Here is a 127439-nt window from a genome sequence, read left to right as displayed (position 1 = left end):
AGCCTACTTAAATATTTCAGTCTGACCCATTTTCTCACATTCTTATTTCTCAAACACACTGAAAACAATCAACAGGGAGACTTACAAAATACTAACGATGGTCATAGATCAACAGTTTTATACAATATTCTATGACACCTTTAAAATACTCAATAAACAAAGAGTTAAAAAGGGATAAACACAACAGAAATTAAGAAACAATTTCAGGTGGCCATGCATTCATTAATTTACAAGAGTTCTTGCCCTTTAGTCCGAAACATTGACAAACTCAGGAAGGTCAAGTTCTAATTTTTTACTTCTTCATTCTCTTATCACTCACTCATATATTGAATTGCCTTTCGATTTGAATCTTTATTGATCAAATTATGTGAAATAAAAAAGGAATAGATAAAAATTTGGTCCATTTACTTGTTTTTTTAGTATCAAATACCGGTACTGAAATATGGAAATTTTTCGGATTAAAGGGCAAGTAATCAAAATACTATTTCCTGTCGAAAATTTTTTTAGGTTTTGAAGTTTTGGATTGAGTGGTAATTAACAGTAAAACAATTTCTTCAGAAATGAAATAACCACAATTAAACTAAATGGTTGACAACCTAGACTATGGACTGTTTAACAGGCTAAGCCTTAGTGAAGCCTATCTTTTTACATTTACTTTCTTATTCTTTGATAATAACATGCATGAGCAGCTTCTGTTTATACACATTCTTTTAATCTGATCTTGTCATAACTGTCTGACCACAATCTTTAAAGAATGGTTGTGTTGACTTGGAAAGGTAAAAGGCATGAGGGGTTTTGAAACTCATCATAAGGCTCACAGACTGTCTCATCATGACCTAGGCCAGTGCTTTTTTGAGAGTACTATTCTCATCTCACTCTAGCACTAATTAGTAGGTTGGGCTGCATTATCTCTGACCCCCTCCCACTTACCCAGGTGACTAGCTGTATACATCATCTGTAATGATTAAGCCTGTAAATAATGGTTGGAGTTTATCAAACTAGTCAATAGCCGTTCAGTAGCCTATTACTAGTATAGCTATCTCGACTATGTCCTCGTTTTGAAGAATAAGAATGTTTATCCCCTCAGCTATTTTCTCAGATATGAAGAACAAAAGCATAGGCTAAGGGCTTATATGAGCTTGTTAGTTTTACTATAAGCACAGTTGATGATAAAGCAGTAAATGAGACTAACCCAGGAAAGACTTTTTCCCAAAAGGTTTGGAGAAAAACCAGGTAGTCTGCATAAGATCTTATTGTTATCCTTGTAAAAAAAAATTGTGATTTTTTAATCTGTTCTTACTGTGGCACATTTGAGAGCAATGAAATTAGAAAGGTTTTTCTTTCCACTACATGATGTCATTGTTTGTCTTATTTCAGATTCACAGATCGTGGGAATATATTAATTATGGTTAACAAGCAGAATTTAGATAGTGTATTGTAAGACAGACTAAGTCAACTAAAGATATATTTTATACATCTTTAGTTCTTACAGTTTATCATTGCAATACACAAAGTTCTCAACCTTTTACGACATATCTACAGTGTTGAATAGGCTTATCTGAAATCAGATCAACTGTATTAGATTGGTGTTAGTAGGCCTGCTTAATAGGACATCATATTATATTCCAGGACACAAAACTTTTGCTTTAAAGCCAAATCTTTTTCAATTTGAGAAGCTAGATCTGACTGGAATTTTTTGCAAAACATTTTGCCCCTAAGTACAGACTAGGCTACTTTGCGTAGACAAAATCCATAGGTTATTGAATAATCTATGACAGAAAGTTAAAGAAATTTTTCGTGGAATCTTGTAGTATTCTAGCCTCTGAATCTTGTGTCCAACGAATAATTTAACTGAAGTTGGACTGAGAAACCGAGGTGGAAAATAACATTCAGCTTGTAGAATTAAAATGGCGTCAAATGATGCCGATATGGCCAGTGATCTGGAAGAAAATAATGATGGAATTTTGATGGAGGAAACTTCTGAAAGTTTAGAACCACCTTCTAAGGCACCAAGGTTAGACCTTGATGCTTCATTTGGCATCGGAGACCCCGGTCATGGAAGCAATTTGCCAGATGAAAATGAAGTTGAAGATTATGATTTAAAGGGGGGTAACTTACATGAGTTTGAGATAATTGATGAAGTTGATAATGAAGCAGAAAATATAGATAATGATGAAAGTGATGAGTATTTAGATGATAATGAACTTTATGACCTTCTTGATCAAGGGCTGGACATGAAACTTTCAGCTGATGGTGAAAAACAAACTCCAGAATCTTTGGAAGAAAAAGAAAAAATAGTTTTACAAGGTTTACTTTTTATTATCATTTTTTTCTCCTTAACCGAACAGATTTCACAAAGCCTAGTCCATTTTAGCTTTCAATTTGTATGATTTGCTGAAATCAGGGAATTCTTTTTTACAGTTTGCATTTGTATGATCTGCTGGGAATGAGGAGATTCTTTTTTTCTCACATTCCAGTATTGTTAAAACTGAAAGTAGGGAATTGTCTGTTTCTGACTTGAATCTAAATTTGGAAATTCTCTTTTTCAAAAAGTTTTTTTTAGGAAATTTCCTCCTTTGGCTTTCTAAATGTGTATTGATATTGTATATTGCAAAGGCATATTGTTATATAAAGATTAGTTTTACATTCTGATAGGGCTCAATTTCAGCTATCTATAGCATTTTTCAGAATTAGAATTTAACATTCAGTTCCTATAATTAAATTAGAGCCAATTTTGAAATTCTTCACCACAGCATTTTTGATCTTCTCATATGCAATTATTAACGAAATTATTACTTACAATAACTGCACATGAGCATGTCGATAGCCCTTTAAGTTGATACAGGTTAAATTGGCTTAGTACTTATTCGCTCAGTTGTAGATTATTCCAGAAATTGCTCAAATATTTTAAATCAGACTCATAAGCATATATTTAGTGGTATCCCCATAGGATTGTACTTGCATCAATTTTGTGTGTGTATTTAAGCCTTAAAGGGACTGAAAAGAGGTTTTCTAAACTTTTTATGTGTATCAGGGACACTGATAGCTTTGGTTTGCACCATTCCAATTTTCATTCCGACGTCTGTGGTTCCTTCAATTCCACAAAAAATAACTAGTTATATGACGTCACTAGAGGGGAACTGCATATATATTAATAGTAGCTTCCTGTAGCTCCCCCCCTAGTGATGTCATAATATGTGTTAGTTTTAGTGGAATTGCAAGAAAACCTCTTTACAATCCCTTTAAGCTGTAACCTGGAGTCCACTACTGGTATATCAGTTGCAGTACAGTGTGAACAAATATTGGTTGCTAATGAAGCCTTCTGCATCATATGTATTTTAGAATTCAACTGTATCTTTTTTTATATTTAAGAAAAGGGTACAAACCCATTTGATATTTTACCAGAAGGCTGGGTTGTGGTCACTCATAATAGTGGTATGCCTGTTTACCTACATAAAGATACACGTGTATGTACTATGTCACGACCATATTTCTTAGGTCCTGGTAGTGTCAGGGTAAGAATTACTTTTAATTGTTAAAAAATGTTCGAGATATTCAACTTTGAAATTTTGGGGAGTAATGAGACACTTGGTAATCTAGCTTATATTTTGTTGGACAATTATAATTTAAAGGGACAACTGAGCAATTTTTTTTTTTGACCAATTGTACATGAACATTGAAAATAAAGGAACTATCTGATTATTCTTTATTTAACATCTTTATAAAATGTAATTTTTTAGCGCCATGATATTCCTGTTAGTGCCATTCCATGTCTTCAATACAGAAGAGCTTTGCTTAAGGAAGTTGAGGAAAAATCAGAAACTGTAGTCCCAGATGCATATGCTTCTGATCATTCCAAAGAAACATGTAAAACTGAAGCAGAAGATGAAGAAAAAACTTCACAAGTTACTGCTAGCTCAGAAGAACCTGTAACAATCAAAGAAGAAAATATGGAAATTCCTGAAAATTGCAAAGAAAATGATGGTGCCAGTGACCTATCAACTAAAAATGAGCTTAATGGAACCATGCAAAATCTTAAAACAGAAGGAAAAATAGAAGTCAGTGAAACTGAAACAGAAAAAACTGTCAACAGTGATAAAGATGGACAAGGTAATAAGTGGTTTGAGTTTTGATAATCTTGGAATGAAATGAGCTTTAAAGGTTTTCTGAACTTTTTGAGTGTATTTGGGACACAGATAGCATCGATTTTCAGTCAGATGTCTGTTGTTCTTGCAATTTCACCAAAACTAAACTTTTTATGAAATTACTATGGCAAAAGCCCTTAGATATTGTTAGAATCTTTTTCCATAGTGACACCATAAAATGCTTAGTTAAATTATAAACGTTACACTTATGTTTGAATTTTTCTGATATCTCTTAAGTTGCCTGTGATTCCTGCTTTTCCAGGAAACCTTGAATTGATTATGAGATCACCATTCAAGCCAAAATAACTGCAATAGTGAAATCCAGTGAATCTTGAATTAGAAATATATTATTTGAAACTAAAAACCTTTTTTTCAAGGAGAGAATGGGGAAACCACAGCAGGAGAAAGTGGGAAAGTTTTACCTAGGTCAAAGGTCAGAATAGAAACATTATCTGAAAGAAAGCAAGACACATCCTTAGGTATAAAATCCTACTTATTTATATTTTACCATTTTTGATAAGGCATCTGGAGTGAAAAGAGTTGATGTGAGCTTTAAAAAATTCCTTGAATTCAAAGTTGAATCGAATGTGTTTGACACTTGTACCACTTTTCATTGTGAAATACTTTCTCATATGCAACTTGCGTATTGCCAAACTGTTATTTTGGAATGTCAGTTTCTTTTTTGCAGTTTGGATTATTAGTACTTGGGTTCTATTCATTCAAAATAAAAGGAATTAATATTCCAGTATGCATCAAGTTATGTAGATGCATGAGGTTTTTCTATCAATAGCAATAGCAGCTGTAATCTTTGGTCAAATAACTTTTATGAGCACAAAAGAGTATTATACTTAAAAATATTGTAACTTTGGCCCTGTTTCATCAGTGTGAGACAGTGTGCATGTGGCTTTAACATTTCTCTATTATGTTAGAAGTGTAGACATAAAAATAAGTTCCACTTGTCAAATTACATAATTGACACAGCTGAAATAGATCAATTGCTTGAAGATTGCATGGCATGAAACTCTGAGTAACAAAGTGTTTCATGTTCTGTTTTAACAGCACAATTTTAACATTAAAAATATTTTGTTATTGTATATTATGTTTTATAGATTCTCTAGAAGTAAGACAATATTGTAAAAAACTATTCCAGTTTACAAGCATTACTGTTAAAAAATATAAGTAAGTATAACTTGTTACTTACTCAAAGTAAAGTGATGATATCAATAATACCAATAATCATTTGGAAACATTGATTTATATAATTCTGGCCACGTATTCTCGAAACGATCTTAGCGCTAGGATTTCCTAGTTTCTTATCTTCTAACATTGATTCTAGGACATCCTAGCGCTAAGATCGTTTCGAGAATATGTGACCAGAAATTAGAAAAATTTAACTACAACTATATATGCAAACATGTTACCCATATTTGTGCAGTTTGTTGATCAATCCTTTGCCAGATCATTTGGAAATACCCAAAACAAGAACACAATGTAGTTGTATGCAATATAACCAGAAATAAATGTCTCTGAGCAATGAAATTGGTCTTGGGATAATTGATAAAATTTGGTTCTTCTAGGACGTGGAAAGACAGAAGAGTTCATATGAAGAAGCGATTCCGTCCAGAGCTGGTAAGTACTTTTTTTGTTTTATTCAAATCACATATCCACAGGGTCACCATGCTGTTCTCTCTTGTAGAGTCTGTAACCTCTCTCAATTCTCGGCACATCTTTTCCTTTCATTAGTGGTCTAGGCCATAGCCCAATGGAGGCAAATCAGAGACATACTTCACTGTGAAATGAGGACCAAAATTCTCAGGGTTTTTTTTTTTTTCAATTTGATTGTACTACAGCCTTAGTTGTCCATGGATGAGTATTATTTCATTGAGATAGACAAAGTACTGATCTCACAAATTCTATTCTTCAGCCGTCCAATACTAAATTATTGATAACCTGTCCTGTTCCTCCAACATCTAAAACTGGTATGATCAAGTCAAATAAGTTGAAAGGTAAGATGTTATCTTGAATTTTAAATGCAAATTAGATGCCCAATGCTGTTTCATTTTCATTTCAAAATTATGAGGAATACTCAGAAAACTGCTAGAATTAGTGTACAGGAAAGACCTATTACTAAGATCACTATGGCTGATCTTTGATCAGTAGCTAGTATTTCAGAAAAGATCACTTTGCTATGAGTATATTACAGGAAAGATTTCCTAGACTAGAAAAGATCACTATCTCATTAAAGAAAAGATCACTAAGTTGTATTTCTATACAAATTTGCTAGTTTTATAGAAAAGATCACTAGCGAGTATTACAAAAAAAATCATTAGTCTTACATAAAAGAATTTCTTGCATTAATTATAGAAAAGATCACTGGGTAGTGTATTACAAAAAAGTTCACTAGCTAGTATATTACAGAAAAGATCACTTGTATTAACTATAGTAAAGTTCACTAGCTAGTATATTACAGAAAAGATCACTTGCATTAACTAAGCTTATAGCAATGTTCACTAGCTAGTATAAGCTTATTACAGAAAAGATCACTAGTATATTACAGAAAAGATCACTTGTATTAACTATAGTAAAGTTCACTAGCTAGTATATTACAGAAAAGATCACTTGCATTAACTAAGCTTATAGCAAAGTTCACTGCAGAATATTTCTAGTATTATAGAAAAGAATGTCTTATATATTGTAGAGTTTGTATTAAATCCATCAGGGAAATCCTATATCTGTATTCTACATGAATATATCCAACATACCATGAGAGTTCAACCTCGGTACAAATATAAAGAATTAGGTAAGTACTTTTGATTTCAGCTTTATTTCCATTTATGTCCTACTGGATTCTTGCCAAGTTGGCTTTCAGAGATAGTGCTGGGTATCCTCAATCATGCCTCGATACGATATGTATCGTAATACAAGGGTCACGATACAATACATACCCTTATATAGGGTAATGGGATAAAAATTAACATATTATCTTCAAAGCTTCAATATTTATTAATTTATAACTTTATAACTGTGATATTTGGTAATATAGTTGATAGAAGTGGTAAGCATCCACTGTCTTATAAAAAATTTCAGTGAAAAAAATTGTATCATAAAACAACTTAAAAAAAATCCCCACTTTTTTATTGAATGAGAGGTATTGTCAAGCATCGAAACAAGATCTTGTGATACGATACATGTATCGTGGCATGTTGTTTCGTAATACATCAATTCACCGATACATCGTGCCAGCACTATTCAGAGATAGACGCCTCCTCAGAGATCTTCAGTTCTATCCTGGCACTGCTCAAGAGAATACCTTCAGAACTTTGGACCTCTGATGAACAGTTCTCAGATGGAGAATCATGGTTGAAAACAAATCCCCAGATTACTAACAAGTAAAGATAATACATCTTTGGTGGTCATGTACTTGATTATAGCAACATAGTCTGTCCATTTAAATCACATGTACTTGTTTATTTGTTAAACAGGTTGTCCATCGAAGTATAGTGTAATTTTTTTTTGTTTTCATTCATTCATTATGTAGTCCCCAATTGGCTGAATGTCCTTGTATATTGGGCCCAATTCTGACACATGTCAAATAAAGAGTTTATTATTGTGGCTGACATGGATAAAGCGTCTAGTAGTGCGGATGGGACAATAAATCAAGGCCCTGTGCATGTTTAAGATCCCTCGACTGTCGGAAATGGAAAGGAGCAGGCTAATGCCGCTGTCTTGACAAAATTCCCCTCATTGCATCCTGTATGGCGTTGCCCGTCTTCATTAGCTCACATGGTGCAGAAAAGTAGGATTTAAAACTCCATTTATTTCATTTCATTTACATTTTAATCTGATAGAACAAAATTTGAATTTGTACTTTATGTCGTTCAACTTATTTCTGTTTGTAGAGAATTCCTTAACACCATTCAGTGCCACAGTGTTAATAGAAGATATAGAGTATGGAACAGGATATGCTTCTAGTAAAAAGGCTGCTAAATTACAAGCAGGTAAGAGACATCTTTCATCATTATTCCAGTAGGAACAGCTGTAAATGGGCATTGAAAATATGCAATGGTTCCCATAGATTTGGGAAGTAGAAATTATTATCCTTGTAAGGTATATCTCTTCAAATCACTGAAAAAAATACAATAATCACATCACTGGAATGCTGTAAGACCCTTATTATTTGAAGGGGCTCATTGTGCACATAAGTGTCACATCATTATAGTGAGGTAGCCATTGTTAAGCAAATTACCAAAGCAAAAGATTTTGATAGCTTGCAGCCAGTTAAAAAAATGTAAAAATGTGAGAATAAAGGAATTACACCCAAATTCCCTTCTAATATTTGTTTTTTTCAATATTTCAGCTAAGACCACATTAGAAGTATTAATACCAGATATGAACAAAGTAACACAAGAATCAACTCCAGATATAGAAGATCTTTCGGTAAGTAATGCATTATGATAAATTCATCACACACAATGTTGTGTCTAACTAACTAGCAGATTGTGACTCAAACACATTAAGCAACCATTGATCTCAAGTGCTGTTATATGCCTCTGATTTGTGGTTTATTTAATCTAAACATTCTCTTGGAATTCATGATCTTACTTTTATTGAAAAATTAATTGCAGGATGCTTCAATTCAAAAGCTATGAGGATTTAAAAGTTTTGAGAATATTTCAGATAAAAAATACTTCAAAATAGCTTGTCTAATTAAACCTTGAATTGCTTTTCTATATAGATTTAAAGAGATGCTAATATTCAAACAAAAGTCTGTGAATTGAATTATAACATTGATATTTTACAGTTTTTTGATGAAGTAAAAATTGAAGATCCTAGAGTATATGAACTAGGGAATAAAGCAGGACAGCCTAGTCCTTATCAAATATTAGATGAATGTCTTAAAAGGTCAGTGTTGAATTTGTGTTTCAAAAATCTTTTGTACATATTTTGAGTTGAAGAAAATTCAATTTATGAAGTTTTTTTACGCATAGCCTGGTTTGAGTTCGTTAACCCTGACAGCTTTTCTTTCACTGCTAAAGCCAGCCCAGCCCAGCCTCACTTTTGGGCCCTATGAAGTAATAACACTGGTTTTTTAAAGGGACATGTTTGCCATCTGTATGGTACATTAGTCTTAGAAATGGGAATTATTTAGCTAAGCCAGTCATGAATCATAGTGTTCACAGCTCACCATCAAAATTTGAGCCTTCAAATCCATTTTTCCAGAATTATCTTTTTTTGAAAGTTGAAAAGATGACTTGGTCTTTTCTTGAGAAACTGCCATATAGTTTGAGATATTTTTGAAGGAATTATGCGATTTTTGTAGTACTATAGTACTTCTTAAAACTATTTGCATTTTATCAAGACCCAAATCAACTCCCAAGAATGGCGAGTCTGTCTTTCTATAAGTTTAAAATATTATTTATCTAAATGTCTGTTTTAGCAAATGTAGTGAGGTAGGTCCTGATCGTGGTGTCTTTTTTGCAACTTTTGCATCCAGTTGTTTTAAATTTCAACTTTTGTTTTACAGAAATTATGGCTTAGGTGATACTAAATGTACAATGAATATGAAATTATTAAAACATCAAAAGAGTGAATTTACATTGACTGTTGGAAAACACACAGCTTCTGTAAGTAGCAATTGATTTATAAATAGCAAAAGTGGACCAGAGAACTGTGACTAAATCCATTCTCCTAGTGCTCAACAATGTATGGGTATTGTTAATATTGGGAAATAAATTTTGGTCATAAAGTTCAATATAGGGAGTAATTCTTGTTTTAATGAACTTGAATTGGTTTTAAATTTTTCAAAAACAGTCAGATTTTCAAATTATTTGCGCCATTAGATTTATATTAAACTCTTGATTATTATTTCAAAAAAGAAATCCTGTGTATTGGCAAAGACTGCTGAAGATGCTGGTCAGGAAGAAAAATAATAAAACTTTTCTGAGCAAAATTGATAAATTTCATGCCAGAATCTTAATTCACTTAAAGGGAGAGGTGTGCCATTATTTTTGACCAATCATACTTTAGTCTCAGAAATGGAAATTGTTAGCTAAGCCAATCAATAATAGTGTTCACAGCTCACTGTCCATATTTGTCCAGAATTATCCTTGTTTGATTGTTAAAATGACTAGTCGTCAATCTAATATACTCTGTGATTTATAGAAAAGACATATATAGAAATAGTGAGTAAAATTCCTAGTTTTAGATATTTTTTAAGGAATTATGCGATTTTCATACATTTCTACTACTTCTGAAGACTATTGACATATTTTCCAGACTCAAAACAAACCCTCCAAAATGGTGCACCTGACCCTTTAATTAATTCTGCTGAACTTTCACCTTTGTGACTATTCACACAGAATTAACATCAAATAGCTAGAAAATTTCTGTTAATTACAGTACTTTTGCCCATGTCATGTTTAGATGAATCTAATTATGAGAGAATAAAGTCTACTCCAATTAAAAATTTATGGTCTGTAAAGAGAAGGGCTAGATGTCAATATCTACTCGCAGCTCTTAAGATCTGAAGATATCATGGTTTGTTCATTGTATTGTACAATTGTAGGTGATTGCTAAAAATAAACGTGATGGTAAACAAAGAGCAGCACAAGCTATATTACAGGTAGGATTAAACATTTTCCCAAATATTTGAGGATGTTTTATATTAAATTTCAGTATATCCATCATCATTTCTCCAAATAATTTGAGGATGTTTTATATTAAATTTCAGTATATCCATCATCATTTCTCCAAATAATTTGAGGATGTTTTATATTAAATTTCAGTATATCCATCATCATTTCTCCAAATAATTTGAGGATGTTTTATATTAAATTTCAGTATATTCATCAACATTTACCCAAATATTTGAGGATGTTTAATATTAAATTTCAGTTTCTCCATCATCATTTCTCCAAATAATTTGAGGATGTTTAATATTAAATTTCAGTATATTCATCATCATTTCTCCAAATATTTGAGGTTGTTTAATATTAAATTTCAGTATATCCATCATCATTTCTCCAAATAATTTGAGGATGTTTAATATTAAATTTCAGTATATTCATCAACATTTACCCAAATATTTGGGGATGTTTAATATTAAATTTCAGTTTCTCCATCATCATTTCTCCAAATAATTTGAGGATGATTTATATTAAATTTCAGTTTCTCCATCATCATTTCTCCAAATAATTTGAGGATGTTTAATATTAAATTTCAGTTTATCCAATCTCATTTCACCAAATAATTTGAGGATGTTTTATATTAAATTTCAGTTTCTCTGTGAAAGGTCTCATTTTTTCAAATAATTTGATGTTTAATATTAAATTTCAGTTTATCCAACCTCATTTCACAAAATAATTTGAGGATGTTTTATATTAAATTTCAGTTTATCCAACCTCATTTCACAAAATAATTTGAGGATGTTTAATATTAAATTTCAGTTTATCCAACCTCATTTCACAAAATAATTTGAGGATGTTTAATATTAACTTTCAGTTTCCCCATCATCATTTCTCCAAATAATTTGAGGATGTTTTATATTAAATTTCAGTTTCTCCATCATCATTTCTCCAAATAATTTGAGGATGTTTAATATTAAATTTCAGTTTATCCAATCTCATTTCACCAAATAATTTGAGGATGTTTTATATTAAATTTCAGTTTCTCTTTGAAAGGTCTCATTTTTTCAAATAATTTGATGTTTAATATTAAATTTCAGTTTATCCAACCTCATTTCACAAAATAATTTGAGGATGTTTTATATTAAATATCAGTTTCTCTGTGAAAGGTCTCATTTTTTCAAATAATTTGATGTTTAATATTAAATTTCAGTTTATCCAACCTCATTTCACAAAATAATTTGAGGATGTTTTATATTAAATATCAGTTTCTCTGTGAAAGGTCTCATTTTTTCAAATAATTTGATGTTTTATATTAAATTTCAGCTTATCCAACCTCATTTCACCAAATAATTTGAGGATGTTTTATATTAAATATCAGTTTCTCTGTGAAAGGTCTCATTTTTTCTAATAATTTGATGTTTTATATTAAATTTCAGATTATCCAACCTCATTTCACCAAATAATTTGAGGATGTTTTATATTAAATATCAGTTTCTCTGTGAAAGGTCTCATTTTTTCAAATAATTTGATGTTTTATATTAAATTTCAGCTTATCCAACTTCATTTCACCAAATAATTTGAGGATGTTTTATATTAAATATCAGTTTCTCTGTGAAAGGTCTCATTTTTTCAAATAATTTGATGTTTTATATTAAATTTCAGCTTATCCAACCTCATTTCACCAAATAATTTGAGGATGTTTTATATTAAATATCAGTTTCTCTGTGAAAGGTCTCATTTTTTCAAATAATTTGATGTTTTATATTAAATTTCAGCTTATCCAACCTCATTTCACCAAATAATTTGAGGATGTTTTATATTAAATATCAGTTTCTCTGTGAAAGGTCTTATTTTTTCAAATAATTTGATGTTTTATATTAAATTTCAGCTTATCCAACCTCATTTCACCAAATAATTTGAGGATGTTTTATATTAAATATCAGTTTCTCTGTGAAAGGTCTCATTTTTTCAAATAATTTGATGTTTTATATTAAATTTCAGCTTATCCAACCTCATTTCACCAAATAATTTGAGGATGTTTTATATTAAATATCAGTTTCTCTGTGAAAGGTCTCATTTTTTCAAATAATTTGATGTTTTATATTAAATTTTAGCTTATCCAACCTCATTTCACCAAATAATTTGAGGATGTGTTATTAAATTTCAGTTACTTCATCCACATGTGCAGTGTTGGGGTTCCTTGTTAAGACTTTATGGTAAAAGTTCTGTGAAAGGTCTCATTGAAAAGGTAAATTTTTTTTTGTCAAATTCAAATCAGGTCAGCTCTCTGTATCTCTTTTTAAAATGAAAATTTAGCCATCCAATTTGGCAACAATTAAATCGGAAGTTAAATCTTAGTTTTGAAGATATAAGGTCTTCAATGCAGATATTTGCTTTTGTTTAGCGACCCATGAATCAAGCTCAACTCTTATAAAAAGTTACATAAGATGTCTGTCCTTACCCTGGTAACTGTTTACCATAACTTAGGAACTGGATAGGATTATGTATTGATTGAGCTGTGTATTTTTATTTGTATTGATTGAGCTATGTACTTTGATTAATGTATTGATTAAGCTATGTATTTTGATTATGTATTGATTAAGCTATGTATTTTGATTATGTATTGATTAAGCTATGTATGTTGATTATGTATTGATTGAGCTGTGTAGTTTGATTTGTTTATTGATTGAGCTATGTACTTTGATTTATGTATTGATTGAGCTATGTGTTTTTATTTGTGCATTGATTGAACTATGTGTTTTTATGTATTGATTGAAATACGTATTTTGATTTATGTGTTGATTGAGCTTTGTATTTTGATTATGTATTGATTGAACTACATATTGTGATATATGTATTGATTGAGCTATGTATTTTGATTTATGTATTGATTGAGCTGTGTTTTTTGTATCCACAGAGAGAAGAATTAAATATCAATCAACTTCAAAATCAAGATAAATCAGTCCAACCCTGTTTAAGTATTCTAGAAAAATTAAAATCTGAAATGATGAAGTTACATTCAGAAAAGGTCAGTTATTCGGTGTATTTAGATATCAACTTGTTGCTTACCGTACGTTTGCGTGTATAATGTGCAGTTTTTAAACCTAGATAGAGCTTGCTTAAATCAACTTAACTCGGGGTATGCATCATAGAGACTGAAAGCCCTTGATATTTTGTTTCTTATCTTTTCTGTGTAATTTTGATTGGAAAAATTGGGGTGACGTCATAAAACACTTAGTTTTAGTAGAATTGCTAGAACCACAGACGTCTGATTGAAAATTGGAATGCCGGAAATTGATGCCATAATTGTTCCTGATACACATACACAATTTAGAAAACATCTTTAAAATACCTTTAATTGGTCTTTTGGACTGCCAGTATCACACAGAGCCTAGATTTGGTCCCATCTGAATAATTTCAAGTCATTTGCATCACAAGGCGAAGTCTGGTTGAAACTATGTAACAGGGTTCGCACAGCCTTGAAAAACCATTGAATTCCATCCCTTGCCTTGAGTCAAATTATGTATATTTTTATCATTAACCCCATTGACAAATATTAACTATCTTTATTGATTTCACAGTTCAGAAGTTAGGTACATGTGTATTCTGTCAGACTAATATCCTTGAAAAGTCCTTGAATTTCAAAGCCCAGAGTCCTTGAAAAGTCTTTGAATTTTTGAGGCAAAGTGCTGTATGAACCCTGTGTAACTTTTTGACTTATGGCTGGAATTGAAGTTCAGGCTTTACTGAGCCATAGGAGCCTTTAAAACACACTGTACTTCTTGTCAATGTTCATTGAGCCTAAATATTTCTATTTTTATTTCAGGGATCAATTAAATCCAAAGGAAAGTTACATATAGAAACAACAGATTTACCAAAGAAAGTTCCCAATTTAGATTTATAGTCTACCAATTCTAGTGAATTCCATAATGCATTATTTATTCTGAATCCAGACTTGAATGTATATGTTAATTTTTTAAAAAGTGCTCATAAATCTCTTGTCTTGATGAACTTAAATTGTGTATTCAAATAAAGTATAAGTTTTATTAGAATTGTTATTTGTAATTTTAAGATGGCGCTCGATTGGAGAGTTGCAGAAAAGTAGGACGTCAAACTCCACCCATTTCATTTCATTTTTTTTTTCAATTATCTGAGGGTATGCCCCATTCAACATTTTCTCTTTCCTTTTCTGCCATTTTGAATTCTGTCTGAATCTACTATATTCCAACCTGTTGAACGTCCGGTTGATTACATTAATCACCAATCCAAAAACCGCATGTTAGTCAGGTGGCTATGGTGTGGTTGCCATATTTCACAATGTGGAGATTTTAATAGTATCATAGGGTTTTGATAGCATAGATGATAGCAAAATTTTGTTACATTGATAGCTGTTGAAACATAAATGCAGCTTTCAAGTCCAAGTAAAAGAACTCGATTTTAACCCCTTTCTGATTAGCCCATAGTGAGTGGAGGGGGGGGGAACTTGTTGAAATTTTATGTCCATTCTAAGAGGTAGTATCCTTTTAAACTTATTAAAATAAAGTGACTGTTCGAATTCAAGTTTTGAATCACAACCAGTTATGCACAAAAATCTTTTCTCGGCTATAATTAGACACTTCAAATGATACATCTTAAAGTTACCATGCTTTCATTAGGCTAAAATGAATTTAAGAATATTTAATCGGCGGAGTAACACACCCAGACCCAGAACAATGAACTAGTTTGTAAAGTTCCTGTTTAAATGTGGTCAGTAACTGTTGATCTGTTGAATTTCTGAGGTTTACAAATTCATGTGGATCTTTAGCTAAGTCATAAACTTCCACAAAATTCTACAAAAAAACAAAAAATAGATATTTTAAAATTCATATCAAGGGTAAAGTCGTCCCTAAATAATATTTCTTTAGTTAATTGATAAACTTGGATATGATATCATATAATATGAACATTTTTACTGATATTTACTGAGAGAGCTCAATTCAGCTATCTGAATCAAAATTGAAAGGCCGATTCTCGTACAATTCAATAACAATTGTACATGTATAATACTATACATAGAAGTTTTTAGGAACTCCTTCACTCTTAACACTATACATTCAACATTAAGATAACAATAAGTATATTAGGCTGGTGATTTATATAGGCGTATCAGAAAGAGGGGGCGGGGCAAGAACCCCCTATCCCCTTACCCGAAAAAAGGCCGACCTATATCGTCACCGCGTCATATTATTATGTCTAAGTCTTTTCCATATTGCATCCTAAACGCTTCGTGGCTCGTGTGCTTACTAAATGAAAGAGTCCTTTTTTCAATATTTTTTTAAAGGGATACTACGTCTTAAAATAAACATAAAATTTAAAAATAAGAGCCAATAAGAGCATTATATTCATTAGTAGATATACCTGTTGTCAAAATTAACATAACAGGATCCTTATATAATCCGATAAATCCAAAAAACTTAATAAAATTGCAAGTAACTATTGAAAAACACTTACTATTATGATAAAGCGTTTTTCAAGAATTACTCAGTATTATAAATTTTCCAATTTTTTAGTTTTTACAGGGATTCTGTTGTAACTTTATGACACCAGGTAAGTTCACTGGTGAATATATACTCATATTGACCATTCTTGAGAATTAAATTTTCTGCTCATTCTAAGACGTAGTATCACTTTAATCTAGTCATGCGTTACGTACAATGTTGTACTGAATAAGCCCTATAGTATATCAGCGTAGAAATATGATACAAAAACGAGGAAATATTTAAACTTTGTCGATTTTAGCGATTTAATATCGGATTTGAAGGATGTGGGAGATTCCGGTGCTTCTCCTAATCTACATGCTGCTGTATTACTTTCAAAAGGTAAATTTTATAGTCATTTTATAACCCAGTTTTACGTATTTAATAAATCTGTCCCATGAAAGTAATGTATATAATCCAGTATATAAAACCATAACACTGCGTTCAACTAACATTACAACAGAGTGACTTGTCTACTAGACAAAATACTACGTTTTATTACACCAGAATGTAGACAAAATCATAAAGACACTACGTAACGTTACACATAAGTGACTGGTTCTGTAAAAAAAAAAAACCATAAAAAAGTATTTTACGTTAAAACAGAGTGACTCGTTTAGTAGATAAAACCATATAAAAAGTATTTTAAATTACAACAGAGTGACTCGTTCAGTAGATAAAACCATAGAAAAAGTATTTTACGTTACAACAGAGTGACTCGTTCAGTAGATAAAACCATAAAAAAGTATTTTACGTTACAACAGAGTGACACGTTTAGTAGATAAAACCATAGAAAAAAGTATTTTACGTTACAATAGCGTGAATCGTTCAGTAGATAAACCATAAAAAAAGTATTTTACATTACAACAGAGTGACTCGTTCAGTAGATAAAACCATAAAAAAAGTATTTTAAGTTACAACAGAGTGACTCGTTCAGTAGATAAAACCATAAAAAAATATTTTACGTTACAACAGAGTGACTCGTTTAGTAGATAAAACCATAGAAAAAAGTATTTTACGTTACAATAGCGTGACTCGTTCAGTAGATAAACCATAAAAAAAAGTATTTTACATTACAACAGAGTGACTCGTTCAGTAGATAAAACCATAAAAAAGTATTTTACGTTACAACAGAGTGACTCGTTCAGTAGATAAAACCATAAAAAGAGTATTTTACGTTGCACCAGAGTGACTCGTTATGTAGATAAAACCATAAAAAAACAATTGTAAACAAGTGTAGATTAATGCCGCTATCCTTGAAAATTCCCTTAATTACACACTGCATGACGTCGCCCGTCTTAATAAGGTCAATGAGGTGCAGAAGAGTAGTGCGTAAATCGCCATTCATTTCATTTCAGTAGATACAACCATAAAAACAAATACGTAACGCTACAACAGAGTGACTCGTTCAGTAGATAAAACCATAAAAAAGTATTTTACGTTAAAACAGAGTGACTCGTTCAGTAGATAAAACCATAAAAACAAATACGTAACACTACAACAGAGTGACTCTTTCAGTAGATAAAACCATAAAAACAAATACGTCACGTTACAACAGAGTGACTCGTTCGGTAGACAAAACCATAAAAACACTATGACATTACAACAGGGTGACTCGTTCAGTAGATAAAACCATAAAAAACAAATGCGTAACGTTAAAACAGAGTGACTCGTTCAGTAGATAAAACCATAAAAAAACAAATGTGTAACGTTAAAACAGAGTGACTCGTTCAGTAGATAAAACCATTAAAACAAATACGTAACGTTACAACAGAGTGACTCGTTCAGTAGACAAAACCATAAAAACACTATATCCCCTATAGGGCCTTAATTTCTTGGGAATAAAATTTTCGTGACGCCACTGATCGTGAAGGGCGTTATGTGATAAAGCATTTGGTGATTAGTGACGTCATCAAACGCATAGTTTTAGTGGAATTGCAGGAGGCACAGACGTATGATTGAAAAATGGAATGGTGCAAATTAATGATATTAGTGTCCCCGATACACATTAAAAAGATTACAAAATCTCTCTAATATCCCTTTAACCTAGTTTAAATATATTCAGGTCGCCATATTCATCTTTAATATATTTACTATCACATACTAAGCTCAAATTTAAGGTTACACAATGATATTACTCATTTTATCGACTAGATAGATACCAATAAATACCCATAAAGTCATATTAGAAGGCCCTATATTTACAGTTCCAAAGCCACGAAGTGTTTTTATGTCTTTGTATACTGAACGATTCGCTCTGTTGTAACGTTACGCTGTGTTTTTATGCTGATATCTACTGACACATTCACTCTGTTGTAACGTTACGCTGTGTTTTTATTCTGATATATGTTATGCTTATATCTACTGAAAGAGTCACTCTGTTGTAAAGCTACGCAGTGGTTTTATACTTTTATCTACTGAACGAGTCACTCTGTTGTATAGCTACGAAGTGTTTTATGTCTTTCTATACTGAACGAGTCACTCTGTTGTATAGCTACGAAGTGTTTTATGTCTTTCTATACTGAACGAGTTGCTCTGTTGTTACGTTGGAGACGCGTTGTCTCAGTGAGTTAGACGCTTGCTCGCTAACCTGAAGTTCCAGGGTTGAATGCCGGAATAGGTCGAGATAATACCTTCGGATTTTCAACCCGGTTTCTCCCTGTCTGTGATGCAGGTAAGAGGGGCTGACATGGAAAAAGCGTCTAGTCGTTCGGATGGGACAATAAACCGAGGCCCCGTGTGCTACAGGCTGTACACGTTAAAGATCCCCCGACAGTTGGAAATCGAAAAAAGAGCAGGCTAATGCCGCTGTCCTGGCAAAATTTCCCTCATCGCACCCTGCATGGCGTTGCCCGTCTTCATTAGCCCACATGGTGCAGAAAAGAAGGACGTAAAACTCCATTCATTTCATTTCATTTCATTTCTGTTGTAAAGTTACTTGGTTTTTTGGGGGTTTTTTTTGTCTACTGTATGAGTCACTCTGTTGTAACGTTACGTAGTATTTATATGATTTTATCTTCTGCACTAGTCACTCTGTTGTAACTTTACATAGTGTTTATATGATTTTATCTACTGAACGAGTCCCTTTGTTGTAATGTTAGTGTTTATAATTAATAGAATCATGTTATGATTTTAGCTACTGATCGAGTCACGTAGTGTTTTGTATGGTTATGTCTACTGTACGAGCCCCCTTTTATAACGTTACATAGTGTTTATTTGTTTTTATCTTCTGAACGAGTCACTCTGTTGTATTTGTAATGTTACGTAGTACTTATATTATTTTGTCTACAGAACGAGTCGCTCTGTTGTAATGTTACGTAGTGTTTATATTGTTTTATCAACTGAATGAGTCACTTTGTAAAGCTATGGAGTGTTTTTAAGTTTTTATCTTCTGAACGAGTCACTCTGTTGTAACATAGTGGTTTTATGGTTGCTCTGGTGTAACGTTACAAACAAAACACTACGTAACTTTACAACAGAGATTGTAGTCTTTTTACGCTTCAACAGAAAATGAAAATCTATTTAAACGTTTTATGTTTCAGATTCAGAAAGCAGAACAGCATAGAACAACTGAAATTGTTGCTGAAATTCATCCAAGTGAGACTGAAAAGACAGAAAACGCGTCACCGGAAGAAAAAACCATAAGAACTACAATTCAACAGACTGAAGAGGTACCACTGGAAGTAAAAAATGGAAGAGCCAAAGTTGAAGTGATGGAAAAAAAGTCATCGGAAGTTTCAAAGAAAAGAGGAAAAGTTCCAGTATTGGAATACCAGATTCTTCGAGAGAACCGAGTTGAAATGGTTAAATTGGACCCCAAAAAACTTATTCCACATTTAGAACAAAACAAAGTTATTGACCAAGACGATGTGGAGCAGATCAAAAAGAAATGCAAAAAATTAAGACGAAAGGGCGCTGAAACCATGCTTAATATTGTTTATAACTCGGGAAGTTGGGCGTTTAAAAAATTAATAGCAGCTCTGCAACAATCTGGTTATAAAGAAATGGCAGATAAATTAACAGGGGACTTAAAAAAGGTATCATCACCCTCTCGATCAATTTGCCCACTAACCACGCCATCCAATCATACATCAAGCCATTCATCCAGTCGCTTATTCATCCATCTGATCACCAGGCCTATTCATCCTCCAATCCAGTCAGTCTTCCAGTCATCCATGCTCCCAGTCATTCATCCAGTCAGTCTTCCAGTCATGCATGCTCCCACTTATTCATCCAGTCAGTCTTCCAGTCATCCATGCTCTCAGTCATTCATACAGTCAGTCTTTCAGTCATCCATGCTCCCAGTCATTCATCCAGTCAGTCTTCCAGTCATCCATGCTCCCAGTCATTCATCCAGTCAGTCTTCCAGTCATGCATGCTCCCACTTATTCATCCAGTCAGTCTTCCAGTCATCCATGCTCCCAGTCATTCATCCAGTCATATGTCCACTCATCCATTCTCCCAGTCATCTATCGAGACATCCATTTTCTCAGAAATTTATACCTGTTTATTTTCAGAAAATAACTGGTTCTCGTTCAGTCACTAAATCGAAAGAAAGAGGCAGCTTGTCTGAATTAGAGTTTGAAGTTTTGAGGGAAAACCATGTGAGAATGGTGGACGAGCTCGACTCCAGTGTTCTCAAAAACTATCTATTTAAAAACGAAATTATTGATGAAGATGATCTGGAAAAGATTACCATGAAAGAAGAAAAACGAAGGAGAAAGGGGGTGGAAGCGATGGTCAAAATAATTCATAAATCTGGTGCGAATGCTTTTCCAAGACTGCTTAAATCTTTAGATGAAGCGGGTTACGACGAATTGAGTTTGAAACTGGATTCCGATTTAAAAAAGGTTAATTATTGCAATAATTATTTGTGATTATCTTATAAAAAATATGGGCCTACTAAAAATAAAAACTATTAAAAAAATGAAACGAAAGTTGGGCCTAAGTTTAATTAGTCTAAGTTAAAATTAGTCAAAACTTTCGTTCCGTCTTTTATTAGCTTTTATTTTTAGTAATAGCCACTTCACTTAGGCTCTTAAACATTCGTCAAAATAAACATTAATAAAAAAAACCGGAACGATCATTTCAATTAGACTGGTCAAATATTAGAATTATGGCAAGTTGAAAAACCCTTTTTAAGAAGCAAAATTTTTCATATGTTTTCTTTACAGAAAAAGAAGGAAGGGGCAAATGTTGGATTGAAAATTGATCTAAATTCGGTGGCATTCCCTGATTACCCATTTAGCCCTCAACTGAAGCTACAGACTATTCAAGGAGATGACGTTGTATCCAACTGGCAACAGAAAATTACCAAGTGGAAGAAAAATGATGGAGGGAAATTGTGGTGTGATGCTATGAACAAATGGTTCAGAAACCACGAGTTTAAATCTAAGGAAGAATTGAAAATGGTGGTCAAAGAATGGTTATCGAAATTGGAGGAAGTTGTTAACAAAGGTTGTTTGGAAATCGACAAAATCAACATAATTCTAGATGTGACAGAAACATTACTATTGCTTGATAACAACAATTCCATATTTCATCTCGACGATATGTTTATTTTCATGAACATTATAAAAGACTTTGCACCCAAATGTACAATTAAGAAGGATATTGAAGATTTCGTCCAAATCAACAAGGAAGAGAAACAAAGATTGCTTGAACAACATCGACAAGTTATTGAGATACTGAAACATAATTTAGAGGGGATTATTGAAGAGAAACAGAACTTGGAATTGTTACCCATTGATACAGAGAGGTGTGGACTGACTGACCACTTCCACTCTGTTGTTTATGACGTAAGAGATAAATGGCATAAACTACTAACTAAACCCTAAATTAAACGGTTTGTTTTGTTATGATGTATTAACACTCATAGAATGAAGAAAATGAATGAAAATTATCAAGCTAAAAAATTGTAAAAAATAAAATAAAATCTTGATTCCCATATGCAGACTGTCTTGGCTGGACAGTTTATAGAATGGAAAGACCATAAAATTTGGGGGTTTCCCCGATTACAGATATCAATGTGTTCACTCAGTGGAGTTATCTCGAATTCGTTGTCTATGAATGTCCATTCTGTTCTACAAAATATTTGCACAGTCAATATACAGCACAATATACATTTATCAATATATATACCAATATCGTCCGATAATGTATATATTATTTCAAATTCATACGTACTTTCCAGCGATCTTTTGCGCCTTAGAAATTTTCATATTTCAGAAAAAGGGTCTCATTGTCCCACCCCTAATGAAAGGCGAATTGTTGTAACTATAAGACAAAAGGGGAGGTAATTCTATAGAAAAAATATGGAAAACCAAATCAGCATTTCACATTGGCTTGAACTTGATTTATAAAGTATTTTTCCTGTATGGATTTCTTGATGCCACATTCTACATTAACTTTATATATAGATCGGGAAAATTCTAAAAAGTCCTCTACCGCAACGATCTAAATGTTCGCTTAGGGGGATAATTTTTTAACTTTATAAAAAACGAAAGTAGGATTTCATTCTGATAAATGATAGGTGGACTGCTGGTATTGAGCTCTATCAAATGGGAAATCATTAAAGCCCATGGTAATCATTTTCGGAGGTTGATTTGGGCTTTGAATACATGTAAATATAAAAATACAAGAACTTTATGAAAATCGCGCAGTTCCTACAAAATACCTCTTACTAGGAATATATTTTTCCTTCACTAGTTTTTCCTCTGCCTAAAAATTGGGTTGTTGATAAAAGGCGAGTCGTCAATGCAACTTTCAAACACGAATAATTGTGGATGCACATAGCTTATTAGGCTCAAATTGTGACTGTAGACTGTGAATACTATAACCAATTAGCTTATAGCTGAACAATTACCGGTTCTTAGCCTACCTCTAAGTCTTCAATCTCGCAATACTTATAGTTCATTCCAGGCTTAACTACTCGTAGACAAGAATAAGTATTGTTCCAGGAATCTTGGCACTCACAATGGCTATGGCATACCTAAAATAACATAATAGCCACCACTTCTATCAGCGAAACTTCTAGCATATTTACGCATTGAAAAATACACTATTAAACCAAAAGAAATACATCTTCACAAAGTTAAGCTATTACGAACTTCGTACTGTATCTTATACCTTGACTACAATAGCCAATATTCTTGTATTACAGAATGCAGCGATTTGATTGGTTTGTCGACGAATACAGCTAATCGGAGCCCTCGACAAAAACAATTGTAAACAAAATGGCTTTGTGTTCACAGTCTTTCTGTCTAAGCCTCTAATTGGTTGTACTAGCCTGTGTACAATTCCAATTAAATCGCTTAATTTACAAACGTCCATGATACAAGGTGACTATTACAGTCAAGGTATAAGTGTGAAGTTCGTGAAAACGTGACCTTGTAAAAATGTACGAAAAATGACGTACAACTAGGGTTGCTTGGGGCCATGGCATTTTTCTGTGGTAACATTTCATTTCTGTTTTCTGGTATATTCTACCATATCGGAGAATTTTCCAACAGACTCTTATGGAATCTTTACTTGTACAAATAAAACGAATCACCGTTGACGATCTGAATTTTCGTTAGCCATACAGATGACTTGCTATCCACAGAGCCGATGTTATGATGTTAAATTGAGCCGCATCCCGCCTTTTAAGTTTGTTATAAAGATTATATACTCACAAATAGTCCTTGGTTATGAAGTTGTGGGCAATTGGGAATATTTACAACATGTTCACCATAGTGTTCAACGAGCATGTTCTCTCTTACGGTTTGTGAGTCGGAATTGGACATTAATGTTGGTTTAAATGATATACCGTCCATATAATTTGGTATGGAGGTCTGTGCGATATCTAGAAAGGTTGGACCTAAATCTATGTTCATTACTGGTACCTGAAATTTTTTACTTCCAAAACTTAAATTCTGGCTTTACTAATCTTAGTAGGCTGGTTGAGGTAGTCCAAAATGAAAATTTAAATTTCACTCATCTCTGTCGGCTCAATGAGCAGCAGCGCATTTAGCAGCCAGCAACCCCCCCACCCCCTCCTCATTTTGAGATCTCATTTTGAAGTGGGAATTAAGCCTTCTAAATGCTCTAAATTCGTCTCAGGCCATGTGAAATTCATTAGCTTCCTGTGGGACCCTCGAAGACCTGGCCTCGCTTCGCCTTGGGTGTACACAAACAGGACAAAATTTGTGCACGAGAGTCACCAAACACAACACTTCTTGCATTCCTATTAAATAATGCTTGCTGTTGCGCTCGATTTAATTAAATTTTGAATTTTTATGCCAAAAGAAAATTAAAAGAAGACATACATCACTAGTCTTGCCTGGAGTTATTCCTGGTCCTCTCACCATTAATGGAACTCTAATATCAAATTCATATAGTTGACGTTTGTCCCATGGCATGGAAAATTGACCTGAAAGGCAGTATAGGTAAATAAGTAAAAGGAATGATAATAGGGAGCGGGGTGAATTTCTGGGTATGATTACCTTAGATTCCAGGGTTCAATCCCGACATAGGACATGGTCCTGTCTAACTTTCAGTCCGCGAGGAAAATGTAATGAATGAATGAAAGTAAAATCAACATAATGAGAAAGAGAGAAGACTAAAGCCACTGTCGGAATTTGTACCACTTTACACTGTATGACTTTTCACTTTATGACTTTACACTGTATGACTCTACAATGTATGACTTTACACTGTATGACTTTACACTGTTTACACTGTATGACCTTACACTGTTTACACTGTATGACTTTAAACTGTTTACACTGTATGACTTTACACTGTTTGACTTTACACTGATTGACTTTACACTGTATGACTTTACACTGTTTTTTACACTGTTTACACTGTATGACTTTACACTGTTTACACTGTATAACTTTACACTGTTTACACTGTATGACTTTACACTGTATGACTTTACACTGTATGACTTTACACAGTATGACTTTACACTGTTTACACTGTATGACTTTACACTGTATGAATTTACACTGTATGAATTTACACTGTATGACTTTACACTGTATGACTTTGAACTTTACTTTTAGTGAACCATTATTATTTGTAACCAACAAAGTCATACGAAAATCGCATAATTCCTTCAAAAACATCTCAAACTATGAATTTCTTTTCCCTTTTCTATAGAAATTTTTTCTATAATATGGCAGTGTCTCAAAAAAGGATGACTCGTCTTTTTAACTTTCAAACGCAGATAATTTTGGAGACCCATGAATTTGAAGGCTCAAATTTCGACGGTAAGTTGTGGACACTATTACTGATTGGCTTAGCTAAAAAAAAAATACCGTTTCTGAGACTAAGGTACGATTGGTCTAAAAAAAAATGGCGCATCTGTCCCTTTAAAGGGTTTTAGAAAATTAAGATAACTCTGACGTGGTTAAAGGTTACATAATTGAACGATTGCAAACATGTATTTTCTGATAGATATTTACCTAGATGATAACCGTTATCTGATGTAAATATAATATAAGTATTATCTAATAAACTCATCTCATTTAATTTATTATAAACATCTTCTACCATATCATCCACAGACAATAATGTTCTTAATCTGAAAAATAACATATTTGAAAAATTGGGGGTAAAAACCTTTTTTTAGAGAGGGGTTGAGTTCTCAACTTGTACTGCAAACTATTATTTGGCGCAATGCCAATTGTATAAGAAAAATTACAACGATTTGTACACCAAATTGGTTAATACTGTAAATCGATTATAAGGAGGTTTTAAACTTTTTTGTGTATCGGGGACACTAATAGTATCGATTTATATATCTATTTTCAGCCAGGCGTTCACGGTTCTTGCAATGCCACTGATTTATGACATGGCTATTCAAAAGGTCCTTAAATATCATTAGCAGTTTTTTGCTATAGTGGTGTCATGTACTGTTAAACCTATTTACAACCTCTTGAATTCCATAAGTGGATATATGAATCAAACTTTGAGCTCAATTAAGCTCTAAGTTCTAATTAAACCTTACCTGTCTCGATATATTTCATCTATAGTTTGTGCTGTATCATCTGGTATAGGTGTTATAGCTTGTCGGATTAACCAATGCTTATCCTATCAGCAAAAAGAAAAATATAATTTGTCTTGGATAAAACCAAAAGATTTCATAGGCATCCCATTGTACCATCTTCACAATATCAAAGTATTTCTAACTTCGTCTTATACCTTGAAGGCTATAGGCACCTTTATTGCACCACGGAATACAGAGATTGATTGGATTGGACGTAATCAAATACAGCCAATCAAAGCTCTTGACAGAAAGATTGTAAACATTATTGCTTAGTGTTTACTGACATTCTGTTGAGGCTCCTGATTGACTGTATTTGCTAGTGTACAATCAAATCAAATCTTCTCTGACGCAAGAAAGGTGGCTATTGCAGTCAAGGTATTAAACGCATTCGTTATAACTTGACCCTAGTGAATAACAAATGTACATGCAAGAAAAGTTTTTTCAAAATTTTGACATTAAAATCGAAATCATAAATGAATTAATTTGGGAAAAGGCATTACCGGACCGGCGTGATGGTTGTAACTACCATTTCGGGGGGCAACATAGCCACCAAAATTAGACGAATATTGTGGTGCTGGTGTAAATGGTTCATGACAGGATGGTGTTGATAACATCATAAAGAATGGATTTCGATTAGACTGTTGCTCCAAAAATTCCATTCCTCTTTTTTTCTGAAAAATGAAAATGAAAGATTGCCAAGTTATATCGAAGAAGAATCAAATTTGAAATCATTTATTATAGATCATACGAGCAGGCCAACAATGGGACTCGTAAATGACAAATCAAGTAAGAAATCCTTCAGATTAAAAACCCGTTTAGCCTACTTACTATAATATCTGTTAAATAATCGTCTTCATATACCGAACCATGGGCCTCGTCGGTACCATTTACCGATAGGTGGTAGTTATAGTATCTTGAATTACCTACCTTAAAAGTATAACATAATTGTTTTAAACATCTTTCTTGCATACAAACGCGTCCGCGACATTCTCAATAAGGCATTATATGGAATAAGGCTGTAATATGGAACAATTTTAAATAATGAATTTAAAGGTGCTTCCGTAAGCTCAACTTACAGTATTACACTGTTCACTGTGGACAGAAGTATCTATCGGTATCATTTTGCAGAATTAAAATCCGATCATAGGATCCTCACATGCATTTATAACATTTATGACCGATGGTGCAACGTCATTCATACACAATTATTAACAATGACTGATAATAACTCAAAAACTAATAGGTCAAAAAGTAAAAAGGTACGTACGAGGCCAACCCACCAATCCCATCCAAGTGGAACATGTTTCACACCACCAACTGCTGGATCTGCATACTGAAATACCAACACGAGTAAACAAAAGGTCTGAGTTTCACAATGGTCAAGCTATTACTAATCTAATACTTTGGCATCGTTAGGCATTTTCTTGTATTACAGTCAATCAGAGTTTTCGACTATATTTTACAGTCTTTCCAAGCGCACTGATTGGCTGTATTGTTAAGCGCATAAATCAATCAAATCGCTGCATGTACAGCTTTCGTGGTACAAGAAAATGCTCAGTGACTTCAAGGCAGTAGACAGAGTTCGTAATAACTTCACAATGTTTCAGTGGAAAAGGCTATATCGAGAGACATGACATAACGTTGATCTGAAGCTTACTGACTAATTCTGTTTTCTAAATATTTTAATGGTAGTATCCAAAATGGCTAATAAGAGTCTTCAAGTTTCGGACTAGTTAAAATGAACTTGTTATCATTCAGCTCCAGTTTGGGTTAAAGAAGATCTTCACGCTAAGTGCTTAAATTGGCAAATGTATAATTGCCTTACCATTACCAAAGCTAAAATTGGGCTTGGACTGCCCCATCTTCACAATGTCAAGCCAATGCGAACTGCATTCCATGATACAAGAAAGGTGGCTATGACAGTCAAGGTATGAGTACGAAGTTCGTAAAAGCTTAATATTGTGAAGATTGCAATTCACTATAGGTGTCACATAACAATCATTCATAAACAAGTTAACTTGTATAGAGAAAGGTCAAACCGAGATATAGAAAAAATTAAAACGTTACCGTATTCAGATATTTTCCAGCGAAGAATGTTTGATAGCCTTGGTCATGTAAATGGACAGGAAACGCATAAGGTTCTCGAGTTTGCTGCCAGGAAAGGCTATTACAGTTTCCATCAATCGAGTTGTTGACTCCTTTGTGATTGTGGACATACATAGATGTAAATATACTGGACCGACTTGGACAACAGAGTGGACTACTAACAAACTGAAATTAAAGATACTGTGCTCAAATTATACTGAAATATATTTAGTAACATATATTTTTGAATAAATAATTCAATAAGGATCAGAGCATGATAGCTTTAAAAGATTATGAAAGGTTTTCAGGCGAAATATACGGCTGCTGACAGGCCAACGCGCTGATTTTAACGCTCAAAACTAGTATATGTCAAGGACAATAACTCCTCAACTTTTTTTTAACTGTTTTTAATCAGTTCTCTTGATAACGCTGCCTGCCTGTATAAGCATGTATATCCATATATCATGTGCTTCTTGAACTCCTGAACTGTTCATCGAAGCATCATTGTCTCCAAAATCGAGTTCCAATCGATCCACATTACCGTACAGGAGAAAATTCGAACAAATCGGAACTTCTTTGTTACGTTTGCGTGCATTTATGTTTTTGAACCATCTTCAGACGAGCACAGATTACTAAATGGAATTAAAAGTGGATTCCATACCATATTATTAAACGTCATCCCTTGTTTACCAATTAACTCTTTTGTCTTAGGAATGCCAGTCTGTAAAATAACAACACAATAATTATTATTACATAATACTGTGTGGACTACAATGTCCACATTGCTACAAATTATGATAAATATTGAATTATATTTATGTGGCATTAGTAAGTATTTGCATTTAATTGTATACGAATCTGATTTTTATTCTGAAAAGTGACATGGTCATCAGAACTTGAACACTTCCCAGCTGGTAAATGCAAGAGATCATTTTAAAATGATGCGATGATATACTAAGCGTAATCTGTGAAAACCAGAGCGATAGAACGTTTCTTAAGGTTGCTGAAACGAAAGTGAAACCAAACTTGAAAAACGGGATCTTGTGGGATTTAGGTTGGTAGTGGTGTCCGTTTAATATTTTTAACCTGATTTGATAATAAATTCAAATTACCTCGCTGCCCAAGACGTCATCCTGATCATCAGTAAGAATTAATACAATATTGGGCAACAACTGACCCCCGGACAGGGCACAGATTGCTACCAATGTTACCACTACTGTTAAAACCTTCATCTCAGCATATGAATTGGCCTACAGAACAAAGATATAATCTACTGGTTCTACCTTATCTTATCTTAAAAAACCTTGGAAGTATTTACACCTTAATGGGTCTTGTTGGTCATATTCAGAAGTTTGATTTGGATCTTCAATTTTGTAAATCGTTTTCAGAAGTACTAGAAAAGTACGAACATCGCATAATTCCTTCAAAATATTTCCAATATATGGCAGTGTTTCAAGAAAAGAGGATTTTTTACTTTCAAACGCGGATAATTCTAGACACACGTGGATTTGAAGGCTGCGAACACTATTACTAATAAGCTTGACTTAAAAAAAAATCCTGTTTCTAAGGTATGATTGGTCTAACGGATGACGATTCTGTCCCTTTAAGCTATATCAATGGATTTCGTATGAATGTACATGTACAGTCGAGTAACCTAATTTCGTGGAAACCTATTATTCGTGGATTTCCGGAAAGGATCAATAATTTACATGAGCGACCTTGCGCGTCCTCCGCATTAGTTTGTTTTGATAAACATGGGTTTTCTCTATGATATCAGCTAGTAGAGTGAATCCAGTAGTTTCAAGCAAGGTAAAATGTATTAATGTATACTTTGACAAATACAAAATGGCGGATTTCACTTATTACCAAACGTCACCACTTTTTATCGGCCGAATTTCATTATAATCCCGAGCGTTAATCGGAATTCCAAGTTGGTTGGTTGGTAGATGACAAGTTAACGTTCGCTTCCAGCGGATGCTGATATCGCAAACTAGGTAGTTGTTGGTAGTCGTAGTAGTTGGTAGTTGGATTGGATCAAATTGGATGATTCGGTGTTGTTGGTTTGGTTGTTGATTCTTCGTTAGATCTGGTCGGGTCGAATGACATGGCGGTGAAACTCGGCCCTGGATGGTGTGGCGTGAGTTACTCGGTCTCCTTCATTCTTCCAAACTCGTTCTGATCATGGTATTTCTTGTTGATTGGTAGTCGAATGGTAGTCGTTGGTTTGTGAATTCCAAGTGTCGTCTGCTAGAATATAATCCAACGAATGAAGTCACGTGATCAATTAGCGGATTCCGTGTCAGCAGAAAATTTCTATGGAACACAAAGTTGACCATATTCTTATGTTGTTTCAGTGACTTTTAGCAATAAATCACGCTACGTATCTTATTTTGTCAGTCACTATTTTTTTTTTTAAATCGTGCTTCTTTGAAGGAATTGTCACTAGTTATAATGAATTGATATTAAAGATAAATACTAAGAGAAGTTAATTATATCACCCGGTATCCATACAACGTGTTTTTCTAGACTTACTTATAGAAAAAACATTGTACACGAAAATAGGTGACGCATTCTGCCGCCGTTCCCGAGTTGGTTGCTCATGAAATATGGGTCAAAGTGAAGGATTCATTAAGAAAATCGAAATAAACCAATTTCTATTATTTTGTAGAATATCTGAGGAAACATCTAAGACCTGAATTTTTTTTTCGTTTTTTTAACTTTGACGAAATTCGGTGTTGAATCCTTATATCCACGAAAATAGGTTACACTACTGTATATATTATGTTACAGTCAATCTGTGAAATCAAATTTCATGAAATGGCTAAATGTTTCAGGCTTTCCATGAAATGGACGAAATGTTACATGAACATTGTATATAATGTTCGGTGGCGGAGCCTAAAGGGGTGCCCCCCCCCCCCCCCCCCCCTTCCTTCTCGTAGCCTGTAAGAAAGTTTTTCGGTCAAAAATCTCATAACCAGGTTAGAAATTCGGGCAATCTCAAATATTTCGCCCCCCCCCCCTCCCCTTGGACGTCAACCTGGCTCCGCCACTGGACAATCTTCGGAAAACTGCTTGTAAACACTTGACCTTGAAATGCCTTAGGTCAGTTAAGTGATTTAATTGATATGTCGCAGTCATTCAACCATAGAATTAGGCGAATGTTGCGTCCCACATTTTGACCTATGGTATATTTACACTCAGAAGTACATGTCCCTACCCTCACGCCTGTACCCCACACTGGCACCGCCACGGTACTTCACAAAATGCGATTCTGTAAGCATTGTGGTCTGACAATCGTTTGTAAATGCTTGACCTTGAAATGCCGCAGGTCACGTGACCTAATTGATATGTCGCATTCATTCAACCATAGAATTGTTTCGTCCCATATTTTGACCTATGGTTTATTTACACTCAGAAGTAGGCTACTCAATGTGTTTTAACAAGCATTTATATATACAAATAACAGACGAGGTCAAAATCTAGAACTGTGTGATAATTGAGTATAAATACTCTCGTAATACGCAGGGTGCTGACACAATCGTTTGGAAGATTGCTTGGTATTTTCACAATCAGAATTTGGAAGGTAAGCCTGTTTTTTTTAAATCCACGCTAGAATATAACAATAATTGTAATAACTTGTTGCGCTTATTGTTTTACTAAATAGTAACATGGAATGCAATGAAATGAAGTTTTAGTTCCTTCTTTGCTGCCCTAGATTCAGCTGATTGGCAGTGTCTACGATGTACTTTGAGATTTTGTCTGGCATCTTAAAAAGATAGGCTCGAATCCATTGTAGCTGATTTCACCCATTTTTTTTAATCACTGTCATCACAAACCAGAACACGATGTAGAAGCATCTGCTTTCAGCCTCGGACTTTCCGAAATTAAAAAATTGAAGGTACGAACGTGCTATTTTTTGGACCAATCATACTTTAGTCTCAGAAACGGGATTTTTTTTTAGCTAAGCCAATCAATAAAAGTGTTTGAACCTTAAAATTCTTGATGTTCAGAATTATCCGCGTTGGAAAGTTACAAAGACGAGTCGTCTTTTTTGAGACACTGCCATATATAGAAAAGACATCTATAGAAATAGGAAAATAAATTCATAATTTGAGATATTTTTGAAGGAATTACCCGATTTTAGTATATTTCTAGTACTTCTGAATAGTATTTACATATTCAAGACTTAAAGCAACTCCCAATATTGTGCACTTGTCTCTTTAACCTTTAGGCAATAATACCCCTAAGCCTGCAAGAATACCTAATAGGACCACAGCTTACTTTCCAACCCAAACATCTTTATTGTCTCTTCAGGTTGAAAATTGATGATGGCATCGAGTATTATAGACACCAGTGTATTTCACAATCTAAAGATTGACTTGGACGCAATTAACAACAAAACGAATCTCAAAGCAGCTCTTTTATTCGGATCATCTTTCTTGGGATTATATTGGTTGTATGGCAAATTCTCCAGAAGACACATCAAAGATCCACCAGGACCGTTTTCATTTCCTATTGTGGGAAACATGCCACAACTTGCAGGAAGTATTGACCTATATCAGTTATTCCTCCAATACCGCGAACAATACGGCGACGTTATCAAATTTGAAATTGGTAGCACCAAGATGATAGTAATTTGTGGTTATAAGGCCATTCATGAGTGTTTGATTGAGAAGGGTCATTGCTTTGCCAATAGACCAAATTGGATTTACATAATAGACCAGATTTTTCACAACTCAGGTAACTATGTAGTTTTCAAAATATTTGATTTTTGTGCATTTCTTTGACTTCTGAAGACTTTTTACATATTGTCAAGACACAAATCAAACCCCCAAAAATGGCGAATCATGGCCTTTAATAACTAAAACAGGTCCAATACGACACTTATCACCTATCTTTTATTCTGATATATTCATTGAAATCTAACAAGTTTTCTATCACAGTCTATCACATTATGCTGATGTGGCGTCAGAAATATTTGGTACGAATAATTGGGGACTCTTCACATCTCCAGAATCGCGTTTAAAGCAATATAATGAAAATCTAAAATTTTATGATTGTTCGATTTTTTTTCTTGTAGTTTTTGTCTCTATTGTAATCTAACAAGTTTTCTACTGCAATCGCGTTCTAATGAGCTAGTGTTAACCAACCAATCCATTTGATGATAACATAACAATTCTGTTCATTTAAGGTGTATTTTGGACAAACGGTCAGAGATGGAAGGATTTGAGACGATTTACCCTGACAACTCTTAGAGATTTCGGAGTAGGAAAAAAGAGTCTAGAAGAAAGAATTTTAGATGAATTCACCTATATATGCAACATAATTGACAGTAAAAAAGGACACGCTTTTAATCCTAAATTTATCTTCGCCAATGGAGTAGCCAATATCATTTGTACCATAGTCTTTGGAGAAAGGTATGTTTATTTTTAATATTTTTCTCTTAGGGTTTTTGTCAAACAGAATTGTTGTAGTTTGGTGCCAAAATTGACCCTTTGAAGCCATCAGCATCCGGTTAATGTTAAAGTTTTGGAGACAAAGAAACATCAATAGTTTTCTTAGAATGGGTTCTAAGGGGGCTAACGATCATTGATTGTTGCTAATGGTGCGGGCACACGAAGAGTCTTGGTCGTCAATTTTTGTCCAGTCCGTCGATAAACACTTGCGGATCATGTAATTGAAAGGAAATGACTCTGACTGGATGATGACGCTCTGTCTTGCAGACGATAACAATCGGCTACAAGTATCAAACTCGTTTGATATTATAAATCCTGTCGCCAACGCGATAATCTTGTCGTGGGAGTGCGGGCACACGAGAGATTTTACTCAAGATTCAAGTCGGCGATACAAATCGGCGACCAAGACTGTTCGTGTGCACGCACCCTAACCAATCCCTATGGATATTTCGACACTAGAAATGTAGTCTGTTTTCAATTTGGTCACGAATTGGTTGCTTAGTCGATAGCTTGACAATATGAAGATGATGATGCAATTGATGACGAGTCTTTTAGGAGTATAAAATTGTGGCCCTATGTTTAGTCATAACAATATAACTAAAAGATAAAAAAAAGTTTTCCGAATTTATTGATTTATTAAATCAAGCAAAAAATGTTTATGTCTTATCTCCATTGCAGGTTCGAATATGATGATCCAGAATTTCTAAGAATGATAGACATGTTAAATTATCTTTTTAAAAACGTCGGATTTCAAGTGCCCGAGAATTTTTTCCCCATTGTTAGAATGATCCGGGGTAACAGTTCGGTATGTGAACCTCTTTTATACAAGATTTAAATGATTACGTCTGCAGACATAGTTATCGTTTTCTAATCATTGAATTAATTGATTATAGGTCGAGAACTGGGAGCACACTCTGAGAATTTTTTGTTTCGTTCTTCTATAGTTGAAAGTTGCAACTCAGGGCCGTAACTACACCAATGCGAGGTTTGCTATGAACTGACTTCAAAGACAACATGACTTTTGTCTTAGAAAACAAAGACACTATAGTTACGACCCTGCAACTACTATACCACGAGATTCATTAATTTGACGTTTTACCACTGGTTGGTTTTACCACTGGTTGGTTTTAGCACTGGTTGGTTTTATCACTGGTTGGTTTTACCACTGGTTGGTTTTAGCACTGGTTGTTTTACCACTGGTTGGTTTTATCACTGGTTGGTTTTACCGCTGGTTTTACAAGTGAAAGTAATAATTATGATATTCTGCTTTTCCATTATGAATTTTCTTATTATTTTGAATCCATATCGAATTTCTTTTATTTCTTTTGTTTACAAAATGTTTGTAGAACTATCAGAATCACGTGACCACGCTACAAATCTGAAACATAGTTTCGGTAAACGATGACCGCCATTAAACATCATGATATGTTGCATGGACATACAACTAACAAAAGAAAGAATAACCATTTTTTTTTCAAAGCAAAACATTTTAGGTTCACAAGTACCCTGTCTTCCGACTTGGCCTGGGCCAAACCTCTTGGCATTGATCTTTCCCAGATTATCCGTACCCATTTACAACCGAGTCGACTGGTCTAAGGAGTCCCGTTAAAAGTCAACAGACATTCACACGCCGACTCAAACGATATATCGTAATTAAATTGGATAATTTTTTTTTAGACCCAAAAGGTTATCAAGAATGATGTGGAGATCCAGAAATTTGTAAAGAAACGAATCGAAGAACATCGACAAACATTTGATCCAAATGAACTGAGAGATTTTATTGACATGTACCTGAAAGTATGCCAAGATAAATCAGAGGACCTAAAAGGTACTATAAATATTATTAATCTTAAAGGAACAGATGCGCCATTTTTGGCCAATCATACTTTAGTCTCAGAAACTTAAGAATTTTTTTTTAGCCCGCAAACACTCTAGAAGGCACAATTCTTGACAGATGTTGACGAATATTGCTGAGAATGTTTATGATCACCCATGGATAAACCCTATTGAAAATCAAAAAATCACAAAATGTTTATAGGAATTATTGACCTTCTTGAAAACGCTTCAATTTTTGCTCGTAAACACTATAGGCACGATTCTTGCCGGAATTTTAAACAAAAATTGGCAATATTATTCAGTGTGCCTCCTAAAAAATCAAAAGAAGTATGTGACTGATGGTTGAATATTTAATGATGATAATTCATACTGTACTGCCAAATATGTTTGTATTTCAGTGAATGAGACAGATATGTTCCGTATAACAGTAGATTTATTTTTGGCTGGTTCAGAAACAACTGCTACATCTTTATGGTGGACTGTATTATATCTCATCAACTATCCAGATATACAGAACAAGTGCTATCAAGAAATTATGAAGGTATGGGGCAAAACAATATCAATATTAACGTTCATCCAGATCATGTTTCCTACCATGTTCCTTTAGCAAAGGTGCACGACGTTAACTGTCGTATGGATTTGTGAATGTGGAAACTTTGAGCTGACCAAGTAGGAATCCATATAGTTCAAGTTCAAAATGTTCGCGAACATCTTTTCTGATTGATCTATTGTCGCTTACAGTGACTGTAATGTAACTGCAAGTCATAAAGGCGAAAGATGACCAACACTTTGCATCCGGGTGCGAGAGTCCAAGCAACAATTAACTCAAATCAATTTTTAAGGGATGTAAGGGGGTTTTCTATAATAATGTCTAATTTTTTCGATTTTTTTATTTCTAATATAGTCTCTTCAGTTAGGGTCTAAAGACTGGCCTCTTAAACATTCGTCAAAATAACCTTTTGGCCTTTTGACGTTTACAACTATAATCTCGATCTGAAAGACTTCCATCAAGGACCACTGACAGCCTTCCATGTGCTTCAGATGCGTCACTTTTTTGTCTTCTGTTTTTCAGTTGACTGGTGGAGGTCGCAACGTAACTCTGGCAGATAAACCACACTTGGTGTACATCTGGGCATTTCTGAACGAGGTTTTGAGAATTGTTTGTATAAGTAAGTAGTAAATGGATATTCTGTTCTGTTCAGTTCTCTGTTCATTTTCTGTCTTATAGTTCGTTTCTCTGTTCTGTTCCTTTCTGTTCTGCACTAGTCTTGGTTTGTTGACTTCAAGCATTGCAATAGTCGACGATATTATGACATCATTTGAAAAAAAAAATTTTAATTGGTCTCATCATATCAGCTGGTGAAGAAAATGTGTAATCCATTGTAGCCTTTGCAATACTGAATAACATAATAATTTCAGCACCGACGACCCCACCAAGAGCTGTGAGTGAAGAATGTACTATAAATGGATATACATTAGAGAAGGACACAATGGTTTTATTTCACATTAACTCAGCTCATTTTGACACGGATTTTTGGGACGAACCAGAGAAATTTAACCCAGATAGATGGATTGGAAATGATGGAAAAATTATAAAACATAAAGCTTTCATGCCATTTGGTGGTGGTAAGTTGAAATTTATTTAGGGATCAAAGTGCAGGCCCGTAACTTCAGGGGGGGCAAAGATCGGTATACCTCAAAATGGTTGTGAACTACGTTCGTGTGTGTTGTTTCAAAGTAAGAACCATAAACAGTTTCGTGTATGTCCAATATCCAATACTATATAATTGCTTTTCTTGTCAATTTGATAAAGGGTCCCGTACGCCTAAGGTACTGCATGGTAGATATGCGCCCATTATGTAGATTAATATTATGATAAACTTCATTTTTGTTTTAGGAACGAGATCGTGTATGGGAGAACCACTGGCTAACATGGAACTCTTTATTTTCGCATGCAACTTTATATCCAGATACGAATTCAAAGTGCCAGATGGACAGAAAACGCCATCAATAAAGGGAACTGTGACTGGGGTGACCATGCAACCAGATCCATACGAAGTCATAGCGGTACCAAGATAAAACACAAAAGACTTCTCGCACTATAAACATAACTTCAACACGGTGCCTTCTTGTGCCGGTGCCTTCTGTTGAATAAAAATACCACACGTAGTAATAGTAGGTCATTGTGTAGATTTTGTGTGGTTTCCTTCCTGAATTAAATTTCATTGGTCTAAAGCATCTTAATTGATCATCATATTATAATGGAATCATGCCAAAGGGGGGCAGAGGAGGCAGTCGCCCCCACCATGTTTTTCGGGCAAAAATCTCATAATTATGTTAGAAATTCAGGCAATCTCAGATATTTCTCTGAGCTGCGAATACTATTGCTATAAAATTCAACAACAACAAACATATGAACACAGATACAAAATTTTATTTCTATTTCTCAAGTCTTATACAACTACATACTTCCAAGCACAAATGAATAACACTATCGCTAACTTAGACCATCCTCATATCATCTTGGCCATGGATCCACACGATTTTTTCTCATCACAAAATTAACTTTCTTTTGCATGTCTGTGGAATAAATTCTTTTACATCTCTCATAGCTGATTCTTTGTCTAGTAATAAATGGTTTCTCATTAAATTTCCTTCTTCTCACATTTTCTAAATATTTATCCTCTCTTAAAACCCTGTGGAAATAAAGAAAAATCTTATTCATAGCAGACAAACCAATAGCAACATAGGGTCATTCCATATCAAATCTCCCAATTTTGGAAAATTAAACCAGGTGACCCTCGCAGATTCTTTTGAGACAAATTCACAGGTGTTCCTATACCAAACATAGTTAAAATTCCTGAAGTGTCTGAAGTGACCCCATAAGCTGTATCACATCTGTATGAATTGAAAGATGAAACAGTAATGGTTTTAAGAGAAAATTAGGCATGAAATTATTTGCTCCAAAAGAAGAAGGGGCTCAATTTCAGCTACATTTAAATTTTACTTTTTAGAATTTAAGTCCTACAGTACCGGGTATGTCTCTTTTTTTAACTAAAGGATTTCCATGGCAATTCAAATTAGTCAGTTAAAATGTAGTAGGCTGCTTGCATATTATGCAGGCTGCATGGAAATCGTATCTTACAATGTTGTTGATTACACAAGTGCTGTGATGTTAAAAGAGTTAACATTTACTGCAACTTTACTCTAACTGTCTAAGTACAAGTGACAACTGCCACAGCCGAATTAAAAGTAATATCTCAGATCTTAATCTAGTGAAGTGCAATGGGAATGGACAGCAATTTTGCCATACCTGTTGGTAGAACTTTAAAAAATATTTAGAAACGTTGACACTATTTTCTTCAGTGTCCCTACGACAGAATCTCAATAGTCCAAGATGGCAAGAGTCTGTGTAGCGCAGGTGCTCCTATTTAGACTTTAAGCCTAATTCAGCTGCCAACAAGAAGTAGACATTGTAAACAACAGAGAAAGAGATAAACAAAGGGTCCATCCTTTACCTGTCTAAAGTCCTGGCCGCAGTATCAATATCATTATTTTTAACAAAAACTGTTCTAGCTAAATATCGAACGTGATTTCGGGACATTTTGAAAGTTTCATCGCTGGTTGTCGCAAATAAGAAATATAAACATTATCTATGACCATTAGTCAAAAAGAATCTGTTAAATTTACGGAATGAGTTTAATTCTTTCAGGACATATAAAGCAACGAAGAATTCGCTTTTGAATGTAAAATAGGTAGACAATGGAATAAATAAGATAAAAAGGTGCAATTAATAAGATCTAGTCAGTTTGCAATAGCTTGTCATTTCATAAATTTCGAATGTGTATTATTTATCTCAGAATGTCTTTACGTCCATATGATGGTTATTTTCTAATCTAAAATAATTGACAAAATTAAAGGCAATAAAATCAAAGACTATAAAATTTTACATTTCATGTTTCGTTTTCTAAAATTAACACTATTCCATCAAATGACGCAGTCGTTGACTGACATGAGTTTTGTGATCCATCTTGTTCACCTAGTTGTTATTCATATCTTGTACGACAATCATAAATAAGGTTTGTACAAAAAGCCAAAAAGCACCGATTTTGTGAATAAACACTTATTTTAAAAAGATTGGCGGGTGGCAAAGAAAAACCATCTTTAGGTAATAAGTTAATAAGTGGACCCGAAGTGGGTGATAATTTAAAAATGTTAGGCTCGCCAAGAAACTAAAGACATTTTCAGCAAGTGTCGTAGTGATTTTGCGAGGGGTTTCACAAAATAAAATTATAAGAAATGTGAATAGGGCCATGTAGCCTTGTAGGATTCTATTGTCAATTTGTGACTGTGAATCAGTGTGAACAACAACCATATAGGCCTTTTTTTGTTACTATGGCATGCATTCCACCCTGAATCCAACCAGACAGAATTGTTGATCTAGAGTTGTAATGAAAAATGATTCAATGAGAGCAGGTGTTTTGAGGTAGTTAATTATAACATGAAGTTGGACAGTGTTTGTGATCTACTATTTTGTTTTTATTTTAGAGCTCATTGTAGAATATAATATCAAGGAGAAAAGTAATAATCAAGTAAGAAGATGTTTGGAGGTAACAAACCAGGAGGTAGGACTTTCAAACATATCCATGCTTACCAAATCTTAGATTTTATGACTTTCAAAATATTTGAAAACTATTGAATTCAAAGACCTAGGATAAGAAAGGTGCCATTTTTTTTTTTTTACCAATCTTACCTTAGTCTCAGAAACCGGAATGTTTTAGCTTTAGAAGCCAATCAGTAATATTGTTCAAAGCTCAAAGGTGAAATTTGGAAAAGGTGCTGCTCTGTTTCTTTTTTTGATCCTGGTATTTGAGACACATTACAAGCAATAAACATTAATTTGATTTCAGGCTTTTCCTTTGGTGCCGCTCCAACAACAAGCACAGCCACAGGAACTGCATCAGGATTTTCATTTGGAGCTCCAGCAGCACCAACACAAGCAGCTGCAACAAGTGCTGCCACTGGCACACCAGGTGGATTCACATTTGGTGGTGGAAATGCTGGTGCTGGTACTGGGCTATCATTTGGGAAAACACCTGCCACTTCAGGTATGAATTTTTTTTAGGTAACAGAGTAGATTTTGTCTGCTTTAAATGACCTTAGAAAACTTCCAAACACATCCTGGATTGGAGTATAATTGTTACATCTTTAAGTATGAAATTGAAGATAGTTGCGAAAAGGAAGGGTTGGAGAGAGTTTCTAGCTTACATCAAGGTCCAGGGACTCATCCTGGTGACATCGAATTTGCAGCAACAGTTTTGAGTAAGGGGAATAAAAATAGTTGTGTCTATTTGGTCTGTTTCCAGGTATGCATCAGCAACTGAACTAGAAAAAGAAACGCACACTCCCAGAGTCTGTGATTTTTATGCATTTCATTTAAGTACAATGTGCAATGTGGTTACATTAAGACAACTATTTCATGGTGATGCTCACTACTTAAGTGACACCTCTTGTACATTAGTTATGGTCTTACTTACCCCAAAAATAGATGAATTACCCTGCATTACAACTGCGTAATTGTAAATTGAGTAAAACCTTTTCAGAAAAAAATGATAGTTGATGATTTTTTCTTACAGGTACCAGTGGTACTGGATTTTCCTTTGGTGCATCAACTACTCCAGCAACAGGTCTAGGATCAGCACCTGGATTTTCTCTCACACAAACTGCTGCTATTGCAGCTCCAAAACCTAATATTACACCTACAGTCACACCAGGGGGAGGCTTTTCATTTAGTGGTTCTTCGCAGCCAGCTGCCTCTCTTACAGGTAAAAGAAACTATTGAAATAGAAAAAGCATTTAGTTGTTTGGATGGGACAATAAACCAAGGCACCCTCTGATACCGGCTGTGCACATAAAAGATCCCTCGACAATTGGAATTGGAAAAGAGCAAGCTAATGCCGCTGTTCCCTGGCCCTAGCCTGACAAATCTGACCCTATCCAGTTCCTACGAAGTGATATTCAGACTGGATTTATAATAATGATTATAAGTATGCTTAATTTGACACTAAAAAATAAGGAAACTCGTCTTTAAGTACAAAAATCTACCCAAATTGAACAAGAACTGTAATGTCACTTGTACCATTATAAATGATGATTTCTAAATCGTGTATGATTTATTTAAGGTTTTCAGTTAGGTGGTACAGCACCAGCTGCTACACCAGCAACTACAGCAGCAAAACCCACAGCAGCAGCTGCTCCTGGTTTCTCTTTTGGTCTTACAGGTTCATCAACTCCAGCTTCTAGTGGTAAGACCAAGATCTTGCATATTGAAAATGATAAATAGTAATTTTGGTGTATACCAACTTATGACAAAAAATAAGATAGTTGGACAAAAAAAGAACGTCGTTGGATCTAAATCAAAAAGTCAATTTTTAAATTGTATATTTAGAATTGTTTTTTATTGTTCATATTTAGGTTTGTCTATTGGTGGAGCTGCCCCTCAAATAACAACTCCAGCTGTAACTACTGCCACTACAGGCTTTGGTAAGTAATGAAAAAGTTTTTTATAGTGCACCAATAGATATTGGGTCTTGATATTTGTGTTGTGAGAAAATTTTTAACTTATGATAGGCTAGATATTTGATCCTTGGAAATCGTATTTTTTAATGGAATATGATACAAAAATAGAAATGTGTTTGTACAAATGAAGTTTTTTGAAATCATTTTGCATACAAACATAATCGTAAAAATATAAATAAGAAAGAAAGGATAACAACTTAGGTTCATGACAATCCTTTCTTACAAGTGGTGCTCTGCCAAACCTCGTGGAATTTACCTTTTCGGGATCAATTATACTTATTTACAGCAGGGTACACTTGAATAAAAATGACTTATTTAAGGTCACCAGACTTGAACCTTTTGACAGTGGGAGTTTTTATTATTTCCCACAGGTATTAAACCAGCTGCAACCACAACCGCAGCAGCAGCACCATCTTTAGGAGGGTTTCAGCTTGGAGCAACAACAGCAGCAGCAACAACAACAGCATCATCATTGACAGGTGGATTTCAGTTAGGAACAGCCAGCACTGCTTCCACTACACCTGCAGGAATTTCATTATCAACAGCTTCAAAACCATTAACAATAGGTGTTCCAGCAACAACATCAGCAGTAACAGGATTTGGTTTAACAACATCAGCAGCTCCATCTGGTTTTGGACTTCTTGGTGCATCTACTGCTACAACATGTGCTGCTGCAGGGTAAGCTATTTTATTTATCTGCCCTGTGTGCCCATTTATTCTGACTTACAAATTTGATGGGGTTTTGGATCAACTTAAAATACTTCATTATGTAAGCTTATATTGTTGTGATCTTGAATGAATTTGATGAATTATTGCCCTTGATTTATCCAAAATGCATGAAAATTTGATGGCAATCAACTAAAGAACCTACAATTTCGATATGATGAGGAATAAGGGTGATTGAACTTGGAATCAATGACAAAACTGTAGGCTTTTTGTTGAGTTGTGGAAGAATGAGGCATCAGAATTCATTCTGAAAGTGTTACAGTCACCTGAAATTGATCTCTACCAGGACCAAATTATATTGTATTATTATGTATTCTTTTGTGTTTTGTATAAAAGATTTCACTTTAATTTATTAATTTGTCAAACTTCAATAGGGAAGAAGATCACACAGTGTAAAACGTGTTTCAGGTTCTGCTTTATTTTTAAATTGCTTTACATTTGATTTATTCAGCACTAATTAACAGTGAAAGCATTTTAGTACTTATGTAAATGTATTCTTAATGTTTCCCTACGATCAGTAAACCTCTATGATAATTATTTTTAGAACAACATCAACAACGGCAACAACAACTGTGACAGCACCATCAAGGCAAATGACTTACCGGCAGTTAGAAGATTCTATAAATAAATGGACTACAGAGTTATCAGAACAAGAGAAAATCTTTCTACAACAAGCTACTCAAGTTAATGCTTGGGATAGATTAGTTATGGAAAATGGAGAAAAGGTAAGTGCTGTGTCTATGTTCTTCAGTCTAATTAAAGTTAGACCATTCTTTCTTTCCGTTTGTTTTATTAGCTTTTATTTTTAATATAGCCACTTCAGTTAGGGTCTAATGACAGCCCTCTTGAACATTCGTCAAATTAACCTTTTGACCTATCTCGATGATGTCTGCTTTAACCAATCAAATTTCTACCTTCTATGGCGCTGGCATTTTGTGACGCTGTGATGTTAATTTGATGAATGTTCAAGAGGGCTGTCGTTAGACCCTAAGTGAAGCGGCTATATTAAAACTAAAAGCTAGTAAAAAAACGGAACAAAAGTTTGGTCTAATTTAAATTAGACTGTATGTTATTCTGCAGATTATAAAGTAATTCTGACAGGATTTTTTTGATTATTTTCGACAAACTAAAAGTTGAATGTCCATTCTGAAAAGTAATATTGATAGCTGTAATACCTATAAATTGGATAAACCGCTGTATTCTTTTAATGATTTCCTTACAGATTATACAGCTGAGTCAAGATGTAGAAAAAGTCAAAACAGATCAACAGAAGTTAGACCATGAGCTAGATTTTATACATTCACAACAAAAAGAATTAGAGGAAATGTTGGAACCATTAGAGAAAAGTCTTGAACAACTTCCACCTATTAGTTTTCAACAACATGCTGATTTACAACGAGAACATACGTATGTCTATAATATTTGACCATATTATTAAAATCAGAAAAGGAACTGTTATCTCTAAAAATATAAAAAGTTAGTGACATCATAATGCATACTTTGACCATCACCGATCAATTGCAAAATGTCAGACTGTCAAGGTAGACTGGTGTAAAATTCGAAAAATTTGGCACTGTCTACCCCATGATCAGCAAGGCCTTTTTAGGGTGTACTAAACACAAATACAGTTTATCCATGCTCCAGATTTAAAGACATAGGCACTTTGGATCCCCTTGAATAATAATTCCAGTGTTCTTCTTTCTATTGTGTTACAGGTATCAAATGGCCGAGAGTATAGATGCCCAGATGAAAAGAATGGGACAAGATTTAAAAGAAACAATAGAAAGATTAAATGCTACCAATTCTAAAACTGATCCACATGACCCAGTAAGTAATGTGTACCTTATCATCCTGAAACTAGTCAACCCAGGGAGCTGCGGTGGCTCAGTGAGTTAGACGCTTGCTCTATAACCTGAAGGTCCAGGGTTCAATCCTGACATAGGTCGAGATAATACCTTCAGATTTTTCAACCCGGTTTCCCTCAGTCAGTGATGCAGGTACCAGGGGCTGACATGGAAACAACCTAGTTGTTCGGATGGGACAATAAACCATGGTCCCGTGTGCTACAGACTGTGCATGTTAAAGATCCCTCGACAGTCGGTAATCGAAAAAGAACAGTCTAATGCTGCTGTCCTGGCAAAATTTCCATCATTGCAACCTGCATGGCATTGTCCATCTTCATTAGCCCACAAGGTGCAGTAAAGTAGAATGTAAAACTCCATTCTTTTCATTTCATTTCATTTTTCAACCCAGTTTCACCTGTCAGTGATGCAGGTCGTAGGGGCTGACATGGAAACAGTGTCTATGTCTAGTCTTTCGTATGGTGTCCTGTGTGCTACAGACTGTACACAAAAGCTTTTTTCTCAGAAAAGACAAAGGTAATGCTGCTATCCATTGCACTCTGCATGGTGTTGTTCGTCTCCAAAAGCCTAATTAGGTGCAGAAAAGTAGGATATAAAACTCTATTTCATTTCTCTTGAATTATCTTTCAGGTACAACAGATAACTAAGATATTGAATGCTCATATGGATTCCTTATTATGGATTGATAGAAATTCTGGTAAGAATTGTTTAATATTAAGATTCAATGGTGGGATTTAAAGGGACAGATGCCATTTTTTTTACCAATTGTACATTAGTCTCAGAAAAGGGCATTTTTTAGCTAAGCTAATCAGTTAGAGTGATCATAACTCACCGTCAAAATTTGAGCCTTGAAATCCATGTGTGTCCAGAATTATCTGCGTTCTAAAGTTAAAATGATGACTTAAAGGTTACTGCAGTAGAACACTTGTTAGATTACAATGGAGACAAACAAATCTTAATGACCCTGTGTGCTACAGACTGTGTCCTGACAAATTTCCTCTATTGCACACTGCACTATATGTTATGTATATTTCAGCTGCCCTGTATAGAAGAGTAGAAGATATATCAACAGAAATGGATTCACAGCGTAGAGAACAAGAAACAAATTATAAACTTGTTTACAATAGAATTTAAAATCATCCCATCTAGACATCATTGATCACATACTTTTGTCAAATTTAAATAAACATCATGTTTGTAAATATATTCTGTTTTGTTTTGTACAGGCATTATGGGATTTGTATAATCAACCAAACATACTTGTATAGTCAAACATGATGTTCTGCCCATCTGGGACGGCCATCTTCACAATATCAAACTATTAGGAACTTCGTCTTAACCTTTTGGTATTAATCTTTCTATGGCTGGGTCAACTGGAATAATGAAGAAAGATGAATTTCACACACTGACCAGGGTTAGAACCCACAACCACCATTGTTAAATTTATGCATCAAGACAATTTCAAGTCCGGTATAGTTATGACTTATATCAGTAATCTCTGCTTGTGACAACATTGAAAACCAGCTTCCTGATGAGGATCTTTTTTCCAAAACCTGGCCGAAAGAATAACAAAAAATATTGTATCATTAATATTATTTAAAAAGACACAGAGTAACAAAAATATAAATATTGTGATTATGTTAAAGTTTTTCTAACTTTTTTATGTGTATTGGGGACACTGATAGTATCAATTTGTACCATTCCAATTTTCAATCAGTTCCTGCAATTCCACTAAAACTAAGTGTTCGATGACGTCACTAATCATGAAAGCCTTATGTGATACAAGCAAATTTCACATAAATAATTTAAAAAACCTGTTTACAATCTGTTTAAATTGGCATATAAAACAAATTAAGATTAAGTTAAGTTGGCTGTGTTTCTGCTACAATGGTAACATAATTAGCAGGAAATATTCCAATTTGACCATTACACAATCCTTCCCACCAATCATAGGATTTATCAGTTTTAGTTAAAACTACTATTTCTTCACCTACAAGTAAACCATAAAACAACACATTAAAGGGACAGATGGGCAATTTTTTAACCAATCATACTTTAGTCTCAGAAATGGGAATTTTTTTAGCTAAGCCAATCATTAATAGTGTTCACAGATCACTGTCGAAATTTGAGCCTTCAAATTAATGTGTGTCCAGAATTATCCATGATTGAATGTTAAAATGACGACTCGTCAATTTAAGATACTCTATGATATATAGAAAAGACATATATATAGGAAAAGTGAGTAAAATTCCTAGTTTAAAGTACTTTTAAAGGAATTATGCGATTTTCATACACTTCAGTTTCTAGTACTTTCTAGGACTATTTACATATATTCAAGATTAAAATCAACAAAATGGCGCATCCGTCCCTTTAAAGGGAGTGACTAAAGGCATCTTCAAAATAACAAGAACTATCTGAATATACCTTGCCACTTTTCATCTATTTGTTTGCTTTTAGTGAAAAATAATTACAGAAAATTGCTTTTGCAAAGTCTGATTTGGTATTAGATAGATACTCTCCTATAGAAGCACTGGCCTAAGTCACGATTAGAGACATCAATAAATCAATTTGATAAGAAATTATTTACTTCTTACAAGATAAACAGAGAGAGATTGAGATGAAAATAATATTCTCAAAACAGCACTGGCCTAGGTCATGAAGTTAGAAATTTGATATTATGTGAGTGTTGCAGGTAAACTAAAAGATGTACCCACCTTGCTTAAAACTCAAATCAGCAGGAATTTGACCTTCAAAATCATAATCAGCAACAGCTTTGATAACATCATCCGATGCTAGCTGGGTTATTCTATCCCAAGGTGATCCTCCAGGACTTTTACTACCAACGTGAACTAGAAACAGTTACAAGATAATAATACAAGACTGATACTGTACTATAATACAAGACTGATATTGTACTATAATACAAGACTGATATTGTACTGTAATACAGGACTGATATTGTACTATAATACAAGACTGATATTGTACATAATACAAGACTGATATTGCACTATAATACAAGACTGATATTGCACCATAATACAAGACTGATATTGTACATAATACAAGACTGATATTGTACTATAATACAAGACTGATATTGTACTATGAAACAAGAATGATATTGTATCAAGATACAAGACTGATTATACATGACACAGGACTGATATTGTATCATGACACAGGACTGATATTGTATCATGACACAGGACTGATATTGTATCATGACACAGGGCTGATTTTGTATCATGATGCAAGACTGATTGCATGTTGCCTTTACACTTACTTCCATCATATGAAGAAGAGACTTTTTTCACTTTTTTTTTGGTAGTAATAGTACGGCCATCTTTCTTGACAGTTTTGGAGGATGTAGATGTATATGAAGATTGTGGTCTGCCAGGTTTGTTTTCTCCACTATTTCGAAAACTCTAAAAATATGAAACAGAAAAAATTTAAAACAAAACCTGAAACACAGATTATTAATCCCTGTCATATCTTCAGACAACTGACCTATTTCAGCCTGTGTCCCTACAGAAGTTTGACAGGTAGCATTAGTTCTCATGTCTGCTCTTCGAAATCTCAAACTTTCAGATAAGTTAAAGGACACATTTCTCTAAATTATGGTGAACAGTTTTTTTCTAAAACTCACTTTAAAAAATCAGACTCCCCCTTTAAGCCTAATTTACCCAAACTGCTTGAAAAAGCAGACTGCCCATTTAATCATGATAAGTTATTCTAAGCCGTATTTACACAGCCATAAAAATTGGCTCGCTATAAGAGAACCATACTCGGTCTGGACTCGGCCTGGACTCGGCGTGGCTGGCCGATACAATTTACACTGCACTGTTTTCACTGGACCAGAATGGCGAGTCATCAACTATACACCTGCTCTCCAGTCAATGGAGGCAAAAAAAAACACAGACATTCAAAATGCCACCAACCGTAAACAGGCGATAACTTTGAAGTCATGATTAATTTTGTCACGTTCGCAGCCTAAAAGATTCTAAAAAATCTCTAGTTTTGTTTTTGAGACACAAAGAAATAAAATGTTATGTTTTCGTGAATAACAGCGGCGCAAGCCATTAAAAACACGATGTATTCTATTATGACATTACATGTCATAGGGTTAAAGTCATTATTGCACATGAGTATCTCCCTCGTGTAAGTAGACTCGGCCCAGTGGCGCGTTTACACTGCACTGATATTTAGCCGTGCTGTACACGGTCTGGACCGAGACCACCTCTTCTTGCGAGACTCAACCCACTTGAAACTAGCAGGGAGCCAAGTCCTCTTAACCTGTTTACACTGTCACTTTTTCTGCCGAAGCGTTCACGGTCCAGACTGGGTCCGGCCCAGATAAATACCAATAAATATAATATACTTACCCCAAATCTGGCTGAAAGACTTTCTGAAGCATGATGTCTGACAGACTGGCTATGTTTTAATGCTTGTTTTTTGGCTAATTTAGCAGCTGCCTCCAGAGCTAACTCTCTGTGTTCTTTTAAAACATCATATAGAGCTGTACATTCACTTGGGGACTCTACTTCTCCTGATAGTATTTGATGTGCTCTAATAGATTCACCATAAAATCTGTAAATAAAATCAACACTGTCTGATAACTTTTGTTGATTAAAGGGGCAGTATGCAAAATTTTCATTTTCAAAAACATCATAAATTATACCTGAAAATATTTCTAAAGAATGCTATTTACATTTATGTATCTACTTGATCAAACTGAATTTGTTTTAAAAGGGTTAATTAAATATGGAGAGTACTAGTTGTTTATTAGGCAGTTTGACCTAGTTTTGGCTTGGTAGTATTGTTTGTTGGAGACATATTTCTCTACAATTAGGCATTTATTTTACTGAAATCCCTTTAGTAGTTATGTAGCAGCTTCCATAGAGCATAAACTTTTCACATAGCTTTGGTATTAAAAAGATTTAACGACTGGATTTTTTTACGTTAAGGGACACATTTCTCTAGATTTTGGCGTATAGTTTTGGGAGTACCTGTCTTCAGAGTTTTTAAGTTTAAAAGTGTTATGCACAGCTGAAACAAGGCATTAAAGAGTAATCAATAGAGTCTTGTTTACTAAAATGGACCAACAATCACCTTGAGCATGTGATATTTTCTAGATCAGGATTTCTCAAGTAAATAAGCTGAAGTGCCACTTTCATTGTTTGGAATTGCTAAAGTGCCACAGACCTGAGAGATTCTTAATTTTCTCAACTCTCCATACAAGAATACCAATGTGGTGACAATTTTTTTTTTTTTTTAATTCTGTCGCTCACCATTTTGCATGCGCTGATGCGCCACAAAAGGCATGCGCTACCAGTTGAGAATCCCTGTTCTAGATCCTAGGCTACTTAGCAGTATTTTAATGGCTATTCCTTTTAACTTACTTTCTATTGGCATCTTTTCTTTCAATTAAGGCACTTCCTTCCACAGATATTCCTGCAAATATTCCTTTTGTCTTGGAGTATGTATAAATAGCTGCAGGACTTCTCATAGCAACATCAGCTTCAAGATTACGACCCAATGGACCAGCAGCTATAGTGAAGTTTCCGCCAAGAGTTAAGTTACCTCCCTTGGAAAAGGCATCAACAGCAGTTCTAGAGGTCAGCACTATAACAAAATCTGTGACTTCTGCTCCTATTTCAAATCCTCCTCCTAATCCTGCTATTCCAATAGCTGAGGGTGCTGACCATCCTGCAACACAAACAAACCAAATACCCTAGAACAGTGCTTCTCAACCAGGGGCCATGTGCACCTCCAGGGTTGAATTCGAAAATCTTGGGGAGAGGGAATTTGGCGATGCACATGGACATAGCAATCTACACCTGAAATTAACCAAGCTAGTTCCAGATGTTAAGGCCCTTGTAGTAGAAAACCAAGCACAAGGTTCTTACTGAAGGGCCTTGACATCTCTGTTTTTTACATATAAGTTTGAAACAGTATCTATCTAGCATGTTTTTGTTTTTAAGTTTTTTAGTTATTTGATGTTTAACAGTTGTAGGATGAATGGCAGAGAAATCCATTTCACATGAAGCTATTGGATCACAATGGTTGAGAAACACTGCCCTAGAAATTGTGGTACCTCTTAGAAAGAACATCTGAATCCTGGCCAATTTATGGACTTACTTGGTGTCATAAGCGAATCCTTGCATTATCCGATAAATCCATAAAACTAATTAATCATTCATTAAACTACAGGTAATTATTGAAACAATCTTTGAAGTTTTTAAGCGTTTTTTCAATCATTATGTATAGTTTTATGGATAATTACATAGTTTAGGCAATGAAATTTAACCAATTACAAGGATCCCAATTTGGAACAAAAATAAGCAGAGGAAATGGATAATATCAGCTCAGGGTCTCATGAGGGGTACATGGCAAATTGAACTATTTTACAATGCTTTAAAAGTCATTTTCTATATGTAGAAATCTATTCATTAAACCAAATTTTTAGTGGTATTTCAAAAATAAAAACAAACAGATGAATTCCTCTAAATAGAGATAGTCTGGAAATCCTACAATCAAAGACTGCCCATACTCATGTATTATTCTATAGATTCATCTTATTCTGTCTTAAAGAATTGTGTGGATTGTAAAAAATGTCACATATCATATGAATATTAAATCTCTAATAAAAAAAAACACAGTGCAATGTAACACAGTAAAATATTCTGATACATCAGAGATTGTTATAAACTTACCTGTTGTATAGTCTAAATCATCACTTAATTTAGCTATAACAATACCACTGCCACCTCTTGCTGTTACCAAAAACCCCATTTTAACAACAGTTAATATAGCTAAACCTTTAGCTTTTGCAAATATACCAGCTGAAAGAAAAAACTCCAGAATGCATCAATTGAAAATTGGTAGCCTTACTTATTGGTGAGCATCTAGTCTGTACATGCAAGATTCCTCAAATAGTTAAAAGAATATTTATTTGCATAATGCTGCTGTCCCAGCAATTTTTTTCATCAAATATTCACATCAAAAGACCAAAAATAGAAGTTTTTTTTAAACAAAGAGAAAGTAATGTGCACCTGTGGTTTGGTAAGGTTTGATAATGACATCAAACAACAAAGCTAATCTCAAGCTCCTACACATTCTCGGCTAATAAATAGAAGGGATGGGGGGAAATCCCTCAGACCCTACATAGGAGGCATTCACATCACTTCTAACTACCAACAACTATGACTACCAAGTACCTAGTTTACGATATCAGCATCTGCTGGAAGCGAATGTTAACTTGACATCTACCAACCAACCACTTCTGCATTTGGAATCCCAAACCCACAGTTGTCCCACCATTCAGTCTATCCCTTATTTGTATCCAAGTGTTAGGAGGCTGAAGTCACTCACCGAAAACAGGATACTAAAATTTCTTTAAAAGTTCATATATACCTGGTATAAGTTTATCTGGGCCTGTTTTAGCATTAGGTATGGTGAACTCTCTTAGTATTTTAGCCGCTTTTTTAGCTTCTGATTTCAAACTATGTGGTATGGGTGTATTCACCATGTTGTGGTTTAGTTGTATGTAGCCCTGGAGCTGATAGGCACCTACATGGACTATCTTTAAATTTTATTGCATAGAATATTCTGAAAAAAAAAAGAAAAGAAAATTGTCATCAGTAACAAAACTTGCACGCTCTGAAGAATATGTTTTGTTAACAGCCCTAGCTGGAAAATAAGAATAAATGCAAATGATAAATCACTTGTCATCACTTTTGCCAGAGGCAGAAATGTTTGTCAAAACAGACCTCAAATTTTCACGAAACATGCACTCTATCAGCTGGAAAAGTAATATCTTGACATGACTATGTAACTTTACAATAAAATACATTGCAAAGTAGGTCTGAATTTATATAAAAAAAAATAGACTGATCACTCGCAAATGGGTGTAATAATTTATCTTCCTCATTAAGATATTGCTATTGACCACATTCTCATTCAATCATAGGCCTGTAAATTTGAAGACACACGCTTAGATCTACTCCCTATAAGTAATTCTGAGAGACTGCAGAAAATTTATCACCAATTGATGTGCCTTATTAATATCTATTTGAATTATCATTTATAATATCTAATTTGTTGAAAATACTCACCACATTTCATTCTCGGTTTGTTTACATTTTTTGACAGGTCCATCCGCTGCGTTCGTTCATTCTCTCCTATACGAACAGCTCGATTAGATCATTTCACTTTCAAATAGCTCTATATTTATTACATTGTACATGCAGATATTGGTGAATAATAGAGAGACTGTTTAGTCTATTTAGTAAGAAATGAAAATTAACGATAAATTAAAATTTGGAGAAAAAAATATTTTTTAAGTGTAGAAAGTGTTAAGTAATCGAACGCTCAATTTTACCCATAATTCCTAAACAAAAATGTCAGCGCCCATATATCAACACGAGAAGTTAAATTAAAACTTGAATGTGATTCGTGTATGTTGAATTTACATCAAAATGGCATTATTCAAAATCAACAGGTATGAGTTTATGAGTGCTCCGGATGACATTGCAAATTTGTTCTAAAAAAGGGTGTCCTGGATAGCCTAAAAGAGATTTGGAGAGAGATTAACTCGCCCACCTACACAGTCCACACACACAAGAAAGAGATGTGTAGAGTTTTAAACCAGCTGATAAACCACAGTTTCTAAGACAAATAATTTCAGTCTGCATCCCTTTCAATACTATATTGCAGAAGTTAAAATGATAAAAAAATACTTTTGAAATTGTGATAAGGTTCCCCCTTCACATTATGATATATTGGCAGGCATATTCGATATTGCCCATTTTTCCCCATAAATTATTCCCATTTCGACCCTTTCCCAAACCAAACCTTTCCACTTTTCCCATATCCACCCTTCACCAACTGGCCCATTTTTCTGTTTACTCTGTCCCATTTCGCCCCTACTCAGGCTACTGGTAGCTTAAGTTTTCACCCCTTCCCACTTCGCCCCTTTTTCATATTAGACCACATAAAAAATAACGGCAAGGGGCAAATTTGGGAGGGCCGAAATGGCAATAGAATTTGGGTGAATTGGGAAGGGGCATTTTGGAATTAAATAAAATTTTAATAGCACAAATAGTTAATTATATCTTGACATATTACTCAAAATGATGGTGTGAAATGAAGTCGAACTTGTACTATGTGCATTTATGCTGAGGATCTTCGTTTTTAATATTGATTCCATTTTTCTTAGATATTATGGTGACGATGAGGAAAGAATTCCACAAAATCAATCTGCTCTTCTACTTAAACAATTATACCAAAATGTGGAGAAAAAGAAGAAAGAAAAACTGCAGATGAATGAAAGTTTGGAAAAAGTAAATCTTAAGTCCAAAAGAAAAGCATCTGAAAAGACCCTATCAAAAGATCATAGTAGTCCAAAAAAGAGTAAGAAGGATAATTCAGAATCTTTACTTAGTGAAGAAACTGCTATTTTCAGTAAAGATAAAAAGAAGAATCAGAAAGTGGCTGAAGTGGATAGTTATCTTTCAGATCAACAGAGTGATTCACAGAAAAAAGAAAAAAAAGTGAAAAAAAAAAGAAAGTAACAAAAGACACTGATATTGAAGACATCAATGATAAGCATAAACCTAAAAAGGACAGAAAGAAAAGTGAAAGTAAACTCTCTAATATTGAAGATGAACAAAGTGATAAAGTTAGTGACAAATTACCAGTATGCCAGTTGTGTCAGACATTAGTTCAAAACAAGTCAAAGAGGGACCTCATCTTGTTGGTAATTTTACAGTTTTAGGAGAATTCAAATTGGAACCTGAAAAGAAGGTGAGTATAAAGTGAAAGAAAAATATTCATGTATATCTTAGTGACAGGATGCACCGGCTGTGGCTTCAGAATTGTTCTAACCTTGAGGGTCTCAACCATCCTAACTAGCACAGTGCTTCTCAACAGGGGAGGAATTGCTACCCAAGGGAGGAATTGGAAAACCATAGGGAGTAATTATTGCCAAGGTTGGAAATGGGGGGGAATCGTTGGACCAGGGAGGACATGGGAGACAATATTGTGATCTATGACTGAAATTGACATCATTAGATAATTGACGGACATGCAGAGAATTGTGAACGAACATTTGGCTCAAGGGTCACATTTATCTATCTCGATATTTGGAGTATGATTTTTATCCATTTATGGTTATTGGTTGAATTTATTTTTCGATTGAAAAATGACTGATTTATTTTGGGGAGGAATAGATTAACTCTTTTGGAGGGGAATGATCTCATTGAGGTTGAGAAGCACTGGCCTAGCAGACATCAATTAAATTCAGTTTTTCCACTGACAGTAAAAGACAGTGTATTGGAATATATCTGGCTTATATAGTGTATAGAATAGTGTTGCTCATCAGAATCCCATTCAAAAAACAAATATTGAGAAACCTGATTTATTGAAAGTGGATCCCTCAGGATTTTCTAAAATATTTTTGCTCTACTATAGTTTCAATTATCATTTATTGCACCTCAAATAAAGTTTACATTTTAATCCTTCACAAATATTTTTGCTCAACAATATTGGTTTTTACAATCTTACCAAATATAAGCTTTAGTGAAGCTTGAGAAGAATATTAATGATATCAATTTGATTAAAAGGCTTCAGTCAGCATTTCATGTCCTGTTCAACTGAGGATCATGACACTTTTTTCACATCTGTATTTGGTTTAAAGGTAAAACAGTATTTACCAGAATGGCTGGCCAAACCTGGTATAATTAAAACTGATTTAGAAAAAACACCAGTTGAAGATTTAGATATGCTCCACCCTTGTCTGGTTGAAAAATTAAAAGAAAACAACATCTCTCATTTTTTCCCAGGTAAGGATAGAAATAGTTTGCACCCCTATGATTTGGCTATGATTTACATTAGGTTTAGGGCTGTTTGGAAGAAGTAGGTTGATATAGTAGTAAAAGTGTCCAGTGGCTTTGATGGAACACAGAGCTGAGACCCCATTCATGGCTATTCACAAGTGAAAATTGAAAAAGGGGAGGATAAAGCTGCTGTCCTGGCAAAAATTCTCTAATTGCACACTGCATGGCACTGTGCGTTATATCAATTAAGAGAAGAATAGTAGACTAGAGAGCTCATTGTATATTGGTGATGGTTCATTTTCCTCTAAATATTCTAAATACCCCATGTTTGTGTTTGTTTTCAGTACAAACTAGTATATTACCATTGATACTAAAAGACTGTGGAGGTCAGGTTGGATTCAGTAGAACAGGTTCACCATTAAGAGATGTTTGTGTCTCAGCACCAACTGGTAGTGGAAAGACATTGGCTTATGTTTTACCTATTCTTCATGTAAGTATAAATGTAATCAAGTACCACTTTTAGACAAAAAGTTGGCATCAATTGCTTGTTTCAATTAAAATGATAGATATGTTCGAAATTTTGTGTGTTACAAATCTCAAAGAGGCTGTCTTATTGCTACACTTTGGGTTCTGATATCCTCCAATTTGTCCTTGTTTTCAAGAAACAGGTACTACATGACACATTTAGATTGGTTAAAACTAATGCCAATAGAACAGGACTTTGGTAGAGAACTTATATGATTACAATGCAGACTAAAAATATCGAAAAAAAGTTAGGAAATTTAACTTTGATTACATTGATGTAGTATGATCAATGACCTTTGAAAAAGCCAAGAATAAATGGTTTGTTAAAGGATAAGCTAGCAATGAGTATCCTCAAGAACATGAACTGCCATTCTTGTGAACTGGCTGTTTTCTTCTTCTCCTGTTTGAAAAAATTGCAATTATTTGCATTTGGCTCATATAAGTTCTGATAGATGACTAGAACTATGCCTTGTTTAATTAAAATTGAAATCAGTGAATCAAGAGGCCACGTTTGCAGCTGGCTATGTACTGATCCCTCAAAAATAACAAGAGCTGATAACACTGTCATGGAAAACTTTCCCTCATTGCATACCACTATGCATTGTCATCATTTTATTAGCCCAACCTAGAACAAAATGTAAAACTCATTTCATTCCGGTTTTTTTTTTTCAGATTTTATTACCAAGAAATGTGTGTCGAATCAGAGCACTTGTTGTCTTACCAGTGAGGGATTTAGCCCTTCAAGTCTTTAAAGTTTTTGAAAATTACTGTCAAGGCACACAGCTGAAGGTAGAGTTGCGTCTTTTACTATCACTGTCTTAATGTTTGCTTGCTAACCTTAAGGTCCAAGTTTCAATCCCAGCAAAGGTCAAGATAATAATTTAGAATTTTTCAATTCAGCTTCCCTTTATTGGGAGCCATTGTGGCTCAGTAAGTTGATGCTTGCTTGCTAACCTGGATGTCCAGGGTTTGATCCCAGCATAAGTTGAGTTAGTAATTTCAAATTTTTCAACCAAGCTTCATCCAAACCTTTAAGCAGATGAAAAAATAAACCAAATTTCCCTTATTTTACACTGCATGGCATTGCCTATTTTTATTAGCCTAATCAGAAAAGTATGACATAAATATCATAACTTTTCATTCATATTCAATATTTTAACAGAAGAATAATTCAAATAAAATTGCCCAGCTCAATACACTAATGCACTGTTGTTGATATTTGCTAGGTGAAACTTCTTGGCGGACAACAAGCATTTGAAGAAGAACAACAGACTTTAGTTGTGGAAAAGTAAGGTTTATGCTATATTTGATTAACATCCCTACAATAGTGAATTACCAAATTAACTTTATTTAGGATTTTGCTGGGAAAAAAAAAACGCTATTATTTCTTCCTTATTAATATATCACTCAGGAGACTTCCCCTCAAAATTCCTAGTCAAATTAAATAGATTTAAATTAACAGGGGACAAGGGACAGGTGCACCATTTTTGGGAGGTTGAATATATGTAAATAGTCTTCAGAAGTACTAGAAATGTACGAAAATCACATAATTCTGTTACAAATACTACAAACTAAGAATTTCACTCACTTTTCCAATATATGTCTTGTCTATATATCACAGAGTATCTTTAATTAATCTTTAACATTCAATCGCAGATAATTCTGGACACACATCGATATGAAGGCTCAAATTTTGACAGCGAGCTTTTGGCTTTGCTAAAAAATTCCTGTTTCTGAGACTAAAGTGTGATGGGTAAAAAATGACTCATCTGTCCCTTTAAGACTATTGTGTGATTTTTATTTTTCATTTAAAGTTTTTTTTCTGTCTGACTTGGGGTTACTTGTGGTGTATGATGTTAATTTCTTTTTTCTAGAATGGCTGGTTATTTGAGTCTAGTTGATATAATAGTAGCTACACCAGGAAGATTAGTAGATCATATCAACAAGACACCTGGTTTTGATCTAAGTCGCTTACGCTTTCTTGTAAGTGTTGTAGTGTATGTAGTAACAAAAGATAAAATATCACATGTACATTCAAACATATTATATGTAATTGAGCTCAACCAAGGAGCCCATGTAGCCTATCTACACCATGTAGATGTACAGTTTGGATCAGTTGATACTTACTCATCAATGATTTATTTTAGCCATACATTTCTGTGACCACTTTATCTTGTGACCATATTGCTGTGACCATGTTAAATTTGCAATCTTATTACAAGGACCAATTTACCAAAAGCCATATAACTGTTAGCAATTTGCCAAAAGTCATATTATTGTGACCATGTTATCTTGTGACCATATTGTTGTGACCATGTTATCTTGTGACCAAATTCCTGTGACCATGTTATTTTTGCGGTCTTTTGAAGAGAGCTATTTTTGCAAAAGGCTATATTATTGTAACTATTTTATCTTGTGATCAAGTTACCTCGGGACTTTATTACTGTGACCAAGTTACCATTTGACCATATAATTGTAACAATTTTATCTTGTGACCATATTACTGTGACCAGTGTATCTTGTGACCTTATTACTGTGACCATTTGCAACCAATGTACCTTGTGACCACATGACTGTACCTAATTTACCATGTGACCATATTACTGTGACCACTTTACCTTTACAATATTCTCATTAATGACTTCTTGTGACTCGTGATCCCGTAAGCCATATAACTCTTGCTTTCAAAAATTTATGTGTCACAGGTTATAGATGAAGCTGATAGGATGATGGATAATATTAAACAGAATTGGTTACAAGTTGTTGAGAAACATGTATTCAAAGTACATAATCCTGATGATCCTGTTAAAAGATTAGACAGAACTAGAACTCCAGAAGGAACTCAAGCAAGGTGAGCCATTATTTATTTTGCTGTGTTTCCAAAATTAGTTATCCTGATGATGATTTTATATCTGAAACGTGTGTCAACAGGACAAGATGATCTCTTGTCAATTATATTATTCTAAATTGTGGAGTGCGAAAGAAAAACAACTATATTTACGAGAAAAGCAATTTGGGTTCTCAAGAAACAATCGGCTGATCCCTGGTGAAACCTTTTGGCATTGATCTTTCTGGATTATCTGTACGCATTTAAAGGTGGATTGACTGGAATAATGAGGACAGCGAATCATAATCAAGGTCAGTAGATTTTTGCTTGCCAAAGGAGCTAGATCTCATGACTATCATTTGTAACAGAACTTTTAGATTTGTGCATGTATCATTAAACGATATTTTATATTTTGTCTGTTTCAGCTGTGACGGAAAGAAATTAGCTGTAAGTACCACATCAGGCTTTCTAATCCATTATTTTTGATTCCATCGTAGCTTTTTAATTATCCAAACATGGTACACAACTCTTGTGTTTTGAAAGCTTCTTGAGTTCAATGAGAATGCACTTGATTTGTTTTTTGAATACAGGAAGTTCAGATATATTGCAGTTTTGACATGATCAAGACTCATTCTTAACTCTTAGTGCATCTAATATAAATGGCTAGTTCAACTCAAGTTAAAGTTTGACTCATTAAAAGCATTCACATTAATTTGGTTCTGATTGATTTCAGTTTCAGAAGTTACTTTTCTCAGCAACTTTGTCTCAAGATCCAGAAATTCTACAACAATTGAAACTATTTCAACCCCAACTCTTTACAACACTAGTCAGCTCAAAACACACCCAGAATAAGGAGACCAAAGATGTTTCATCGAAGAAAAAGGAGAAACATGTAAAAGGTTTGCTACTTTGACTTTGTTATTTGACATAACAAACAAATAAACAACTACTTTTTTTTACAAGGTTAACAATTTAGATTCATAAGCATCCTTTGTACCAGCTGGTCTTTGGTCAAATCCAAATCTCTTGGCATTGATCTTTCTCATATTATCTGTCCCTCTTTCCAGGTGGTTCACCAGACTTGCACATACTGACTGAGAAAAGAACAAACACTTTAATTCGCTGTGCTACAGCTACTCCTCAAATTTGTAATGTCAAATATTTCTTATTTGAATTGTACAGATCTGTTTTGACCTCTCTTAAGGTCAACTAACAAATTGAATGCAACATTAAAGCAGAAGTATTAAAGTAGATTAACACTGTAAGAAGCAGAAAAAGAAACTCATATCAATAAGCTATAAATAAGACTCCTCAACATAGATTATGTGTTTTAATTTTAGATAAACAGTCTGATTTAGAAGAAGGAGAATTTGTTGGAAAATACAGCACACCTTCTACATTGAAGGTAAATCCATGTAATCCTTGAAATTCCAATACAAATTTGAATGTGTGACTCAGTATCTATGAGATGCTTTGCTTTATACAAGCTTTGTTTACCATATGAAAGAAATGCTGAGATAAATGAAATGGTGTTTATTGTCCTTCTTAACTGCATATTATTGGGCTTATGAGGACAGACAATGCCTTGCAGTGTGTAATAAGGGTAATTTTCTCAGGACAGCTGTATTAGTCTACTCTTTGTTTAATTTCATTGAAGGATTTTTAACATGCACAGCCTGTAGCGCACAGGACCTTGATTTATTGTCCCATCAGAATGATTAGATGTTTTTTCCAGGTCTGCCTCTGCCTCCATCACAGACAGGGGAAACAGGACCTGAGGAAGGGCATGTAACAAAACATTGAGATCTGCATTTGAAGCAGAATGAAGGCTTGTAAATAATATTTATCATTTCAGCAACTCCATGTTGAATGTAAGGCCATGGATAAACCATTGATTGTTTTACATTGTCTACATAACCTACAATACCGTCAGATTCTGTGCTTTACCAATTCAGTAGAATCTACCCACAGGTAAGTTCATTTCCCAGGCTCTTATTTTTTATCTGTAGATATTTTGGTCAGATAATCTGTAGATATTTTGGTCAGATTATCTGTAGATATTTTGGTCAGATTATCTGTAGATGTCCCAGTCAGATTATCTGTAGATATTCCATTCAGACAATCTGTAGATGTCCTTATTCAGATTGTATATATCCCAGTCAGAATATGTGTAGATATTCCTGTCAGATTATCTGTACATATCCCGGTCAGATTATCTGTAGATGTCCCAGTCAGATTATGTGTAGATATTACAGTCAATCTGTAGATGTCCCTATTCAGATTGTAGATATCCCAGTCAGATTATCTTGATGTCCCAGTCAGATTATCTGTAGATGTCCCAGTCGGTAAAACTGTAGATATCCCAGTTTGACTATCTGTAGATATCCCAGTCAGACAATCTGTAGATGTCCCAGTTAGATTATATGTAGATATCCCTGTCAGATTATCTGTAGATTTCCCAGTCAGACTTATTTAGGGTTATGTTTACTTGTCAGATTAGTTGGAGATATATTGATAACATTTATTTTAGGTTATATTTACTAATCAAGTTATATGGAGATGTCGAAGTTAGAGAATTTAGTTCAGCACTGACAGTAGCAGCTAGAGAAAAAATATTACAAGAGTTTGCTCAGGGCAAAGTTGATATGTAAGTACACGTAGTATGAAATAGAATAATTATTATATTTTTGTTTTTTTCCTTAACTTTATTTTTGCATTCATTTCTAAAAACAATATGTTCACAGGTAATAAACTCAGCCAATCAGATGATTAAAGCAGGGTTGAAAAACCCTTGAATTCCGTCTGTTGCCTTGAAAAACCTTGATTTAGAAAAAAGTCTTTGAAAACACCATAAAAAACCCATTTTCTCTTGAAAAGTCCTTGAATTTTGATTTGAGTCAAATTGTGTATATTTTTATCATTAACCTCATTGACAAATATTAACTATCTTTATTGATTTCACAGTTCAGAAGTTAGGTACATGTGTCAAAATAATATCCTTGAAAAGTCCTTGAATTTCAAAGCCCAGAGTCCTTGAAAAGTCTTTGAATTTTTGAGGCAAAGTGCTGTATGAACCCTGTTAAAGACATTAAAGACTTGGTCCACGGCATAAGGACTTTCAATTCATTATCAAGGAGGCCGAACCGCTTGGCATTAATCCATTTACAACTGGGTAGACTTAGATTAAAACTAAGGACCATCATTTTTTCGACATAACCAAGCAAATAAAGTTATGTCTTTAGCGCTCTAACTGACTGTACTATATATTGGAATGTGCTGTTCATTATGTTGAAATGAACTTTTTCAGGGTGATATGTTCTGATGCTATGGCAAGAGGTATTGATATTGATAATGTGCAATATGTTATATTGTATGATAGACCACTTCATATACAAAACTATATACATAGAGTTGGAAGGACAGCTAGAGCCGGTAAAACAGGCACAGCAATCACTATCTTAGAAAAACGAGAGGTATGCCATTCTTTCTTCAAATTTACACTTAATATTAATCGAAGTTTAAATCCTTTGAGAAATCCTAGTTTGATTCCTTATAATTTTCTAATTTTTAGATTTTGTCTTGAGGTTTGCACGTTATCGTGTGATTTACTTTTTTATTTTGTCAAAATCCAATAAGAAATTCTGCCATACAGAGCTAATATTCTAAAATGTTTCAAACAATAATGGCAATTACTCGTGGACTGCTTGTGTTGATGTTTTGTAAATGGCTATGCACACATTTTTTTGTATGACTAGATATTTATATAATGATCGCTTGGTTTATATTATACTAGGTTTGTACCTACAAGGCAATGTTGAGAGAATCTGGGAAAGATAAATTCAAAAAGTTGAAAATCAAACCAAATAAATTGTTTTCACTCAAACCAAGATATAATGATTCTCTTAGAAAATTACCTATGATTTTAAAAGTAAGTATACACATTTCATGAACTTTTCTTAAAAACACAACATTTAGTCATGCATTTTGAAATAATTCCATTCCAAATAATGGTTAACATGTTTGGTTTTTTTTTTCAGGAAGAGAAGAGAGGAAAAAGAACATATTAAGTTTGTTGTAATATTATATAATATATTTATAATGATATTGAAATAAAAATATCATATTGACAATTTCATTTATCAACACCCTTCAAAATGTACAGTATATCCAGATAAGATAATAAACTAGCAATGTGAGATAAAATATTGAATATTTTTTATCAAAAAATGTTTTAATCAAAAAGCACATGTCTCTTCCACAAGTCAAAGCGTTTCATAGAAACAGTATGTCCTTAAAAATATTCTCATGAAACCACTACTTTGCTAATTTTACATTGAGGTTAATAGGCTTACATTCTTTTTCAAGAATAATGCCAACAATAGATAACATTACTGATATACTTAAATAACAATATACAATTAACAACATTTCAACAGATTGGCACTTAAAAACCAAATTTTGATTCATTCATTTTCTACTTGATGAGATCTGTTGATTATTTTACTCCAGTCATTTCTGATCTAACCATATCCTTTTGTGAGTCAAGTTTGATGTAAATTCAAATCAATGAAATCCACTGTTAAAGGGACGGGTAGGCAATTCTTTTTGACCAATCATACTTTAGTCCCAGAAAAGGGAAATTTTTAGCTAAGCCTATCAGTTCACAGTCGAAATTTGAGCCTTCAAATTCATAAGGGTCCAGAATTATCTGCGTTTGAATGTTATTTAAGATACTCTGTGATATAATAGAAAAGACATATATATAAATACTATATAAAATTCCCAGTTTGAGATATTTTTTGAAGGAATTATGCAATTTTTGTACATTTATAGTACTTCTGAAGACATAATGCCTCAACTGTCCCTTTAAAAGTCAAGCTGAGTTCATTCATTGGTTGTTACATGGACATAGCTTTAGAAATGGTTTTGAATTCTATTTTAAGGCCTTTTAAAAATTTGACTTTTTAAGAATTTCAATGGAAGACACATAGCAATAATCTCATAATTTCAAAAGAAGGTCAGGAAAAAACCTCTTCTAGAGAGTTTGCAATTCTGAGAAAACCAAAATAAAGATGGTTTGTCTACAATAAAATAAAGCATAGAAATAAAAGTTATTACAGTCTCTATGTATCCAAATAAATTCAATTAGATTACACTTGTCCGTTTTTTTGTTAATTTCATGTCTTGTAATCCTACAAGTTTTCTACTGCAGACATGTTCTATTTGGATAAAAATAAAATCGTTACAACAGGAATGTGGTCGAAAACATGTTAGATTACATTGGAGACAAAAATATCAAAAATAAAAGAAACAAACTTGTAATCTTATTTTAATTTTTTATCGCAGTATCTAAGGAGACGATATCAATGAGATCTTGAATACTAGACTTCTCTATAAAAACCCAAATAGCTAAAAATTGAAAATGAGCTCTGACATCCAGTGAAACAAACACAGTACTTTGACAATCATTAATGATGATCTACGATTGCAATGCGGTTTTTAGGCTTTAAACATGCATTTTCACATATTAGCTAGGTTTCCTTGATGGGTCATCTAATCCTATATAGTACTTTTCTCTTATCAAACAATTACTTCAAAAAGCATCTTCATCTTGGTGAAGATACACAATGCTTCAATGCATAATGCTGCATTATATTTATAAATATTGAGCACTATACAGCAAAAAAGAGCACTTTGAGTTCAAAATTTACACACACCAATTATCACTTTTAAAACCACTTAATATACAACATATATAAACATCACTGCTGCCAAAAGTTAGGATTCTTTTCTAAACGTCTTTTGAAATTCTCAAACCATTTTGGAATGGTACTCAAAGGAACGAATGTTTCCGAAGGATTTGGCACCATTTGAGACTGATTCACAGCAAAAGAAGATGCAAAATTCACAAAGTTTTCCAACATTTTCTGAGAGAATTCAACAAATGAAGAGACATTGGTTGCTGATGAAGCTGTTGCTGGTGTCTGTTGGGCTAATTGCTCTATTGGTTCAACTGATATACCTATTTGGGCCAAATGACTGGCGGAACTCTGACCAAATGGATGGGTACTGTCATTACTGGATTCTGAAATTAACAAAGTTTCATTTAAATGATATCTCTATGAAAAAAAAAGCTACCAATAAGCTTATGAATGTCATCTTTAATCAAAGTTAATAAAATGTATTTTTAATTCATTTATTTATATATAAACCCTTTAGAAACTAACTTTGATTTGATAGTTGGTATTTTTGACTTGCTCAAAAACTGTTTAACTACATACATCTATAAGAAAGGATTTGGGGCTCAAGAAAACTAAGTAAATTTGCAATAAATTTAAATTTGATACATTTCAATTCATACATAATTTATTAATTCTCTTTGTTATTTTCGTCAAATTGATGAAATCAATGCATGAAGGAAAATCAAACAATTTTTTTTTCAACTATTTTCATGTACCGGTATATGCATGACTAACGGGGCCTAGTAGATAATATAGGTAAAAATTTTATGAACTTTGTCCAAGGTCAATGGAAAAACTTAGAACTATATAAAATAGAGTTACCTTTTAGTTTGGTAATTTTAAAAATTGCACTGGGTTTATTATTAGAGATGTGACCCAACAAAATCCAAGAGGTAGCTCCACTTGGACTAGGCCAGGAAAAATATACTGAAATTTAACAAAAAAATTATGATAGTTGTCAAACCCCAAATTTCAAATCTAAATAAGAAAATTTCTTAGAAATAATAAAAAAAAAACACAAAAATTATTGAAACAAAAAATGACACAAAAATGGTTGTTGTATCAAATGCAAAGTGTGAATGCAGTCTGAGTAAAGGGAAATGGTTTTTACCTGCACCACCTAAATTTTGAGGAAAAGCTGTTTGTCCTGTCATAAATACTACAACATGGTTAATGTTATCAGCTTCTGGTATATTAAACATAAACTGTGTTTCACCAACTTGTTGACAGTCTGTCTGTGGCTATATTAACAAATGAAAATGAAATTTAAGAGTGGCTGGTAGGGTGGTTCCAATGGGACCCTGAATGGAGGTGTCTCCTGGTAATGTGTTACAGAATGTACATGACACAGACCCCTCAACAACTGCTGGAAATCAAAAGGGGAATGTCCAATGCCTTGGTGAATTTTTCTTACTCATTTTTCTGAATCAAGAGGAGAAAACAAAAGTGTAAAATTAACTGTAATAGTAAAGGCAGTGAATATTTACCACAAAATTGGATAAATAGTCCTTCCCAACATCAATTTTAAGGAAGGCTTTTCACATAAATTTTCAAAAATGTACATTTAATTTGAAATATTATAATTTCTTTCATAAAAATATGAAACCAGTAGGAAATAGCGACAACATGTGCCAAATAATAATCTTCCAGGTGCCGTGACAAATATCCCCGGTCAAAAATAAAAAGGGAAAACACCATTTCATTTATTTAATAGTAAGCTTTGAAATAGACGATAGTGTCATCAACATCACTGTCATCTAATGATTAGTTGAAAAGTAATAACTCACTAATCTTCCAGAGACTAAAACTCCAAACATTCTGAAAAATTAAGTCTGAAAGTCAAAGAAAGCTTTGGAACTTTCCAGTGTTTTGTTTACTTTCTTATCTTTGAAAGACTCGATTATTTAGACACAAGTTTACAATAAAATCAAGGTGGATTAAATAAGTCCATATTTGAACTGGGATTATGTGCATGAATGTTGTATTGCATGCGATTTGAAAGACTGAACTTTAATTATAAAAAATTCAGCTGAAATCGCAATAAAAAAATTATAAAATGAATGTCGTAATGAGTGTCTATGTTAATCAAGACTATAATGTAAGGGGAATAACTCACTTTATTATTTTTACGCCCAGTCACCTGATTAATCTTGATTAAGAAATTATAACAAAAAACCAAAATTTTCTCAACAAAAATTTGCTTATACAGAGAATAACATAAAAGCTTAACTGATTAATGACTTGACGACATGTCATCGCAAAAATTTGAGTCGTTGGAAGACGATTTGTGCTCCATTATTGACAATGCAAAAGTGACAGTTGAAAGGAAAATAAAGAATTATTCTGGAGAGGAAAGAAAAAGTGCAGCCAGACAAGTTGAAAATAAACTAGAAGATGCCTATCTCATCTTACAAGAAATGGAAGGTGAAGCCAAAGTTGCTCCTGTCAATTACAGGACACAAATGCTGGGAAGAATCAGAAATTATAAGTCTGATATTGAAAGTATATCCAGATCATTAAAACAGAGGACAACTGGAGCCAGCAGCTCGGGTTCGAGAGGTTTCAATACAGAAGACAGAATGGAGGCATCACAGCGCTCAAAACTACTTCAGGGACACCAATCATTACAAAGAACGTCTGACAGTATAGCAAGATCGCAGCAGATATCTGAAGAAACTGATCAAATAGGAGTGGAAATTATTGGAGAATTGGGTGAACAGAGAGAGACATTAGTTCGTACGCGAGATAGACTTCATGAAACAGACGGTAATTTAGTTCGCAGCAGAAAAATTTTAAAAGGAATGGCAAGGAGAGTTATGACAAATAAAATGATTTTAATTGTGATTATCCTAGTAGAATTGGGCATTGTAGGGGGATTAGTGTATTGGAAGTTTTTCTCGTGAATGCTCAAGAATTTGCTCATATTTTTGGACCAATATTAATAAAAACCATAAAAACATCTTATTCCAAAAGAGATAAAATGCTGAGGTTTATGTTTGAGAGATGTGGATGTTGAGAGAACCATATACATGTATATGACTTTATCTTGTTTTTTTAAGAACATTATTTTTATGAATTCCAAATTAAGTACACTTACTTTTAAAAACTCATTTCTACATATGATACTTAGTGGGCCAGTTTGCCAAATTTGTTACAAACTATTGTCTAAGCAAGTTCATTGATGTACCAAATTTTGCCTATTTTATTTGAAATTTTATGCGAATTCGAATATAAGCTTCAAAAGGGTATTGTTGATTCTAGAATTATTGATAAATATACACATTTTTGTTAGATGAAATCGAAAAGAAATACATTTCCCTCCCAGAAAATGTTCCTAATTTTTACATGAAAACTGTCCTATGTTAAAACAAATTTCAAAGTGATCAAGTGTGCTCCTGTTTATATTTTTTTTTTTTCATTTTAAGATTATCAATACTGTTTTGAAGCTTTTATTCAAATTCACTTTTGTAACTTGATAGAGATCTACATCAGTTATCCATATCACTTTACACAATGAGAATCTGGTTCTTCTATAATTAATTCAATCGTAAAGACAGCCTGCTCTAGGCATCTATGACTTGTAATAGAATCATATTTTTGATCTCAGCTCAACTTCAGAAATGACATATTGTATGAAATGTTAAATTATATAAATATGTAAATATTGACTATTAAAACTGTGATAAAAGAATTGTTTTTTTTTCTCCATCATTTTTGATAGTTAAAGGGACAGTTTCACTATTTGTTTGACCAGTCGTACCTTAGTCTCAGAAACGGTAATTTTTTAGCTAAGCTAATCATTAATAGTGTTCACAGCTCACGGCCGAAATTTGAGCCTTCAAATTCATGTGTGTCCAGAATTATCCGTGTTTGAAAGTTGAAATGAGGACTTGTCTTTCTTGGGACTATGCTTTATATAAAAAACGAATACAGAATAAAGATGGTTAATTTCCTAGTTTGGGGTATTTTTAAAGGAATTATGCGATTTTCATACATTTCTAGTACTTCTGAAGACTATGTACTGTAGCTCAAGCTAGAAATTTAGCCTTCTTTTTTCTGTATATCTCTTTCTAGTAAAGACCCATCTTAACACCCAAAAATGGTGAACCTATCCCTTAAGTAATAAAAACTGTTTTTAGAACTCTAAACAGTCTAAAAGTCTGGAAACTAATGTAATAATGTAAGTAACATATACTCTGTTGCATTGATACATCAGTTATGCACATGTTACAGCTGCTTAAAATTGGAGTAAAATCTCAGCTTGTGTTAACCGTAACAAATGCTCAAGAATGAAATTCAAAATCAAAATGAGTGACACAAATATTAACCTGTATCAAATGAAATTAATATTTATTAGAGTTTTTTTTATATGATAAGGCCAAACCAATTTAATTTCTTGTTTTACAAATTTTTTCTGGACAATCAAAAAGGCACGAGGGGAAAAACGGCCAAAATTAGTGTGAAGGGCAGGGGACAAAAAATACCCGATTTTTCCTACCCTCTCAGTATTGATTTGATCCAAAATCATATATCTTATTAATAATAGGAGTTTCTGATGATGATTTTCTTTTCCTATCAGGAATGAAAGCTATTTTATTTTTCAGTTGAGTTGATTTTGATATTTTTTCTTCTGATTGAAGGCAGGAGGATCGGTAAAACAAGAAAAAAATTGGTCTGGCCTAAGAATCAATTTAAATACACAATAATAATATATTGAAATGAATAACATTGATTTAGATACCATCTGTTTACATTGTACTGATAAATTTCACAAGTAGGAATTAGTTCTGTTATATAGTCTCATGACAGACTAATATGATTTATTTTTAAAGGGACTAGTGGGCCATTTCTGGGGGTTGATTTTAGTCTTCAACATATGAAATTAGTCTTCAGAAGTACTAGAAATGTACGAAATTCACATAATTCCTCAAAAAATTTTACTCACTATTTCTATATACCTGTATGTCATTTTTCTATATATAACAGAATATCTTAAATTGATGAGTCGTCATTTGAACATTTAATTGCAGATAATTCTAAACAAATTTCAACAGTGAGCTGTGAACACTATTACTGATTGTATTAACTAAAAAATTCCTGTTTCTGTGACTAAAGTATGATTGGTCAAAATGTTTATGAGAATATTTACCACTATAACTAAATTAGCATCGCTCACAAGAGACCGCTTTTGACAATTCTTAAGACATCCCATGTTGACTTTGCAAACAACTCATAAATCTTGGTTTAGATTTGTTTACTTTGCTTATGGTTGATAAGGGTTACAGGGAGTATAAATGTAGAAATTGGTATGATAAGTCAATTGATGAAACTTTATTAGAGCTACAGTACATTCTGTTGAAGATGAAACTTGCAACGGAAATCTATGAAAATAACAATATTTTAATATTCCTAATCAGAAAAATGTGTAAAATTTAATTGTTTTTACTAAAAGAACACTAACCTAATTTTTCTGACCCAGAATATTGTAAAGCCAACATGTTTTTGTCTTATTTTTGCATGTGTTTCAAGATTTACCATCCTGAACCGGGGCTCAATTTAAGCAGTATCGCATCCCTTTTTGCAAGTCAAAATAACATCATTTACGATCCAATATTTCCTTTGATTAGCCAAAACTAAAATTTAACACACCGATCTGCAAATCAAATCAAATAGTATATTTTCCATGAGAATTTTCGGTCAAATTTAGAAATATAAGGAAACTCTTGTGGGCTCTATAACTATCATTATTAGCAAGATTGATCTAAACTTACAACTGGAACATTTAAGATTGATACCAAATTTTTAAGAAATGTAAATCAAAATTTAACTTGATAAGCCCAAACTGAAATGGTATGATAAATTGCGAATAAAATTGTTCAATCTAATCTGAACCCTGTCCAGGACAAATGAAAATGATTTCCCACTGGTGCTAACTAATGATCAAGTCAAAGATCACCATTAATTTTACTATTTCTGAAGCCAATGGCAATAAACAATAGTATGGTAATTGCATTATGAGTATACACATGCTAATACATTGCAGGAAATTCCAAAATCATCCCAAGAGGCATTAATATTTCTAACATGAACAAGAACCATCATTAAAGATTGAGTAATAGCTTTAATACAATAATAATACTACATTTGTACATAACATAGAGATTATAGACCTTATTCACGCGTCAGCCATATTGGATCCAGAATGAGGCTCATAACAAACAAAAGTAACAGCGTGTCACTGCAGTAAAATTGCCACCCTGTCATCTTTAAAGCCCACTTCTGCAATCCCACAAACTCAAATCTAATAATATTTTACATCATTAAAATCTGGAATTGATAAAGCTACTTAATGATACTTTCTGAGAAGGGTAGTTTTAATTCCCTATTCTTGCTGTTAATCGGATAATGACGTCACATAAGCTATTCATTCATATGACGTCGCCATCTTATCAATGGATGACGTCATTTGCGTTATGAACCTCGCTTTCAGTGTTTCAAAAACAAGGCGTGAATAAGGTCTATTCATGCAACAATAATTATTTACACCAATTAAATTATGACCAATCAATACATCTAATTCATTTAACATTGGACCATTAAAGATGGTGGCTCAATAGCAAATTCTGTTGTCATGGTTATGATTGACAGTGACCTTGACGCAAGTTGAGGTTTAGCAAAACCATTTAAAGTTACATTCTGGCAAGATTGTCAATTTCAGTTAAGCTCTGTCATCAGTATTAAAAGTGAAGCAGTATATTAAAACTGTAAAGCACTGGCCAAGGTCACAAAATCAATGCTCAAGTAATTTACATTTATATTTTGTAAGAATGATGCTTTTTAATCAGCTGAAAATAACTTGTCAAACATAGGTTAAAGGGAGATGGTTTCTAATAATTTGCGTTACCAACTAATAGAGGTAAAATTTATTGGCTTAATGACAGACGTCCAAATGGCTATTCAATCATGCAGCAATTCAGCGCAAGTATACTATGAATGGATGTTTCAGCTGTAAGTATTTTAAAGGGACAGATGTGCCATCTTGGGGGGTTGATTTGAGTCTTGAATATTTGTAACTAGTTTTCAGAAGTACAAGAACTATGTACGAATATTGCATAATTCGTTCAAAAATATCTCAAACTAGGAATTTCTTTTCCTCTTTCTATGGACGTCTATTTTATATATGATAGAGTCTCAAGAAAAGATGACATCTTTTTAATTTTCAAACAAGGATAATTCTGCACACACATGGATTTGAAGGATCAAATTTCATAAGGGAGCTGTGAACACTATTACTGATTGGCTTAAACATTCCCGTTTCTGAGAATAGACGGTAAAAAAAATGGTCCACCTGTCCCTTTAAGGTCCTTTATACTGTACAACAGCTTGTCATTTTGAAAAGGGACACATTTAGCTAAATCATTTGCTAACATTAAAACAACAAAATCCCTCAGATAGAACTCTTAATAACACTATCTCATGTAAAAAGTTATTATACACCAGAGTTGACATCATTAACAATGTTGAGGATAACATGCATGATAACAAAATCTTACAATTGTTATTTGATAGTGGTATTTATCTTGTTTTCAAACTTGTAAGGCTCAGAGAATAACATTATTGCACTTGTTTGATCAAATATCAACAAATTGTCAGTTACTGGTAATGTATTAAAGAAATGCTTTAATAAAATCTCTTCAAGTAAAAACTCTACATATTGGAACCTATCCCTGATTAAATTTTGACAAGTGCACTATAATATCATACAGACAGGTTATTACATATAGCCCTTACACTATACACAGTGAATTAAATTTTGAGTTTTTTCCCCTTCGAAATACAATTATGAAAAAAATGCTGTAAATATTTGAGAAATGCTTGTCAAAGAATTATACACCCAAACTGTAGTTAAACAAAGATTTGTGCATATTCAGGTCCCATTCATACCATAAATACAAGTAGTTCTCTCCATTTTAAGGCAGCTACTTCGCCAGGAATGAATTGATGCTGGGGCTCAGATTTTGTACCCAGAAAATTTGAAGAATTAAATGGCAACAAAAACTCATTTCTAACAATTCTGAGGTGCCAAAAACGTATCAAAATCTATATCTTTTTGATTTTGTACAAAGACACTGTAAATGAATCAATCTCTGCTGAACTGAAAAAGGTTTTGCTTGGGCTTATTTCTCATTTGCTGGGGCCCAGCCCTCACGGACCCACACTAGCGACGGGTCTGTTTTAAGGTAGTTTAAGGAACTTATTAAGTATATATGTTATAAGCTTCAATTACTGTTTATCATACCCAAAAATCAAACTAGACTGCCGTTTTTTATGCTTTGAATAGAACCAAGATATGCACAATATCTTCGCTTGTCTTATTGACTGACTATTATTATATTATGTTACAAGATCTGTTTTTAGTAACTACACTAGATATTAGCTAATAGATAACTTGAGTTCTCACCTATTTATCATACATTAGGTTTTTCTTTATTACATTGTTAGTAAAAATCTTAAAAATGCTTAACCCTTTGAACCCTTAAGTGTATATGAAATAAAACATCATATACCTGAACTCCCAAGTAATATAAGTAAAAAACCTATGATGTTAACATTTTGTGACGTTAACATTCTGTGACGTTAACGTTGTGTAACATCACTTGGTAACGCCTTGTTTACCAGCCACTCACTTATATGTGTAATTATGTGGTTGGTAAACTGGTCGCTAGGGTTGAAAGGGCTAATAATGTATTTAAAATATGACAAAAACGACCACTGCAATTTCTTTTTTAATATAATCAAAATAAAAAGAATTTGGATGACGAAAATAAATTGTTAAATGTTGCAACAAGAGAAAAAGTACAAATTTAATTCAAGAAAAAGTAAGTACAAGAGAACCTCATCACAAAATTTAAAAGTTTGGGTCCAGGTTGTTAACACCTTCACAATGTCAAGTAATTACAAACTTTGTCTTATACCTTGAATGCAATAGCCACCTTTCTGGTATAAAGGAAGTTTGTAAATACTGTGATTTAGTTGGATTGTATGCTTGCGAAAACCGAGAATCAGAGTCCTTGACAGAAAGTTGGTTAATAATAAACTATAATGTATACAGTCTGTCAGGGCTATGATTGGCTGAATTCGGCATCTATCCAATCAAATCGTTGCATACAGTGATACAAGAAAGGTGCCTATTGAAGTCAAGGTATAAGACAAAGCTTGACATTGTGAAGATGGGCTGTTAACTAACATCTAGTATACAAATGGTTTATGATTTAGGGGCTTATTGCATTTTCAGATAATTTGTTGTATAGCTATTGATATATAAGCTCCAAAAATAAAACTCAGTGTCCTAAATGGCTTTTGACCTCATTCCAATGGAATTGGAGTTATTTTAAGATAAATAAAATTTTCCATATGAAATAACAGATCATTTCAATTCAGAATTAGTGGTGGGAGAGCTGTTATATATTTAAACAAAATTATGTTAAAGAGACAGATTTGTCATTTTCAGGGGTTGATTTAGACCTTGAATATATGTAAATAGTCTACAGAAGTAGTAGAACTTTACGAAAATGGCCCAATTCTTTCAAATAGACCTCAAACAAGAAATTTAACTTTTTATTTATTTCCTTCATGCTTACCTTTTTTTTGAAATTTGGGGTTTCTGAATATTAAACGTGTTGATATAGTCTCTGATACCCAGATATCTTAAGTAGCAGCTGCGTAGACGATGTGGGACAGGATGATTGAGACTATTGTATTCATGTGACTCCATTAAACAATCTTTCAAAACAGAAAATCTTGGAAATACGTCTTTTTAACTTTCAAACATGGATAATTATGGATTCAAATGGCTAGGATGGCTCAAATTTTGATGATAGGCAGTGAACTAGCTTATTTGAAATTTTTTGTTTCTCAGACCAAGGTATGATTGACCCCCGAAAATGGCGTATCTGTCCCTTTAAGCTAGACCAAGCCAAATATATACCCAAACCCAGTGTGCCGAATCACAAAAAACCAAGTGTACCAAATCAGACAGCCATCCTGAATCTATCCCTCCAACAGAATGCTCTATATTAGAAATGTAACAATATACTGTATTTTACAATGAAAATCATCAACTTGATAAGGGATCACCTTGTAATTCAGCACCACCATAGCTTGCTTTGGGTTCTCTATTTAAGCTGGAGTTCTCTGTTGTATCAGCTGTTGTATTGGTTGAAGAGGGAGGAGGCATAGGCATGGGCATAGGCATAGCAGTTGGTTGAGAGGTTATAGGTGAACCTTCATCTGGTGTACTACTATTCTCTTCCTACAATAGATCATTATAAACCATTAGAATAACAGCACAGACCACTAAACCTGTTATGCATCCTTGGAAATTTTAAACAATCAAAAGGATTTCACTTCCTGCTTGGTGAAGGCTGAAGTTATTTCCCTATTTTCTATTTCCAAACTAGTGGCCCCACCACAAAAACTTCACTTAGATCCCTTTTACATTTGGTTCAGATACAGCAATCAGTGGCACATGGCCCCCCCAAAAAATGGTACTTTAAATGGAAGAAAGTGTTCGCTCTCTAACGAAAAAGTGTAGAAAAGGTCCACAAAAAGTCAAAATGGCAGAAGATTTAATAGTCAGAGCCTGTATGCTTTACCATTTACACTGTGAGTAGAACAGCCAGATCCTGACTGAGACCACCTTATTTCCATTTGAAATTTTAAAGCATGCCATTCTAGATAATGATCTGGCAGCTCAACATTTTTTTCTTTTCCCTTGATTGGATAAAAATCAATGTTTCATGAACATATCTGATTGCTGCATTTCTAAAATCTGGACATGGATTATTGAAGTAGTAAAACATAGGCCCCTAACAGTTTATGAAATAAATGTAAGCATTAAAAAATATGTCAAATCAAGTACCAAATAGGTATCATATATTTTACTTACATGTTTACTTACATGTAAATTAGCGTAATCTCCTTCATCTTCTGGTGCCTGGGGTTTATATTTACCACAGCAGAAATTACAACACATACAACAACAACAACAACAATAACATCCTGTCAGAAAACAACAAAATATAGCTAATGCCTGAAAGAGATAAACAAATTTAAGTGTTAATGGCGTTTCAGATGTATATCAATTTGCTCATAGTCTCTCTAGGAGGTTCACATGCTTCTTTCTATGTAGCACAAAGGTGCAGATTTGTATAGCGGTCAGCTTTGGAAACATAAGATGTACGTCAAACAAATGGTGGTTGTGAGCTCTAATCTCAGTCAGTGTGTAAAGTTCCATACTTAAGTATACAGTACCTTAAAGTGTCTCTACCCCCTAATTGTCACTTTAGGATTAAGCTTATAAATGAATTGGAACATTTTGTAACCTACCTTACACCATCCACTAGTTAAAACTAAATAAGTATTAACATTTTCTTCACCAAATTGATCAGCAGCATAAATACCTAAAGAACCATATCTATCATATATACCACGTTTTGTTGAATCTTGTAGAATAGATTGAGCTCTATTTATTTCTTTAAACTGAAAAAGGAATTCATTTCACAAGGATGTTTTATGAAACATTTTGAAGAATAAATGAAGACATTCGAAAACATCACAAAAAATATTGTTTCTCAAAGTCACAGAAAGAGATTATGAGTATCAGTGACACTGAGAACATCAATTCGCACCATTCCAATATTCATTCCGACGTCTGTGGTTCTTACAATTCTACTAAAAAGAAGTGTTTGATGATGTAAATAATCGTGATGGGCCTTATGCGCTAAAACATATTTTGCGATTGGTGATGTCATCAAACACTTAGTTTGAATGGTGCAAATTGATGCTATCAGTGTCCCCAAAGTTAGAAAACATCTTTACAATCCCTTTAACGTGAAATGATTGTCTAAATACTGGTATTTATTTTAGTTAATTTATCATTTCTGAACTGGGTTATTATTGTCATTCTCAAGGAAAGTGATGGATAATGCTATCATGTTTTTGGAAATAAGTGATACAGCTAGCAGCTGAAATGATTTATGCCAGCTAATAAAGCAAATAAATTATGCGGTAATATCCCTATATGATAGACAAGTGTAAAACGAATACATGAAAATGTTTCCACGAGCCTTAACTATTTCCGATGGACTATGAGGTTGTGAATGTATGATTAATAAAGCTTACTTTTTCTAATGCTTCTGGATTATCTGGATTTTTATCTGGGTGATAGCGCAAAGCTAGCTGAAAAACAGATTAAACAATTGATCAATTGACTCAAACCTGATTCCATAATTTGCAAGCCTGTTTGATCAATTTACATTAAGTGCAGCCTCATATTAGACTTTGCTGGCATCTTCATTTAAGCTATATTATCCATTACCATCAATAAATTATAAGCTTGGTCAATTTCATTTAAAGGAACAAGTTTGAATATTTAGGGTTTGATTTTGGTCTTGAATATAAAGTAAATAGTCTAAACTAAACTTCTCAAACTAGGAATTTTACTTCCTATTTCTATATATATCTTTTCTATAAGCTTATATGACAACTTATCATTTTAACTTTTAATTGTGATTAAATCTGGACATGAATTTGAAGGCTCAAATTTTGACAGTGAGTTGAACACTGTTAGTGATTAGCTTAGCTAAAAAAGAGACTACCGTACCTTTCTGAGTATAAGGTAGGACTTGTCAAAGGGATAGTGAAGCTTACCTTTCTGTATGACTTCTTGATCTCATCATTCGTTGCCCCTTTTGGAATACCCAATAGTTCGTAAAGGGAATCACCACTTTTACTGAAAATATTTAACAGAATATCCTGATAAAATGAAGGTTATTCAGCAGTTTTCTACAAACATTTGTAGGTTTACTTCAACTAAAAAAATGAAATAGACCCCCCTTTGTCACAAAGTGGGCTAATTTCTTTCAAAAACAATGTAGGCCTACCATGTCAGATACTACCACAGCACAAATTTTCGGCTTCAGTCAAAGGCTAGAATTCATCTGTAGAACCCAGTTCGTACACAATCTAATAAAAATTCAATGTGAGAATTCCAAGACTATCTTCCCTTTCTGAACATTACTGGTAGGTCTACCGTTACTGTCACCCTACTAACAAAGTTCGATCTATCATTCTCACAAAAAACGTAACCGAAGTTGATGTCATCTGTCACTATCATTAACCATTAAAAACATTATCTTTAGTGAAGAAAAAGCATTTAACTTCTCAAAATAAAAAAGATCACAATCGAAATGAATGGAATGAGAAACTAAAAGTCAAGATCATAAAACTTTCCTCTAAGATAAAATCTACTTTCTCTGCCATTAGTAGAAAATAACCTGATATGTAGGTTACACTTAGTCTAGCCTGGCAGAGAACTAACTGAATTATGCCTGATTAGTGATGTCGATAACAATTCTGACTGTGGTGACTGAGGATTGGCAAAAGTAAAAAGCCGGCCTGATTTTCGTATCGGTACCGTAGGCTTACTATTTTAGAGGATACTCACGAAAATGAACGTGGTCTGCTTGCCATGATTATAAGCTATAAGAATAAGTCTGTTGACTTTATATTTCGTTCCTAATTTCCTTCAAAAAAGATGACATATGCTTCATTTTTCAATCGATTACGATTTTCATGTTAATGATGGCATCCATATTGGAATTAAGGAAAAGATAATTGGATATGATAAAAATGTAAGCGTCAGACCACAGTTAATATTGCAACACTGCACATTCGATCGATATTCCACAGGACAATATAGACAGAACTTATTTCTGAATGCCTTTGGCTGTAGGAGCTATAATTCATACAAACATTTTGATTGAAAGATATTTCGAACAACAGGAATGCCCTAAGGCTTCTCAAATCGTAAATTGCAACACCATGAAGAAATTTTCAGGGTGAAAAATGTGTGGAATATTTCTCATCATAACTTTTAATTTCTGACTCATTAGATTGCAAAACCAACAAGCTCTATAAGTTGTTGTTTCTGACCATATATAAACAAAATATTGACATTGTGGTCATGCGTGGCAATGATGCCAAACTTTACCGGACAAGATTGAAGTAGGCCCATAACTGGATCCGTTTAATCAACTTATTTGATGAAAGAATTTTTTCGGTCATGATTGCAGACAGTTCCCATTTTTCTTTTTTTTAAACCTTTTCAGATTATAGGCATAAGCATAGGCGTGGTAAAGAGTTAAGGTGGCGGAGATGGGGATGCACAGATGTGAAAGTTTCCCTGTGTCTGTACACTAACATTATTCAAAATAGGCCTACAACATGGATTCCCCACTATTCAGGTGGTTACCCATCTTCATTGTCAAGCTATTACTAACTTTTTCTTATATCTTGATTGCAATGGCCACCTTAATGTAAAACAGAATGCAGAGATTTGATTGGATTGTACTATAGCAAATACAACCAATCAGAGCCCTGGATGGACAGACTGTAGCCATAAACATTATAGCTTTTTGTTGACAGAATTTCTGTTGAGGCCTATGATTGGCTGTATTCACTATTGGAAAATCCAATCAAATCGCTGCATTTACAAAATTGCATGGCACAAGAATGGTGCTTGTTGCAGTCAAGGTATAAGATGAAGTTCGTAATAGCGTGCCATTGTAAAGACGGTGGGTCCCCCAAGCTTGGGGCACATAACATGTAACACAATACTTATAAATAGAATTTAAGTAGCCCAAAAATAGCAGATAACATAATCATAATTTAATTGTTAACTTTTTATTAGAAAACCCATGATATGTGATCAACATAAAAAAAACCCTCATGTATATATAAGAAATCATTAACAAGATAATCATTATGCCAAATCAACATTTAATGGATAGTTTTAATATAAGATACATACACGTTAACAATCATACAAACTCATACACAACAATCATACAAGTTCATACACATAACAATCATACAGCCTAATACACAACAATCATATCTCATAAACGTTAACAATCATACAAGCTCATACACATAACAATTATACAGCCTCATACACAACAATCATACCTAATAAACGTTAACAATCATACAAACTCATACACATAAAAATTATACAGCCTCATACACAACAGTCATACAACCTCATACACATAACAATTATACAAACTCATACACAACAATCATACAAGCTCATATACATAACAATCATACAGCCTCATACACAACAATCATACCTCATAAACGTTAACAATCATACTAACTCATACACATAACAATTATACAGCCTCATACACAACAATCATACAACCTCATACACATAACAATCATACAACCTCATACACGTTAACAATCATACAGCCTCATCCACATAACAATCATACAAACTCATACACATAACAATTATACAGCCTCATACACAACAATCCTACCTCATACACGGTAACAATCATACAACCTCATACACATAATAATTATACAGCCTCAATACACGTTAACAATCATACCTCATACACACTAACAATCATACAAATTATACACATAACATTAACACTTATACAACTGCATACACATTACATTAACAATCATACAACCTCACACACATAACAATCATACAAACTCATACATATAACGATCATATAATCTCTCATTAATCATACAAATCTCATACAACTTGATATGCCTATATGGATTTCTATAGATTTGGATTTCTTTTCAAGTCTATGTAGTAGTGTGCACAAAAGACATGATTTGCCCTGCTGATATATATTTTCAATTTGGAAGATACAAAAATTTTGCAGGAGGATGAAAAAAGTGAATTGGAAATAGCTAGTCTTCACTTCCAAAAGATCGTGGGTGACAGCTTGAAACCTTATATATGCCATATTTGGTCAATTTGACTTTTTGGTACCGTTCAAAAGCTTGTAAAAGATCAAAACCTCTTAGTCTTAGCTTGATTGTAAATAACTCAAAAACCACCAATTAAATAACATGTACATAAACAGTCAGATTTAAAACCTCGTAAAATATTACATTATACGAGGTTCAATGTTTCTTTTTCTGCGGATGAAAACGACAAACCTCATATACTGCACTATTATACAAGTTATTAGTTGAATAGGTCAGAGTACTCAAATTGTTATACGAGGTTTAAATTTTCAAAGAATGAAAACTGCGAATAGCGGTAAAAAAAATAATAAAAAAGATTTTAACAAAATGCATTTTCTCAAAAAGTAATTTTTCATATATCGTTGTACAAGGTTTCAAGCGCTCACCCACGATATTAATTGAATGGTAGGAAAACTAACTTATACAGACAGCACCATTTAAAGGGACATTCTGCTTTTCTGTATGTTGAAAATTCTTTTTACTAAAATTAGTGAAATATACACCAAAATCTAGAGAAATGAGCATGTATATCTGAAAGTTTTAACTAAAAAAAATCCAGCCGTTAACTTTTAAAAACCAAAAATATTTAAAGACATTACGTAAGGTTTTTATGTTTGATATGTTTTTTGAAAATTGTTAGAAAATTACAGTGTGGATTTCACTAAAATAAATGCCTTATTGTAGAGAAATATGTCTCCTGTATATTCTAAAGGTTTCAACTAATGAAATCAAGCTATTATAAATCCAAACACCAAAATTTGTTCAAACTGCTTAATTAACAATCAGGACTCTCTGTTTTTAATTAACCCTTTTCAAACAAATTCAGTTTGATCAAGAAGATCCATATATATAAACAGCATACTAAAGAAATATTTTCAGGTATAATTAACGACATTTTTGATAATGAAAACTTTTTACAAAAAAGCGGAATACCCCTTTAAAGAGTTGATATCAATGATTGAATTATTAACAATGAGTTGACATGAGTGTTGAATAAAAACATCCCATTAACAAGCATTACTTATATAATGCACCATTTTTTCCAAAATATACATAAATATTACACACCGTTTTTTTTCAAAATATACACACTAAAAACATTACATTTTACCAAATCATACAAACTAACAAAATAACAAAAATATTACATTTAACCACATATACACACTAAAAGACATTAAATCGTACTGAATTAGCACGATAACAAAATATTTTACCAAATCTACACAATAACAAAATATTTTACTAAATAAACACAATAACAAAATGTTACATTTTGCCAAATATACACAATAACAAAATGGTACATTTTACCAAGTAAAAAAAAAAGAAAAAATGATACAACATACCATTTATACACAATAACATGTCATTACATTTATCAACTATACACAATAACAAAAAGTAACATTTTACATACCAAATATACACAATAACAAAAAGTAACATTTTACATACCAAATATACACAATAACAAAATGTTACATTTTACATACCAAATATACACAATAACACGTCATTAAATTTTACCAAATATACACTTAAAAAAAACCCTTATAATGCACATATCAATTTTAGCAAAACATATATATAACAGATATTTAACATCACTTTAACAAATCCTTATAAAAAATAATATTTATATAAATTAGGAAAGACTTGCTGACATGGTTGTGTTTTTAGTATTATGCTCTGTAAATGAGTGTTATTAAAAGCTGAAAATTTTTTAATTAATGTATTAATCTGCTTGAATTTAAACATGAAGAAGTGGGCATATTATGTGTAACGCTATCTCTTTATCTATTCAATAGTTTCTTAAATTGGAGAATTGCTGTACTTAAGGAATGAATGTGGATCTTGTTATCATTATGGGGAAATAAACGCGGGTTTATCATGTGACAAGACAAATGACGCGGAGTAGCGAGTAATGTTCTGCTTGTGACATGATAAACAAACATTTATTTCCCCGTAACGATTACAAGATCCACATTCATTCCTTATATTTACATTGGCCTGTCAATCATAAAGTGGGCGTGTCATAACCTTTTCAGCGTTTATTGGGTCAAAATGATATCAAGATACAGGTTTCAGCGTTTATTTGGTCAAAATGATATCAAGATGCGGATTTTAGCGTTTATTGGGTTATAATGATATCTAGATACAGATTTCAGCGTTTATTGGGTTATAATGATATCAGGTATGGTTGGGTATATTGAAGAACAATCATTAGGTCTATAAATATTAAATAATTAAAAACATATCATTTCAAACATTTATTATGGATTGAGTATTATCTAAATCAGGGGAATCATTAAACAATAAGCTACTATTGGAATTCTTTCTTTTCAACTTGGAATGTTTCTTGTATTCTTTATATTTTTCTTCAATCTGAAAGGGATAATTAATTATGAACCATATTAAGGCAGTTATTAAGATTCATAATATCAAACCATTACCAACATCATACTTATACCTTCACTGCAATAGTCATTATTTTTGTGTCACAGAATACAGTGATATGATTGGATTGTACACCAGCGAATACAGCTAATCAGAGGTTTTTCAATGTCCAGATTGTAAACATAATCCTCTGTGTCCAATCCATCTTCACAATGTCAAGCTATTATGGAACTTTGTACTTATACCTTGACTGCAATAGCCACTGTTTTTGTATCACAGAATGTAGCGCTATGATTGGATTGTATGCCAGCGAATACAGCTAATAAGAGCCCTCGATAGAAAGGCTGTAACCATTATGGCTATGTGTTCACAGATCTCTGATTGGGTATATTCGATAGTGTGCAATCCAATCAAATCACTTCATTTACAAACTTCTGTAGTACAAGAATAGTGGCTATTGCAGTCAAGGTATAAGTACAACGTCCATAATAGCTTGACATTCTGAAGATGGATTGGTCACAGAGGATTATGTTTACAATCTGGACATTGAAAAACCTCTTGGCACTGAAATTTCCCAGATTATCTGTACCCTTATGAAGCTGGGTTCAACTGAAATAATGAGGACAGATGATTTATTCAAGATCAGACTTTTACATGCCAAACTTAGAACCTGCAACCAACTATTAGTGACACAATGTAAAGCTTCTTGTAAAGCTGTGAGTAAGCGTTTATACTTGATGTCCTGAAGAGGATATTGACTGTCAGTCATTTGAGCTGCCCTACCAGTCATGTCCAGATAGAAAACAACAGCTCTGACTCTAACCGAATGTGCTATAGAACTATTAAAGCAAAAATCATTGAGGACCATAACCATACATTTTTAAGATACTTGATGAAATGGAAAAACTGGTTCTGGTTAGTACACAAACTAAAATAAGAAAAGAATACTAACAAACCTTGTCGCCAAAATAAGTAGCTATAGTTATGATTACTAGTAAAACTAAGGCTATATGTGTCCAGAATCTTAACCAATCTCTATAACTCTTCCTAAAATATAATATATAATTTATTTAAAGGAACAGTCTATAAAAATTTTCATTTTCAAAAACGTTGTAAATTAGACATGAAAACTTTGCTATTTACATCTATTTACCTCTTGATCAAACTGAATGTATTTGAAATGGGTTAATTAAAACGTATGACAAACTACAGTTTATCGAAATGAAATGAAATGAATAAAGTTTTACGTCCTACTTTTCTGCACCTTGTGGGCTAATGAAGACGGGCAACGCCATGCAGGGTGCCATGAGGGAAATTTTGCCATGGCAGCGGCATTAGCCTACCCTTTCTCGATTTCCAACTGTCGAGGGATCTTTAACGTGCACAGCCTGTAGCACACGGGTTCTCGGTTTATTGTCCCATCCGAACGACTAGACGCTTTTTTCATGTCAGTCCCTCTTACCTGCATCACTTACAGGGGGAAACCGGGTTGAAAAATCTGAAGGTATTATCTCAACCTATGCCAGGATTGAACCCTGGACGTTCAGTTTAGCGAGCAAGCGTCTAACTCACTAAGCCACAGCGGCTCCTTACAGTTCATCAAAAAATTAATGACAATTTGTGTGACTGGTTTACAGAAGAGACTGATAGTAGAAATATTGGAATATAACGGATGGTTTTATAAATAATAAAGCCAAAAGTAAATAGAATTCTACACATTATTAATAAATAATTTGTAGAATTTGCTACATAATTCACTGAAATAGAGCTAACTTTTCTGAAATTTTCTTAAAGTTGTCCAAGCCTTTTTTTAAAGATCACATAAATTTGGATTAAAATATTGATATGAACAAGATATTTACCATTCTTTAAGTTCTTTGATATTTAAGAATCTATTTCTATAATCTCTAGGTAACTCAAAATCTGATTGTATTGGAAACATAGACTCATAAAAATCTTGTAATATAGCTTTCACCTAAAACAAAACACAATATAATAAAATAACAATTAATTCCATCAATCAAAAATCTCCTCCATAGACTGGCAAAATTGGGGAGTAAAGAGAAGTACCATCAGGTGTTTTGAAAAGAGTATGAATGGTCTGCTTCCTGTGCCACATCTGCCACTACTTCAAAGGTCAAAATCATGAGATACAACTAGATCAATTCATGTCTGACCAAACAAATCAGTCAAAATGCAAGAATCAGATTTTTTGTATTTATCAAGGAGTTCTCCATAACGACCATAACATTTCCTACATGACATTTGAAGTTTGTGTGTCAAGTAACCCTGTTTCAACAATCTATAAGTTGAGTTAATACTTGACATCTAACTACTAAGTCCTCATATATAGATTTGAGTATTTGAAATTGACAGTAGGCACCAATTCACTTGGTATATTTTCAATATCTAAATAATTGAATCATAAGCTTTATAACTGAAAACAATCAAATTTTAGATTTTAGACTGTGTAATTAATATTTCAAAATATCAAAGAAAATTTGTTATTTGTACTCCTGACTTCTAGTTGTTATTCAAGTCTAAAATTCTAAGACATTTTGCAGGCGAGATTTTCCAGACTCTAACTTAATAGGAGTTTTAGATGTTACTTACTGTTTTAGCCTCTTCTGAACCATGTTCAATGTTATCATTTATACATATAAATTTTCTGAAAGTAAAAAAAAAATAATACATGTAATTAGATATGATAATCTAAATATTTGCTTAACCAACTGATAGAGCTCAACTTCAGCTATCTGTAACACTATTCAGAATTAAAATCAGACATCTGGCTATTATGAAAATTAAGACAATGCATCATGAAAGTCAGAACCTTAACAAAGTTAGTCAGGCAAGGCCAGACCCATTAATAGTCGTAAAAATTTAGGACCTAGCTGCTCAAAATTAGCATGAAAGGAGTATTAGATGAAACTTACTTTGGATTTTTTCGCACGTCATCTAATTGTCCAACAACACTAGATACATTAGTTTTTATCATTTTAAATGCTATTTCATCTTCTTCTGTTATTGTATATCTGAAAGAATAATAGGGTGTTCATATGGAATAAATCATTTTTATATTTATATTTGATATTTAACTTAAATTCTTTATTATTCATCAACTTTTTAACTATATAGTATATCATATAAGACTATAAGTATATCAGTGGACAAAAAAAATTACTTCATTTATTCTTCAGTTGTCGTTCCTCCTATTGCCAGTCAACACAGCTTTAAACGGGCATTCTGTTTTTTATCAAAATTTTTTTATGCTCAAATTTGTGAAAACTAGGCTACACACCAAAATCTAGAGAAATGTGTCCCTTAACATATCTGAAAGTTTTAACTAAAAAAATCCACCCATTAATTTTTTAACGCCAAAACTAGGTTAAACTGCTCAATTAACAATTAGTACAGTTTTTAATTTAACCCTTTTCAAACAAATTCAGTTTGATCAAGACGATACATAAATATAAATAGCGTACTTTAGAAATATTTTCAGGTATAATTTACAATATATTTGATATTTTCTAAACTACGCCTTTAGATGGGTACAGATAGTCAATGCCAAGAGGTTTGGCCAAGGAGCAGTTGGTAGAAAGGATCCTTGTGAACCTGTGTTGTTATCATTGTAACAAATACTTATTTCTTTCTTTAAAACATAACAATTTTACATCTTACTTGTATCTCCCAACTGGTTTAAACTTTTCTTTGATCAAACTAGTAAAATCTTCACAGTTTAATAAAATATATTTTGTTACTTGTGGCTGAAATACATGAATTACTATAGTCATTGTTATACCTTTGAATTGTATATGTAGATAGTGTTTCGTTTCTTTAAAGGGACTTTGGCTGAAAATTTTCCTCTGTAAAAACAAATTATGAAGACATAATGTGTGCTCTTGCTTATATTTTTATCAGCACAAAGACATTCTAAGACTAACAGAACTATTTTGAGGCTGCTATTCCAATTCTCATAAAAATAATAGTATATTCTTGAGTTGAAAAACTGTACCTATGAGTGCTAATACATAATTATATAAGTCTTTGTGCAATACAAATACAACAATACCTTACCATATTTTTATCATAGTAGAGTTCAGTCACTGACTCGTCTTGTGTTTCTGGTGCTATTGATTTGGAACAGTTTAAGAATAAATTCTCTAAACCAGTCAGTAGCTATTGAAGAATAAATAGTAAAATTAATTACAAGCTTATATAGTGATTATTATATAGAGGACAACCAAATCTATTCTTATGATTCTTATGATATAAGCACTCGTTTAAGATCCTCTTTGTTTTGAACTGGAGATATTTTAGATGTCATGAAATACACCTTTGGAAAAAGTAACATTGCCAGTACATATTATTTACTAAATATTGCTTTCAAAACATACTGATTTTTTAATATGGTATTACATGTAGGCCTACCGGTACCATTAAATTTAGAGGGCTGGGATCATGCTTGCTTTCTTGTTTTCATTTCACACCATTTCACCTTGACATTTTTTGGGCCTCTAAACTTAAAATATCAGGCACTATTTCTAGAATTATTTTGCCTGAGTAAGCCTATCCCTATTATAGATTTGTTAATTTTAATTAAGGCATAATGCTTATTTGAAAAAAAAAAACAATTTGGAGTTTCAAAATCATGAATTTACGCGCTTTGGAAAAATCTCCCGATTTTTCAACAAATCTCCCGATTTTTCAAGGCAAATCTCAAGATTTTTTTTATTGACCTGTACACATGACTGTATGCTTATATCATATTAAATTTATGAAATTCGTTGCCAGATTAAATATTTCCCTTGCCAATGTGCAGGACATATTAATTCTGGCAACTCATGATGTGATTATTATATAGAGAACATCCAAATCTATTCACAACAAAGAGGAGCTTAAACGAGTGCTTATATCATATGAAATTTATGACATTCATTGCCAGATTCAATATTTCCCTTGCCAAGACTCAGGTAAAATTAATCGAATAGAGACAAACATACCTCTAAATATAAAGGTAGATCATACAATCTAGCTGCTAGTGTACGGATTTCTCTATCTGATAAAACACTGAAAACATAGAGTAATGTATATACAGTATATTCTTGTGTATTACGCTCAGTTTTTACCCAGGTTTTATATAATACCTGGCTAATGGACATTGTGAAAATTTCACAATTCAATCATCTTCCAGAAACACTACAAATAACTGAGGAACTGGTAGGGCCAGATTTATTGACAAGCTAAATCAAAGGTCCAAAGACAAAGAGGAACATATACCCTTGAAAGATCAAGATGTACCTTACCCTGAATGATCAGTATCAATTTCTTCAAAAACTTGACTGGAATTCACTTCATCTTTTACCCCCATTACATAGTAATAGAAGGAAAAGGCAAACTGCATGTCTTTAGGATGTCGTATTTTATGGGAAGATGTCACATCCCATTCTTCTGGAAACCTGAAGAATATGGATCCAAGTAAGTTAACATTATCATAACATGATATAAAAAATTTCCTTTGATCTTTCTGTGTATAAACAAGTGGGTGGTGCTAAGTTGTGGTATAACTAGTTTAAATTGAAGTAACAGCAGGTTTTACTCTATAAATGTTTATAAAGACATTTGTTTGCACTGATCATAACTGACCTATAAGTTCCACCCTACTACATATTCCATAATAAACAGAACTTAATGGCATTCATTTATTGTGTAAACACTGGCCACAAAATGGTTTTGCAACAAAAATGAAGTATTTGATGTATGTGCATAACAAGAAGTTCACTTCCCCATCTGTTACACTTTTGTCAATCCTGTTATAAGTAATTTATAGCACATCCGTTAACCAGTTTAAACAGCCATGCCCTTAAGGCTAAAAGTAAGAACATAGCCTAATCTTTTTGCACCAACCTTGCTTGTAATTCTGCCATGATGTTTTTATCTATCATATGTGGCATATGAGCTGGGACTTTCCGCGAATCAAAACCAAAAGCTTTATTATAAATTTTATTGACATGGCGTAAGGAATCACCAAATGTGTCTAACAATCTTCGACCATGATGTGTTGGAGTACCATAGTCATTATCTTCAGAAACCTAAAATGGTACATAAAAAAACTAAAGATTACGTGGATTTTCTAAACATTTCTGAAAACTATTTGTAGGAAATATCATAAACTATGGTATCTATATGCGGATACTATACTGATACTAGAAGTCTGATTGGTCAAATCAAGACCTGTCCCAGAATAAGAAAGAAACAACTATATTTAACAAGGATAACAACTTAGGATCACAATTAAGGATCCTTTCTACCAACTGGTCCTTGGCCAAACCTCTTTGCATTAATCTTTCTTGGATTATCCGTACCCATTTTCAGCTGGGTCGACTAGAATTATGAGTTAAGATGACTTATTCAAGGTCATCAGACTAACACACGCCGATCAAGATCGGAACCCACAGCCACCATTGGCTCAACATAACCAAGCAAATGACGTCATGTTTGTTGCTAGGGTTAGCTAGCTAGAACCAACTGACTGTGTTATAGAACCTAAAATTTTGGCTATACAATAAACCCCTCTAAACTGCATCGGAATCACTACATAATCTATTGAACAAAACCCTCCATAGACCTGCAACTAAGGTGGCTTATCTATGATTTTACATACAGACTTACAATTTTAATGTCTTTCATGATGTTTTTTACTTCCCAAGGTAAACCAATGTGATTATCTACACTTTGACTTTTGTTTAAATACCACTGGCTGTTCAAATCTTCAAAGTCTTCATTATCCAGCCACAATAATCTTCTCAAGACCTTGTTTAATTTCACATCACTGGGTGAAAGAAGACTTGATTTCAATTTCTGAAGCTGTTTTCTGAATCCTTTCGCTGTTAATTCATCTGCAAAAAAAATAATAAATAATAATATATATAACAAACTGACCACCTTATTTTCTGTTCTAATATATATATCACACTTACCAGCTTTATTTTCTGTTTCTAATAAATATAACAAACTTACCAGTTTCATATACTGTTTCTAATAAATATAACAAACTTACCAGCTTTATTTTCTGTTTCTAATAAATATAACAAGCTTACCAGCTTTATGTTCTGTTTCTAATAAATATAACAAACTTACCAGCTTTATTTTCTGTTTCTAATAAATATAACAAGCTTACCAGCTTTATATTCTGTTTCTAATAAATATAACAAACTTACCAGCTTTATATTCTGTTTCGAATAACTATTAGAAACTTACCAGCTTTAAACTCTGTTTCTAATAAATATAACAAACTTACGATCTTTATAGGTTGTTTCTAATAAATATAACAAACTTACCAGCTTTATATTCTGTTTCTAATAAATATAATTGAGATATAATTTCTGTAGGTAATTGAGTATTATTACTATTAAAATCTCTGTCCATAAAATTTAACATATCTTCTTTTCCCATCTTAATTTGTGGTTTTCTACAACATCAAAAGACATAGTCATACTTAGTATAGTTATATCCATTGTTTCCTGAATACAGGTTTTGATATGGTCTTATCAACTTGTATTAAACTAAGATCGTTACACTTTGTTTTGCGGGGGTTGAAATGAGATTGGTGCTATTTACACTTGACCAATCAGATCACGGTTATCATTTATTATCACAATTATCATCAAAATAAAAGTTACATTGAAAAGTTCACTAAATTGTTGGGAAAAGTATCGCTTGCACAATCAGTTATCCTCACCTTTTCCACCGTCATTTCATTCTAATTATTCACCAATCAAAGCACGATGACCTCTTTGTAGGATAGTTCAAGCCAAATTATGGCAATATGAGTGTCACTTTGGGTTTTGCTATCCCACAATTCTTTCTTGTTATCAAGAAACAGTTCCTGAATGACACGCCTTGTTTGGGTAAAAATAACAACATTAGATCAGGACCGTGATAGAAGCTTTATTAAATTACACTGGAGGTGTTTTTTTATTAGAAAAAAACACCAGGCATTCAATCTTTAACAATACCTTTCTTTTTCAGTCAATGCTGGCAAGATAACAATGTCTTCTTCTTCTTCAGTATCAGACTCATTCATTGTTTTATTACTGGTTACAGTCTTTTCTTGTTTTAGATCTTTACTTGTATCAACTGAGACTGTGAAATTTGTCTGAAGGAAGATTCATGGCATAAAACATGTTTACTAAATACAATCTGATTAAATACAAATGTAGATGTTTTTGCTTTGTTTTGTACACAGACAATAAATAGAACTGTGAACAGCTCCGAGTGTGGCACTAAACCTTATCCCATGGCTTTTGGGCCTTTTGGAACGTCCAGCTTTTTAGCTTTTAACCTCAGTGCTTTAAGCCTACCATTTGTGAACAAGATAAGTATAAGTCTCAATGTGACCTCAGCCCAAAAATAATGAAAAGTGGCCCTTTTTACCATAAGATTGGTCATTCATATTTTCATTGTTTAGCATTTCAAGCGGCTTTTAAACCAAATGAAATACTTTAAAGTTATACTACCTCTTAGGATGATCAAAAGATTGAAATTTTAAAACTCGGTCAAAATGAGTCCTTGTTTATCAGTGGACTTCGTCAAAACTATACAACAGAATTCCTCTATATTCAATAAATCCATAACATTTAAGTAATAATTCATTAAACTGAGTAATTTTGAAACATGCTTAGAAGCGTTTCTATTCTTTAGTCATGCCACATATTAAGTCCATCTGATGAATATGTACTCTTGTTGACCAAGTTTGAGACTTCAAATTTTATGTCCATTCTAAAAGATAGTCTGATTTTTAAGTAAGTAGGAAAAATTTGTTCACTCAAATTTGTGAAAACTATACTCCCCAATCTAGAGAAATGTCCCATTACTTGTCTGAAAATTTTACCTTAAAGTATCCTGCCATAAACTTTAAAACTTTAAAAAAAAGTTTAATTAACCATATCTTTTTTATAATATAAATTTTGCATACTACCCCTTTAAATCTTGTGTTGCTAAGTTACTTACTGAAAAGGTATTTTCTTTCTCACCAGTATGACCATGTAAACTAAAGTTCAGCCATGTTTGATTAAATTTACCCAATAGTACTATAGTTAATACATGGTATTTATTAGAGACTGCTACTTGTCGTATAACACTATTGATATTATATAAAGCTTGAGTTATAGTACCATTGATACTAAATACTTCAGTTAAATTAAAATATGCTTCTGTTATACCTGGAATTCAAATTTATGTCTTGTAGTGAATCAAATATGGTATGAATTTCTTCAATGAAAACAGCATATATCTGCTGATCCTTTTACCTGTTGCTAAGGGCAGCCATCTTGGTATTTCTTAGATCGTTGGTACCCATTTACAGCATGGTTTAATGATCACAGATGACTTATACTAATGACTTTTGACGTTTTCCTTGAGGGTGATGAGATAATTGTAACACTCTTATTGCATGACCTACAATCTGATTCTGGATTCTGTCTTCAAATAAGGGGCTTGTTTCGTAAAAAACCTTAACACAAAGATGATTTTAGTGTTCCAGTCATTTGATGACAAAATTTAGATCTATCAACCAAATCAGATTTATCTTAAAGGGACAGGTTCGCAATCTGTTTGACCAATCGTACCTTTGTCTCAGAAATGGGAATTTTCAAGCTAAGCTAATCAGTAATAGAGATCACAGCTCACAGTCGAAATTTGCACCTTCAAATCCATGTGTGTCCAGAATTATCCTTGTTTGAAAGTTAAAAAGACGACTCTTTTTCTTTTCTTGAGACTCTGCCATATAAAATTCCTAGTTTGAGATATTTTTAAAGGAATTATGCGATTTCCTTACATTTCTAGTACTTCTGAAGACTATTTACATATACTGAAATCAACTCCCAAAATGGTGAACCTATCCCTTTAAATGCAATTTTGTGAAAACCAGTTCCCTGGTTAGCCATTTTGTAAGATCCAAGATACTTACCAACTGGTATGTGATAAGTGTTTATATCCTTAGATAACATAATACCATACAAATCTCCATATTGTTCCACACCACAATCACCAGCATCAAAGCCACACACTTTCACATTACATGCCTGAAAAAGGAAATCAAATTAAACACTCAACATATGATATGCCCAGGTCAGTAGAAATAAAATGATATTACAGTTTGAAATTGTCAATTATATTGTCAATTGGTATTGTGTTTTCATACTGATTTGAACCTGTTTTGACCTCAGGGCAATAACTCAGAAATCCTCATATAATTCTTACTTGTCTGAGATTTTGTCAATTTACATGTGTACATAAGCAATCAAAAAACAGAAATATCATCATGCTCACATCAGGGTTCAATTATAATTTTGATTTTCTATTCAGTTTTGGCTAATCTAATTCAGTTTTTATTTGTATCTAATTGAAATTTGGAGCAAATTATGATGTTTAAGTTGTAGAATTAAAGATGGATTCCCTTATTTTCATTTATGAAAATGCTTATACTTTTATGAATAGAAAGCAGAGGTTTTCTAATGACTTGGAAAAATACCAGTTAGTCCATAATCAATTCATTATTAGCTAAATTAGAAGAGAATTACCAGCAGAATGAGTCAAAAAGTCTTTTTTTGTTTATCCATACTGTACATACCTGGACATTTACGATTGGTTAAAACTATTAATAATGTGTAATAAGAACATAACGATATGATAAAGAATACATGATAATTCATTAGAAACACCAATTACTCAAATAGTTTGCTTAATTTGACATAAAAATAAAGAAACCCATCTTTTAGGTTGATCTTGCCAATGACATTAATTTACTTAACCCTTTGAACCCTGAATGTAAAAGAAATATAATGTCATATACCCTGAACTCCAAGTAATAAAAGTAAAAGCGGATGACGTTAACGGTGTATTACATCACTTAGTAACGGCTGCTCGGGTATCTATTGTGCTAATGTGTAACCGGTAAACAGGCAACTACGGTTAAGATTATAGGGACTGATGAGAGTTTCAATATATTTCTAAATTTGGCTGTATAATCCTGGGTGACCGCTTGAAACCTCGTATAATTACCTTTCGAGAAAAACGCAAAAAACTATTTGAATTCGTATTTTGTTAAAATCTATTTACCATTTCTTTTACCGCTATACGTGGTTTTCATTCTTTGAAATTCAAACCTTGTATAACACTTTGAGTACTCTGACCTATGCAATCAATTACTCGTATTATAGTACAGTATATGAGGTTTTTCGTTTTCATCTGCAGAAAAAGGAACATTGAACCTAGTATAATATAATATTTTACGAGGTTTTAAATCTGACTGTTTATATATGTGTTATTTAATTAGTGCTTTTTGAGTTATTTACAATCAAGCTAAGAAGAGTTTTGATCACAAGATCCGCCCCTTACAAGCTTTCGAACGGTACCAAAATGTCAAAATGACCAAATATGGCATATACGAGGTTTCAAGTGGTTAAATTTGATTTGATTCGCAGATCTTTGTGATAAATTTGAATTTTGGAAATATTTGATCGCAAAAAGGGTCATTCTGACTCACGAATTGGCTCACATTTCATTAAGATCATTGATGATGTAATAAAATGATACAGTTTGTCTTATTATGTTTGATAAAAGAGCTGTACTTACAGTATCACAATATCTATCAGCTATCCAGGTATTAGCACAACCAGTATTACAATAAGCAGCTGAAATTCAAGAAATTGGTACCATTAAATATGCTGTTAAAGGAATACTACCTTTTACATAAAATCTACATTTTTTAACTTGGTCTATAAGAGTGTATATTCATCAGTTGAACTTACTGATGTCGTAAATAAACAACAGAATCCGTTTAATCCAATAAATCAATAGAACTAAGTAAGTAATTATTCAGAAACTACAAGTAATTATTGCAAAAAGCTAGAAATTGGTAAAGCAATTTCAATAATTACTTTGTTTTAAGGATTTACTGGATTATACAGGGATGCTGTTGCAATGTATTTGTTCTAAGAGAAAGTATTCCTTTAACACTCAATAGCTCCCTTAAGCTTGGAGACCACAAGGACTTTGTGACCCTTAGACCCAAGGTTCTTGTTGCTTTAGCAGAACTCTGCTTTATGAAAAGATGATAGATAGCCTGAAACATTAACCATTTTCCATTTCAGCTTCTCTGACTGGTATCACCAACTTGAAAAATTTGCAGGCATATCTCTCACTATGCAGGGGTTAATCGCGCAAGTCTCTAACCCACAGATACATTGTAGATACAGTAGCTCTGACATAATTCAAAGATCTGCAAGAATGATTGACAGCTGCTCAAAATCATCCGCCATGTTTTACCAATAAACAACACAGCTACAAAGCGTGTGTCATACATGAGATTCAATTTGTATCTGACAAAATAATATTTAGGTGTACATACAATGCAGACAAAAGATATCCAGAAAGATTGGAGGGGTCATTTTGTTTGGTTGTTTGTGGTGATTAACGACTGTATCTAAGTGGGCGGAGCCTAAGCTGATCTTGTGGATTCGTGAATTATGATTCCAATATGTTTAGAGGGTCAGATGCGCCATTTTTTCGACCAATCATACTATAGTCTCAGAAAATGGAATTTTTTTAGCTAAGCTATACTGTAATAGTGTTCACAGCTCACCATCTAAATTTGAGCCTATAAATCCATGCGTTTGTACGTTAAAATGATGACTCACCAATTTAATATACTCTGTGATATATATTAAAAGACATATATAGCAATAGTGAGTAAAATCTCAAGTTTTAGATATTTTTTAAGGAATTATGCGATTTCCGTACATTTCCATAAGTTCTGAAGACTTTTAGGTGATAATAAAGTCAACCCACCAAAATGCAGCATCTGTCCCTTTAATGAACTACCAAAATGAAAATAATATTTACCAAAAGATGCAGTATCATAACCTGCATGGAAACCAGCACCCAGTTGAACTCCTGATTTACCTACAAATGACATATTTATAAATTATATTATTGGCAACTGCTTATAAAAGTTAGTGGATTAAATAAATGCACAATTAGCACTAATTCCCCAAAATTCTGCCATATTCATATTGGATCCCTACCCTAACTGATCATTCATAATCATTCACATAATATATAAAATTTCCTCATGGGTAACTAATCAATGCATTTGAAAAGATGAATAAAAAGTTATCATTATTATTTTGTGCTTGATAATATGTGTATGTGAATAAACGTTGCAGAAATTAAAGAAAGGAGTAGTATATCCATATGCCAGTGTGACGCCAGGCAGTGACGTATTTAGGAGGTGGGACATTTGGCTATGGCCCCCTCCCTCAGCTTGTGAAAGATCAATTTTGAAGTGAAAATTAAACCCTCTTAATGCTAAAGATTCATGAGTTTTCTTTTTGTAAAAAATGAAATGAATGGAGTTTTACGTCCTAATTTTCTGCACCTTGTGGGCTAATGAAGACGAGCAACGCCATGCGGGGTGGAATGAGGGAAATTAAGCCAGGACAGCGGCATTAGCCTGCTCATTTTTGATTTTCAACTGTTGAAGGATCTTTAAAATGAACAGTCTGTAGCACACGGAGCCTCGGTTTATTGTCCCATCAGAACGACTAGACGCTTTTTCCACGTCAACCCCTCTTACCTGCATCACAGACAAGGGGAAATTCTCTTTGTACAACACTTTAAAAAAAAAAGTCCCACTTGCACATTGGACTTACCATCACAATCACCACCATCCCAATCACATTCTGTATTATTACAGGCTTTATCACAGTAACCATCTTTAATCCAATTAGATGGACAACCATCATTACAATTAGGTACTGGCCAAGTTAAATAAACCTAAATTATTGAAAGAAACAATAAGTTACGGGGATTGTATAGGAGGCTTTCTGGCTTTTTATATAAAAGACCAGGAAAACTATTTTGGCTAAAATTAACAAATTTTGGAATCTTTGGAATTTTCCAATTATTAAAGGGATTGTAAAGAGGTTTTCTCAATTGACAAGTGATAGCATCTATTTGCACTATTCCAGTTTTTAATCAGATGTCTGTTGTTCCTGCAATTCAAAGCAATATAAGTGTTAGATGATGTCACTATTTGTATCAAATAAGCCCCTTTGTGATTAGTGACGTCATCAAACACTTAGTTTTAGAGGAATATCAGGAACCACAATGTCAGATTGAAATGGTTCAAATGGATGCTATCAGTGCCCGTGATACACATAAAGAATTTAGAAAACCTCTTTACAATCACTTTGAGTTTGAATGAATCTGTACCTTATGGCCTGCAGATTGAGAATAAAAATCATCAGGCCAAACTTCTTTACCAAACATGACATCATCATTCATATAGATAAACCTATCAGATAAACCTGGTATACGGTGGATATGAGCCTCTATTGCTGGAGAGCTAAATGTTGGTAGATGACTTTTATTAGGAAACAGTTCCTACAAAAATGAAAATTGAAACATTTCGATCATTTTTTACAAATTGGCTTACAATTTTAGAATTTCTGGTCACAAGAATAAATTACTCAGGAGGATATCATGGGCAATGAAAACTTGTATTTGGTAATTTCACTTTTTGGTTCTGGGCTCGTAAAAGTAATAATGTTCACAGTAGACTCAATCATCCTGTCCTACTTCATCTACACACAGCTGTGACGGAAGATGTCTTGGTGTCAGAGACTATATCAACAAGGCGTTCGACTTTAAGATACCCAAAATTTTAGAGAGAAGATAAGCTTGTGAACAAAATAAATAAAAAAAGTTAAATTTCTTATTTGAGGTATTTTTGAAGGAATTATGCGATTTTCCTACAGTTTTAGTATTTATGAAGACTATTTACATATATTCAAGGTTCAATTCAACAAACGGAAAATGCTGCAGTATAAGTATAAAAAACTGTTACATACCTCGTGAGTGACAACTGTAACTTGAGGATTATCCATGTTTAACCAATATGGTATTTGACCATTAGTAACAATAAATATATGATGTACCCAGGGTGCAAAACGCATTAATGATCTCATAGAGTATCGTAATTCCTGTTTTAGATAGAAAAGATTTGATTAGTTCAAATTCCATCATCAGCATTGTCTGAACCTAATGTTTTTGTTGCAATTATTTGATGGAGAAATACCTTGCATAATTCCTTTCATATAATTAAGAGTTTGAACCAATCATAAATGTCCATGTATGTACAGTCTGGATAAACAAAAAAAGGCTTTTTGACCTTTCTTGATCTGTCACTTATTAGAATTCTGTTGGTAACTCTCTTCTTAGCTATTTAGCTATTTATGAACTAATTATTGACATGTGAGACAAACTGGTATTTTTTTTTACTTTCTATTCATATAAGTATTAGCATTTTTTTTTTCACAAATGAAAAAAGGGAACCCATCTTAAACAAAATCAAAACTGGTATACAAAAAAAAATTCTGATAATTTCTATCTATCTTGTATTAAAATAGATATAAATAGCCTCACATTACTGTACCTCATTATCTTCAAATCTACTGGAAGCAATATCTTCTCCTCTAGAAAACTGTCAAAAAAAACCCCAAAAAACATCAGATTACTTTGTAACATCAGATTACTACTGTAATCACCAAAATACATTAAATGTTTCACAGTAACATTGTCATATATATTTAAACATATTTTAACAAAATATAAATATTGGATCCATATTGCAAAATGACAAAATGTTTGATGTAATTTAGTGAGTGCATCATTTATTACTGAAAATCTTAACTGACTTACATCTCTGAGTTCCCATATATAATTAGCTGTAGAAAATGTTGGTGTTTTACCATCTATTGAGCAATTCTGTAACTGTCAAACATAAGACAAATAAACTGTTTGTAAGACATATAGACATAGGCATAGAAGCACAAGATATATGGATATCCTATGGCTACGGATGGCATAAAAACCATATCCACGAGTTTGCCATTGGATAACCTATTTATCCGGTCAACTAAGTTGAAAATTGAAATAAATAATTCTTTCTCTGAAAGATGTTCGATATCTCGTACTCCTTCTACCAATACTACAAATTTAGATGCGAGAAAGTCTTGAAAGAGTTGGGTATCAAGTCTAGTCTTTTTTTCTGTGTTTTTGTTTGGTTCGCTTTTAATTATTTCTTCAACGTTGACAGAGGCAAACCTAGCAGACGCCATCTTCAGCGTTAATGCACATGCGTTAAATGTCAGCCTTTTGCCCCGCCCATCTAATACCGCCCATTGAATACCATATTTATTCCACGAGCTATATTTCACTGGATACAAGAATATCATTTTTAACGAACTAAACAAATGAAAAAAAAATTTTTGATCTAGAACATTTTTTTTTCTTAAACACTTTTTCTTTGACAGCCCCTCCGACCTGCATTACTGACAAGGGGGAAATTGGGTTGAAAAATCTGAGGTTACTTTACCTCTAATATAAAATTAAACTGAATTTTATCAGGAACTGTTAATACTGCTACACCAATATCAATATGTAATTTGATCTACATTACAAAAAAAAAAAAAAAGTAAAATTACAGCTAAATCTATTTTGGGCTAACAAAGACGAGCATCCCTACGCAGTGTGCAATAGGGCTGTAACAATTCACCAATGAATCGATGAACCGCGAATCTTTCCGTCTTATCGATGCATTGCGTTGGATAAAAATAATCATGTTGTATCGGCACAATTAATTCTTAGCCCCCTTTAATAACAAATGACACATAATCCTTATGTGTATAAGAAATTGTGTCATGTTTTCATTTTTCAAGTATGACTTTCACATCAAAATTTGCAAAAATTATATTTCTGACTTTCAAAATTGAGATTTTTTTCACAATCCCTTATTCTAAATGTTCTCAAGTGCTTAATAGTGACAAACTTTTACAAATGTTTTCTCTTTCCTTCCTAATAAATGAATCGCGATAATTATCACAATAAATCGTATTGTTAGATGAGTATCGTATAGTGTAACAAATCACAACTACAAGAATCGATGCAGCCCTACTGTGCAATGATAAATTTTGTAGGAACAGCCTACTCCTTTTCAATTTTCAACTGTCTAGGCACTTACACATCCTGTAGCACTTACAACCTGTAGCCCATAGAACATAGAGCACAATGCCCCATCTGGTGATCATATACTTTTTCTATATCAGCTCTTTAGACCTGCCTCACTAACAGTGGGAAAACAAACACCATTGAAAAATCCAAACGTATTATCTTGCCCCCTGCCCGAATCGAACCCGAGCCCTGGCCCTTAATGTTAGTGACCAAGCATCCAAACATTTAACTCAGTGAGCCATCACTGCTCCCGAAAAGTCATAAGAAGTGCATAAAAAGACAATTTTTTCCAACAATAGGTCTGTAGATCTGAATGGTGTTTAGGAAAAAGGTTTAACAATAGTAGGGCCTACATTTGTTTAAAACTTAAAGATGGGTTTTCCTTATATTATTGAATATGATTAAGAGTTATAAACAATCAGAAATGTCCATGTATGTACAGTCTGGATTAACAAAAACCAAACAAGACTTTTTGACTTTTCTTGATCGGTCACTCATTGGAATTCTGCTGGTAATTCTCTTCTAATTTAGCTAATTATGAATTAAGTATGGACATGTGAGACAAACTGGTATTTTTCCATGTCATTAGAACACCTTTACTTTCTATTAAGTATTAGCATTTTCATTTTCATAAATGAAAATAAGGGAACCCATGTTTAAGAATAACTTACATCACTAATACTAGGTTGATATTTTTCCGGTAATTTCTGCTTTAATTCTGTTGATGTTAAAGTATGGGGGAAACCTGTCATTAGAATAATATCTTCTGATACCATACTGTACTGTTTAGTTAAATCACTAGTCTGAAAATAGTCAGTAATATCAATCATACAGTTTCCCTTAAAGGAACAGTTGCACCATTTTTTTGACCAATTGTACCTTAGTCTCAGAATTGGGAATTTTTTTTTTAGCTAAGCTAATCAGACACAATGTTCACAGCTTACTGTCTAAATTTGAGCCTTCAAATCCATGTGTGTCCAAAATTATCTCTGGATATAGTAGAAAAGACATACATAGAAATAGTGAGTAAAATTCCTATTTTTTTTAAAGGAATTTTTGCGATTTTCTTATATTTCTAGTACTTTCGAAGACTATATATTCAACACTCAAATCAACCCTCCAAAATGGTGCATCTGTCCCTTTAAAGGGATTATAAAAAAACGTAAATGAATGGAGTTTTACGTCCTACTATATACTATATCCTACTGTATACAGGCAATGCCATGCAGTGTGCAATGAGGGGAATTTGCCAGGACAGCAGCATTAGCCGACTGTAGAGGAATCTTATCGTTCATGGGCACACAGGGCCTCAGTTTATTGTCCCATCCGAACAACTAGACGCTTTTTCAATGCCATTCCCACCCAACTCAAAGCTATATGAGTGAACATGATTGTCTGGTATGTCTTATATCATACATTATGGCTTTTTGACCATTCTAGATCGGTCACTCATTAAAATTCTGCTGGTAATTCTCTTCTAATTTACGACAAATGGACAAATGGACAAATGGACAAATGAGACAAACTGGTATTTTTCCAAGTCATTAGAACACCTCTACTTTCTATTGATATAAGTATTAGCTTTTCTATTTTCATAAATGAAAATAGGGAACCCATCTTAAAAACAAAGCATAGAAATCTTACATAAAACACTTTGGAAACTGATGTATTTTTGCCATCTAATATCACATACTTTGAGGTAAAGTTATCAACTGAAAAAAAAAGTACATACATCTGTGAATAACAAAATTTGAGCGAATATATACAGTGGCGCCTCGTTTATCCGCATATTCCCGTTCCCGATAAAATCATGCGGTTTAAAAAATATCCAAATTGTTGAAACATGCTATTCCATAAGAAGAGTTATGTTGCTTCCTATTTAGAAAAACTGTCAAGTGTCACATACGCAACATGTGATAGACATGTGTGTACTTTATAGGGTCAATACGTCGTGAAGAACCCCGATTGTTTAAAATGTAATGTATATATAATTCTGCAGGTACATGAGTGGTTTTGGTCAGCCATTTTTGACGCAGAGTTTCACCGACGGCTGCGGCTACACAGAAGACATAGCAGCAAAATCTCCAGTCAGTCGTTTTCCACTATGACGATTCTCATGAAATGATTGCCTTGTCTTTTTCGTAAGGAGGGTCAAACAAAGATAACAAACATTGACATTAAAAAAATCAGCAACAAACATCAAACTGGTTTGATGTTGAGAATCCTGTCTGAAAGGCGATAATCTTGGGCTATCAATTAGGTAGAATGCCTGTAACCAGTTGCTCAAATTCATTCCCCAGTCATTAGTACAATGGAATGAAAAAAAAAAAACAGGAAAAGAAGCACTAGATCTTAAGAGGTAGAACATCATGGTAACATCAACAAGTCATCAATGTATCATAAAAAGATAGCCATCAGTGAGAATCAGAGATCATCACGAAAATCTTCATAATGACATTGATCCTCAAAAAAAAAAGCAGAAGAATCCATAACGAATTGTAGCCTGTAGAGTGAGCACGAGTTGCACTATATAGCTAATAGAGTGAAAACGTTAAGTCAGACACGATATTTCCATGAAATATTATCAGATCATCATGAAAATCGATAGAGATCATCCTCATAATGACATTGACCCACAAAATAAAAATCAAAAGAATCCGTTGCCTGTAGAGTGAGCACAGTTGCACTATATAGCCAATAGAGAGAAAACGCTAAGTCTGACACAATATTTCGGTGAAAAATTATCAGATCATCATGAAAATCGATAGGGATCATCATTATGACATTGATCCACAAAAGATCATCGAGCCACAAAAGAATCCATAAAGAATTGTAGCCTGTAGAGTGAGCACAAGCCAAATGTGAGCGGACCGACCAAAAGGGCAATATCAAAGTATACACCAAAACTAACATATCTTAAACCCTTCAATGTAGCCTCATTTTTTATTAATGACTAAACAAGATGGAACATAATTACAGAGATATCAACATACTTACCAATTTGTTCATTAAATTGTACAAAAGTAAAATTTCTTTTTGGTTCGTTTGGCGTATGTACATTAAAGATTTTATTAGCTTCTAAAAATAATTTGTTCATAGTCTGAAGTTTTAACAAGGATATTTCTTCATTCAGCACTGGATCTAACACAACCAAATTTGATGGGACACAATTATGGAAAGTACATTTGGTTTCTCTAAAAAGTACAATAAAGTTAAAGCTTCATAAAAAGAGTTGTCATCCAAAAGGCTGCAAATTTCATGGCAGACATAAGTACAAAAAAATAGTCTTTTTCATGTATAAAAGTTAATTTGGTATCATCAAAATATGATTGATTAATCATATCAATTACTTATTGAGTTCCAAAGGTCATCGTTTGAGTCAAGGGAAAAAATCCAAAACTTCTTAATAAAAATTTCTTGTATATCAAAGTGTTTAAAGATGTATAACCACATCTTCTCGATTGCATCAGCAATCTGTTTAATTTTGGTGGTAAAACAACTTTTATGGTTTGTTTTAATATGAATTTAAAAGTCGGCTTTAAAGGGACAGATTCGCCATCAGTATGAATTTCAATTTCTACTTCTATATCAGTATATTATATATTTTTTATATATGACAGAGTCTCTAGAAAAGATGACAGACATGGATTTGAAGTCTCAAATTTCGACGCTGAGCTGTGAACATTATTAATGATTAGCTTAGCTAAAGATTTCCTGTTTCTGAGATTATGGTATGACTGGTCAAACTGTCCCTTGAAGGATGTCTGTCACTTACTGTGTAGAAGTTATTTCTTCTTTCAGTTCATATCTTAACTGACTGAGTTGTTTTAACAAGGCAGGGTCAGTACCATTAACCCATGTATATACAACATCTATAGGCACTGGTAAACATAATCTATAATAAAAAATATAGATAAATAACACGACCCAGTTATATACAATATCTAAAGGCACTGGTAAACATAATCTATAAATAACAATAGGGACAAATATAACATGACCTATGTATAAAATATATGGGCACTGGTAAACATATTCTATAAAAACAATAGGGACAAATATGACATGACCCATGTACACAACATCTATAGGCACTGATAAACATAATCTATAATAACAATAGGGACAAATATGACATGACCCATGTATACAACATCTATAGGCACTGGTAAACATAATCTATAATAACAACATCTACAGGCACTGGTAAACATAATCTATAATAACAATAGGGACAAATATGACATGACCCATGTATACAACATCTAAAGGCACTGGTAAACATAATCTATAATAACAATAGGGACAAATATGACATGACCCATGTATACAACATCTAAAGGCACTGGTAAACATAATCTATAATAAAAATAGGGACAAATATGACATGACCCATGTATACAACATCTACAGGCACTGGTAAACATAATCTATAATAACAACATCTATAGGCACTGGTAAACATAATCTATAATAACAACATCTACAGGCACTGGTAAACATAATCTATAATAACAATATAGATAAGTAAGATGACCCAGCCATATACCATATCTATATAAACATAATATATGATAACAATGGGACAAATATAACATGACCTATAAAAATATCACATGCATGAAGCCATCTATAAAATAGTTCAATAGTATAAAACAGTGCAAGAATTGTAACAGATGTTTAACACTAAATAATGATTATTATGAACACTTTAAAACACAGCGTTTATAAACAAAAATTCAATATCCAATATCAATTAGGAATAAATGTTATCGATATCAATAAAAGTGATATCATATTATATCACATAAGCTTACATCATAAATTATACATCATATACAGACAGAATGTAGCCAAATTAGTAGGATGGTTGATTGGTTTCTTTGAATCACTTGGGGAAAAAAGTCTTAAAATTAAAAAATGAATGGAAAAGAAAAACTTCATGGCTTCAGCCCACTACCCTGTATCATGAAAAGATTGATCTAAATTGTAAGAAGTCATTGAAAGGTCTTTACAAACAAGCTACCTAAAGGGATAGATTCGCCATTATTGGGGATTGATTAGGGTCTTGAATATTTGAAAAATATGTTCAGAAGTGCTTGATAGTGCTGAAGACTGTATTCAACACCCAAATCAACCTCCAAAAATAACTAACCTGTCCCTTTATGTTGATGGAAAAATCATTTCAAAAACAGGTTTATAAGCTTTATGCGAGAACGTCATAAATTCATAAATTAGCAAGGTTTCCAAATGTGCTTTCACCTACCTTTTTCTAAATGACTTTGAACCAATATTGTCACTGTAAGAATTAAAAACAGTAGCATATTTTTCATGACTCCATTCAATGACAGCCTAAAAACATATAACATAGGAAATGAACATGATCGATTGCAATAGCAGACGGTATTTTTTAGAAAATCTGCACATCAATAAGTTGTCCACATGCATTCATGTTTGGTTGACCATTCAAAATCAGAGACATAATTAATATACCCTAAAGCAGTGCTTCTCAACCTCAGTGAGATCATTACCCACTGAAAGAGTTCTTCCAAATCTATTCTCCCCATAATAAATCAGTCATTTTGAAACGTGTTTCACTCACATGGAAAAAGGATATAAAATCATACTCTACATATCGAGATAGTTCAATGTGACCCTTAAACTGAATAATCATTCGCTATGTTCTGTATGTCCGAGGTGAATGACGTCAATTTCAGTCGTAGATCACCTCGCTCAGTTATTTTCAAAAAACCGTGTTTCTTTTATCTGTACATCACTAACAGTGATACCTGGTAGGAAATTGCAGCAACAGATTCCTCCCCATTAACATTAAATTTTAAGATAATTGCCTCCGTCAAATATCTACATACTAAAATAGTCCATCATGCACATAACAAATTAACTTATATTTAACTTGGCATAGGCCTATATTTGACATATGGATGGGGAGAGTTGGCTACCTTCTTCGTTTTTGTTGAAGAAAAGTGTAACATTTAGGATGTACAGGGAAAGTCTGAATCTTGTGACTCTTGTGAATCTCTGATTCGGCTGTAAAAAGACAAACGCCTCCTACCCCACAGCAAGTTGTTCTCAAAATAACAAAAATTGCATTATCATTAACTATCAACAAACCGACATACCTCGCCAAAGTGAAAAGCTGATACAATAATTATTATTAAACCGATAAATACAATGAGTGTTCCATTCTTATGTGATAATATATCATAAACTCTCTTTTGAATCAGTTTCCGTATCCTCGAAACCATTTTGTAAACAACTACACATGTTTCTTTTGCTTGATGATGTGGACTACATGATACAGTACAAATCGTTACTAGTAAAAAATTTCCGGGACACTAAATTTCACAGTGGAACCGAGCAACCGAATTTCATAGTGGGGTACGATTAGTTTGTCGATTACAAAAATAAATCATTTTCTCAAATTAACCTGCTGTAATCCTAATCGGTGGAAGTGACCACATTTCAATCTGATTTCGATTTTCCATGTACATCTACCGTTTCTACAACTCGACTCGTATTTATTTTACCTACCCAATTCCTCGCAAAAAATATTGTGACGTGCATTTTATGTTCAGATAAGTTTGAAAAAATTATGAATCGGGTCAAAATTGGAGAATTTATGGCCATTTTTATTTGGGAGGTGGGGTTGGAAGTCAGCCTATGCAGTCGGGCAAGGCTGGTTTGGGTTAAACCAAAACTTTGACAGGCTACCGTTCGAACTTGTACTGAAGGTACACACTCATTTGAAGTTGCTTTGTTCAAAATTTAAAGTTCCTTCCTACTGTGCAAACGCCTGCTGCGGCACTTTTAGTCTCAGATTTTTTCCCCAAACCAAAATATAAACCATTTTCCACTTGAAATTGAAGGTGCAACTTCAAAGTCGATTTTCTCGAAAGTTTTCAAAAAATCAGAATTTCTGTTTTCGACTGAAATAGATAGAAGACATGTTAACCTACTTGCAACAAAAATTATACCTCTCGGGCCAAAATTGGCCGAGTAATGGCCATTTTAGTGCGGGTTTTGGGGTCGACAGACAGCCTATACAGTCTTGTTGCACTGGTTGGGGTGAAGACCAAAACTTTAACAGGCTGCTGTTCGAAGACTATCAGAGAAGTTGATATGTTCCGAATTTCAAGTTCCTACCGTGCAAACTCTGCCTGCTGAAGCACTTTTAGTCTCAGACTATTTACCCAAACCAAAATACATGCGATTTTCCTCTTGAAAATAAGGGTGAAATTTCACAGTTGATTTACTCGATAGTTTGGAAAATTTCCGAATTTCTGTATTCGACTGAAATAGACGTAGGACATGTTTAGGTATAGTCATTTTAGAATAGGCCTAGGGGTGGGGTCGGCACTCAGCCAATGCAGTCTAACTGCACAGAGAGGCGAAAAACTGGGTCTTTTATTTTCAAAAATACTCCAACGTTCAAGGGAGCTGTAACTAATTGAGATAGAGCATCCTGATTTATTGTGTCATTTAGAACCATTTTGATCAAAATTCTTTCCGCCCCATCTTCGATGAAGCAGGAGTTTTACTTACAAGGATACTACCTCTAAAGCTGCGTTTACCGAACACGCGGTATGCGTATTGCGGGACGCGTCAACGGAATGCGGTATGTGAAATGCGGTAAATATACCGCACTTCTATTTATCGGAAGGCGTTAACGTGTTAACTTAACACTTCAAGTTTCATAAGCATGGCGCCCATCTGGTCCGTTCCTTCTCAAACACGATGCAACCGAATCCAGCGGGATGTAATCATCGCCGTTGGGTCCTATGCGATAGCAAGGAAGAGACGTTCTAGACGAATTGTTTGTTTGATTGGTGTTTATAACCAGTACATCACAATGGTGAAAGGCAAGAGATTTCCAGCGAATGTATCACTGCTTTGTTGCAGATGTAGGCCTACAATCACTGAGCCACCGAGGCCCATTAACAGTGTGAGCGATAGAATCATTACAATTCTCTGACTGAGGTTTGATTTGAGCCCGAGCCTTGTATGCCGGAACAGCTGAATAAGTGCGCTACGCGGCCACGACCAGCTCCAAACTTTAAAATGAAGCTCACCATCTAGTCCTTCCACTTTCAACGTTTTTGCTATGCTCTCCCGTCCAAGCGTTCGATTACATCGTCTGGAAGTTGTTTTCCTCTAGGCATTTTGACTTATGGGCGCAACTTCACACGCAGGAATGCATGGAAACTATAAAACAAAGCTCGGATAATTGCTACACGGGGACTTAAACCGCCACGGTATATTATACCGCGCGGAAAGATCGCTACTCCGACCGATCGGTTTTACCGCGTACCGCGACCGATTGAAAATCTCAAAACAGGTCAACAGTTAGTGAATTTTATATATTCATCAGTTGGACTTACCATGTGCCATGACTAAAGAATAGAATAGTAGATGATGTAGGTTATCCAATAAACTAAATAATTATTGAAAAACGCTTCTAAGCATGTTTCAAAATTACTAAGTTAAATAGATAATTGCTTAGTTCTATGGATTTATTGGATTAAAGAGGGGTTTTGTTGTATGGTTATGATACGAGGTATAACCAAGTTTAAGAGATTCTATTTGTTGGTTTATAAGTGGTAATAAACTTAATTTCTTAATGTTTATAGGTGGTGTGTTCTTGGTGTAAAAACACATCCGACCTAGAAGGTTCTATGATAGAGCGTGAATAATATATATTTCGACATGTCGTTGGTATTCGCGAACCTGATATAAAATAAGGTCAAAATAGTTAATTAAAATGATTAAAAAAAATTCAAAATCTGCTTCATATGTAATTTCCTTTGGGCAAAATTCATATTAGTATATTTAAAGTAGCTTTATATATTTACTCTTTTAAAAAAATAGCTCAAAATTGATTTATTTGGATTTTATAATTTATTCTATTTATTTCATTTATTTATTTTATTCATATATTTCATTTATTATATTCATATATCATATATTTCATTTATTTTATTCATATATTTCATTTATTTTATTCATATATTTCATTTATTTTATTCATATATTTCATTTATTTTATTCATATATTTCATTTATTTTATTCATATATTTCATTTATTTTATTCATATATATCATTCATTTTATTCATATATCATATATTTCATTTATTTTATTCATATATTTCATTTATTTTATTCATATATTTCATTTATTTTATTCATATATTTCATTTATTTTATTCATATATTTCATTTATTTTATTCATATATTTCATTTATTTTATTCATATATTTCATTTATTTTATTCATATATTTCATTTATTTTATTCATATATATCATTCATTTTATTCATATATCATATATTTCATTTATTTTATTCATATATATTTTATATCATATATTTCATTTATTTTATTCATATATTTCATTTATTTTATTCATATATTTCATTTATTTTATTCATATATATCATTCATTTTATTCATATATCATATATTTCATTTATTTTATTCATCTATTTCGTGTATTTTCTAATTCAATTCAATCCCATACCCTCCAATCAAATCTAATTCATTCTTCATTTTACCTTTTTCTTTAATTCGTTTGTTTGTTTAATTGACTACATGAAATGAATAAATTAATAATTCCAGTAATTCGCTTAATTTGATTCTTTTCTGCCCGAATATCATTAACTTTTATTTTGTATGCAACACATAGAATTACATGTTTTTGAAATTGGCTAATTTAATGCTAAACCACAGGAACAATTTTTAATTTTATTTGTTAAAATGGATAGCAAATCACATTTGGAGATCTTAATGAATCATTAATTAGACGATATAGTTACACAATAACCACCTAATTCCTATTAACATGTTGGAGATCACCTGTGACCTTCCATATCGTTTCTTGTGGAGGGAATTTAAATCAAGGTTACTGCATAGCACATTTTACACCTAAAACATAAACACGATTTTATATCCAAACGTTGTGCTTTTCGGAAGCTGCTAGAAAACTACTGAACGGATTTGCAGTATTGAAAATAACAATATTCTAGAAATATTTCAGGCATGATTTACGATGTTTTTGATAATGAAAATTTTGCGAACTGCCCCTTTAAATAAAAGTGTAATTGAACACAGGAGTGTAAATTGTACAGGTCGTGACCGCCATCTAACTTTTCCGGGAGAGTTTATTTAGTAGCATATCAAATTTGAATTGTATGACATTTCCTGTTGATTTTGCTGAACTTATTCCTTGACAGATCCATTTCTATGTTGTGTTAATACTGCAACGGTTACAGGTGTTATATTTTCTCAATAGTTCCTGTTCCATATTATATATTGTGGGTTTTGAACTGTATAACAGAAACGGTTTAACGAGTTTTCTAGTGACTGGATAAAGTGGAAATAAAAACAATGTAATCAGGTAATGTTTTTTCTTTACATCTGTTTATTGTGCATAACATTCTGAAAGTGATTTATTATGGTATATTACCTCTTAGGATTACCAAAAAAATTAAATTTTTAAACTTCATCAGCGGACTTACCTGGTGTCATAAATATATACGACAGAATCCCTCTATAATCCGATAAATCCTGAAAACTAAGTAATAACTCAGGTAAACTAAACATGCATATGGAAGGTGTTATCTATTTAAACTCTATTATACTGCAAACAGAACTGATTCGGTCTTCCCGACCTCATCAGTGCAGTGCTGATACTGGAGTTGAGGTTTGGCTCAGATGATCCCACATGTGGTACCATTGTACCATATCAGAGTGTTCAAATTAGCAAGCCAGTGAGCTACGCATACGTGCTAGAGACAATGGTATATGAGCCAAGGAGCATTATCTAACTCTTATTCAACTATTGTGTTATATTATAGTAAGATCCATCGTTACACAACCATGTTTTTTTTAAATTTAGGATCAGATTGTTTTTATTCATAAGAAAAATGATACGCCATATTCTGATCCACATTGGTATATTGGCAGGTAAGATTCAATGAATTCTAATATAGTGCTTCTCGACAGGGAATGAATTGGAATAAACAGGGGGGCTGGGGAGGGAGGAATCTACTGCTGTCATTTCCGAGTAGTATTTGATAGAGTGCATGTTCAGCTGCAAGTTTGATAATGTAAAGACGTGGTTCGTGGAAAATAATTGAGCGATGTGATCTACGACTGAAACTGACGTCATTAACCTCGGCCCATGAAGCCTATCTATCTCGATATGTGGAGTATGATTTTATATCCATACATAGTTGATCTTTGAATTTATTTCTTGAGTAAAATGATAGATTTGGAAGAACTCTTCCAGGAAAAGCTCACTGAGGTTGAGAAGCACTGCTTTACGCTAGTGATGCATGAGGAAAAAGTTGAAAATAGGAAAAAGTTCATAAAGTGGCATAGGCTATATGTTTGAGTTTCAAACTACAGTTGAGAAAGAAAGGCGAAAGATATTCGAAGCTGTACATGTAGTTCACTTAGTCAATATAATTTCTTATGTTCGATGAATTTTTACTAAATCGATCAAAACGATCATTTTAAATAGAAGGTGCTGCTCGTTAAAAGCAAGACTGTAAAAATACACATTTGTGTAACATTTTCGGACATAAAGGCATGTTATCATTCTCCCTTAGTGGGCATTGAGTCAGGGATAAGAACGGAGTAAAGTATATATTTCGCATCAATTGGGCACATGCTAGCCCAAAGGAGCACAAGGACGGATGGTTTCTAAATACAAACCGCCCTACCACCTAAAAAAGCTTAAAAAATTTTGCGCTAAAATTAGTATTGTTTCATACTACGAAACGAAACATTTTCAATTCGGCGGATTTTTTGGCGACGTTAATTCTATGGAATCACAGATTACTTTTAAAAAGTGAAACGAAACAAAATAAATATTTCTTGTTTCTCCTGATTGTATGATCCAAATAACAATAATCTATTTGAGATTTAAAACTCACCAAGTAGGACTTGAAATTTCGTTTGAATATTAATATTCCAGGTTTTGTTTGGTGTTCTGATCTACCTTACTCTGATTATCTAAACTGTCAGCAGACGATATCGGACGATTCCTGCTATTCTGGTAATGCTGTTTTCAAATCTTGGCACAGGGCCGATATAAATATTTATAGTAACACAGAAAATTTATGCCGGTAAGTTCTATTTGAAAGAGACACTTCATAATGGAAATAAAATAAGATAAATGGAGTTTTACGTCCTACTTTTCTGCACAATGTTGTCTAATGAATACGGCACATCATAATGGAGACGTAATAATACATGAAAGCCGTCATGAATAGATGATGCAAACTGGTTTCATAAAACGTATCAAGCTTGATTAAACTGAATTTGTTTTAAAAGGGTGAATTGAACGAAGAGTACTAATAGTTAATTTAGTAGTTTGAACTACTTAAATCCTTACATTAGTTTTCAAACAGCTTCTAAAAAGAACAACGAACTTTAAAATGATTACAGAAACTTTTAGATATACTTTTGGCTTTAAAAAAAATATTGGTTGCGATATTTTTAGTTAAAACTTTAAGATACGTTAAGGAATTTGAGCAAAACAATTTTTGACTGACAAGATAAACGAAATTCCCTTTTAACCCCTTAACTGCGATATTGTGGCTGCTATTTTTTAACCGAGTTTATAGCTTAAACCCAGTGGCGGAGCCAGGTTTACTTCAGAGGAGATTTTTGCTCAAAAACTTCCTTTCGGGGCTGCGAGGGGAGGGCGGCTGCCCCCTCTGACCACCCCCCCCCCCTCCTTTGGCTCCGCGACTGCTAAAACCATTAATTCTGTAATTGCCTGTATAAAATCTATCAGCCATTTATGACGTTATTTTCTGTTGATGTTTCAGATTTAAAACTGAGTATATTCACTTGATATATTGTAAGAACAACCACTTGCGACGGTGCTTACCAAATGCCAGAACTAAAGACATGTTTAAGACAGCAGACGCTGAAGAAAAGGGGTTCGAACATATATGTTCGAAACCCGAAGGTACGCAATTATTGTTCTGTAAATTGTTATATCAGTGATGATGGTAGTGGGGGTTACAGGGGAATTGCCCCCCTCCTCTTTAGAAAAATGGTCTGTAACGCCTAGTTGTACCTCCACTTCATTTCTAACAAATGTAATGGGACAGATGCGGCATTTTGGGGGGTTGATATTAGTCGTGAATGTATTAAATAGTCTTCAGAAGCACTAGGAATGAACGAAAATCGCAAAATCCCTTTAAAAATACTTCAAACTTCTATTACTAGTACATTTCTAGTACTTCTGAAGACTATTTATATATTTTCAAGACACAAATCAACACCAGAAAATGCCGAAGTGTCCTTTAATAAGGTTTAAAGACGGAAAACAGCTTTAGCTCTATTTTATAATTGTCATTTTAGCCATGAATATCACCTGTTTGAAACGATCAGGTCAAGAAATCGGTGACTGCCAATCAGAAGCGAAACTCGGTCGATTGAGCATAAATGCTACATTTGTAGAATGGAAAGAATATCGCTGCAGGTAAAATCTGTTTTCCTTAACATAGAAGCGTTATATATTAAAAGTATAAATGCAATGTAAAATACGTACTCTGTGTAAGTATCGGGTGGGCAAAAAAAAAAACCAAAACGGTAATACCTTTTCATTTCAATATAATTCTTTAAATATAAGACAAGACCATTATATTGTAACCTCGTAATTATAGAGATATTAGACCTCTTTTCACAATTTTGAATATAACAGTTTTTTTTTAAAAATTCCTTGTTCAAAAATTATAATGCCCCTTTGTCGTTTTTTCTGGGACCACCCGATATTTATGTAGATATAATATATGGTTTCATGCAGCAGAATAGATGCTTTTTTGCTATCCATACCTTGTCTTGATTTTAGAAAGTAAACAATATCGTTATTTCAATTCATTTTCAGGTCCATCACAGCGACTTATGAATGTACGCAAGACTCGAGATTACTGAAGGACTGTCCTGAATCTAGATCAATCTATCTAGAGTACAGCAGGATCACCTATCCCAAGGCATGCGGTGACTTATCAGTATCAAGTACCCCTAATGGACAGCCGTTGATTTTTAACGGGCATCCGTCGATTTATACACATTTTCTTTCGTTTTCTCAATTGACCCTTATTTTAATAATTTCATTTTTCTAATCTGTAATAGTTATATTGACATTTTAACAAGGTGTGTTGACATTTTCCATTTTAGACTGAAACATCTGCCTCTATTTGAGACTCTGATTTTGAAAGTTGTCGACTGGTGTAGATACAGGAAATTTATAGGCCCTGTTAAGTTGGTATTCTCTGCACCTCAGGTGCGGTTTTTTAGACCCATTTATTTAAATCAGATCCGATATATTCAGGAAGACGGATATTTATATATATAGTTCGGTCGTACCATCACAGCCCCTAAACCATTTATGCGCATATAAAACAATATTACAGAAAAATACATTAAAATGGGCTACAACTACCAAAGGCTAAACAAGTGGTTGCCTAGCAAGATACGCCCACTTTCCTGATACATTTTCAGTATATCAAAGGCGGTCACCAATATGTGTCAAATCATCAAAAATCTAATTTGTGCAAGATATTGTTGATTTAAACAAACACATTATTATATCAACAAATTTTGATGCGTTTTTACTAAGTTATAACCCAAATTCTATTGATCGAAAAATTCTCAAATTTAATTTTGACTAAGATCTCATCATTATAAATGATCATACTAAATTTCATTTACATCGGATGAAAACTGTACTCTCTATTGTGTTCACAAACAAATTTTGACGCGTTTTTCATAATCGCAAAAATCTCATCCATCATTATAAATATTAACAAATTTCATTTAAATTGGATGAAAACTGTAGTCTTAAATGTGTTCACAACCAAATTTGACGCGTTTTTCATAAGTCAAGGGTAATAACTCAAAAACCGTTCATCGAAAAATCGTGAATATCGAACTTGTCCAAGATCTCGTCAGTATAAATGATCACACCAAATTTCATTCAAATCAGATGGAAACTGTAGTCTCTATCGCGTTCACAGGCCAATTTTGACGCGTTTTGGCTAAGTCAAGGACAATAACTTAAAAATCCATTCATCGAAAAATCGTGAATATCGGACTTGTCCAAGATCTCATCAATATAAATGATCACACCAAATTTCATTCGAATCAGATGGAAACTGTAGTCTCTATCGCGTTCACAAGCCAATTGTGGACAGACGGACGGACATGGGTGACGACAATATACGTCAACATTATAACGTGGACGTATAAAAACAATATCACACCACAATGTGGCACTAAAACAACAAAACAAGAACACTGAACAAATACATAAAACTGGAACAAAGCCTGACGAAAAAATTTAAATTATTGGCCTGTTTTAAAAATGCAACAATCTTCTCATAAAGAGAACAGGACATCAAGAAATCGAAAACCTACATGGACTTCAATGATCCTCTCTACCTCTTAAATATCTGTGTACAAATCTTTGATAGGTCATTAAAGCTGTTTGAAAAATTCTTCATTGTGGAGTCGCACACTAACTTTTCTATCAATTCATTTATAGTAATGAATTTTATCCGCAATTAATCAGAATGCGCATAGCTTATTTCATCTACTTTGACCACATCTTAACACCATTGGAGCCATTCGCGGTCAGTGTACAAATCTTTGATGGACGATTAAAGGCGATTACATTGCTAAATCTTTCCTATCATTTTGAGTATACGAAAGAGGTTTGTGAAATCTAGAATGGCCCAACCCTAGTTAAACCTAATTGCCCATGTCCCATTTTAACCCCTTTGACTTCCGGCTGGCTGTTTATAGAAGATATATTTTACTTTGTTGTTATATGGAGTATAGAGCCTTCAGTATTTAAATAGGAATTGTGTGATTTTCATACATTTCTAGTACTTCTGAAGACTTTTCACATCATTACATTCAATACCAAAAATCAACCCCCGAAAAAAGGGAATCTGTCCCTTTAAAGAACATCTGCCAGACAACTCTGGGTAACAAAGAAATACAATGTTACTTGTTACATTAAGATATTGCCCGGTCGATATCATACCTAGATATCCCACAGTATTTGTTGGCAAAACGATTATCAAAGGAATGAATTCTGAGTCTGTTATTATCATTGCCTCATTGTGAAATAACCAATACGTTATCATGTGATAAAATCGGGCGAAGATTCAAATTCTTCCGTGATCCTCAAGAGTCTTTTCATTAAACTTTGAAATGAACTGAAACTGTCATTGCTTGATTCAATTGCATCATCCGCCTCTAGCTAATAAGCGCTCATTGTTAAAAACGTTAAGGCATTAAGGGGCTTGTCATAATTATTTTAGCTATTACAATATTATCAGTGATGTTTGAACAATCTTTGGTTCGGAAAATCTAATTTAAAACATATTTATCAACTATTTAAAGAAAATTACACTCTTATAGACTTAGTTATGAAAAAGCAATGTTTCAGATTCGCCATCCGTTTTATCAAATGTACCTAGTATGAAACGGAAAGTTTGTAACTAAGCTAATCAGTAATAGTTTCTACAGCTCACTGTCGAAATATGAGTCCAGAATAATCTGCCTTAGAAAGTTAAAAATACGACTCGTTTTTCTCCAGACTTTGAGTTGAGGTATTTTCCAACCCTGGAAAATGGCGAATCTGTTCCTTTTATACAATGTAGGCCCATTTGACTACAGAATATACAACACGCATAGTAGGCAATCGCTTCTTTTAATATCAACCGATATTATATAAATTTTCCCCTTGTTTGCGCTTGTTTACATTTGCTTGCGCTTGTTTACACTCGTCTGCGCTCGTTTGCCCTTGTTTGCGCTTTTTAGTCGGACCGCACTGCACATGTTTCACAGGTATAAATATTCTGTTGCCTTCAAGTGAACTGAAGTCATGATCGACCTCATGTTTAACTTAATATTCACATTGATAGTGAATTAAACATGTTTTATCTCCTCAACTAGAAACAGTTTTACAATGCTGTTATTATATCTTATAATAAAGTGTATCGTAAGATATCTGTGATTGTTACTGACTGGCCATAATGATGACAAAAGTCGCCTTTTGCCGAATATTTTTGTATGAATTGGAAGACATCTGCTATCCGAAACTGTTTCATTTACAATTGGGAATGGAAATTTTCAGTTTCGAAGTGTGAGCCATCTTTTACGGGAAATTTTGTGGAGGTAAATGTGTGTTTAAATATTAAACCTTATTATATTTTATGAGAGAATTACATCTTTGGAACAATAGCATGCATTAGAAATGTGCAACTAGACGCTAAAGGCGGACTGCCGACCCCCACTCCCTCACTAAAATGGCCAGAACATCGCCAATTTTGACCCCAGAGATATAATGTTTGTTGCAAACGAAAGTTTAACATGTCTTCTATCTATTTCAGTCGAAAACAGAAATTTGGATTTTTGAAAAAGTTTCGAGAAAATCGACTTTAAAGTTTCACCCGAATTTTCCAGAGGAAAATCGCATATTTTTTGGTTTGGGGAAAAAGTTTGAGACCAAAAGTGCTGTAACTGGCAGAGTTTTCAAGATAGAAACTTGAAATTTGGAACATAACAACTTGAGATAGGTGTGTACCCTCAGTGTAAATTTCAACTTTACATCTCTGATAGTTTTCGAACGGCAGCCTGTTAAAGTTTTGGTCTGTACCCCAACCAGTGCAACTAGACTCTATAGGCGGACTGCCGACGCCCACCCCCTCACTAAAATGGCCAGAACTTCACCCCAACCTGTACAACAAGACTGTATAGAGACTGTATTGGCTGCCTGCAGACCCCAATCCAACACTAAAATGGCCATTACTCGGTCAGTTTTGACCAGAGAGGAATCATTTTTGTTGCAAACGGTAATTTAACATGTCTTCTATCTATTTCAGTCGAAAACAGAAATTCTGATTTTTTGAAAACTTTCGAGAAAATCGACTTTGAAGTTGCACCCTCCATTTCAAGTGGAAAATGGTTTATATTTTGGTTTTGAGAAAAAATCTGAGACTGAAAGTGCTACAGCAGCAGAGTTTGCACGGTAGGAACTTGATATTTGCAACGTAACAACTTCAGATAGGTAGAGACCTGCAGTGCAAAGTTTTGATCTTCACCCCAACCTGTCCAACAAGGCTGTATAGAGACTGTATAGACTGCCTGCCAACCCCCATCCGCACTAAAATGGCCATAACTCGGTCATTTTACGCCCGAGTGGAATGGTTTTTGTTGCAAACGGTAGTTTAACATGTCTGCTATGTATTTAAGTCGAAAAGAGAAATTCGGATTTATTGAATATTTTCGAGAAAAGTGGGGAAAAAGTCTGAGACTAAAAGTGCTGCAGAAGGCAGAGTTTGCACGGTAGGAACTTGAAATTTGCAACATAACAACTTCAGATAGGTAGGGACCGGCAGTTCAAATCTTAACCTTACATCTCTGATAGTTATTGAGCGACAGCCTGTTAAAGTTTTGGTCTTCACCCCAACCTATGCAACAAGACTGTATAGGCTGCCTGCAGACCCCCACCCCACACTAAAATGGCCATTACTCGGTCAGTTTTGGCCCGAGAGGAATAATTTTTATTGCAAACGGTAGTTTTACATGTCTGCTATCTATTTCAGTCGAAAACAGAAATTCGAAATTTTTGAAAATTTTTGAGAAAATCGACTTTTAAGTTGCACCCTCAATTTCAAGTGGAAAATGGTTTTTATTTTGGTTTGGGGAAAATGTCTGAGACTAAAAGTGCTGCAGCAGGCAGAGTAGGAACTTGAAATTTGTAACAATTTGTAACTTCAGATAGGTGGGGACCTGCAGTTCAAATTTCAACTTTACATTTCTAATAGTTTTCGAACTATACTCGTATTCAAGGGTCGGTACTTGAATTTGATGCATTAATGACCCAGAGATAAGCTTATGCTCCAGGCACATTAAACAACATACGTTCTTATTGGAAGGCCTACCTCACATTTTGGGCTTATTTCGGTTTAACTATTGTCCCAGCTACACCACATCTTTTATCTTGCTTTATTCAAATTATGTCCAGAAATTGTCATTCCTATAATTATTATCTAGTTATTTTAAGTAGCATTAAGTTACTGCACATCTGTCATGGTTACAGTCTCGAGCCTACCAAGTATTTGGAAGTTCAAAATGTTTCATCCGGTCTCCGCAGGACTGTTTGCATTCCAGCAGTGCAAAAACTTCCTATTACTCCTTTTATGTTACAGCACATGTCCATGCTTATCGAATTTGATGATGACTTTCAACTCACTTGTTTAACTATATTATTAGTAGCCTTTTTCTCTTTCTTACGCAGATCACATTTGGTTCCAAATTCTGTCAAAAGTGCTAACAACAATGATGGCCATTTTTTGCGTAGGCAGACTATCAGAATTTTTAGCAATGCAGCATTATTGCAAATTAATTCTTCTAAGACGGACACTTACCATGAAAACGCTCACATTATTCCTTTGCATAAAAATCACAACCATTCCCTGTGTCCTGTTATCGCACTAGTTCAAATGATAACTCGCATTTCTGCCCCTTTAAGCGCGCCAGCCTTCGTTTATCCCAATCAAGGGTTCCTCTACCCAGTGACTTACACTATTTTGAATAGCAGTTCTCGATGCATGGCTGTCGTAGAGGTGGCTGCACATTTGCACATTCATTGGGAATAGATTTGGACTCCATACGTATTCATGGTAACTGGCGTTCATCTGCATACCAAACTTATATCAAACCCAATTATGTTCATCAATTGGACTTAACACGACAAATGTTAAGTCATATACTGGGTTAAATACTTTAAGAGCAATATGTCTTGTTTGCTGCCTATTACTTCAACGCTCCATTCATTATAATTAAGATTTATATTTTGCCTTATTATTTCCTTTTTCTTAAAATTAATTAAACTTGTGATTTGGGCCTTACAGATAACTTTCGCGGTTTTCATATCTTATAAATATTGTGGTATGTAAAATAACATACTTAAAGTTTGTTTTCATTTTCCTGAAATAAAATTATTTGGCCCAAATCACATGTCTTGTTAATTCTATCCGAGTAAAGGTTATCGTCTGTCATAATTTTAAGTTTTAATAGAAAATGGCCCTGTGAGTCCATTATGATAGTTTTACCGATTATTTTGAATTCTTTTACTACTCATGGGTTGGGTTGGGGCGATTGGGTTCATGATTTCCATCAGAGGCGTATTTAGGCAGTCATTTCTAGGCAATGCCCCCAATTCCGGGGCACTCGGATGCAGCACAATCGTATATACGGCGGCCATTCTCGCTACGCCTGACAATAACATCACGTTACAAAATATAATTCGTCAGATGTTAGATATCTCCCTTGAAGACTCGTATACTCGTAGACGGGAGACTGGTCAGATGCCAACAATGGAGGACGAAAGTAGTCCGATTTATTCACAAGCTGCCTAGCTGTTTTTGTCAAGCGTAGCGGGAATGGCCACCGTAGATACCGTTGGGATGCAGCAGACACAATTATCTGTTAGTTTCAGTGGTTATATTTTTTCAATTTTCAGGGATTTGACGGAGGATCAACAACGTTTATATCGACCAAGAATGAAAAAGAAAGAGTCGAATTTGTTCCCCAAACTGGTAAGTAAATTAGTTAGATTTGTTTCTATTTGTACCACTAGCCAACATGTTTAGGCCCTTTTTGGCTGTATGGCAGGCCTAATGAAACAGACAGTGTGTCTGGTAAGAGTCAGGTTGTCATCTTTCATTTAAAGTATTTTCAGACAGCACATTTGATGTTATATCTTGGTCAAGTTGGTCATAGCACAGTGTTGGATCAACCTTTGGGCGTGTCTGTCGAGCATTATGCAGCGGGTAATTTGATCGGCATTAAACACTTTGTAATTTCTGAACTCTCAATGAAATAAGCGTTTTTTAGGCCCTTTTCGGAGGGCCAAATGCGGCAGGCAAGTTTGTCTGACATGGCCCATTGTTTGCCCTGTGTGATCTATGAATTACCCTGAAATATGATGTATGTGGTACAAATCTAAGTTTTATCTAGCGTATTTTTGGACTCATTTCGGGATCCCCAGCTAATAAGAGCGGGGTGTATTCAGCGTCTGATACTTCTCGGAATAGTTACAACTTTCATATACGTTAAGGAACACGTTTTTCTAGATTTTGGTGTATAGTTTTCATAAATTTGAGCAAAATGTTTTTCGACCTACTCAAAAAAGTTACATTTCTCTTTTTTTTTTTTGCTCGTCGAAAAATTTTTTTGCTCAAACTTGTGGAAACTATACACCAAAATCTAGAAAGATGTGACCTGAAAGTTTTAACTAAAAAAATCCAGCCGTTGGAAATATGTAGAAACATAATGTAATGTTTTAAAGTTCGTTATGCTTTTTAGAAACTTTTTAAAAAAATAGTGCACTGAGTAAAATAAACGCCCAATTGTAGAGAAATATGTCTCCTACATATTCCAAAGGTTTCAACTAATAATATCGAGCCATTATAAAGCCAAACACCAAAACTAGCATAATATCCTGCATAATATCTTCCCTTACCCGCAGAGCCAGATCCATTTGTGACCCGGAATTCCTTAATGACGAAATTAACCATTTGAAAGACGTGTTCACTAGCAACAATGACTACCCCACCCAGCTAACTAACTCGATTATCCGCAATAGCCTCAAGTAAACCACCCAAGATAAAGAAGTACCAACCACAACCAAACAACCAGCTGCTCCTCTATCCAGAATAGGCCTCCCCTTCATAGGTCCTACCAACTACAAAATAAGACGCCTCCTGAAACAACAACTATCCATAGATTTATATTTCACCTCAGGTACCAACATCAAATCACTTCTGGCAGCTAACGGCAGACCTAGATCCAACAAGAAACCTGACCCCAGTGGAGTGGTATATGAGATACCATGCAACTGTGGAGTCATTTACATAGGTGAAACATGCAGACCCCTCCCCATTAGCATGAAAGAACATGTAACCTCCACCAAAAACGAAGATGGAAAATCGGCCTTATCTGAACACCTCATAAAGTTTCCAAACCACAAAATCCAATGGCAAGACCAATCCATCATAGCCTCCCCTCCCTAACAAGCAACAACGACGAATTCGAGAAGCTCTAGCTATTCAGAGATCCAGAAATCAACCGCGACAATGGACAGTACATTTCCATGATATGGCCAAACTAATCCCCCCCCCCCACCCCCCCCCCTCCCCACTCTTTACATGTCTTCTTCCCATCGTCCTACTATTTTCCTCCCAGTGCCTTCCTCGGCATATCTCATTAGCTTATGTTTGCTCGGTACCTGCTCAATGACTTCGCATTGTTTATACCCTTTTATCTATTGTCTCCCTTAATCACTTGTTATTACCCTATTACCTCTATTGTCCCTCTTAATCTATATGAATGAGGCGCTTTGAATTCTATCATAAATTTTTGGGACAATTATAATGTAAGTGGTTCTATTCAGTCTGGCTATTTTCTCCGACACGAAAAATATCGCAGAGAAAACCTAAGAGAAAATCACGAAATAATGAGGATATATAGGGAAAGAAGGGAGATGCATTCGATCAAATATCCTCCTGAAAGAGGTTTCGTTTCGTAGTAAGATTAAAGCTATCGTAAAATTTAAAAAAAAAAACTACTGAAAACCTTTTGGTCGCCATCGTCGACACGCCAACTCGTCGACAGAATTTTATCAGTCAAGTCGTCGACGGAATTCGACTCGTCGACGTAATTTCATAAGTCAACTCGTCGACAGAATTTTATCGGTCAAGTCGTCGACGGAATTCAACTCGTCGACAGAATTTCATAAGTCAACTCGTCGACAGAATTTTATAAATCGACTCGTTAACGTTTCGTTGGTGAAGAGAATTCTTATTGAAGGGAGATAATTAAGCAGGGTTTATAATTCATTTATTTACATCATATATTCAACATAACAAACAGATCTATTAGCGCGCTACTACCCGGCCGATTTCCTTTAAAAGCTTATTCACAGATAACTCTCCATTTTCGTAATTCTTCCAAATTTCCATAATTTGGGCCTGTTGTGTTTTGGCACGTTTTGACTGTAACCGTTTTATCTTCCTTTCGGACATTAGTCGGCAGGTCATTGTTACCATTTCAGCCTCCTTATAAAGTAGCGGGATCAACATATAGAATTGGATGGCACCACGCTTAGCCCGCTGGTTGAGGCGCGTATGCCAGCCCTCAACATCATTATTTGTCCTAATCGACTGTCCAAAAACACACCAATCTGTAACTTCCCATATGGAATTGCTCCTGCAATGAATAATATGTTGGAGAAACAAGACGCCCTCTCAATCTCAGAACGCAAGAACACCTATCACTAGCACTTACCCAAACATCCTCAGTTTCTGAACACATCAAAAACAACCGACGACACAAAATTGGCAATATCGAAGCCCTTACTAAACACCAAACCATCAAGAAAACGAGACAATTGACCGAAGCCATTCACATAAGGAGATACCAACCGCAACTCAACAGAGATACAGGTGTTTATTTATCACATGCCTATGACCTTTTAATTAAATAACCCCACCCTAAATTTTGTATTTAGATTGTCACCGGTATTTTACTAGTCAAGTTTTTTATGTTTTATTTATCATCACATTGTTTGATTATAATCACTACCACCCTACCATTATAATCAAGAAGTAATTTACTACATCCTTTTAATGGTTTCTCTAATCACACACCCTTGTGATTACCCTTACATAATTGATTAATGTATTCCTATTGTTTTAATCCTTGTCATTGTTGCCTCACACTATATATTCTGAATGCCTTGTTATTTTGTATCATTGCTTGATAAAGACGAAAGAATCATCGTCGAAACGTCGCAAGTTATTTATTAAAGTAATTGTTATCCATATAATTCGTGTTCGTGTTAATATCATCAATTACTAAATGCCACTCAAGGAAGACAATAGAGACTACAGTTTTCATCCAATTTAAATGAAATTTTGTGTGATCATCTATAATCATGAGATCATGATGGTCAAGTTTGAATTTGTCAATTTTTTGATCATCGGAATTTGAGGTTTTTTTATTTGACATGTGAACAAGATAGAGGCGATAGTTTATGACAGAATTGTATTATATAATGTGTGTTTGATTAAATCAACAATATCTTGCACAAATTAGATTTTTTGGTATTGTAGACATGCTATTCAACTGTAGACAAGCTACTTGTTGGCAGACTTGTTTATTGGGTTCTACTTGCAAATTGCAAAGATTATTCTTACAAACTGTATAGTCGTTTGTAAGAAACTGGATACGAACTTCTATCGGCTATAAATTTACTTTCCAAATGAGATAACAGCTAAGATATTAACAAGACTTTATTTACACTATATTCAACTAACATGAGGTCTATACTAAACCAAGAAGTATTAATAGTATGAACCAGTGTTATGTAACAAGGAGGTAGTACCTGTCATGTTACAAGATATTACCGGGGGAGGGGGAGGTTGTTAAAACTGTCCATTTTGCGTTACGTATTTATTGTGTGGTCCCTTATAAAGTCAAATTTTATGCCTACAGTGAAGCAAACTGTCTTTATATCACTACACCAGACAAAATCAATCGATTTTTATAAATATCATATAATTACATGCGTCTGAGCGTCACGTATTTCTGGTTTAGAAAAGTAGATCGGTTGAAGCCACGTTTCTTACATGGTGGTAAACCAAGTGACATTTGACTATTGTCAGCAGTTTCAATGAAGCTGAATCTTTCTCGGTAAGTAATAAACGATTTCGTTGTGTATTACTGCGAACCTCTTTACTTCCGATTTTTACAATCTGTCAAGTGATAATAATATTGCGATCTGACTATAGTCCTTAGCTTTAGAGCCTTTGGTCGGATATTCTGCTGACAGTTTCTTATGCATTTAATGCCAGATTGTGACAATCGGTATTATATAAATAAAATTTAACTTAATAAAGATTTGTCTGATGGTGCTTACAGTTCCGTAGCCAGCCAGATTTGATTGGTTTGAGGGACAAGTAATATCGTAAGGGGCAATGGTGTATGGTTTTAGATGCATTAATGGAATTGGTCGGTTGTCAGATCTTTATCAGGGAGGCAAAAACAGCATTACTTATTTACAAGAAAGCAAGAAATTCTTATCAGAGTCCATGATTCGCCATTTTCGGGGAGTGATTTTGGGTCTTGAAAATAAATGTTTTCAGAATTAGTTGAACAGTTTGAAAATCGCACAATTCCTTTAAATACACATCTAACAAGAAATAGGTAAGGTAAACATGTGTCCACACAGCAGCTTTGTTAAATTTTTAGACTCAATAAAGAGCAACATGAATCATAATGGTTAATCTGTCAATACAAAATGTTCATTGCAAAAGTAATCAATTCCTCACTCATGACCTTATCAATTCAAATGGTCACACCAAGATGCAAATCCAATGAAAATTGCAGGTTCTATTGAGTTCATTAACAAATTTGACATGTTTCAAGGCAATAACTCAAACACCGTTCGGTAAACTAATGTCACTTAAATCGGATGGAACAAATTTTGACGTGTTTTGGCTAAGTAATAACTCAAAAACCGTTCTTCGAAACATCGTCAAGTTCAAATTTGACCGGGAACTTATCAATGATAACGCTCACATCAAGTTTCATCAAATTTCATTGAAAATTGCAGCGACTCTTGTGCCTACCAACATAATAATTTGGACTCAATTTTACTGAGTTAAGGGCAATAACTCCAAATCCGCCCGTCGAAAAATGGTCAAATTCGAACTAGACAGCGAAATTATTTTTTCAAATGCTCATACCATATTTAATCGAAATCTATTAAAATTGAAGCTTCTGGCCACAACAAAATTTTAACGAGATTTTACAAAGTCAAGGGTAATAACTCAAAAACCATTGATCGAAAAATCGTCAAATTTGAACCGAGATCTTACCAGATGCAATGAAAACATCAAGTTCCATTTAAATCGATTGAAAATTGTAGCTTTTATTCTGTTCACAAACAAATATTGGCGCGATTTTAAAAAGTCAAGGGCAATAACTCAAAATCAGTCCATCGAAAAAAATCGTCAAATTCGATCTTGACCGAGATCTTATCAATATCAAAATCAAAATCAGATGAACACTGTACTCTGTATTTTGCACACAGGAAATGTTGACGGACCAACCGACGGATAGGGCCGACGACAATATACAACCCTTCATGTGTATAAAAAAGATAATCTTCCTTTTTGATACACATGGCAAAGAACGCTCAAATTTCAATCGAGGTCGATTGATCTCTGAAAATGGTTAAATGGTCCTGTGTCCGGAATATATATGAGAGTGGCAATCCGGCGTTTGATTCGTCACTTTTGCTCAATGTAAATATGTATTAATGTAGAATTTCTTAAATTGAGTTCTGAGGAGCGGTGGCCCAAAAGGCTATGCGACCACACAACAGCAAATTTCAGTGTAGCTTTAACTATAAAATCTAAATTAACCTTGGAAGGACGCAAAATGGGTGACGACAATATACGTGCAAAAGCTGGCGTATAAAGGGATCGGAAAAATCGAAAAGATAATGTATACAAAGTTCAATTTCATAGAGTATCGTGTAATTAATATCGATTGGGCCAAATATTTGGATGTGGTCACTCTAAAGAATATTGTCTTATTGACTAATGTTATGTTCCTATTTCAAAAACTCAATGGATCTTTTGGCGATTACCGAGGTTTTTTTTTAAACCGAATTGTTATTAATCGAGCAAATTAAGCCATAAGCCACCCGCACAGCATTGAATATTTCAGCATCACCACCTTTATCTGGATGGTATTTCAGTATGGCAACTTTATAAGATTCTTTTACTTCTGCAAGAGTTGCATACTCTGTGAGTCCAAATAAGGAATAAGCTGACGAAATAACTTCTGTCCTAATTTTCTCTATCTTTTTAATAATCAAAGCAGCCTGTTCTTCTTCATCTTCTTTAAAAAACAAACTCCATAATTTATCTCCAAGAAAATAATCTCCAACACCAATAGCGATGGCTAATCCAGCTCCAACAAATAGACCAGCAAGACCTCCTATCAACGATCCGGCAGCTGCCATACCTCCGATACTTAACCCTCCTGCAGTGACAGTCCTCGCAAATGCCTTTTTCATACCAGCAGTTGTCAAGTCTCCATTATTCCAAGCTGTTACGATATCATAAGACTGCTTCAGAAACATCCCAACCATCAATACGGGTCCAGCGGCTTTAGCCACAGTTGTTA

At 33.6% G+C, this 127439-nt stretch overlaps 14 protein-coding genes across 14 annotated transcripts in view; 8 read left to right on the top strand and 6 right to left on the bottom strand.

Annotated features, from left to right (window-relative positions):
* Nucleotides 1-3374: 3374 nt before the first annotated feature.
* Nucleotides 3375-13859, top strand: LOTGIDRAFT_141857 (hypothetical protein; the record flags this gene model as incomplete). The annotated part of the gene is made up of 13 exons (XM_009051499.1): nucleotides 3375-3515; nucleotides 3741-3984; nucleotides 5255-5324; nucleotides 5723-5763; nucleotides 6032-6124; nucleotides 6844-6945; nucleotides 8045-8143; nucleotides 8503-8582; nucleotides 8947-9047; nucleotides 9670-9769; nucleotides 10711-10767; nucleotides 12939-13019; nucleotides 13689-13859. Coding segments are annotated over 13 exons (1380 nt in total), but the record flags the coding sequence as incomplete, so codon positions are not given.
* Nucleotides 13860-15438: 1579 nt separating this feature from the next.
* On the bottom strand, nucleotides 15439-29656 carry LOTGIDRAFT_238806 (hypothetical protein; the record flags this gene model as incomplete). The annotated part of the gene is made up of 12 exons (XM_009051498.1): nucleotides 29521-29656; nucleotides 29070-29129; nucleotides 28391-28594; nucleotides 27591-27656; nucleotides 27152-27250; nucleotides 26824-26994; nucleotides 26285-26367; nucleotides 25740-25858; nucleotides 24594-24697; nucleotides 23961-24170; nucleotides 23168-23278; nucleotides 15439-15600 (listed from the first exon to the last, which is right to left on the bottom strand). The coding sequence occupies exons 1-12, from the start codon at nucleotides 29638-29640 to the stop codon at nucleotides 15439-15441; spliced, it is 1509 nt and encodes a 502-aa protein (XP_009049746.1). The 5' UTR covers nucleotides 29641-29656.
* A 3068-nt stretch (nucleotides 29657-32724) lies between these two features.
* Nucleotides 32725-38343, top strand: LOTGIDRAFT_201270 (hypothetical protein). The gene is made up of 8 exons (XM_009051497.1): nucleotides 32725-33148; nucleotides 33600-33825; nucleotides 34543-34669; nucleotides 35551-35692; nucleotides 36099-36241; nucleotides 36773-36869; nucleotides 37120-37326; nucleotides 37598-38343. Exons 1-8 carry the CDS (start codon nucleotides 32734-32736, stop codon nucleotides 37777-37779), a joined length of 1539 nt encoding a protein of 512 aa, XP_009049745.1. The 5' UTR covers nucleotides 32725-32733; the 3' UTR covers nucleotides 37780-38343.
* Nucleotides 38344-40300: 1957 nt separating this feature from the next.
* On the top strand, nucleotides 40301-42957 carry LOTGIDRAFT_173728 (hypothetical protein; the record flags this gene model as incomplete). The annotated part of the gene is made up of 6 exons (XM_009051496.1): nucleotides 40301-40325; nucleotides 40611-40808; nucleotides 41337-41525; nucleotides 41883-42005; nucleotides 42175-42243; nucleotides 42651-42957. Coding segments are annotated over 6 exons (911 nt in total), but the record flags the coding sequence as incomplete, so codon positions are not given.
* Nucleotides 42958-43598: 641 nt separating this feature from the next.
* Nucleotides 43599-45605, top strand: LOTGIDRAFT_141872 (hypothetical protein; the record flags this gene model as incomplete). Its single annotated transcript, XM_009051495.1, has 4 exons — nucleotides 43599-43739; nucleotides 44237-44412; nucleotides 44721-44832; nucleotides 45498-45605. 4 exons carry the CDS (start codon nucleotides 43599-43601, stop codon nucleotides 45603-45605), a joined length of 537 nt encoding a protein of 178 aa, XP_009049743.1.
* A 1124-nt stretch (nucleotides 45606-46729) lies between these two features.
* LOTGIDRAFT_141887 (hypothetical protein) lies at nucleotides 46730-52398 on the bottom strand (the record flags this gene model as incomplete). Its single annotated transcript, XM_009051494.1, has 7 exons — nucleotides 46730-46857; nucleotides 47582-47659; nucleotides 48154-48295; nucleotides 49295-49457; nucleotides 50270-50576; nucleotides 51608-51712; nucleotides 52284-52398. The coding sequence occupies 7 exons, from the start codon at nucleotides 52396-52398 to the stop codon at nucleotides 46730-46732; spliced, it is 1038 nt and encodes a 345-aa protein (XP_009049742.1).
* An 876-nt stretch (nucleotides 52399-53274) lies between these two features.
* On the top strand, nucleotides 53275-63858 carry LOTGIDRAFT_238800 (hypothetical protein). The gene is made up of 16 exons (XM_009051493.1): nucleotides 53275-53370; nucleotides 54088-54674; nucleotides 55567-55711; nucleotides 56050-56195; nucleotides 56903-57019; nucleotides 57457-57518; nucleotides 58105-58213; nucleotides 58936-59081; nucleotides 59483-59504; nucleotides 59791-59956; nucleotides 60398-60462; nucleotides 60913-61028; nucleotides 61588-61704; nucleotides 62365-62530; nucleotides 62851-62985; nucleotides 63095-63858. Exons 2-16 carry the CDS (start codon nucleotides 54570-54572, stop codon nucleotides 63122-63124), a joined length of 1647 nt encoding a protein of 548 aa, XP_009049741.1. The 5' UTR covers nucleotides 53275-53370; nucleotides 54088-54569; the 3' UTR covers nucleotides 63125-63858.
* Nucleotides 63859-64819: 961 nt separating this feature from the next.
* LOTGIDRAFT_141873 (hypothetical protein) lies at nucleotides 64820-66615 on the bottom strand (the record flags this gene model as incomplete). The annotated part of the gene is made up of 4 exons (XM_009051492.1): nucleotides 64820-65126; nucleotides 65596-65725; nucleotides 65910-66039; nucleotides 66586-66615. 4 exons carry the CDS (start codon nucleotides 66613-66615, stop codon nucleotides 64820-64822), a joined length of 597 nt encoding a protein of 198 aa, XP_009049740.1.
* A 432-nt stretch (nucleotides 66616-67047) lies between these two features.
* Nucleotides 67048-67701, top strand: LOTGIDRAFT_141904 (hypothetical protein; the record flags this gene model as incomplete). The annotated part of the gene is made up of 1 exon (XM_009051491.1): nucleotides 67048-67701. The coding sequence occupies one exon, from the start codon at nucleotides 67048-67050 to the stop codon at nucleotides 67699-67701; it is 654 nt and encodes a 217-aa protein (XP_009049739.1).
* Nucleotides 67702-74915: 7214 nt separating this feature from the next.
* Nucleotides 74916-78447, bottom strand: LOTGIDRAFT_226229 (hypothetical protein; the record flags this gene model as incomplete). The annotated part of the gene is made up of 6 exons (XM_009051490.1): nucleotides 78306-78447; nucleotides 77510-77591; nucleotides 76982-77038; nucleotides 76187-76339; nucleotides 75759-75890; nucleotides 74916-75110 (listed from the first exon to the last, which is right to left on the bottom strand). Exons 1-6 carry the CDS (start codon nucleotides 78329-78331, stop codon nucleotides 74916-74918), a joined length of 645 nt encoding a protein of 214 aa, XP_009049738.1. The 5' UTR covers nucleotides 78332-78447.
* Nucleotides 78448-82912: 4465 nt separating this feature from the next.
* LOTGIDRAFT_238796 (hypothetical protein) lies at nucleotides 82913-106392 on the bottom strand (the record flags this gene model as incomplete). The annotated part of the gene is made up of 29 exons (XM_009051489.1): nucleotides 82913-83035; nucleotides 84004-84094; nucleotides 84910-85022; nucleotides 85661-85715; nucleotides 85984-86082; nucleotides 86729-86814; nucleotides 87125-87226; nucleotides 88051-88117; nucleotides 88354-88506; nucleotides 88955-89139; nucleotides 89720-89946; nucleotides 90388-90518; nucleotides 91066-91205; nucleotides 92060-92271; nucleotides 93018-93132; nucleotides 94685-94743; nucleotides 95900-96013; nucleotides 96763-96886; nucleotides 97325-97495; nucleotides 97963-98094; nucleotides 98547-98594; nucleotides 98813-98884; nucleotides 99489-99563; nucleotides 100795-100926; nucleotides 101768-101835; nucleotides 103121-103317; nucleotides 103899-104018; nucleotides 105390-105475; nucleotides 106264-106392. The coding sequence occupies 29 exons, from the start codon at nucleotides 106387-106389 to the stop codon at nucleotides 82913-82915; spliced, it is 3423 nt and encodes a 1140-aa protein (XP_009049737.1).
* Nucleotides 106393-110303: 3911 nt separating this feature from the next.
* On the top strand, nucleotides 110304-115661 carry LOTGIDRAFT_238795 (hypothetical protein). Its single transcript, XM_009051488.1, has 7 exons — nucleotides 110304-110538; nucleotides 111040-111107; nucleotides 112123-112273; nucleotides 112982-113124; nucleotides 113523-113643; nucleotides 114049-114179; nucleotides 115312-115661. The coding sequence occupies exons 2-7, from the start codon at nucleotides 111068-111070 to the stop codon at nucleotides 115410-115412; spliced, it is 687 nt and encodes a 228-aa protein (XP_009049736.1). The 5' UTR covers nucleotides 110304-110538; nucleotides 111040-111067; the 3' UTR covers nucleotides 115413-115661.
* Nucleotides 115662-118407: 2746 nt separating this feature from the next.
* Nucleotides 118408-121065, top strand: LOTGIDRAFT_173717 (hypothetical protein; the record flags this gene model as incomplete). The annotated part of the gene is made up of 3 exons (XM_009051487.1): nucleotides 118408-118520; nucleotides 120703-120778; nucleotides 120922-121065. 3 exons carry the CDS (start codon nucleotides 118408-118410, stop codon nucleotides 121063-121065), a joined length of 333 nt encoding a protein of 110 aa, XP_009049735.1.
* A 5844-nt stretch (nucleotides 121066-126909) lies between these two features.
* The window catches only part of LOTGIDRAFT_173716 (hypothetical protein), a gene marked incomplete at both ends in the record, with an annotated part of 19579 nt that continues 19049 nt past the window's right edge, over nucleotides 126910-127439 (bottom strand). Inside the window, one exon of the mRNA XM_009051486.1 lies at nucleotides 126910-127439. This exon is cut by the window's right edge and continues 2260 nt beyond it. Coding sequence (XP_009049734.1) covers nucleotides 126910-127439 — 530 coding nt within the window.

The sequence above is a fragment of the Lottia gigantea genome (assembly GCF_000327385.1).
Source record: "Lottia gigantea unplaced genomic scaffold LOTGIsca_169, whole genome shotgun sequence".
Lineage (NCBI taxonomy): Eukaryota > Metazoa > Mollusca > Gastropoda > Lottiidae > Lottia > Lottia gigantea.
Note: the sequence above shows the minus strand (reverse complement) of the source record. Positions and strands in the feature narration are given on the sequence as shown.

Bases quoted from the DNA above. Each gene is read 5' to 3' on its own strand.
- LOTGIDRAFT_201270 (XM_009051497.1), top strand. From the start codon at position 32,734: ATGATGGCATCGAGTATTATAGACACCAGTGTATTTCACAATCTAAAG. The intron at 33,149-33,599 runs GTAACTATGTAG...TGTTCATTTAAG, and splicing joins CCAGATTTTTCACAACTCAG to GTGTATTTTGGACAAACGGT. The intron at 33,826-34,542 runs GTATGTTTATTT...TCTCCATTGCAG, and splicing joins ACCATAGTCTTTGGAGAAAG to GTTCGAATATGATGATCCAG.
- LOTGIDRAFT_238800 (XM_009051493.1), top strand. From the start codon at position 54,570: ATGCCAGTTGTGTCAGACATTAGTTCAAAACAAGTCAAAGAGGGACCT. The intron at 60,463-60,912 runs GTAAATCCATGT...TTATCATTTCAG, and splicing joins GCACACCTTCTACATTGAAG to CAACTCCATGTTGAATGTAA. The intron at 61,705-62,364 runs GTAAGTACACGT...GAACTTTTTCAG, and splicing joins GCTCAGGGCAAAGTTGATAT to GGTGATATGTTCTGATGCTA.
- LOTGIDRAFT_238795 (XM_009051488.1), top strand. From the start codon at position 111,068: ATGATACGCCATATTCTGATCCACATTGGTATATTGGCAG. The intron at 113,644-114,048 runs GTAAAATCTGTT...ATTCATTTTCAG, and splicing joins TGGAAAGAATATCGCTGCAG to GTCCATCACAGCGACTTATG. The intron at 114,180-115,311 runs GTACCCCTAATG...CATTCGAATCAG, and splicing joins CGGTGACTTATCAGTATCAA to ATGGAAACTGTAGTCTCTAT.